The 144,179-nt window shown below is 39.2% G+C and overlaps 1 protein-coding gene across 2 annotated transcripts; it reads left to right on the forward strand.

The window, feature by feature from the left end:
* The first annotated feature begins 1,912 nt into the window (after window positions 1-1,912).
* On the forward strand, window positions 1,913-117,122 carry LOC149171438 (monothiol glutaredoxin-S15, mitochondrial-like). Of its 2 annotated transcripts, XM_089424084.1 has the most exons (8): window positions 1,913-2,221; window positions 2,642-2,850; window positions 45,555-45,650; window positions 93,966-94,106; window positions 94,300-94,399; window positions 112,987-113,053; window positions 116,536-116,614; window positions 116,700-117,122. In XM_089424084.1, exons 3-8 carry the CDS (start codon window positions 45,585-45,587, stop codon window positions 116,748-116,750), a joined length of 504 nt encoding a protein of 167 aa, XP_089280210.1. In that variant the 5' UTR covers window positions 1,913-2,221; window positions 2,642-2,850; window positions 45,555-45,584; the 3' UTR covers window positions 116,751-117,122. The 2 variants fall into 2 exon arrangements, with proteins under 2 accessions (XP_089280210.1, XP_089280208.1); XM_089424082.1 differs by lacking the exon at window positions 2,642-2,850 and having other exon boundaries at window positions 1,914-2,221.
* Window positions 117,123-144,179: the final 27,057 nt, after the last annotated feature.

The raw sequence follows: 144,179 nt of genomic DNA on the forward strand, positions 1-144,179 counted from the left end.
ATTTCTTCAAACATATTGTAAACATAAAAGTTATAGATCATGAATGCATATATGATCATGATCGTCTTAACTTCTTCTTAAAATCATCAAGAAGGCTCAATGCCCTCTCAAGTTAGCTGCAACAACACTTGTTAGCCCATGCATTCATCAATCATTCAATAACTTATCAAATCATGAATAAGTTCCAAATTAAGAGCACATCATATAACAATGCATATAACTAGAATATAACCAGAATAGAATCCATGGCCAACTAGCCATAAAATCAACACATTAATGAGTGCAAGTGCTCACAGATCACAACATAAAAAGAACTCATATTAACATATGGAAAAGTCAACCAAGTCAAGGACTTCCACGTACCACTCGAACATAGATTGGTTGAACCAAAATCTTTCTTTTAGCCAATCGCCCCCACGTCATATTCCAATCATGAATGCGGGATCATATGGGTTAAACCAAAATAAAAAAAACCAGGGCTTGTAGAGGCCAAACTACCTCAACTCTCAACCACAGTGATTTCACCTAACCGGTCTAGAAATCACTAACATCAAACTAGATTGGTCTCTTCCCAAGTTGTCCAGGGCTCAAGGGATTCTATCTCAACCCATAGCCTCTAAGGAACCCAAGCTGTTATAGGGCTCCAGAGATCTCCCATCTCAACCCACAGCCTCCAAGGAACCCAAGTTATTATAGGGCTCTAGAGATTCTATCCCAACCCACAACCACTAGGGAACCAGAGAACCAATAAGAAAATCTAGATAGAGAATCCACTATATCATGGCTATCCAGGAAATGGCAAGGCAAGGCTCGAACCACTGTCAACCCATGCAAATCTCCATGCCAATGACAACGAATAACCAAGGAACCACATGCATGTACCATGCATTCGAATCCATGCATGCTAAATCACACATGCACACTATTACATGAAATCCACAACTAATTATATATCCTTACTTATCGTTGTCCAAAATTCCTCTTGCACTCCTTTGCTTTCCATTGCTTGCTTGTCCAAGTGCTTGTTCTCTCTCCTTTGCTACACCTGATCAAAAGCTGGGCAAAAAGTTGTGAATTGTTTATCTAATGCATTTTTATCATTGAAGTATAGTCTCTTCCTTTCCTTTTTCCTTTGTCTTTCATTTTCCTTCACTTTCTCTCTAATTTCCCTTGTATGCATATTTGTCTCTTCACCTTTATTTTCTCCTATTTTCCTTTATTTCTCAGAATTAAATGCCATTTATTGACTTTTTGCCTTTGTCGATGTATTTTCCAATTTCCATAGCCATTATTAAACCACAAGTGATGCCCACAACATTTTTCCACCATTTAGCTTGGAATACGTGTCCCATGACCTTGGTCTTATTTTATTTACATGGAAAATCAACAAGGGGGTTCTTACATCATCATTTAAGAGATGTTTAAAGGATTTGTTTTAATGAACGTTACCTTATAACTTTTTGTATAATAAAACTCTTAATCTATTTACTTATTTCTTGGTGGGACTACATCTTCATCATGTTCAATATATCACCCCAATTGGGGCAGGGAGTTGAATTAGTAACTTCACAACAAGGAGTGCCTTAACAGAACACCCGATCATATATATTCAAAACCCATAAACACATTTTTTCACTACTACTACTAAATAAAATATTAAATTAATATAAAAACATAAGACACAACTTGTATATATTTGTATTTCTATAATCTATTTATCTTAATAAAAAATAATAATTTAAATTTAAAACTATGATTAAATAAAATATTAAATTAATATATAAACATAAAACACAACTTAAGTAGGTATATATTTGTATTTCTATAATCTATTTATCTTAATAAAAATACAAATATTTTCGAATACCAATAGTAAGATGAGTACTTCGGTTGACTATAAATACGTTATAAACCCCCGGCGGGGCCATCTGATCAAACCTTTGTCTGTAAGATTCGAGCACCGCCAGCTCCCTCGCTTTGGTGATCTAGCTCGCTCGAGCTGCTTGCTCTGGATTTGGGTTACCTCTTTCACTCCTGCTTGTACTGCTGGCTCTTCCGATCAGGGTTAACAGGTCTTGAACTCTTCCAATCTTCCAATCAGGTTAATAGGTTCCTGAACAACTCCTCCAGTTGCACAGAGGAAAGTTCTGCAACCGTTTGGGCGTCATAGGGCTCCTGAGAAACCCGCGGTGATAAGGTGTTTTGGTTGCTATATAATCAGGTAACAGCTGGACCCCTCTCTTAAGGCGTTTTGGTTGCTATAAAATCAGTTCAGTTGCACTCCCACTTGTGTTTGGATATTCTTTGTGTTTATGATAAAATTATTCATCATTTCAGAGCTTTGAGTGATAAATAAGGGTTACAATGACTGTCATACTACGTGACTTGACCTCGTGACCTATCCAGCTCCCCAGACCCTTTGCTTTGCCAAATTCTGATTGCTTGACTCGTCGCTATTTTGTTTTGTCTTAGTAAACAGTAATAGCGAGAGACCAGTGCTGCTCAGAGTTCCCACTTACGGCAGATTTTTATGGAGTGTCCGATTATACATAGAAAACTCTGTAATGCTTACCTGTATAAAGGAGAATTGCCCATCAATTGAATTTATGATCACTCAATCCAACGCATTGATATATTGCAGGTAATCTGTCCTTTCCATTCCTCCTTCCATCATCGTCTACCAGCAATGGCCGCGATACTGAACTTGGAAAACAACATTCCTTGCAAGACAGTACTAAGACAATGGATTATGCGGAGCTTGGAATCTTGTACCTCATTGTAAAGTGGTCCTCCACTAAATTTCCCTGCTGAAGGAATTCACCGGAGCTGTGCTATATACATTCACCAGAGGTGGTATTCTATTAGGCCCAAAAAATGCAAAATTGCCTCAGGGAGCCGACTATGTGTGATGAGTAGTATTGTTTTCATTGTCCTTCAAGCTTGATACGGTTGTCTCATAGATACAAGTGTTATCGCATGCCAGAAGCTATGCGCTAAGGTCGATAGAGCTCCAAGCGACAGATAATGTTGAAGCCCAGGGGATAGATCTTTCGGCTTAAGAATCTCATGGAGGTGGAGTGATATGTCGATAACTGTTCCACTGCAGTCCGTGGAGGCCTTAGAAGCATTCGATGCAACGTGTCTGCTTTTACCAGTTGTTTTCTAAACCACTTCCGAATTCAAGGCCAATACCACATGGAAGCTAGCAAGTGGCAAGGAATCACACTGTCCATATTGTTCCCATTGCCTATCCCTGAATTGGATTTAACAGCAGTGGTTGTCAAACTCTTTACAATCTCTTGTACTTTTGATGAATTTGAGTGGAAACCTATCCCCAAGGAAATCAGTGGTCTAAGTCGGCTTCAGGAGATGACAATTTGAGTGGGCCTAATGGTAAGAGTGTGATTTTCCCTTAGGAGGTCACAGGTTTGGATACAGAGGGGGATAGGGTGTATATAGCTCTGCAGAGTTAAGCAGTCAAATTGCTGTGTAGAGAGGGTCCCTTGTCCCACAAACAAGGGGTTCACATATATCAATTTGGTGTCTGGTTAGGCTGTGACCTTAAAAGTAGGTTATTATTATTAGTGATATTTAGAAATATTTCAAAAATGCTTGTTTCATGGGATCAATTAGGAGGTTGAGCAAAATTCCAAGTGTTGTAGAGCTAGCTGCATCCATGCAACGTAATGGAGATGACTAATGGTTAGAATATGACATAAACATAACTTGCAGAATTCAAATGTGAAAGAATTAACATGCAAATAAACAAACACATAAAAGACACAAAGTAAATGGGAGGAAAAATGTTTATTAGCAATGGAGCAAGGCTGGGATGGCCTACAAATGAGACACAAAAGGGAATTGTGTTAAGTAACAAGTTAGGGGAGTCTTCTTCAATCCCTCAAAGAAGGTCCTCGCTGGTTCTCTTTGTTGAAAAGTGTAGCGAGATGTTGGACACCTAATCTGCGAAAGGTTATGGTGTGGAAGGTGAACCATCAAGGGGAGTCCAAAACACCTTGGAAGATGAATCCAACGGTCACACAATGGATTTTATATGTAAAATCTTTGAGAATAATAAAGTAATTTACACTTATCATTCATTTTGGTTGCTCATTCCAACAATGGTATCAGAGCAAGTCGAACTTGGGTGTTTTCAAAGCCTGTCAGCTCTGCTTGCATTTGCCATCTCTTCTGCTGCTCAGACCTACCCCTGCAAATGTAGAAAGGTTGTGTGTTATGAGAGTAATGCTACACTGGGAGCTGTGAATGACTATTTCCCTTACCTGACTTCACTGTGCGCTGTAAGATTCTTCACACTTGCCATCATGGGCGTTACTTTGCCTGTTATTCTCTGGTCGGACAATTAATCTTTGTGCTAGTTTGAGCTTGTTTGTTTGCTTAGCATGCTCCACAAACCCTATCTGCACTTGCATTCCTCCAATTTTTGAGTTATTAATATTGCCATAGCTGCTCTCAAGCCTTTTTCCAAAGTCCAAATGGGTTTTCCTTGCATTGTTGCTATCAATGAGCTTCTTACTTCCTTAATACACATTGGCTCATGGCGATAATGATCATGGTGATCATAAGCCCAATTTGAGAGCGAGGGTGATGCTTGGAGGGCCTTGTTGATGGTGTGCTTGCATAAGGTTTTCGCTGGGATTGTGTTAAAAGTGGAAACTAGGGCCAAATTCCACCTTGGGACAACTCATTTGATGGAGATGATGATTGCATTAATTTCCTCTTTTCGAGAGGACCCCAATTGATATACAGATCATCTAATTTGGATGAGCAGAAGTGTGTTTTTGAATTTATGCCCACACATGTGCAAATTGTTCAGGGCAGCCACATCATCATGTAGGCTCATGAAACCAAATGGATGTGTCACTTCGCCCTCAACGACTTGTATAAAAACAAGTGACCTCTCACCTCATTTGGCATCATCTCTCACACATTCTTCTCTCTGCTAATCTAATTGGTTCGTACAACTATTGGGTAGTTAAATGCTTCTCACCTGTGGCTAGAAAAGAGTATGAATTACAATACTATTGCAGGGTTCGACCAATGTTGATGAAGGGGTATTTGACCAAGTTTGACTACGATTTTTGGGTCAAAATTTTGGTTTTGGAGCGCTACATCTATTGGCACAAAAATTGAGGTATTTTGAGCACTTTGACCAGGGTTGACCGCAAAGTTGACCACAAGATTTGACCAAGTTTGATTGTTGTTTTCATGACTGGTTTGTTGGCATTATGGCACAAGTTTGGAGCTATGGCACAGGTGTTGTCCTTGATGGCAATTCACTTTGGTGACAATCTCTCAGTTCAGGCTCTCAAAATGAAGGAAAATATATATACGCAGGTTCACCTAGACGAAGACGCGTATATACGCGAATTATACATTACAAAGGCGCGTATGCGTATACACGCACTTTCACGCAAAGAAAAGCGCGTATATGTTGGAGAACTTATTTTTTGGTCCGTGGTATTTAGTCCTTGGTAATTGAACCTATGGTTTTGGGCCATGGTATCTCGTCAGAAGTGTTGATCCCAAGTATTGGGTCTATGGTATTGTTTTGTTATGGTTTTGGACCATGGTATTGTGAAAGACTTCAGACTATAAAAGAGGAAGGAGATCATTTGGCAAAGTATGATCTGAATTATTGAATATCTGATAAAGTGCTAGATCTGAAATATTGGTTATTGGGTTATGGTGCAGATCTGGATCTGAATAAAGGAGGAACCTGCGCAAAGAGAAGGATAAGTTCTATTGATGGGTCATAATCTTAAGGCTTGAATAATAATATCTTTGTATGACTTTGATATGTTATATGTGGCACACGCTTGATCTATAAATTTGATAATCTGGGTTAACTAATGTCTGAATGTTTGAAAGAGTGAATTATTCTTTATAGATCTGTACGCAGGTTTAGTGAAGCTAAAGCGCGTATACACGCTGGTTCTTTGAATTAAAATAGCGTATACGCAGGTTGGTCCAAACACAGAAGCGTATGCACGCAGGTTTCTAGGTATTGAAGCAGCGTACATCTATTGAGTTGTGTTCTAGTTGCTTTTGTTTGTTGCTGCAGTGTTCTGGGTTCAGAATTTGGTGTGTGGTTACTGTTACTGTGTTCTAGGTATAGCTGTCAGAAAAGTGTCTACTTGATTAAGTTCTAATTGGTGAAAAGGAGATTGTTTGATGCAGAAATTCTTGATGATTGATTGATGTTCATGGATCCAGTCTGAAAATTTATGAAACGTGGTCCCTGGAAGAAAGAGAAGGTTGTAGCCTTCTGTAGGCCAGCACCTACGTACTAGTATCTTGGCTAGTGCAAGAGCTAAGGGGGTTGCAACTCCCTTCCAGGAGAAGCTGGAGAACGAGAGAGGGTTGTAGCTCTCTGCATGTCGCAGCCTGCGTACTGGTAAAGGATTGCACCAATACAAAATCATTGTAAAAGGAAGTTTCTAATTAAAAAGAAGATAGAGACGAATTGCAGTAGGTGGTTTTCACCCACATTGGGTTTCCACCTTATATCTTGTGTTATTGTGTGTGATTGTCTTCTGCGCTGTTTCACTGTTTCTGGTTACTGTTTATTTGATTCTGATATCAGTTTAATGATCAACTTCTTTAAGATAAAGTAAATTATAAGTTTGCATGGTATACGCGGGTTTCCTTATACGTAGTAGCGTATATGATCTGGATTTGAAAATCGAAATAATTGACTTGATAATACTGATTCACCCCCCCCTCTTAGTATTATTTCCAACAATTGGTATCGGAATAGGTCCTTTTGAAGAAGCTTTATCGTTTGAAGGAAGATCCATCATCATGAGCAACTACGAGGGAGAAGCATCTATCAGGCCACCAATTTTTTATGGGACCAACTTCGTCTATTGGAAGGTAAGAGTCAGCCTATCTTCAATCTCTTGGTACAGAAGTCTGGGATATCATAGATACAGGGTACACTTTCCCATCCACAACTCCTATAGATTCGGTTGGTAAGAAGCAATATGAAACAAATGCAAAGGCTGTCAATACTCTATTAGGATGTCTATCTCAATCAGAATTTGTCAAGGTTATGCAGTATAAATCCGCGACAGAAATATGGGACAAGATTGTTCTGAGCTATGAAGGAGATGAACAGGTAAAACGAGCAAAACTTCAAACCCTTAGAATTCAGTATGAAAATCTCAGAATGCACAATGATGAAAGTGTGGCTAACTATTTCCTTCGTGTAGATGAGATTGTTAATTGTATGAAAAACTTGGGTGAAGAAATAAAAGAGGCTGTTGTGGTTGAAAAGGTTCTAAGATCTTGGTCCCCTAGGTTTGAATCTAAAGTTTCTGCAATAGAAGAAAATGAGAATCTACGAAATCTTACCATGTCACAGCTGCACGAAATTTTGACTGCTTATGAAATGAGGAAAGGAGGACCATCAGACAGGAGAGAAGCTGCTTTCAAGGCTTCAGGCAAAGGAGATTACTATGAGTCAGGACATATGTCAGAAGAAGAGGAAGAATCAAATTTTGTCAAGAACCTTCAACAGGGTGCTGGAAGATTCAGAGGTAAGTTACCTTTCAAATGCTTTGCTTGTGGAAGAGTCGGTCACTATGCTGCCAAATGTCCTCATAAAGATAAGCTTGACAAGGGTAAGGAACCTGTTAGATGGAACAAGAAGCAGAATGTAAATAAGAAAAGCTATTACACTCATGAAGACAGTGATGGACTTTCAAATAGTGATGAAGATGAACAAGGTAATAAATATAGACTTTTAATGGCTTTTGAAGATGAAAATTTCATGGATGCTATAGATGAAGAAGGTCTTTATGAAGAGATTTCTAAACTCAAAATTTGTTTAGAAGAGAAAAATATGATTATTGATACTCTGCAATTCCAACTGGCTGAAAGGGAAAAACATCATGAAAAGTTAGAATGTGAAATTGTGGGGCTTAGAAAAGAGATTGAGAAATCTAAAGCTCTTAATCTTAGATTTGTTAAAGGATCTGAAACATTAGATGAGATTATCAAAGTTCAACGTTCTCCACTAATCAAGACAGGTCTGGGATATAATGAAGAAACAACTCAAGCGCAGGAACCATCTACCTCCAAAAGTTATCTTGATGCAGCAAGAAGTGAACAAAGGCCAAATAGAAATCACCAGGTAAATCAGGGACAATTCACCTCAAGAGTGAACAAAGACTACCAGATAAATCGGGGGCAATCTACTTTTAGAATGGACAGAAGCTACAACTAGCCACAGGTAAAATCTTCTCAATTTGCCTCAAGAATGGATGTCAATAGGAACTATAATCATTTGGCTGGTAGATTTGATAATCACAGGAGTTTCTTCAATGGCCAATGTTTCTCTTGTCATAACTTTGGTCACAAAGCAGCTCAATGTGTTGCCTATAAGACAATCATGACTAGAGAAGCTCATAAACAGAGGAGTATGACTGGGATCATGAAAAGGACCTACAATAACTTCTCTGCTCTTGAAAATGAAGTAGAATGTTCTATTTGTAACAATTTCGGTCATGAAGATTCTGAATGCAGGAGCAGGTTTCGGCAAACAACTCAAAAGGAGCAAGCCTCAAGTGCCAAAACATGGAGAATAAAAGAATCACAACCAGAAAGATGTGGTATAGCCTTATATGCGGAAGGGCAGGAAAATCAATGGTACATCGACAGTGGATGTTCGAAACATATGACAGGTGATAAAGAAAAACTTCAGTCATATAGTGCCTTAGAGAAGGAGAAGAAGGTCTCTTTTGGAAATGACACCCCTGCTCTCATAAAAGGTAAAGGTTCTGTTCAGTTGAAAGAAAGGGTCAAAGCTGGAAATGTCATGTATGTTGATGGCTTAAAGCATAATCTATTAAGTGTCAGTCAGATGTGTGATCAAGGAACTGAGGTAATATTTCGATCAAATGGATGTAGTGTTCGTGATCTTGATACAGAAGAAACAATGATCAAAGGTGTAAGAACTCCAAATAATTTATACATATTCAAAAAAGGACAACATCAATGCTATCTAAGCAAGAATGATGAACACTGGCTATGGCACAAAAGATTGGGGCATCTTAGCTTCTCACAGATAAGGAAAGCATGCAAATACTAGGCAGTTCGTGGTCTTCCAAACATCAAAATTCTAAATAATACAATATGCAAATCGTGTCAGTTTGGTAAGCAAACCAGAACTAACTTCCCTGAGAAGGAAGGATCAGCTAGCAGGGCACTTGAACTTGTCCATACTGATGTATGTGGTCCATCTAGGAAAAAGTCACCCCGAGGAGAAGAATACTTTATATTATTCATTGATGATTTTCTAGAATGTGTTGGATAGGACTTATGAAGCACAAAGACGAAGCCTTTGAAAAGTTCAAATCATGCAAAGCCTTAGTGGAGAACGAATTAGATCACAGAATCAAATGCCTCAGGTCTGATAGAGGAGGAGAACTTACCTTGAATGAATTTTTCGATTTTTGTGAAGAACATGGAATAAGAAGGGAATTCTCTATAGCTAGGACTCCTCAGCAAAATGGAGTAGTGGAAAGGATGAACAGAACGGTTCAACAAATGGCTCGTGCTATGCTTGATGAGTCTGGAACTCTCGCAACCTTCTGGGGAGAAGCCGCATTTGCTGCAGTTGTTATTCTCAACAAGACAAATGTCCGGGTGAACAGCACTCAAACTCCTCATGAGCTCTGGTATGGTGAGGCTCCTTCAGTAAAATATTTCAAAATTTTTGGAAGCAAATGCTATATCAAAAATAATGATGAAAATCTTGGCAAGTTTGAACCTAGAGCAGATGAAGGCATTCTCCTTGGTTATTCTCCCCATAGCAAAGCATATAAGTGTTACAACAAAAGACTTGGAAGAATTGTTGACAGCATTGATGTAGTGATTGATGAAGAAGGAAACATTCCTAGGCAAGTGAATTCCGAAGATTTCGAAGATGATGAGGACTATCCTTCAACATCAAATCAGATTTATGATGAAGAAGAAGCTCAAGAGGCACCAGAAGAACATATAAGGATAGAAGATAAGACTCCATCCAGGTACGTTCAGAAGAATCATCCAGAATCTCAAATTTTGGGGCAGAAAGAGGCAGGTATACAAACAAGAAGAACAATTGCAGAAGCCTCAAGCTATTTGGCATTGCTCTCCTCCACTGAACCACAAAATGTAAAAGAGGCATGCAAAGATGAATGCTGGGTCAAGGCAATGGATGAAGAACTTGAGCAGATCGAAAAGAATAACACTTGGGAGTTGGTTCCTAGACCAAAAGATAAGAATGTCATAGGGACAAAATGGATCTTTAAAAACAAGTTGAATGAAAATGGGGTAGTAATTAGAAACAAGGCCAGACTTGTTTGTAAAGGGTATGCTCAACAAGAAGGAATAGATTTTGAAGAAACATTTGCTCCCGTTGCTAGACTTGAGGCCATCAGAATGTTCCTTGCTCTCTCTAGCTTTCAGAAGTTCAAACTATTTCAAATGGACGTGAAATCAACCTTTCTGAATGGAGACTTAGAAGAAGAAGTGTACATAGAGCAACCAGATGGTTTAATCCTTGGAAATGATCCAAATCTTGTATGTAGACTGAAAAAAGCTCTCTATGGTCTTAAATAGGCTCCAAGGGCTTGGTACTATCGTTTGGATAAATATCTTCATCAACAAGGTTTTTCAAAAGGATCAGCAGATAGCAATCTTTATATAAAAATTGAAAATGACAAATTGCTAATACTTGTTGTATATGTAGATGATATTATCTTTGGCAGCAATGAAGAAGCTATGAGTCAAAACTTTGCCTTGGTGATGCAAAAAGAATTCGAAATGTCATTGCTTGGAGAGCTGACGTATTTTCTTGGTCTACAAATCCAACAAAATGAAGGCGGTATCTTTTTATCTCAAACCAAGTACCTCAAGCAGATCTTGAAGAAATATGGCATGGAAGATTCGAAACCAGTATGTACCCCTATGGTTACAGGATGCAGCCTCAGTGCAAATGATGAATCAGCAGCAGTGCATCAACCAACCTATAGATCCATGATTGGAAGTCTGCTTTATTTGACAGGTACCCGACCAGACATCATGCATGCAGTGGGAATAGTTGGAAGATTTCAGGCAAATCCTAAGGAAACTCATCTTCAGGTAGTGAAGAGAATTTTCAAGTATCTTCAAGGAACTCAAAACTATGGCCTGTGGTATCCAAGAGATACAAATCTCACTCTTCATGCTTATACAGATGCAGATTGGGCTGGAAGCGTGGATGATAGAAAAAGCACAAGTGGTGGTGCATTCTTTATGGGTTCCAGATTAGTATCTTGGTTCAGCAAGAAACAGAGTTCAATTGCTTTATCCACAGCTGAAGCAGAATATGTGGCTGCCGCATCTTGTTGCACACAACTTCTTTGGATGATGCAAACTTTGCAGGATTTTCAAATCATTTGTACTCCACCTATCTCCATCTTATGTGATAATACAAGTGCTATCAGTATCTCAAAGAATCCTGTCATGCATTCAAAGACTAAGCACATACCGATCAAGTATCATTTTCTCCGGGAACAAGTGTTGGAACAAAAGGTCAAATTGGAGTATGTTCCCTCTAAGGAACAAGTTGCTGATATTCTCACCAAACCACTGCCCAGGGAAACTTTTGAATACCTCAGACAGAAGCTAGGAGTAGTTGATGCATCATCTTGCTGTTGAAACTTGTCTGTTTCAGAGAAAAATGGGTGTACGCGAGTTGCCTGAGGAGGATCCGCGTACATACGCCGGTTTATGCAGAGACAGTCGCGTATATGGCAGTTTGAAAGAAATCAGTGGGGACAAACTCTGGTTGAAGAAAGTCTGATATGGGTCTGACAAAGACCATCTGGCACAGGTTTAGGGGGAGCAGGTAAATTTCTGATAATGCATTGATTAGCATTACATTAGAAGCTCTTGGTTCAGGTTCAAAGCTGTTGATCTCAGGTGGAACAAATGAAGAAGGAGAACAGAAGGAAAACATGGTTGCTGATTTGAATAATGATTGACAGATGCTGCTGATATCAGTTATTGGTCTTGCTCTAAATATTTCGTCTCTATGTCATGTATCTCTTTTATGGTGTCAAGGTCATGGAACGGCCTATTTTGGTTTCCCCACTATGCCTGGGATGAATGATGTAATATACTTGGTTGTGATTTCTGATGTATCCCCACTTGGTTGGATGGATGATCCCCACTTGGTTGGGTGATGGATGTATGTATAGTCTTTTGGTGATAGGAAGGTCTTTTATGATGTATAAGTCATGGTACTTTTTGAAGAACATCTTTTTGCAGATCTCGCATGCAGTTAGGGGGAGCATGGTCAGCACAGCAGAGCAGAGATCTCAGCATGTACTCAGGGGGAGCACAACTCTTTGCCCGTGATGACAAAGGGGGAGAATGACTTTGAGGATCTTGGGGTTGCCATCAATTCCAAAGGGGGAGATTGTTGGCATTATGGCACAGGTTTGGAGCTATGGCACAGGTGTTGTTCTTGATGGCAACTTACTCTGGAGACAATTTCTCAGTTCAGGCTCTCAGAATGAAAGAAAATATATATATGCAGGTTCACCTAGACGAAGACGCGTATATACGCGAGTTGTACGTTACAAAGGTGCGTATGCGTATACACGCACTTTCACGCAAAGAAAAGCGTGTATATGTTGGAGAAATTATTTTTTGGTCCGTGGTATTTAGTCCTTGGTAATTGAACCTATGGTTTTGGGCCATGGTATCTCGTCAGAAGTGTTGATCCCAAGTATTGGGTCCATGGTATTGTTTTGTTATGGTTTTGGACCATGGTATTGTGAAAGGCCTAAGACTATAAAAGAGGAAGGAGATCATTTGGCAAAGTATGATCTGAATTATTGAATATCTGATAAAGTGCTAGATCTGAAATATTGGTGATTGGGTTATGGTGCAGATCTGGATCTGAATAAAGGAGGAACCTAAGCGCAAAGAGAAGGATAAGTTCTATTGATGGGTCATAATCTTAAGGCTTGAATAATAATATCTTTGTATGACTTTGATATGTTATATGTGGCGCACGCTTGATCTATAAATCTGATAATCTGGGTTAACTAATGTTTGAATGTTTGAAAGAGTGAATTATCCTTTATAGATCTGTACGCAAGTTCAATGAAGCTAAGACGCGTATACACACTGGTTCTGTGAATTAAAACAGCGTATACGCAGGTTGGTCCAAACACAGAAGCATATGCACGCAGGTTGGTCCAAACACAGAAGCATATGCACGCAGGTTTCTGAGTATTGAAGCAGCGTACATCTGTTGAGTTGTGTTCTAGTTGCTTCTGTTTGTTGCTGCAATGTTCTGGGTTCAAAATTTGGTGTGTGGTTACTGTTACTGTGTTCTGGGTACAACTGTCAGAAAAGTGTCTACTTGATTCAGTTCTAATTGGTGAAAAGGAGATTGTTTGATGTAGAAATTCTTGATGATTGATTGATGTTCATGGATCCAGTCTGAAAATTTATGAAACGTGGTTCCTGGAAGAAAGAGAAGGTTGTAGCCTTCTGTAGGCCAGCACCTACGTACTAGTATCTTGGCTAGTGCAAGAGCTAAGGGGGTTGTAGCTCCCTTCCAGGAGAAGCTGGAGAACGAGAGAGGGTTGTAGCTCTCTGCAGGTTGCAGCCTGCGTATTGGTAAAGGACTGCACCAGTACAGAATCATTGTAAAAGGGAGTTTTTAATTAAAAAGAAGATAGAGACGAATTGCAGTAGGTGGTTTTCACCCACATTGGGTTTCCACCTTATATCTTGTGTTCTTGTGTGTGATTGTCTTCTGCTCTGTTTCACTGTTTCTGGTTACTGTTTATTTGATTCTGATACACAGATTAATGATCAACATCTGTAAGATAAAGTAAATTATAAGTTTGCATGGTATACACGGGTTTCCTTATACGTAGTTGCGTATATACGCGGTTTTCTTTTACTGAAGTAGTGTATGTGATCTGGATTTGAAAAAGGAAATAATTGACTTGATAATACTGATTCAACCCCCCTCTTAGTATTATTTCCAACATGGTTTGCGTTGACTTTGACCATCTAAGGAGGCCGAGTTTGATTGGGTATGACTGAGCTACATTGTGGATGATTTGCTGCTATTTTGAACAGCGTTGACTTTTTGTTAAGGGTTGTTGACTGCTGCTAAAAATTTACAATGTTGATAGGGCTATTTTGACTATCATTTGGCAAGTCAATTTTGACTTTATTGTACTCTCTCTCTGTCTGTTGAACATTTGATATAATAATAAGAAGAGTTGATCAAAGAGTTTTCCCCATCTTGGTGTTTTCCCTTGGCATTCGCCAAATCTGGTGTTCTCTTGTCTTGCCTTGTCTTCTACATTTTGTTATTCATGTTCTATCTACACTTATTGTCAATATGATTTATGGTTAATGTGATTGCTATTGGAAGTTAAATTGGAAAATGTCATTGGGCTGCTAAAGGAACATTGAAAAGAACATACCATTGTTATCTAAATTTAACATGGTATTAGAGCCCAGGTGAAGACAAAGCCCAAGCAAGAGAGAGAAAAACAATCACAAAGAAAGGTTTGTTGGACAGGGTCAAGCCTCAATGACTTCTACATCTTACTTAAAGACTGAGGATAAGCTCAACGACAAATCTGACTATCATGCATGGACGATGACTTTGGACTTGACTTTGGAAGAGCGTGAGGCAATGGACTATGTGCAGGGAAAAGTAGTGGAGCCTCCTTCAAATGCACCTACTGCTGCGAAGACGAAGTATAAGAAAGGTGAGTTCAAAGCTATGAAAATTATCATAGACTCCTTTCAAAAGCATTTGGTTGGCCGTATTTTTGATTTGGGAATATCTAAGGAGATGTATGATAAGCTGGTTGGGATATTCAAAGTGAACAATGCAAATCAAATGGTTTTTCTCAAAAACAAGTTAAAAGACATCAAGATGGATAAAGGGGAGTCCATCTAATCCTACTTCATGAGGATCACACAAATCAAGAATGACCTTTTATCTATTGGAGAAGTTATTACTGAAAGGGTGCTCACTCTCATTGCACTTGGGGGTCTTTCAAGAGCATGGGATGTGTTTAACATCACCATTCTGAACAATGACATGATTCATAGTTTCGATGAATTATTGGCTAGATGCACTCAAGAGGAGACAAGCCTTCAAATGGAAATGAACCCTCTGCTTACTTTGCTCATGCAAAGAAGAAAAATAGTGTTGGTCCAAGGAGACAAGGTCAAGGGTTCAAGCAGGGATTCAAAGAAGGAAGAAAATGAAAGTGTTTCAATTGTAACAGGTTTGGCCACTATGATAGAGAGTGTCCTCACAAGAAGAACTCTCCAAGGGATGATGACAACAACAACAACAAAGGCAATATCAATCAAAGAAACAACAAGTTCAATAATAAAGGAAAAGGGAATGCTCCTGTTGCTCGATATGGAAATGGTCGACCACCTAAAAGATCAAGAAACTCCAGGTATGAAGAAAGTAATGTTGTAGAAAAATAAAAGGAATTTTATCTTATTTTCTCTCTATCTACTGCCTCTCCTCTAGACACTCTGGATCATTGGTTGATTGATAGTGGAGCCTCAAGGCATTTCATTGGGTACAAAGAAACCCTCTCAAATTTGATTGAAAAGAAGACTAATTTGGAGATCATACTTGGAGACAATGCCACCTACCTCGTGAAAGGGATAGGTATTGTTACTCTTCACTTGAATCAAGGTCAAACCATTCATCTACAAGAAGTATTGTATGTATCTGATTTGAAGAAAAACTTGGTGTCTATTTTTGCGATGGAAGATAAAGGCTTCAAGCTAGCATTCGTTGATGGAAAGGTAAGTATTTGGCAAAGAAACCCTAAAGATGCATTCACACTTGGTTTTAGGGTTGATGGTCTTTATCAAGTTGGAGGAAGTCCTTTGGGAGCTTTGACTTGCGATGCTTCACTTCAATCTGAGCTATGGCACTGAAGGTTCACCCACTTACATTACAAAGCCTTACCAAAGATGGTCACAGGTATGCCTAATTTCAACATGAATCATGAAGGAGTTTGTTAGGGTTGTGCAACTGGGAAACTCACAAGGGGACCATTCCCTTCAAGTGAAAGCCAAACTACTGATATTCTTCAATTGGTCTATTTTGGCCTATCTGTTATGTTGCCCATAACATCATTGGGAGGATACTTATACTACGCAATTTTTGTGGATGACTTCTCTCGTAAAATTTGGATCTATTTCTTGAAGAAGAAGGACGAAGTGTTTAAATGGTTTCGTTCTTTCAAATCTTTAGTGGAGAATCAAACATGGAAGAAGATCAACAATGGAACCAAATATGAATCAAATGAAGTCATTGACTTTTGTAGAAAGGTTGGCATTAAGAGGGAGACAACCGTTCCATACACTCCTGAGCAAAATGGAGTTGTTGAAAGGAAGAATCGAATAATCATGGAAGCCACTCGTGCCATGCTCCATGATCAAGGTCTACCAAATTTCTTATGGGGAGAAGCTGCCAACACTGTCGTATATGTTCAAAATAGGAGCCTGCATCAAGCACTAGATTTCAAGACACTCGAAGAAGTTTTCACTGGTAAGAAACTTGATGTTTCTCATTTTAGAATATTTGGTTGTCCCGTGTATTTTCATGTGCCTAAAGAGAAAAGAAACAAGTTGGAAGCATCTAGAAAGAAAGGTATATTTGTGGGCTACAATGAAAATTCAAAGGCATATAGAATCTATGTGCTTGGTCAAAGAGACATGGAAATAAGCCATGATGTCACCTTTGATGAAGACATTGCCCTTGGGAAAGCTAGAGATCTCTGTATCTCCCCATTCCAAGAAAAGATAATGATGATGCTGCAGAAAAATAGGATGAACCTATGCTCGATTTTGAAGGCCCGATGGATCCCATTGATCCACCTACTGGTGATCCCTCTACCTCAAGGAAAAGACCTTTCTGGCTCAAAGATACTCTCAAAGATGTTGAAAGACATATTGCTCCAAGAGGGACATTTCGCGAAAGTAAGAAGCCGAACAAGTATCAAGGGTACTTAGCTACTATTAGTACTATTGTTCAAACTGAGCCATGTACATTTGAAGAAGCCGTAAAGCACCAAGTTTGGAAGGATGCGATGAATGAAGAGTATGAATCTATCATGAAAAATGATGTCTGAGATGTGGTGCCTAGATTGAAGGACAAGTCCGTAGTCACCTCAAAATGGCTATACAAAATCAAACATGGAGTAGATGGGAGTGCTGAGAAATACAAGGCCAGGTTCGTTTCTCGAGGCTTTCTCTCAAAAGGAAGGAGTAGACTATGACGAGATATTTGCACAGGTTGCCCGATATACAACTATCTGATCTATTATTGCTCTCGCTGCCACTCAAGGATGGAGCCTACATCAAATGGATGTCAATACTGCTTGCTTACATGGATCGCTTAAGGAGGAAGTCTACTTGGAACAACCTCCGGGGTTCGGAGTACAAGATCGAAGGACACACGTATGCAGGTTGAAGAAAGACCTCTATGGGTTGAAGCAAGCCCCTAGGGTTTAGTATGAGAGGATTGATAACTATCTTATGAAGCTGGGATTTACGAGGAGTGATGCTGACCCTAATCTATGCTTTAAGGTTCAAAAGGACATACCTCTCATCTTGGTCCTTTATGTAGATGATCTCTTTCTGATAGGTGCAGACCCTCTCATTTATCAATGCAAGAGGGAGTTGGCTTCCGAGTTCGAGATGAAGGACCTAAGACTGATGCACTACTTCCTAGGCTTGGAGGTCTGGCAAAAGCCAAGTGAGATTTTCCTTTCTCAAAGAAAATACATTGTGAAGCTACTCGAGAGATGTGGGATGGTGGATTGCAAGTTTGTGTCTCCTCAGATGAAACACAACTTCAAGAAGGTATGTGGAAGTGCTACTGGGCTCGAATTGGCAAACCCTTTTGAATATAGACAACTTGTGGGGGCCCTGATGTTCTTGGTAAACCCCTGTCTGGACATATGCTTCACTGTGAATACATTGAGTCAATTATGGGTCGAGCCTCATCGCACACATTGGATTGCTGCTAAGAATCTCTTGAGATATCTTCATGACACAATAAACTATGGACTGAGATACAATGCCGAGAATTTGAGGCTACATGGATACACTGATGCTGACTAGGTTGGCAGTGTGGTGGATCGAAAGAGCACATTAGGATGTTGCTTCTCATTAGGGTCTGCTTTGATTTCATGGATGAGCAAGAAGTAGAAATTAGTTGCTTTAAGCACCGCCAAGGACGAATACATTGCAACTAGTATGGATTTTTGTGAAGCTGTTTGGTTGAGGAAGCTCTTCAGTGAGCTATTTGAGCATGTGTTGGATACCATCGTGATCTTCTGCGACAACCAGAGTGGGATTCACCTTTCAAAGAATCCCGTGTTCCACGACCGCTCCAAGCACATTGATATCAGGTACCACTTTATCCGGGATATGTTATAACAGGGAGTAATAAGGCTCCAACACATCAGAATTGATGAGTAGGTCGCAAACATCCTCATGAAGCCCTTAGGGAAGGTCAAATTCTTAGCCCTTCTGAGAGAGACTTGGAGTCATGGAAAGACCCTCCCATGAGGGTCCCGCTTGAGTTGGACATTGAGCTTTGGGAGCTCCTGGGGGCTTGGGGTATTTCTTGGAGCTATGAGCAACCATAGGGTGAGTGGTTCACCTTCCCCTATGATACCCCATGATGGTTGACATGTGTGTAGGGTGAGTGGTTCACCTTCCCCTACGATTGATGACACGTGTGTAGGGTGAGTGGTTCACCTTCCCCTATGATTGACATATGCATAGGATGAGTGGTTCACCTTCTCCTATGACATATGAGCAGGATGAGTGGTTCATCTTCTCCTGTTGATGCCCCAACATACATCCTACCCATGTAGTTCGAGAATCATGGGAAGTCCCTATCATCTGACCAATGAGTTGGGAAAAGTGGTTAGATAACACTACCAATGGACCATCATGTACTGCTGTACTTCCTATGACTAGGATGCATGGTGTTCAACAACTTGATCTGGGATCAACTCTGATTGAGGTTTTATCTCTGGACTGACTTTTGTCAGTGGAGAGTGGTAAGGTCTTGTGAGTCACACTTGATTGATTCTTCTTTATTATTCATATCAGTGTTTAGTAGAGCAGAGATGAGATGAGATACAAAGATGGTACATGACAACATGATGGCATGATGATCGATGATGATGGATGGATTGGTAGGTAGAATTCTCCCTAGTTGAGTGGGAGTGTTAAAATTGGCAACTAGGGCCAAATTCTTCCTTGGGACAACTCATTTGATGGAGATGATGATTGCATTTATTTCCTCTTTTCAAGAGGACCAAAATTGATATAAAGATCATCTAATTTGGACAAGTAGAAGTGTGTTTTTGAATTTATGCCCAGTCATGTGCAAATTGTTCAGGTCGGCCACATCATCATGTAGGCTCATGAAGCCAAATGGACATGTAACTTCACTCTAAACGACTTGTATAAAAACAAGTGACCTCTCACCTCATTTGGCATCATCTCTCACGCATTCTTCTCTCTCCTAATCTGATTGGTTCATACAACTATTGGGTAGTCGAATTCTTCTCACACGTGTGGATGGAAAAGAGGACGAATTACAGGGTTGAATTGCAGGATTGTTGCAGGGTTTGACCAACGTTGACCAAGGGGTATTTGACCAAGTTTGACTGTGATTTTTGGGTCAAAATTTCGGTTTTGGAGAGCTGCATCTATTGGCACAAAAACTAAGGTATTCTGAGCACTTTGACTAGGGCTGACCGCAGAGTTGACCACAGGATTTGACCAAGTTTGACTGTTGTTTTCATCACTGTTTTGGGCTGACTTTGACCATCTAAGGAGGCTGAGTTTGACTGGGTATGACCGAGCTGCATTGTGGATGATTTGCTGTTGTTTTGACCAACATTGACTTTTTGGTTAGGGCTATTGACTGTTGCAGAAAATTTACAGATTTGACAGGGTTGTTTTGATTATCATTTGGAAAGTCAATTTTGAATTTATTGTACTCTCTCTCTCTCTCTGTTGAACATTTGATATAATAATAAGAAGAATTGATCAAAGGGTTTCCCCATCTTGGGGTTTTTGCCCTGGAATTTGCCAAATCTAGTGTTCTTCTTGTCTTGGCATGTCTTCTGCATTTTGTTATTCATGTTCTATCTACACTTACTGTCAATATGGTTTATGGTTAATGTGATTGCTATTGGAAGCTAAATTGGAAATTGTTATTGGGCTGCTAAAGGAACATTGAAGTAATTGTGCAAAGCATAGAACATACCATTGTTATCTAAATTTAACAAATTTCCATGGGAATAACTTTGCTTTTGGGGTTGCTATCGAGATCATCGTAGATGCCACCACGGAGGGCCCGTCGCTGACTGGATATACACTGAAGAACAACAGGTTTAAAGCAACACAAATTGTCCGAACAAGAAGTTTTTTTTGCTCTTGCATGTAGTTTGCTTTTTGATTATGTGAAGACTCAAATACAAAAGATGCAATTCGATGCCAGTGGGAACTATCCATATTCAAGTTCTATGGACTGTTTTGTGAAAACATTCAAAGCAGGGGTCGTTTAAGTTCTATACCGGGTTTCCTGTTTATTACATTCGAATTGGGCGTTAGCTACAGTGTATGTGCCTATTGGAAGGTTGTGCGTGTACATACCTGTACAAAATTCCAAGGAAGAGGTCAGGGTGGCACTTGACCAACTCCCTAAATATGCTACTGATATTCCTGACATCCTCAAAGCAAAGCAAGCGCCTCTTAATATATGGCTAATTATTGTGAGGGAATATTTTAAGCAAAGAAAAATAGATGAGTTCCTAGAAATTCTCGAGGAAGGATCTAGTCAAGAAATTGATGAATACTATTCTGATGTGAGGTATGATAAAATTGCTATTTTAAACGTGCTTGGTGCATATTACAACATTGGTAAAATTGAGACAAAGCAGAGAGAAAATGAAGAGTTTTTCATCTGTGCAACCTATTATCATAACAAGACTTCCGGAATTGATAAACATGAACCTTCTATTTGGTTGGAAAAGGCCAACTGCTTCTAGCAAAAGGTGATCTTGAACAAGCATATGGCGCATTCAAAATTGTACTAGATGGACAGGCTGTTTTTGTTTGTTGTCTTTGAGCATTCTTCCTTCATTTTTAGAAGCATTGTATATCTTGGGCATTCAACTTAAAATAATGGTAACCTATAAATGGTGTTTTTTTTCTAAGTTTACCAGTGAAATTGCATTGTGAATGGGTGCATTTTCAATAGAAACCAACACCCTTCTTGAATTTGGCACATGGAGGATCATGGTTTTTTTGATCTTCATTCATGTAAACATTTTAGAAATATATTCATCCTCTCATTTTGTATGGGATAAGAGGGGATTGACATAAGTGATTGACAATGAGGCTTCTAGTTTTGAAGCCCTATTAATCAAGCATGTACAAGCGAGCCTAAGTAACAGTGATATCATCTTCTCACTTTGTATCTGATAGGGGGGAATTAATGATCAACTACTAGTTTCGAAGAGCTTAAGCCATAACTTGAGCAACACCAAAGCTAGAGTCTCAAGCCCGAATCATAATCAAAGTTGTAGCCAGACTCAAAGTTATGAGTGTGATTTAGTTTATGGTCATCTTTAAACCGATATTGGGAGCACTTCCTCTAGCAAAAGACTTCAACTTCTAGCCATATTTGGAACTATTCCAGGAACTGCACTAAGTGTTCTAGAGTTTTTGGTCAACCTTAAACTACCGTCGGTTGAGACCTCAATGGTCTCCCTTTTCCAAGAATTAGGGAGCACTTCCTCTAGCAAAAGACTTCAACTTCTGGCTAGATTTGGAATTGTTCTTGGAATTGCTTCAAGTCTTCTAGGTTGAGATCCCAATGGTCTCCCTTTTCAAAGCACTAGGGAGCAATTCCTCTTGCAGAAGACTTCGACTTCTAGGCCAATTTGGAATTGTTCCAGGAACTGCAATAAATGTTCAAGTGTTGGTGGTCATCCATAAACCACCACTGGTTGAGACCTCGAGTTTTCCCACCTTTTGGGTTTGTGGTCTTCCTTAAAACCCACCATTTCAGAGAGCACATTCAACCAATTGTTTCCATGCATTTTGCATTGTTGTATTACAACTCTCTTCTTGGACTCATATATACCCCTTTGGATTAATGGGGGGAATGTTGGACACCTGATCCATTAAGGGTTATGGTGTGGAAGGTGAACCATCAAGGGGAGTCTAAGGGGCCTTGGAAGATGAATCCAATGGTCACACAATGTATTCATATGTAACACTTATGAGAATAATAAAGTAATTCACGCTTATCATTCATTTGGTTGCTCATTCCAACACGAGAGAAGGTCTTCTTCGGTGCGTGCCTTAGCCAAAAAGACCACGAGTTGTCCTTCTTTGACCATGGAGCGAGTTCATGGAGATGGCGAGGTTATTTCTAGTTTGCGGGAATAATATTCACAAGTTCATGCATAGTTTTACAAGAGAAAGAGAAATATAGATTTTTGAAAGAGAAACTCCTCAAGTTGCAAGAATAGAAAGAGGAATTTTATAAGGCTTATAACAATGATTTACAATATATCTCCTCAAAACATTTAATCAATCCCCTCACAACCGTCCAAGATGGAGGAAATTGTGCAAAGGAGAGAGGGAATGTCCCTCTTTTGCTCACGACCAAGGACGAATAGGCCTCCAAAAATTTTGATCTTGAGCTTGCAAGCCTTTAATGAATGATATCTTCACAAAATATACTTGAAATCCTAGCCATCTAGTCTCCTAGAGGCAGATCTGCGCCGGGGTTTGGAGGAAAAATAAACGGCTTAGATCACAAACAAGTGTAGGCTCTAGGATTCAAAAAATTCATTGTGTGTATCCTCAATTTTCCAAGCGTTTTCCTGCAAAAAGTTATGATAAATTTCCACACTGGAATCCTCCTTTCTAGCTAGATTTGCGCAAACCAAGAAGGATAGAGACAAGTATATGCAAGGAGATAAAATTATATACACTGAGGGTTAGAAAATATGCACAAAATATTTACAAAATTTACAAGTGCTAATCCAAAGGGTATGAGGACACCTCCGCCCTTTAGTAAGCAAAAATAAGCTCTTAAAATAACAAATTTATTCAGTTAAAGCACATTAAAATGAGAGAGAGATTTAGAGATAAATAATTTGCTCAAGTAAATGGCAAGGAAACTCCCTTTGAAATAATTCTTATGATAAAGCCCTTTGAGAGAAACCAGAGTGGGTTCTTCCACTTCTATCCTTGAGAGTTGGTTAGTTCAACCAAAAACGTCCCCAAACGCTCAAGATCTGATTCAAAAAAGGATCTCTACACACTTAATTTTGTTAGATCACAAGGAGATAGATAGCACAATGAAAGAGAGGACTAGGGGTTCAACCAAAAACCCACTAGCACCTCAAATTCTAAAGTGTTTCTCTAAACTCAAATACTAATGTAAGATACCTTACAAATAATAGATCCACAACTGGCAAGTGAAACAACAAAAAATTTATTAGCACCAGTAAAGTATTAATAGCAAGCAAACCATAAAGATTTTACCATAGAAGCCGGAAGAAAATCACCACAATGCATTAGCCCTCAAAGTCTTTTTTTTTATTATTTAGAAAATATTGAGTGCATAATCCAATAGAGCTTGACTTAGCCAAAGACTCAATTTTCATCTTTTGTTACATTGAGAGAGCAAAAGCTCTATTTATAGAGAAAATGAGAGAGAGCCCCTTTCCAGGTGAAAAATTCTAGATCCAATTAGAAAGTGGCTTGATCTGTGTTAACTTAATCTCAACCCTTGATGAGTTTTTGTAGATTTTGAGGGAAGGTAGCCGTTTTGCTTGAAGGAGTGGATGAATGGTCTTGAAATGAATTGCTAGAGTGTTTTGGACCACCAAAAATTATTTTCCAAATTTTCTCCTCGAAAAATTCTCATTTTAATTAACAAACTTGGACCATCTTCCTCAAGAAATTCCATTTTCTGGACCATTAGCCGTTAAGAAGGACCAACGAATCTTCCTGCTTGATTTGTGGAGATTCCTCAACTTTTTTGACTTGACTTCTTTCTTGGGAAAGTCCACTTCACTTTTTTTATATTTTCCCGTTGGAGAGTATTATTTTTCTCTCATTTTATTTTCTGGGTGATTTCATGGCTAATTAATTGCCATTTTTTTGCCAAAAAATGGGAAAAATAGAAAATGAGGGGTTAAGACACATTTCTTGACCCTCAAAGTGTGTCTAGATAAAAAGTTGAGGTGTTGAGATCTAATTTTGAGTACTCATACCGCCTACAACTTCTATAGACAACACTTACTACATTTTACATCAAATAATTATTAAAAACCTCGACCAATGGGAATTCTTTTAATAATTAAAAATTGACACTTAGACACAACCAAATTTTGTGAAACTTTAGAGATGATCTAGTATGGGAATTTACATCGACTTTAGACACTAAGACTCACCTAAGACTTTACCATCAAACCTCACTTTAGCTTTGGGGGATATTTGAGAGAAAAACTTAACCATATTTGAGAGAAAAAGTTAACCAGTTATTTAGTGTCGAGAAACACAAATAATATGGAAAAAAACTCCCTAGAGTGAAAACTCTATCAAAATCCTAAGCTACCTAGGCCTTTTACATGGCTTTATTTTCATCATACTAGAATTATTTTTACAATGACCCAGTAGGGTTGCAGAATTTGAAATACAAAATGTTGACAATCTGCTGAATGATGATGATGAAGTTTTGAAATTCTGGATGTTTTGACAATGCTGAGATGATCTGAAATATGCTCTGATCATTAAATGGTTGACAAAACTTCAAATGCAATTTGAGTGGTCAATAAGTGCAACCCCCAATTTTGGGTCTTTTTGCCCTTGCTGACCGAACTTTTGCACAATGTTGTCCCAATATTGGAAAAATTGGGTTTTTACCCCTTTATTATGACTATAGCCTATGGGGTCAGATAGGCTATTTCATCCTAACGTAGGCAATCAATTCATAGGGAACATTACATGTACTTAAAAGTTTAACTCCAAAAGCATATTGCAGGATCTTCAGTTGAAGGTTATAAGAGATCTTGGGGTTGGCACTTGTTCTTCTAATCTTGATTTCATCCTTTGCTTTTCTTCGTATGATCCTAATTTCATCCTTCCCATGGCCACCTCCAACCTAGTTTTGGCTTCAACTAAGAGCAAGCATTTCATTCAATGCTTCCTAGTTTGCTTTCTTTGACCTTTTGAATTACTTGGAGAGTTGTTTTGAACATATAATCCAAGTCTACCTTGGTCAAATATTTGTTTTAGTATTTTTTGGCACCATTGTCTCTATACCTCTCTTGTGATCTCCCTAGTTGACATCCTTTGATCCAGACTTATGCAGGAACGCAACAAAACACTGATATAAACATAAACACAAAGATGCAACAAAATTAAAACTTCATTTCATTAATATCAAAGAACTGAAATATGCTTACATACAGAATGGAAATAAACTAGCTCGGGTGATGGTAGCTTATATTTTAGAAGAGATGTGGCGATTACATGCCTCTGAACTCTGTTACAATGAGACTTGAAGGCCTATTTGTTATTGAGAAACAATGGAAAACCTTAAACATCCAAAAACCTAACCCTAGGAGATAAAGCACAAAAATTATGGGTCCCATTGGGGTAAATTGGTACATCAATTTCTTGGGGTCGTAACTTTGGCATATGATCTCCATTTGACGTGCACGATACCTTGTTAGAAAGATCTATTTGAGGACTATAACTTTTGACTGCAAATGTGAATTAAAGACTCGCGTTTGCCTGTTTTCCAAAAAAACGTCGTTTAGGGCCTCAAAACGGCTCTGGAAGCTCAGGATCCCAAAAACTGCCATAAATAGTAAACTCTGCTACAATTAAGGAAACTGAAAAACTAAAAAAAACAATGGTGGGGGTCCAAGTGGAATAGGCAATTGGCCACCAATATCCACCTGGATTAGTCCTCCCCCCTTAGAAGCAATGGTCCCCATTGTGTTGAGTGCGCCCATGAGATGGGGAAACTTCTGCTAAACTTGGTCGTTGGTGAGCCACTTGCTTTGGTGTAGGAGTTGGCTAGCTTTGCCAACCCTATACAATTGGATCTTTTGCTGGCTAGTGTTTTTGATTTGTGTGTCCATGATCCGATCAGTTGTGGCTCGTTCCATGCAATCTATTGGTGTGAGCTCTTATGCAATGTTTGATGTGTCCAGTAATTGTGGAAAGTATGGTCAAAGGTGGTCCACATTGAACACTAGGTGCAGGCCAAGGAATGGGGGAATGCTTAGCTCAAAAGCATTGTCTCCCACAACCTTGGTAATGGTGTAAGGCCCATATTGGAGTGGTCTGAGCTTCCGATGGGCTCCGGTAAGGCGTTATTTCTGCAAATGCAACCAAACTTTGTCGCCCACCTGAAACTTGTGTGGCACCCGATGTTGATCATGTCGCTGCTTGTACTTGGCATTGGACTTCTCCAAGATGTTGTGAACCTGTTGGCAGATGTGTTGGATGCATTCAATAAATCTGGTTTCTTTATCAACCTCAGATAGTACATGTGTGGATTCTTTTTGTGTAGTTGCATGAGGCATGGCAACATCAATCAAACACAATGGTTGAAATCCTAGACCCACTTGAAAGGGACTGCGACTAATCGAGCTATGGAGAGCTCTGTTATAACTGTGCTGCACATAGGGAAGACTCTCATCCCAGGTTCGTGGATGCTTGGAGTTGTACATGTAGAGTATGTGCACTATCATCCTGTTGATGACCTCTGTTTGGCCATCAGTCTAGGGATGGAATGCAGTCGACTTGGTGAGATTGGTGTCCAATAGTGTCCAGAGGCTTGACCAAAATGTGCTCAGGAACTTGCTATCTCGATTTGATATAATGGTATCGGGATCCCAAATGTACCCACACTTGGTCAAAGAAGAGTTTGGCAGTGTCCTTTGCTGTGATACTCTTCTTGCAGGCCGCCGATATAGCCATCTTAGAAAATTTGTCCACAACCACAAATACATAGTCATTACCATGCTTTCGTAGAAGGGAGGCCAAACAGATAGTCCATAGAGATGGATTCCCAATGCTGGATGGGAGTAGGTAGAGGAGTGTACAAGTCTTGCTTCTTGATGGTTGGCTTGGCGATGGCGCAGGCAGTGCAGGATCTGATATATTTCCCAACATCCTGTCAGAGTTTTGGCCAATAAAAGTACTTTTGTAGTACAACCACAATTTTCTCCACACCAAAGTGTCTCGCGACCCAACTATAGTGTGCCTCCCAAATCAGCTTGGCATGCTCGCTTGAAGGAACACAAAGGTGGCCCAAGTAGCATAATAATGCATCCTGGAGGTGGAATTAGGAAATTGCGTGCCATCTACTAGCATCTGGTATGTGGAGGCGAAATCTGGATCATTTTTGTATAATTGCGGCCATCCAGAGGTCTCGTGGCCACAAGAGTTGAGAACAATAGTCAGTGTTGCAACTGGGGGCTGGCTGAGGTAGTCTGCAACATGATTGGTGTTGCCCTTTTTGTATTTAATGTTCAAGTGGAATTGTTGCAGATATGTAGACCACTTCTAATGGCAATCGTTTTGCAACTTCCCTTGTGTCTGTATAAACTGAAGAGGTCGGTGATTGGTGTGGATGACCATCTCCTTCCCCATAATGTAATGCTTCCATTGCTGACAAGCCTACACAATGGAATACATCTCTTTATCATAGGTGGGGTACTTCCGAATTGTGTCGAAAAGTGTCTCACTATGATAGGCCACTGGATGCCCGTGCTGGGTGAGGATTGCACCAATAGCATAGTCAGACGCGTCTGTCTCAATTTGAAATGGTTGCTGCACGTTTGGCAATGTGAGTACTGGTGCAGAGCAGAGACGATGCTTCAACTCAACGAACGCCTTCTGTTGGGACTCAAACCAGGAAAACTTTGCTTTCGCTTCAGCCTTGGTAATCTGACTCAAAGGCCAAGTGATATGGGAGAATGCCAACATGAACCTTCGATAAAAATTTGCAAGGCCGAAAAAGCTGCGAAGCTCTGTTAGAGTGGTCGGGTTGGCCAATCCTGAATGACTTGGATCTTAGTCGGATCCACATGCACGCCTCACTCTTGTATGTTGTAACCCAGATATTGGACTTGACTCGTGAAATGTGCATTTCTCCAAGTTGGCACACAATTGCGCTGCCGCAGGGTTTGAAGGACCTGCCGACTATGTCACAAGGTTCGTTTTTTGCTTTTTGTTTTGTTTCATTTTTAATTTATTGTTATTCTTATTTACTGTGGTTCACAGACACCTTGGTCAACGCGTGGTTGCTACGTCCACGGAAAAATCTGGGCTGATCGACTCCAAAGGGAATCTAGCCCCGCGGCCCACTAGCAAGGCCTAACCCCAAGGGCTTCGGGCAAACCTGTGACCTCTCGAACGGCGAGGCACTGATTTTGACCAATTGAGCTAACCCTTGGGGCTTGATTTCTTAATATTTTATTCTATATATATACGAACCTAATGGCGAACCTCATCAAAAAATTCGAACTCAAACCGAACCTAATCATTGCCAAACTCTAACTCGAACCCGAACCATGTGACATTGCCTGTCGAATGTGTTGTAAGTGTTCTTCCCAACTCTTGTTGAAGATGAGGATGTCGTCTAGATAAACAAACACGAATGAGTTGGTGAAGGGCCATAGGATGTTATCCATTAGCCTCATAAAAGTAGTAGGGGCATTTGTCAACCCGAAGGGCATAACCAACCATTCAAAAAGTGTTAATTTTAGATAACAATGGTATGTTCTATGCTTAGATCAATTTTACTTCAATTTCTTTATTAACCTAATATTAATATTCAGTTTAGCAATCACATAGACATGATAGTAAAATGCAGATAGAACATAAACAATAACAGTAGAAGACAAGCCAAGACAAGAGGACATAAGACATGGCACTAGCCAAGGACAAACCCTAATGTGGGGAAATCCTTGATCAATTCTTCTTATAATTCTTCAAAAGTTAAACAGAGAGAGAGAGAGAGTACAATATACAATATTCACTTGCCCAATCACAATGAAATTTGATCAGTTAAATATCAGAAATAGAAGGCCCTAACCAGAAAGTCAACGCTGGTCAGCAGGGTAGATTTTGATCTCCAAAACAACTCGGTCAAACTCGGTCAACTCGGCCTCCAACAACAAGTCAAATCAGCCCAAAAACAGTCCGAAAAAGTCCAGTCAAATCTGGTCAATAAAAGTCAATGCTGCAGCAAACCCTAGCACAGTCAATGCTGGTCAAACAAAGGTCAAACAACCTTAGATTTCGTGCCCAGAACTGTGGCCTGCCCAAACAGAAATACCCCACACAAAACCGCAGTCAAAGATGGTCAACATTGGTCAAAACAACCTTCTGCAATTTTCGGTCAACTTTGGTCAACGCAGGGACAACAAAAGAACAATCCCTTCTTCGCACGTGTGGAGAGAGAGAAGCCTCAAAAATCCGTACCCAATCAAGAAGAGAGAGATGTGTGAGTGAGTGAAGTGTCCAAATGAGGAGGAGGCACCTTGTATTTATATGCAAACGTTGAGGATGAATAGACGTGACTGTTGGGCTTTTGAGCCTACATGAGTTTGCTGGCCGACCTTGACAATTTGTCCATAATCAAAATAAATTCATAATTCCATTTGTACATGTCAGAATGGGATGATCTTTAGATCAATTCTACACCTCTTAGAGAGAGGAATCCAATAAAAATATCAGCTGCCTCATATGAGCTGTCCAAGGTGAAGTTTGGCCCTAGTTTCCAAAATTAACACTCCCTCTCAACTAGGGAGAACTTCACTTGCCAAACTATTTGACAATCTGTACCATCACTGTCTCTGCTCTGCTCTGCTGAACTATGAAGAAAGAAGAAACGATCGAGATTCGAGAATGTATCATGCCATTCTCCACTGACTCGAAGTTTGTCTCCAATGATCCCAGATCAATATCAAACATCCTAGCATAGGGAGTACGGTAGTACATGATGCATCTATCGGTAGTACTATGGTCCCTATCCTCATTTCCCTACTCGGCCAGATGAGAGGTACTTCCCATGAGTCCCAGACTGCAAGGGTAGGTGTGTCGGCCGGAGAAGGTGAACCACTCATCTTACTCATATGCCATGGGAGAAGGTGAACCACTCAACCTATGCATATGTCACCATGGGGTATCACAGGGGAAGGTGAACCACTCACCTTGTACATCACGTACCATTAGGGGAAGGTGAACCACTCACCCTATGGTCACTCATCGCTCCAAGAAGTACCCCAAGACCCCTGGAGCTCCCAGAGCTCAATATCCAACTGAAATGGGACCTTGATAAGAGGGTCTCTCTACCAATCCAAGTCGTTCACAAAAGGTTAAGAATTTGACCTTCCCCAGGGGCTTCGTAAGAATATTTGCGACCTGATCATCAGTCCCAATATGACGGAGCCTTATTGCTCCCCATTGTACCATATCCCGGATAAAGTGGTACCTGATATCAATATGCTTGGAGTGGTCATGAAACACGGGATTCTTAGAAAGACGAATCCCACTTTGGTTGTTGCAATAAATCACGTTGGTATCCAGCACATGTCCAAACAGCTCACTAAAGATCTTCCTCAACCAAACAACTTCACAGGAGGCCATACTAGCAGCAATATATTCAGCCTCAACGGTGCTCAAAGCAACTGATTTCTGCTTCCTGCTCATCCAAGATATCGAAGCAGAACCTAGAGAGAAGCAACATCCAGATGTGCTCTTACGATCCACCACACTGCTAGCCTAGTGAACATCAAAATAACCATGGAGCCTCACATTCCCGACAGTGTATCTCAGTCCATAGGTGATTGTGCCCCAAAGATATCTCAAAAGATTCTTGGCAGCAATCCAATATATGTGATGAGGCTCGACCATAAACTGAGTCAATGTATTCCTTGCAAAGCATATGTCTGGATGGGAGTTCACCAAGAACATCAAGCCGCCCACGAGTTGATGATACTTAGAAGGATTTCCCAAATTGGGCCCAGCAACACTTCCGCATAACTTCTTGAAGTTAAGTTCCATCGGAGTAGTCACGAACTTGCAGTCCACCATCCCAAATCTTTCAAGTAGCTTCACAATGTATTTTCCTTGAGAAAGGAAAATCTCACTTGGCTTTTGCCAGACCTCCAACCATAGGAAATAATGCTTCAGTCTCATGTCCTTCATCTCGAATTCAGAAGCCAACTTCCTCTTACATTGATGAATAAGAGGGTCTGCACCTGTCAGAAAGAGATCGTCCACATAAAGTACCAAGATGAGAGGTCTATCGTTCTCAACCTTAAAATAAAGGTTCAAAGCAACTTCACTTCTTGTAAATCCTAGCTTCATTAGAGAGCTATTGATCCTCTCATACCAAGCCAGGGGTGCTTGTTTTAACCCATAAAGGGCTTTCTTCAACCTGCATACATGTGTTTGACAATCTTGAACTTCGAACCCCTCAGGTTGTTCTACATAGACTTCCTTCATAAGTGAACCATGCAAGAAGGCAGTCTTGACATCCATCTGGTGTAGATTCCATCCTTGCGAGGCAGCAAGGACAATGATTGAACGAATGGTAGTGTAGTGGGCAACCGGTGCAAATATCTCATCATAATCTACACCTTCCTTTTGAGAGAAGCCTTGAGCAACTAATCTGGCCTTGAACTTTTCAGCGCTTTCATCAACTCCATGCTTGATCTTGTAGAGCCATTTTGAGGTGACAACGGATTTGTCCTTGGGTCTAGGAACCACATCCCAGACATCATTCTTCATATTGCAACTTCTTCGAATGTGCAAGGCTCAAATTGAACAATGGTGCTCATTGCAGTTAAGTACCCTTGGTACCTATTCGACTTCTTGCTTTCACGAAATGTGCCCCTAGGTGCAACATGTCTCTTGGCATCTTCGAGGGTCTCCCTAAGCCATGAAGCTCTCCTTTTTGAGGAGGAGGGATTATGAGGGGGTGGATCAATGGGATCCATTGGTCTTTCAGCATTGGGCATCAACTCATCCTGTGTCTGCAGCTTCGGGCCCATAAGAACTTCGGAAGGCTTTGATCATGAAGCGTGGCATGAGTGGCTTCTATAATGGAACTATTCTTTCTTTCAACAACTCCATTTTGCTTAGGAGTATATGCGGTAGTAGTCTCCCTCTAATTCTAGCCTCTCTACAATAGTCATTGAACTCATTTGATTCATATTCGGTTCCATTAATGGTCCTCAATATTTTGATCTTCTTCTTGGTTTGATTTTCGACCAAAGCTTTGAAAGAATGGAACTGTGAGAATACTTCGTCCTTCTTCTTCAAGGAATATATCCAAGTCTTGTGAGAGAAATCATCCATAAAAAATAGCATAATATAAATATCCTCCTAATGAGTTCATGTGCATCGCACTAGATAGATCAGAATGAACCAATTGCAATATGTCAGTAGTCTTGCTATCACTTGTGGGGAATGGTCCCCTTGTATGCTTTCCTTCGGCACACCCCTGGAAAACACCTTCATGTTCTACTTTAAATTCGGGCATACCTGTCACCATCTTCCTCACATCGGGTAGAGCCTTATAATGTAGATGAGCAAACCTCCGGTGCCATAATTTGGATTGAAGTGATGTGTTGCAAGACATAGCTCCCAATGGGCTTCCTCCAACTTGATATAGGCTATCAACCCTGAATCCAAGAGTAAATGCTTCTTTGAAATTTCTTTTCCAAACACGTACCTTTCCATCAATGAATGCCACCTTGAATCCTTTGTCTTCCATCGCCGAGATAGATACCAGGTTCTTCTTTAGATCAAGTACATATAGTACTTCTTGTAGATGAATGGTGTTACCTTGATTCAATTGAAGAGTAACATTCCCAACTCCCTTCACGGGATAGGTGGCATTGTCCCCAAGAATGATTTCCAAATTTGTATCCTTTTATATCAGATTTGAAAGAGCTTCCTTATACCCAGTGAAGTGATTTGAGGCACCACTATCAATCAACCAATTTCTGAAAGTGTCCGGAGGAGATGCAATGGAGAGGGCAAATATAAGATAAAATTCTCTCTGCTTGTTATCCGCAACATTAGATTCATCATATCTAGTGTTTCTTGATCTCTTGGGAGGGCGACCATTTCCTTGATGAGGAGCGAGAGCATTCCTTTTTCCTTGGTTGTTGAATCTACCATTCCTTTGATTGTTGTTGCCCCTGAAATTGTTGTTGTTGTGGTTTCATCATCATGAGGTGTATCCCTTCTATTAAGACACTCGCTAGCATAGTGGCCAAACTTGTTGCAAATGAAGCATCTTCCCTTCCTTCCATTTTTGAAACCCGACCTTCCTTGACATTGCTTGTTTGAACCTGCATTGTTCTTCTTTTTAGCATGATTGGAGAATGCAGTAGGTTCATTCCTATTTGAAGGTATGTCTCTCTCCATCATCCTTGTTTCTTCTTTCGTACATCTAGTTAGCAATTCTTCAAAACTTGGAATCTTGTCGTTGTTAAGAATAATAGTGTTGAACACATGCCATTCACGAGGGAGTCCTCCAAGGGCAATGAGAGTAAGCTCCCTATTAGCAATAACTTCTCCAATCGAAAGAAGATCATTTTTGATCTCAGTGATACTCATGAAGTAGGATTGAATATCTTCATTTCTTCCCTTCTTTATATCATTCAACTTGTTCTTGAGGAAAATAATTTGGTTTGCATTGCTAGATTTGAACATGCCAACCAACCTATCATATATCTCTTTTGATGTGTTCAAATCGGAGATGTAAACAACTAAATGCTTATGAATAGAATCCCTGATGATCTTCTTGGCTTTGACTTCACCCTTGTACTTTGTCTTAGCAACAGTCGGTGCATTTGAAGGAGGTTTCGAAATCTTTCCCTGCACATAATCCATAACATTTTGCTCTTCTAAAGTCAAATCAAGAGACATCTTCCATGCATGATAATCAAACTTATCATGAAGCTTATCATCAGACTTGAAGTAGGATGTGGAGGCCATTGAATCTTGTCCTTGATCAATGATTGTTCCTCTTAGTGATTGCTCTTCTCACTCTTGCTTGGGTTTTGTCTTCACCTCAGCTTCGATTCCATGTTAATTTTAGATAACAATGGTACGTTCTATGCTTAGAGCAATTTTATTTCAATTTCTTTATTAGCCCAATATCAATATCCAGTTTAACAATCACAGCAACATGATAGTAAAATGCAGATAGAACATAAACAATAACAGTAGAAGACGAGCCAAGACAAGAGAACACAAGATATGGCACCAGCCAGGGACAAACCCCCATGTGGGGAAACCCTTGATCAATTCTTCAAAAGTTTAGCACAGAGAGAGAGTACAACATACAATATTTGCTTGCCCAATCACAGTGAAATCCGTTAATTTGAATAACATGTTCTTTGCTTTGATCAATTACTTCAATAATTCATAAGAGCTCAAGTTTAATTCCATTTTCTTCATTAGAAATCACATAAACTATTATCTCATTGACAGTAATTAAAGAAAGAACAATAATAACGTATGCAAAAAGACAAGCCAAGAGAACATCGAGATTGACTCAAGCCAGGGAAAAACCCCAAGATGGGGAAACCCTTGATCAAATCTTCTTATTATAATCTTCAAATGTTCAACAGAGAAAGAGAGAGAGAAAATACAATTAATGACAAGGAGGCAACCCAGGTAAGTCTTCCATTCTGCCTTCAAACAATAGCAACCAGATTCTGCCCTAACCAGAGATCAATAGAAGACAGAGCAGCTACAAGGAAGTCTCCAAATAGAGTTCGATCCTAGCTTAATTTGAGCGGCCTTCATAGCTGAATATAATAAACCCAAGACGGATATATATATATATATATATATATATATATATATATATATATACATATACATATACATATACGTATACATATATATGGCAATGATGATGTAACAACAGAAGATCTCGAACCTGGTTAGCCCATTCAAATTCCTTCAACAAGGTTTCCAATCACTGCGTCTAGCATACTTCTTCATGTTTCCTGTCATGGCTGCTTGTAACATGTCTGGTTGAGGGAATAGGGCTTAACGACTCCTCCAACTAGCCCAGAAAAAGACCTGCGGACCTCCTGAAATTACTTCAAGGCTTGCGGCCTTACTCAAACCCTCCATCGATATGCTTAGGTCTACCTCAGCTGCATTTCAGACCCATCAAAGCTCACAAACAGATCTCTGACCAACCCTAAGCAATCTCGGCCCTGTCCTCCTTGTGCTGCGGCTCCCACAGAAGATGAGTTTGATGCCCAAAACGATGTGTCTAATGAGAATGGAGGACACCTATATATATAACAATTTGTCCTTATGGAGGTGAAGCCAACCTTGACATTTAGGAGGCAAATTTGAATTTCAAATTTTCAATTTTCCCGCCTTAATAAGGTCATGACTTGTAGAATTTCTTTTAGGTAAATAAATATTTTCCCTTATCCAAATTTGGTGATCTTAAGGTCGATTTTGGACCTCTTGAAAAGAGGAATTCAATGCCACAATAATCTTCCTCAAAGGAGCAAACCAAAGTGGAATTTGGCCCTAGTTGCCAATTTTAACAAAATCTGATCAGTCAAACAACATAAATAGAAAACCCTAACCAAAAAGTCAACGCTGGTCAATAGGGCAAATTTTGATCTTCAAAATAGCAATTCGGTCAAATCAGCCTCCAACAACAAGTCATATTAGCCCAAAAACAATTCGAAAAAGTCTAGTCAAATTTGGTCAACAAAAGTTAACGCTGCAGCGAATCCTAGCACAGTCAACCCTAGTCAAATAGAGGTCAAACAACCTCGAATTTCGTGTCCAAAACTAGGCCTGCCTAAACAAAAATACCCCACACAAAACCGCAGTCAAAGATGGTCAACGCTGGTCAAAACAACCTTTTGCAATTTTCGGTCAACTCTGGTCAACGCAGGGACAACAAAAGAACAATCCCTTCTTCGCACGTGTGGAGAGAGAGAAGCCTCAGAAATCTATACCCAATCAAGAAGAGAGAGATGTGTGAGTGAGTGAAGTGTCCAAATGAGGAGGAGACACCTTGTATTTATATGCAAACGTTGAGGATGAATAAACATGACTATTGGGCTTTTGAGCTTACATGAGTTCGCTGGCCGACCTTGACAATTTGTCCATAATCAAAATAAATTCATAATTCCATTTGTACATGTCAGAATGGGATGATCTTCAGATCAATTCTACACCTCTCAGAGAGAGGAATCCAATAAAAATATCAGCTACCTCATATGAGCTGTCCAAGGTGAAGTTTGGCCCTAGTTGCCAAAATTAACAAAAAGGCCTTCCTTGGATTTGAAGGCGGTCTTCCATATATCTGTGGGTGCTATTGGAACTTGGTGATAGTCAAACTTCAGATTGATCTTGTTGAAATGCTTGGCCCCCTTGAGTTGGTCAGAAGGTCATCAATCCGTAGGATTGGATACTTGTTCCTGACAGTGATTTTGTTTAGTGCTCGATAATCAATGAAAAACCTCTAGGTCCCATCCTTCTTCTGTACAAGTACAATCGGCCCCCCACAAGGCGAGGAACTTGGTCATATGTGCCCTTTTTGCAGCAACTCCTGGATTTGCCGCTTGATCTCTCCATTTTTGAGAATGGAGTGACAATATATCGGCCCGTTGGGTAGAGGTGCTCCTGGAGTCGGATCGATCAAATGCTTGACCTGCCAGTTCAAGGGTACCGCTATGGGTTAGGAGAAGACGTCCCTGTATTCTTCCACGACCTTATCCACCTACTTCTGCTGCGTGGAGGAACCATTCCCAGGGGCCATGGATGTGGCCACGATCTTCCCCTTACTTTGAGAGCGAATCATAAAGAAAACAAATTTCCTAGTTTGGGATATGATCTTATTGCGTTGCTAAGTAGAAAGCAAAGAGATGGCGGTAGGCAGGGCTACCTCTGTTATCCTGTATAACTTATTACCCAAAGAAATAATAACAGTGCGAGGCCTCGACTCATATACACCATGACGCTTCCACAAGTATGGTTGGCCTAATAATACATCACAAACTTAAACATGAGCAACATCACACAATACCTCATCCGCGAAGGGCTTGATGCTGTAGGGAAGGCGACATTGCTCGCTGACGTGAAGATCTTGTCCTTGGTGAAGCCACCCGATGGTGTATGGCTGTGGGTGTGGTGTGGTCGGTAGGCCCAACCGCTTCACGACCTTTGTTGAAATAAGGTCCTTTTGGCTCCCGCTGTTAGCAATGAGTTGCAGTGGCGAACCCTTCACCCACATCTGTGAGTGGAAGAGACGCTCCCCCTCCTCTGGATCTTTAGGCTCAATCTTCTGGATCTTGGTGATGGCAACAGTGGCGCTGGGCTTCGCATCAATAATTTGCTTCCCTTTGTCATTCCCCTTGTCAGGGTCTGACTCAGAGTCAGAACATGCATCTGATTTTGAAGCCTTCAGCTCGGCCACCAGTGACTGCTTGGCCCGACTCTCACTTGCGTTGTGAGTGAGACTCTTATAGAATTCACACCACTTTCTTGTGTCCTTTGTCTTCGTGGTGTTGTTCTTTGCTTGCAGCCTCGACGAGTTGTCTTGGGTCACCCCGCCTTGGCTTTGTCTTTTGTTCTGCAATTTGGGGGTGCCTTTCCCTTGCTTCAGATTTGCAGATCCAAAGTCTCGCTTCTTCTGTTTAAACTTTTGCTCGATCTTGACAGTGTAGTGGGAGGTGGCGCTAAGCGAGGAGATGTCTATGAATTCCATCTCGTCTTGGATTTATTTGTGCAGACAACTACGGTACTTGAGTACCAGATGCCACTCAGAATCCTTGATACCCAACTTTGTGCGAAGGGTATGAAAAATATTTGTGAACTCCGACATGTCTTGGCCCCTTCCTTGCCATAGTGTGGTCCACTTTATCTACTTATCTTCATAGCTCCTTGATGGCATCTCAGAAAAAGTTCCAAGTGGGTGCTGCTGAAAACAATGAGAGTTCCCTCTTGTCCTTCTGCTCACAATAGGTTTCCCACCAGTCCTTGACGCGGGGGTCGACTTTGTGGAGTGCAAAAATAATCTTTTCCCTATTGGAAAAATCATGAACCGAAAAATACCCTTACAATATGGTTTAACCATATATCTACGGTGTTTGCATCTATCTGTCCTTCAAATATGGGAATATCAAAGTTGACTTGTACCTTGAAGGGAGTGGTGCCTCCAGGGTGGTTGCCAGATGAAGATGCGTTGCCTGTGAGAATTTGCGGAAGGATCTGGGCAAAGTTGTCCATCATCGCATTCCTCTGTCGCTTGAGGGCTTCATCGAGCAATATTTTGAAGGGATCTCCTGCTCCCTCGTCTTTCTTTTCTTCCACCATGGGAGGTCTTCGGGGTTTACGAGGCTCGTCTTACAAACGTTCAACCAGTTTGAGCCGTAACTCCTTATACCTTGACCTCGTTGGGGACATGCAAAGAAAAACAGAGAAAGAGCAAACCGCTCTGATACCACTGATCCAGACTTATGCATGAACGCAACAAAATACAGATATAAACATAAACACAGAGATGCAGCAAAAATAAAATTTCATTTCATTAATATCAAAGAACTGAAATATGCTTACATACAAAATGGAAATAAACTAGCTGGAGCGATGGTAGCTTTTCTCTGAGAAGAGATGTGGCGGCTACATGCCTTTTAACTCTATTACAATGAGGCTCAAAGGCCTATTTATTATTGAGAAACAATGGAAAACCCTAAACATCCAAAAACCTAACCCTAGGAGATGAAGCACCAAAACATGCCTATGAACTCTGTTACGATGAGGCTCGAAGTCCTATTTATTATTGAGAAACAATGGAAAACCCTAAACATCCAAAAACCTAACCCTAGGAGATGAAGCACCAAAACTATGGGCCCCATTGGAGTAAATTGGTACATCAACTTCTCGGGGTTGTAACTTTGGCATACAATCTGCGTTTGACGCGTACGATACCTCGTTAGAGAGATCTATCCAAGGACTATAACTTTTGACTACAAACGTTAGTCACAAACTCATGTTTGCCTGTTTTCCAAAAAAACATTGTTTAGGGCCTCAAAACGGCTCCGGAAGTTCAAGACCCCAAAAACTGCAAAAATAGTAAACTGTGCTACAATTAAGGAAACTGAAAAACTGAAAAAAACAATGTTGGGGCTCCAAGTGGAATAGGCAGGTGGCCACCAATATCCACCTGCATCATCCTTGTTTGACTATTCTCCCAAATCTCATTGGCCACCAATATCCACATGGATCATCCTTGTTCGAGGATTCTCCCAAATCTCATTCTTACTCTAGTGCCACCTGTGTGTGTGCTTGAATGCAAAAATGGCATGCTAGTACTGTGAGTAGATATTTTTTTCCAAGGAAAGAATCATCAGGTTATAATTAATTCGAAGGTTATCATTGGCACTAAGGGTAGTCAAACGTTCCTTGTGGAGCACCCCCCCTTAGAATTTTTGAATGCAAGGAAAATGGATTGCCAGTTGCAGAAGTAATTGGTGACCTAACTAGATACCCTTGCATTTGAACCTGTGACCTCCTTGCAACATGTCAAACAGCCACTTCAATCTGATTGAGCTAACTCACTGGGTTATTGCCATGAGCATGCATACATACATATATAGAAATATAGTAGATGTGAAACTCAAAATGCTATAAGTAATAGCAATAGAAAAAATGTAAAATATTTGGGGTTCTTATAGATCCAAGTGGAATTAACCTCCGAATTCACATTTAATGGAGGGTGAGCATTCCAAATAATCTTTGTTGATTAAATATTAGAAGGAATTTTTTTTAAAAGAGAGGGGGACCCCTATTTATACAAAAGGAGAGACACCATAAGTTAAGGTCCAAGTTATCTTAAACGGATATTTAGGCCCTTATTACATGAAAGTGGCCTCTACAAATCATCAAAAATATGATAGACGTAAAGCTAAAACTACTACATGTAATAGCAAAAAATGTAAAATATTAGGGCACTTGCATATCAAAGTGGATTGCACCCCCAAATTCACATTTCATTGAGTGTGATCCTTCCAAATAATCTTTGTTGATTAAATATTAGAAGTAAAAAGTTTTAAAAGAGAGGGGGCCTGCATTTATACAAAAAGGGAGACACCTTAACTTAAGGTCCAAGTTATCTTAAATCTTAAAGGGGTACTTTGGCCCTTATTACATGAAAGTGTCTCTATAAATCATATAATGTCATAAATATCTAAGATCAAAACTTTGTTGCAAAATTAAGAGCTTATATATAAAATGACTTATGTACATAGTTTTTATTAGCATGATATAAATTGTGTTTAGGGCCTAGTTACACAAGATTTTACATGTAGGAGGGGAGGCATGTTCAATTGACTATAGTCAATCCAAGTCGATGGTGGGAGATGCATTAGGACAGTGTTACAAAATTTTTAGTCCTTTGTTATTGTCAGGGATTAACCCACCTATAGTTTCATCCACTCTCTTAGAGGAATCTAGATTCCTCTATGAGAGCAAAAATGCTAGCTTTTATGAATGACAACATCATTCGAACTATTGAAAGAATCTTCCATATTTGAGTTGTGGTTCCTTCAAGATATGAGACAAGGTAATGGGGGAATGATAGAGCATGAGATAGAGGGGACTCCTAAATATTTTATAATCAATCAATCATGATCAATCATAAATAGACACAATTTCACATCTAATTGCCCAATTTGAAATTCAAAGAGGCAATATCCATGCATCCATATATCATATAAGAACACATATATATAACATAGATCATAATATAAAATTTCTATATGAAAATTATATTTTTGTATAGTCCTTGATGCATACATATGAAAATGATTAATGGGCTTAGACAAAAAGTGGGAATCTAAATCATGCTAGTGGGTTTTTCCCATTGAAAAAAGTGATCATGCTTTTTTCCAAACAATGTATTGGTAGCAATTCAACCCCAACATATGGGACACTTGTGTCTATGTGGGTTCCATATTATAGAGGATGTCCTCAAGGTGACCCCTTGATCGCTTTTTTCCAAACAATGTATTGGTAGCAATTCAACCCCAACATATGGGACACCTGTGTCTATGTGGGTCCCATATTATAGAGGATGTCCTCAAGGTGACGCCTTTTGACTAAGATGGCTCAATGATGTCCTCGAGCTGTCATCCCTTGTGTTTAAGGATGGTAGGGGACCTTCTTCAGTTGTTCTCATGCCCTTGTTGTGTAGGGGATGCAGTGGAATCAACCCTAGTTGTTAAGGATGTGTACCCATGGTGCAAAATATTTGAAGAAACTCACAACATGATGGAATGCAAACTCAATGCACGCCATACATATTGATGTGGAGGATGCATTATTGCAAGAAGGCTTGGTTGAGGTGACACTAAACATTTTTCTTGTTAAAGGTTGTGTTAAAGGATAGTGATAAAGATAATGAGGGTGGTACAAAGGAGAAAGTCAATGATTCGCTTTACTCAATCTTCATGAATTGTCTAATTCATGGGGTTTTATTGTTCACAACCCCTGTTCTTTGTAAATAATCTTTCATATTTGCACTATGGTTCCTTTAGGATATGAGCCAAGGTAATGGGGGAATGATAGGGCATGAGACATAGGGGATACCCTAAATATTTTATAAAAGATTTTTTTTAATCAATGAATCATGATTAATTGTAAATAAACACAATCTCACTTCTAATTACCCAATTTGAAACTCAAAGGCAATATCCACACATCCATATAACAAATAAGGACACATACATATAACTATTAGGTTTTAACATAGATCGTGATATAACAGTTCTAAATGAAATTTATATATTTGTATAGACCTTGATGCATACATATGAAAATGGTCAATGGGCTTAGACAAAGAACTGCGAGTCTAAATCACACTAGTGGGTTTCTCCCATTTAACAAGGGATCATGCTTTTCTCTAAATAGTGTATTGGTAGGAATTCAACCCCAACATACGTGATACCTTTGTCTATGTGGGTTCCATATGATAAAGGATGTCCTCGAGGTGACCACTTTTGACTAGGGATGGCTCAATGATGTCCCCAAGTTTTCATCCCTTGTTTAAGGATGGTGGGGGACCTTCTTGTGTTGTCCTCATTATTGTGTATGGGATGTAGTGGACTCACCCCCAATTGTCAAGGATGTGTACCCATGGCGCAGAATATTTGAAAAAGCTCACAACACAATGGAATGCAAACTCAAAGCATGCCATACATGTTGATGTGGAGGATACACTATTGCAAGAAGGCTAGGTTGAGGTGCCACTAAACATTTTTGTTATGTTAAAGGCTGTGTTAAAGGATAATGATGAAGATAATGAGGGTGGTACGGAGGAGAAAGTCAATGATTCACTTTACTCAATTTTCATGAATTGTCTAATTCATGGGCTTTTATTCTTCACAACCCCCTTTTTTAGGAGGTAGGTGATTTTGAGAATGCACCGTGTCCTTTATACTGCTATGAGTGAAATATTATGTAAGTGAAATACGTTGATAAAAAAATTGTAACTGGTTGGTCACTGGTGTGAACTTGCCAAGTCATGATGAGAACATAGGTACCTAATAAGTCCAGAGTTATGTTCGAGCCATAAGCTTGATCAATACAACCTATAATCAAAATCTAATTGACTGTTGCAATGTGTGTATTTTGATTATATTGTTCGTCTTCTATAAATTTTTCTTTACTATTTAGATATGCAATTGCTTGAAATTCGACCATTCATTGCCTCGTTGCCTAGTCTTTGACGTTACAGCTCTACATGGGAATTCAATGTTAAATAGGAAAGACATTTACTGCCTAGTAATAACAACCTATATGGGTTCAATCTGTTTTGTCACTCCTTGAATTTTGACTTTTATTTGCAATTTTGCCCCTTTGCTTGGTCCTTAATGTTATGACTCTGAAATTTCAGTGCTAAATAGGAAGTACATTTACTGCCCATTAATGACACCCAATATACACTAAATTATTCTACTCATAGATGAAATATCTCCTCTGAATCAATCTTGATGTAATTAATGGAACAGCTATTTCAAATAATTCGATTATTTTTCTTAACACTGAATGTGCACCAAGATTGGTCATTTTTTCTTTGTTATTTCCTATAATTTGCCTTTTTGTTCTGATTTGATTTTCAGGACCCTCAGCGATTCATTTCCGATTACGATTTTTTCATCTGTGATTCTACTACACATTATCGACATTGGTTCCATACACTAAACATTAAATTACAATACATTAATGATAGTTGTATTATGCACATTTTTGATAGGAAATGAATGTAGGCCTTATTATAAAGAAATTTAATGGTTATTATGAACAAATGAAATACATTTAGATATTCACAAGGAATAAATTACATTTACACAATCAATGTATCAAACAACCTACAATAAATGTAGGCTCTCCTTTGAATGAGTTTGCAGGCCTACACACAAGGGATTGCTAACCAAAATTATGTTAGAAAAGCATTCTTAGATACCATGTTAGAAAAATATACTTTTGATACGATGCACATAATAAAGAGAGCAAAGATTTATAACCTTCTAATCTCCTATGAGCGTGCACCTTCCACATAAGAAAATCAAGAGAAGAAAATATAAGGGACTGTAATTTTCTGTAAGGTAGATGTAAACGGCGTTGTATTTACAGGATGTTTTCAAGACCAATTCCTGACACCTGAAACTAGGTGTTATATGGATCAGTGTTGTGAAAATCGCGATTTTTTCGATACAACAATTTTATCACGATTTTTATACGAAATTATCGCGGGTAATTTCTTTTGGCCGATTTTTATGAAATTATCGCGATAAATTCGAATTTATCGCGATAACAATCGAAATTATCGTGGGGGTCTCTGGTAGCGAGGTTTTATAATGTTTTTTTGGGTTTTTTTATGAAATCATTTGCACAATAGGGGCAGCGAGGTTTTATAAGGGATGCTAAATGTTTGAAATGCCATTTTTTTTTAAAGAAACAAATATTTTTGAGTGGGGCAGCTTAATGATCAGTCTAGGCCCTAGTATTGATATGCTATTCATGGTAATGTTAAATTCTTAAAGTAAAAGGATTACATTACCATGAAATGACTCAGGATGTTTGCGAGTCGTTCTGGCCTCATTGGATTTCATATGGAGAAAGTAGAATTTTAGATTTCATTCAAAATGCAGCAGACTTGTCAGTTTTTCAGGATTCTAGGATTGGGAGATTGTAATGTTTCCAGGTGACACCACCTGCCTGGGCTAGCCCTGCCACCAGTACAGGATGTGGTCTACCTCCAATAGCTCCTGCTTCTAGTTCTTCAGCTTCTAGAGCATAGCGGACTCCACTGCCAACTACACCAGCGCCAGCATCTACATCTAGAGGGAAAGGGAAAGCTGTGGCATTTTCTCGCAAGAGGGGCAGAGGAAATCAATAGGATTAGACTTTAGTTATTTTCTTCATTTTATTGTATATGACATTATGACATGATGAGATACATTATTATATTTTTTGTTGATATTTTGAGGCTGAGTTGGGACTCAGGAGTCAAGACTTACTATTCAGGACATGATTCAATGTTATGTATGATTTTAGCACTAGAAATGATATTAAACATCTTATATATTAGTTCTTTTATCATATTTATGTGTCAATGTATTTATTTTATGTTGTAGATGGTTTAGATATTAAAAAAATTGAAAAAAAATGAAAAAAAAAAAGAATATTTTTGTACCAAACGATTTTTTCGATTCTTTCCTCGCGCCGATATTATCCCGATAACAATTAATGCAACATTGATATGGATTAATAGCTAATGGTTTGTTAAGAGCATTTGTCACAAGGTAATGCCTCATTAAGGAATTTTTGTCAAACCTAGTGAAGGAGGTTTTCATTGATGCTTAGTCTTCTTTCAAGGGTAATGCAAAATTGCAAATACTCACCAAGGACTCTTGCACGCAGCACACTTATATGATCATCAAGGATTCTGGCACATATGTTAATTATTTCTGATAATCGTGAAAATATTATGCCTTGTGCATTAGCAACACCGGGGCTTAAAGCACAAGGTGTTATATGCAGTGTCTCTCAGATGTTAAACTCAGGAAATTGGCTAGAATTTAAATATTTTAAACTTGGACTACTAAGGGAAGAATAAATTCTTATGTGCATGGCCCACCCTGTCTTTGACCTCAAACATCTGGAGCCACTTACCTATACCCAGTTATTTATACTTAATGAAGATGCCTTTTTTCTCCAAGTAAGTTTTGTATGCAATGTTACTTTTATAAAGCTTGTCTGGTTTTTCTTCTGCAATTTGTTTGCAGAAAATTGTTGACATGATCATTATCCTTTTCTGTCTAAATTGACAGGATTATCGAATAATTATTTTCAGTAAGCACATGGCTGGGGCAATGGCTCATCAGATCCTGCAGAGAGCCCTGAGATTACAATCAGCTTCTTCAGTTGTAAGACTTAAACTGGATTGTTTCATTCATGAATCTTACTTTAATCTTCCTTCAATGAACCAGATTGTTAGGGAAAAAATCGGCAGCCAATAAATTGAGTTTGAACTGTCAGATTCTGTTTCTAACTTGCTTTAATGTTCGAACTTTAAAGTTAAATGATCATAGGTTTTCTACAGAAAGCAAAATGGGACTAAAGATTTTGAAGTTGAATTGTATGAGGTTGTTTGTAATTTACTGTAGTGTCCAAGTACAGGAAATTAACCATATCTAAGATGGCAGAGGCATCATCAACTAATTTTAAGTAATATCTAGAGATTTTCATCTTTGTGGAGTTTTGAATCTAAGTAAAGGCCTTGATGTCATTCATGTTAAACTGGGAAGGTCATTGATGTTTATAACTTTATAATGATTGAAGCCTTGTCTCAAAATAATTTGGTTTCCACCAGCTAGGAGATTCCAAGACCCACTCTGTCGGTGGTCAAATATGGTTTCTATGATCTGTATTTCATTAAAGAAATTCATGGAGTAGTTGATTTAGATTGAATAGTGGGTAATAGGCAAAAGCTTAGGAGTCAAATCTTATATCACTTGTTCAGTGTCTTGCATGTTGATTTTTTGCTTCACGTGCAAGTTTTGTCTGAGATAGTTACTTAATGGGCCATCTTTCGATAAATACCAATACAAATAATGGGACTACATGTCATTTATTTTACTTCCTATATTTATTATTATTGTTATTTTTATTATTATTATCATTTTTGACGAGCGATTAAGCCGTTTCCCATAATTTCTCTCTGAAGCAATTCTGTCCATCTGAAGGAATGCCTGCCTTAGAACAGGGTTTATATAATTTTTGCCATTTAACTGTACCATCTACTAGGAGTTACCAATGCTTGTGATGGCAAAGTGGTAATTTTCATCTCTCTGTTGTGGGAGTTGTAATTGATATATAATTTCCAAATGGCGGCCACCCGGCATATCATTGTGACAAATAGAATCTTCTATATCATGATCATCAATAGAAGCAGATCCAGTGGAGTCTTTATGAGCTTGTATGTTGGTGTCTGTTATTATGTTGGGTGGCAGTTTTCATGCCATGTGGGGTAGAAACTTTTTTAGGATAAACTTGGTCATAGGAGCCACATCACTGGGTATAGGTTGTACTCTTGATCCTTGTGGATATCCTAGATTCTTGAACACTTGATAGTTGTAAACATCCAGTTTCTATTTGATGCAAGTATTTTGGCAGTAATATCTCATTGAGACCTTGCTGCAGTCTCAGGACCTTTCTCCCCATTGATGGAGCCTTCTGTTGAAATTAACTTGAAAGAGTGAGATGATATGTTGAGTCCTTTATGCCCTTTTCTATATCGACAATTAGTTGCTATGAAATAAAAGTTCCATTGAGAACTGAATTGATTCTTTGGTTTCCAGAATTATAAGAATGTTGATGGCTTGTTTGGGTATACTATGGTGATGTGGGGTGAGGAAGATTGTCTTGCTAGGGAACACTCGTATCCAGGTAAACTATCAGATTTTTCTGTCTCTAATATCTCTTATACAATTCAAAAAAGTGACTTTTCCTGTTACTACTATTGGCAGGTCTGCCTATCTGAAAATATTGCCAACTATATTCTATAGACCTTAACTTAACAAAATAACCACTATATTGCCTATATAATCTAAAAACAATATTGACAATAAAACTAGTCTCCACCATGATCAACTGAAAGAGGGTTTCCCCATACTCAGACCTCATTTTACTGGGGTTGAAGCCACCTCTGGACCCGCGTCAGGAACTTCCACAGGAGCTGCTCTTGGAGCCTCTAGAGTAGTCGATGGTGGGACTCCTGCGCCACTGACCTCAAGCACTATGTATTTCCTCAGATGGGCAAGTTCCCCTTTCGCATCCCCCAACATAATATCCACATTGGGAATATACTTAAGATAAATTGAAATTGAAAACATGGTATTCATATCCCCGATTTGACCATCCTAGAGTTTCTCTATATTCATCAAACCCTTAAGGACTGCTTCAATTCCACTCAGGCGTTGGTTTATATCCTTTAACTGAATTTTTGTCTGTAGCTGCCTTTTGGCCCTCTCCTTCACTACCTCCACTTGCAACTTCCCCACCAAAGTCTTGACGTGCCATGTAGTCTCTAAAGTTTTATGATACATAGTCGTCTGTGTTCTGGATTTCCCGGTGTTGATAATCTAGGCCACTTATTCCTCAATTTTGCTATTCGGGACAACCCTTCGCTGCCTTCGAACCTCATTCTCCCAAACTTCAACAATTTCTTTTCCTTTCTGCGACACTGTAGCATGGTAATTTTAGCAGCAACCCTTTTCGCCGCCTCCATGTGCGACTGCTTACTGGAACCAGTGCCCTATGCATCGGCTCTAGGTTTGCTTCTCAACCTACCCCCCTCACTCCGAACCTTGCCCATTGCACTCTCTGAAACGTTGGTTGCCCTTGTTGCTACAACTATCGCAAGCTCACTATTCCACCACCTTTCTGCGTTCTGCCTCAAGTCAAAAATGCCGGTTCCCAAACCCCAATTTAAAGGTGATATTACTGACTTACCTTTCCTTACCGATTTTTGAGTGCTTTCCCTCTCCATTTTTGGTATCTTTGATTTGCCGACGATGTTGTTATTCGTTTGTGTGTGCCTGTGGGCACTCTCCCGATCATTTTCCCTTCCTAGCGGTTTGTATATACTAATAATCGCCATTAGCTTGCTCATGTATGTCGCCTCTTTTGATGTCGTACCTTCCCACTCCTCTCGCCGCTCTCTCTCATTAATGAGCCGATCTGCATGACAGACTATTATGGAGGAGACCCCTTCCTCTCCATCTTCGACCGTCATTCTGTCCCTACGCTACATACTCGTATCCCTTCTCACATCCCAATTAAACCTTGCTTGTCCTTCCATTATGAGGATTTATTCATTCGCATGGCCAGGTGGGTCTCCATCCTGATTCATGCCCACCTCCACTCTATCTTCCCGCCTAGGTGACATGGAGTTATCTGACTCCACCAACTTATGACAATCATCCTTTAGCTGACCTTTTGATAGCTCCTCTCACGCCATGTCTATCAGTGTATGTACGGCGTACGCTCCCTACACCTTCATTTGCCAACCTGTCCGCAAATGCTTTCGTTGATCTTCGGACAAGGGTAAAGTCCACCATTTTCAAAATCCAGATGGTATTGTATGCGTCGAATTTACTAAGCCAGGTGCCAATTTTGTGTTACTTTGCCTATTTGTGCACCACATTTGCTTGGATAGCTAACTACGAACCTCCTTCGACTGTGGTATTTACCATTCCTTCTCGAACCAACAACTCCAGCCCGTGCTCGAGGGCCTGGAATTCTGTTGCATTGTTTGAGGCAAGGCTCAAGTTTATGAAATATACTCTGCATATTTGGCCCGTCCAATCCCGTATGACTCCTCCAGCCCCTGCTTTGCCAGGGTTCCCTTTCGACGCCCCATCAAAATTCAACTTAAGGAAACCTTGAGGGGGAGCCAACCAGACCACGGATCCTTACTGGATATGGTGCTCTCTTAGCTGGTGCCCTTGCGCACTCATGTATTCTAGATCGAAGTACTTTAAAATTCTTGCTTCCTGGGGGGATGGTTGTTCCTTTGAAGGTTGAGTCCCTTTGCTAATTACTATTTCTTTTAGCTGACGCCTTATTTCTTCCACCAGGTTGTCAACAAGGAGCTTCTTATCATGAAATATTTGTCGATTGTGCTCCTTCCACACTGCCCAAAGAATGAAACTAGGTACCAGATTCCAGGTGAGGTTCACAACCTCAGTTTTTGTATAATGCAGTCTCCATTTCCTTATCGTTTCCTATATATTATCCCTGTTTCGGTCTGTTTGTCTAAAGATGAAAGTCATCCAGTCCCATAACACCTCCGTATAGCTGCAGGTGTTCAATAGATGATTAAGATTCTCCTCTGCATTTTCATAGAGGCAACACCATGAGGCTCCAATATATCCTCTCTTAAGTAGATTGTCCCAAGTTAGAACCTTCTGGTGTAAGATTAGCCACAGGAAAATTTTGATTTTTGGCCAATGTGCGGACATCCGTAATTTCCTCCATGATGGGTCGTTTATACCAGTGCATCTGTCACTGAGATATACTTTCGCTTCCTTAAGATTGAAATCCCCTCCTCCTTTTTCCCCCCATCTTAGTTGGTCCTAGTCCTCATTAAATAAGATTTTTCGCTTACTTAGTTCCTCTATTAAACAATGAACTACCTAGTTGTTTTGGGTTGGTTGCTGAAAAATGGTAAGGTTCCATTATCTCCATTTGTTATTTTCTAGACCCTATTCCCAGAACTGGTGGACTTCTATGTAACCTCGATTTTCCGTAATTAATTGGATGGGGCGCCATTCCTCCCTGTTTATCTTAGATTGTTGCTGCCACACATCATCCTAGAACAGGGCTTCCCTCCCATTTCTAATCTTCTAGAAGCAATTCTGTTGTATTATCTCTTTATTATTCCAGGCTAGGTGCCACATTGTCGACCCCTGAATAGAGCACGATAAGCGGACTAGGTCTTTTGTGTGGCAATTAGGCGCATACTTTGCTTTCCACAACCTTGCCCATGGTGTCAACCCCCCCTTTAAACCACCTCCATCATAATTTTGCTCCACTTGCTTTATTAATTATCTCTAGATCTTGAAGACCGAGACCACCTGCATCTTTTGGTTTACAAACTGTATTCTAGGACACTAGCACCCATTTTCTTTTGTCCTTTGCCTTGCGCCAAAGAAAGTTTCATTGGATTTCCATGATCTTTTGCAACACTCCTTTAGGAGCTGGGAGGATAGATAACACATAACCCATAATTGCTTGTGGCTCCGCCTTGGTCAATACAAGACGACCAACCAAGTTCAAAGCCTTGATGGTCCATCTCTTTACCCTATCCTCGAGGCTTGAGATAACCTTTTCCTAGTTAGATTTCTTCCAAGCTTGAATCGTTAGAGGGACCCCAAGATATTTGGACGAGAGGGATCTTCTTTGGAAGCCTAAGATAAATTTCTCTGGATAGCAATGTGAGTGTTAAAGAAAAAATTCATGGATTTGGAATGGTTTATCTCCATACCTGAGGCTGACGCAAAAGTGTCCAAGATGAGCTTAAAAGAGCAAGCCTCCTTTACGGTGGGAATACCATGCAACATGGTATCATCAACAAACTGTTGATGCGTTGTAGCTTGGCCTTCTTCATGTAATTGAAGGCCTCTTATGTCACCTTCTCTGTTAGCAGCAAAGATTGCTTGCCTGAGGCCTTCCATCCTTATAACAAACAAGAAAGGTGACATAGGGTCCCCTTGTCAAATTCCCCTAGATGGGAAGAAAGGTTTTGCCGGAGCCCCATTTAACAAAATTGAGAAACTGGGTGATGAAACAAGGGCCATAATCCAACTGATCCATTGATTGTCAAAGCCAAACGCCCCTAACTCTGCCTCCATATGCTCCCAACCGATCTTATCATAAGCCTTCGACAAATCTCCCTGCCTTTTTCTGGCTCTTTAGAGAGTGGGCAATCTCATGAGCATGTATCACATTATCTAGGATTTGCCTTCCCTCCACAAACCCAGATTGTTCTTTTGAGATCAGAAATGGAAGAATATTAAAATTGGCAACTAGGGCCAACTTCCACCTTGGGACAACTCATATGATGGAGATGATTATTGCATTGGATTCCTCTTTCAAAGAGGTACAATTTTGATATAAAGATCATCTCATTCTGACAAGCAGAAATGGAATTATGAATTTATTTCTCTTATGGACAAATTGTCAAGGTTGGCTCCAATCAAATGTAGGCTCATGAAGCCCAATAGATGTGTCTCTTCACCCTCAACGAAGTGTATAAATAAGAGAGACCTTTTCCTCATTTGGACATCATCTCATCACATCTTCTTCTCTCTCTTGATTGGGTCGTACAACATTGGAGGCATCTCTTCTTCTTCGCATGTGTGGCAGGAGGCCAAGTTTTTTTTGGGTGAAACAGGTTGCAGATTTCAGGGCGTTGACCAACATTGACTTTGGGTGATTTGACCAACATTGACCTCGATTTTTGTGCCAAAAGTTTGATTTTAGGAGGATGCATTTATTGGCACAGAAATCAAGGTGTTTGGGGACAATTTGACCAGCGTTGAATTTTGTTTTGATCACAGAAAATGACATCAGACTTTCTCTCTCCTTTGACTGGGTTTGACCTAAGAATTTGAGCTGATTTGAAGGCCGAATTGGACTACTGTTTGGAGGATGTTTTGGGGTAGCTTGGACCACCATTGACTTTCTAGTTAGGGCTGATTTGACTACTGATTTGGCAAATCTGTTGTGGCCCGTGGGCTTGTGTTTGTACTCTCTCTCTCTGTTGAACTATTGAAGAGTAATAAGAAGATTTGATCCAAGTGTTTCCCCACATTGGGGTTTGTCACTGGCATCCGCCACATCTTGTGTCCTCTTGTCTTGGCTTGTCTTATGCATATGATTTTATGTTCTATCTGCATTTACTGTCAATGTTTATAAGTTAATGTGATTACTACTGGATATAATTGAAGTTTGTCATTAGGTTGCTAAAGGAACATTGAAGTAAATTGACTTAAGCATAGAACATACCATTGTTATCTAAAATTAACAAAGAACCATTTTCATCCTATTGGCTGCTACTTTGGATATGATATTTGGCCTCCCTTTTTCTTTGATAGGGAGGTTATCATATTGAAATCCCCCCAGAATCTAGGGGAGGTGGCCTTTCCTATTTCTAAGCTCGTTTAGATCTTGAAGGAAATTGAGCTTCTCCTCTAACCTTTGAGGCTCGTAAACATTCGTAAACACGAGCGACCCCTATAACTTGCATTTCCAACAATAAATAGGATCTCGTGGCTTCCACATCAATTAGATTCAGGGCCTGGGAGTTCCACTTGGTCACCAATCCACCTGCAGAGCCTTGCGCTGCAATCTCCATGACCTTAAAACCCCTACCTAGTTTCCTACTTAGCTCCATGATCTTTACTACAAAACACTTTGTTTCTTGCAAAAAACAAGGTTCGACTATCCCATTTTAATCTTCTTTTTAATTAGTCTCTTTCCTTGAGGCTATTTATGCCTCTTACATTCCATATTAAAACTTTCATGATTAACTACGAATATTGGGTTGCGAGCTTAGCGCTATCATCTTACCTGAGTTGATCAACATCTCTCCCAACTCTTGAAGGGCTGCACTATTGGATTTCCTTCCTCTTTTTCGGTGGATGTGTTGTGGTGCTAACACTGTATGAAAACCTGACGCCTTAACTCCCTTCTCTACTATGTCTGTATGTGGGCGTTTTTGGCCTCTTAATTTAGCTTCTTCTCTCATAAGGTAAAGATACTAGATCCTATCCATTTGGTCTGTTGGGATCAATGTGGAAAAAGTCGAAGTCGGGATTAAATCGGCAAGGGTCCAAAAGTTGAAAAAGTCGCTAAAGTCAGGAGTTTTTCGAAAAAGTCGGCAAAATTAAAAGAAATACAAAAATATTCATTTTTTAAAAAATCTAGACTTTTTCAATAAAATCTCGATTTTTTCAAACAAAAAAAATCATTAAAAAAATACCACAATTTTTTGGAAAAATTCCCGATTTAATCCTGACTTTTTCGATTTAATCCCGACTTTTTTTCGAATGGGAAAAAATCGGCAAAAAATTGGTCGATTTAATCAGCGAGCGAAAAAAATCGAAAAATCGGGATTTAATCCCGATTTTTTCCCGACTTTTTCCACACTGGTTGGGATGGCCTCTAGTCCTTGTTTTCGGGCTTGCTCCACCATAGTTTGAAGGTCGATTCTTAGGGTTTATGAGATAACAAGCATGCAAAGGTTTTGGACCACAAGAGGGACCTGGGGGATCCAAGTAAGACCTAGGGTTCACGATGATCATCAACAATATGAAAAGATCATGCAAGGATGAGAAGAAGGGTCATTGAGAGATGAACTTCTAATGAGTTTTTAAGCACAATGGGCCCCTTGAAATGAAGATAATCTAAGGAGACTTAGGCCAAAACAATTTTGGGGCTAGGGCTTGGTGTTTCTCGCAAACCGATTGCAAGATCAACTTCAAACTTGGAGGGCTAAGAGAAGACACCCCAGCGCAGTTCCTTGCCAATTCGCCCTTCAAGACGATGGCTCAAATGGATTTCACTAGATGCCCTAACTAGGCTATCTAGGGTTAGGGCAGTGAATGGTTGAAGGGAAGAAAATTAAGGTTTTAGGGTTGATCATCAAGGATTAAGACCAGTGCCTAGCCTATTGTGAAGAATGGAGTCAAAGTGCACTCGACATAGGATTTGTACTTCTTCAAGGAGCCCTATTGCAACTTCACATGCCCTAGAGGAGCAACTTGAAGGTCACAACAAGGATTTATACTTCGATTTGCAAATTAATGGAGTTTCAGGGTCAAGATTTCACAACCTACCCCTAGGAACATTCACTTTTTATTGCCAAATGAGTAACACATGCAATAGATCAAGATTCCCAAGTGATTCAAGGTTTTCGCATAGAGCACAAGCAACATCATGATGCAGTATTCCATACATTAGACATATAATGAAAATTTCACATAAAAGAGAAACTTACTTGGCAGAACAAGTATATCCATCATCATATTTGCAAAAGAATGAAGCTCCAAGACAAATAACAATTATCCAAACATCGAAATGCATCAAATGGTCTCCAATTCATCCAAAATAGCAGGTCCAAAATAATCAAGAAGAGAGAGAGATCCCAATCCAAGTGATGATGAGAATAACAAATGAGGTCTCATGTATTTATATGAGCCTCTAATAGTTCAAATGGGTCTAATTAGCCTAACAAACCCTTAAAAGTGTCTCTATTGTGCAAAATAACACCCTAATTGGTGACAAGCCCACCAAATAACTCCAAAATATGAAATATTAACCTCTCAAGAGGGATGAAATGATAAAGAAGTAGCCAGGAGGGTCGTTGGAAGGCCAAATGAAGTCCAAAATGTGCCAAAATGAGTAGAAGGGCTCCAATAATAGTGATGAGGGGGATGCCCCCTTGATCTTTAAGCAAATGACCTGTGGTGCCCCAAAGTGGCTCTGGGGGCACAAAAGCATCCTCATTGGTCTCCAACTGAATCAAACAAGCATGTATCCCATTTGTAAGGGATGGAACAATGATGCAAGCCCTCCCTTTGCCTCCCATGGTGAGACACAACCCCATCTGGGCCCTGGATCAACTGCCAAGTGTGTGGTGCAAGTGTGTAGCTGGCTGGGCAAGGTGGTCCAGGTGCATCATCATCATCAAATAAGTGGAACACGAGCGAGCAATGAATGGTGTTGAAGAATCCCATGGCATGGCTATCTGCTCTCTGCTATAGTGGAGGCCCATGGCTCTCAATGCACACCCTACAAATGCCAATATGACCCTCTGGAGGGCTTGGACCCCGTATAGGGAGACCAAACCCCAAGATGAAGACCTGCTTGCAATCTTGTATATGATCCAATGCGTCTAATGAATGCTGTATTGAAAATTGTATGTAGCTGCCTTAAAACCTTATGAATACACACCTTTTGTAATCATATCTTTCCTAGTTGAATTAGACAACTCCTAATCTCTTGGTCATGATCCATCCACAATAATAAACCCTAGATTCATAACATTCCATACATTAGACATGAAGAAAATAATTATTCAACAATAGGTTCACTTACAAGATAACATGCATGATTCCATTAATTGATCCAAGACAATAGCTCCAAATATACAAACGATTTGCTCCAAATATCAAAATGCATTCATAGGTCACATCTCTACCACAAGAAAAGTGGGCTGAAATTTTCTAAAGAGAGGCTGAAATATCCAAGTTGTGATGATGATTTGATACAATGAGAGTCTTCTCTATTTATTTGATTAGTAACAAAGTCTATTTTAGCTTAATGCCCCCCAAAATAATAAAATAATGTGCTAATAACAAGCTAGGTCACAAGCCAATTGTCGGAAATACTGAAAGTGTCGGGGGGGTGAGAGTCAGTGTTTCGTAAATTTCAACAATTTAAGTGTCAAAAACGATTAACCAAACATCACTTCAAATGAACCCAAGATATATATATATATATATGTACAATATTTTTATATTACAAAGGAAGCTACAACTTCTGGTTTACAAGCTACAATTGGAAGGGCTACAACCCCAAGATTTATTAGCTCCCACTGGAAGTAGGCAACAACCTCCTAAAGGAAGCTGCAACTTCCTTCCCTAGCACCGCCCTGCCACCCTATAGAATAGATGATAAAATAAGATCTTATTGGGCTTTTGTACCAGGGACAATGGCCCAATTACAACAACACTCGAAAACTTCAATTCTGCCCCTTGTCATGTCAATAGTTCAACTAAGAAGTGCATACCTTAGATCATTAAATCCACAAGTGGTCTTACCCCAACTTGTTTCAGGATCAATATCAAAGTCTGCTTCCAAAAGAGGTCCTCAACAAATTGAAGATCTGCTCTTAAGGTCTGCTCAAGAAAGGCTTGGTCTAGAGCTGCTCCAAAATCTGCTACAAAGCATCAAGGCCTACTTGCTAAGACAACTTCAAGTACTCCTTGAGGACTGCTCCAGAACTATCAAAGCCTTCTATAGGTCTGAAACTAACAAGTACAAAAGTTCTACTACAAAAGTCTGCTCCGGAGAATTTAGGCACCTTCTTCAAACTTGCATTAAATTACCTTTGACACCTTCAGGATAAACTTCAAGATCAACTCCAAATCAGCTCCAAATATGCTCTTCAAGGGACTTCAACAATGATCAAATCTAGCTCCAAAACATCCCCTAACAAGATTCCAAAAGGACCCAAATTGAGGTAGCAACAGTCTAAAATATATGACTGAAAATCACAGGTCCGAACTGAGGCTTGAACAAGGGTATGATCTGAGGCAAGGGGCTGAAATTCGGCCTTTGTGACAGCCGCAGAGGAGGCCTCAGGGGAGGGGGCTGAAATTGGCCTAAGGTAGACCTGAAACAGGCCTGTGATTAACCTCAGGCAAAGGCTGTAAATGCCTCAAATTCTGATCAAAAGATGTCTAAAAAAAGTGCCTCAAAGATGCGATGTCTTTAGGACAAATCCTTAAATCTCAGTCTTCTTCAAGATGTTCAACTGGGCTCAGGCCTCAGACTTTTTCACCTTATCTTTTTGCCTTAGATCCACGAAGATTTTTGCTCAGATCTACCCATGGCTAGGACAATATATCGTGGTTGAGCAGGCCTAATTTGGGGCCAACTTGCCTAGTGAAAAGTTGTGACTTTGGCTGGGGCCAACATGATATTTTTTATGAACAACATGACTATATTTGAAGTTGGCTTGATGGAGATGAACCAACATGTTTAAGGGAGGATTAGGATACTTAGAAAATCAAATTTTGACTTCCACATCATCTTCTTTTGAGTTGATTAGGACACGTGGATTTTGGCCAATAATTTTGACTTTCTTGAAGGGGTTGTAATGTGATATTAAAGCCATAAATTAATGGGGCATGATTTCGTGCAAGACCCATTCATCTGGGACAACAATCTTCAAAAAATAATATTTCTCCAATTAGGAGGACCCACAAAATGTGCTACCTATCAAACGAAATGGCATGACAAGGGCTATCACTCTAGGAGGTCCTTGTATCCAAAATTATTAATATGTGCATGCAATTTACTAAAATATGTGCGAGCTCATTCACCCCTTGACATCAATGACAAATTCTTCCAACAAAGTCGACCTAGTAGCCAATGATAAAAGATAAATCTAGCCCACATGTGTGTTATGGGCAAATTTAGTGTCTTTTCGAACGACTAACCCCTAGACCTAGTAGCAAGTCTAGAACAACAGTTAAAGTAATTCTATTGCCTTTCCTATAGCTAACAAATAAAAGAAAGAGGAGCAAAAGTACCAACCTGGATCTCTCGCTTGATCCCTCTTCCCTTTGACCGCTTTTGCCACTCCCTTCCGTACTTAACTCGCTTGAAAGGTACCTGCACACAAGCCGAGACAGAAAACCATCAAAGCATACATATCGATCTGTTAACTAAACACATTATAGAATCGAAAATACAATGTACATTTCATAACACATGAATGGAAAAAGCAAAGAACTCTTTATTGATAGAAAGGAAGATTACAACCCATGTAGATGCATGTCCGATTCAACGTCATCCTCCCAGCTTCAAACCCTTCTCTCCTCATGGAAACAACAATTTGACATGATAACATTACTCTCTCTACTAATCTCATCCAAGCAACATTTCCTTAGCTCAAGAAGTTCCAACCTAGACCAGCCAATGAGAGCTTGGTCCTTTTATAGCTGAAAAGAGGAGGTTTGGCCATTAATGGCCCTCATGAATGCTTTGCCATATTTGGGAAGTGGTTCCATGGAGGAAGGGATAATGGATTAAGGTTCATTCATCTCCTTCCTCATCCAAAAGCGAGCCCAATCCCTCTAGAAACATCTAGAAGCATCCATTGGATGAGGAATCCAATGGATTCATTGGAAAAATTTGATGGATCTCGCCCATCGCAGGTGATACAAAGGCCAGGTGCTATGCATAGCACCCTGACAGTGTAGTGCCTGCCATTCATTGCAGCCAGATAGAAGGCCACCTGCGATGGTCTACTTAGGGACATTTTTTGGATGAATGGTGTCATGAAACTCTTGGGAAGCAAGCATGATGTAGGTTAACTTCATTAGGGAATGAAAACAACTAAATTAGGGGTTGATAGACCCTAATAATACAGATTTGGAAGTTGGGGTTGATGTGCCCAAATTTTCCTATAACAACGTGTGAGTTGTAGGTAAGAGAGTAATGATGTTGTGCATGCGCGAGCCCTACTAGGGCTAGCGTTGAGGCTTCTTGATGCCAAGATGTGAGTGGAAGCCCTCTAAAATCACATCCTAAGGGTTGGCCCTTAGGTCTCTGTCAATGCTCCTCTATGGACCCCAATTTTTATCTAGGGGCACAAACGTAGTCTCATGGGTCTCTGGGCGGTAAAAATGCCTGTCTTTGCTGCAATGTTGGGGGTTTTCAAGGTGGTGCTAGCCCTCCCATGTCTCAAGGTGTGAGACCATCCTCCTCTAGGCCTTGAATCAATTGCCCTCCCTCTAAGAGTGCTAAGTCGACTGGGGGCATGCTAGGTCCAGGTGCATCACTCATAAAAGTCATCCATGTAGGGCTAAATTCTAGAACACTGTGGGTGCTGGAGGTGCCCATGGCTATGTGTGATGCTCTGCTACTGCTTGGAGTCCCATGGCTCTCAACACTCCACCTGTGGGTGTCAATATGCTCCTCTAAAAGACTTGGGCCCTAGTTAAGTTGCCCAAGCCATGGCTGTGGAACCACCTGACAATTACACACAATATCTAGTGCTAGCAACTACATCATTAGGTACATTTAATCATTTTTGCATCTAAGTGAACCAAGCTTGAAAGTAATGGGCAATTTGACACTTCAAATAAGGCTTCCCTTCCAAAATCAAGGCTTTGAACTCGCAATGGTGTTACCTCCCTAGGTAGGAGTGGCTAATAAACCACCCTATTAGGTGTTTCCAACCCCCAAGGGGAAGTGACATGTCCTTGGTCCACCCTTCAATTGATAGGTGTCATGTGAATAATGATGGAACGAAGGGGAGAAGACTTCATGGCCAAGTGCCATGGTCAAAGGGACCAACTATGATGGGCTCCTCATCCTGAGTGTATAGATGTGGGGAGGGAGCAATCATGGATGCATGAGTTACCAACTTGGCCTTTGTTTTTCCACCCCTCTTGTGCACCTTTTACTTTTTCTTGATTTTTCTTTGTATTACTGCTCGTAGCTCAAAGGGTTAGAGCTTGCTTTGTATGATGTATAATAGTTATTACCCCCTTAATGGTGAGGCAACTCATTTCCCACCAGGGGTTAGGACATGCAAGGGTTCCTTCTCATAATATGAAGAGCAACATGTGCTCAGGAACTGGGTGATGGCCATAATGAGTGAGGTAGAGCTCATGCTAGGCTTTTGCCCACGTGCTAATGTGTATGTCCTGACCATCTTTTGCATTTTGATCTTCTTTTGTTTTTTCTTGTGGCCATCATATGCTTTTTCTTGTTCTTTTAGCTGCATCAACCTCCCAGGGCCAAGTTCTGGGCCCTACCTAGGTATGAGGATGTATGGTGCCAAATCCCAGAGAACCAATGGTCAGTTGAACTTGAAGAAGGGAGGTGGAATATAGGGCTTGTAATGTAAGATGGAAAGTGGTAAGTATGGAATAGGGAGAGATGGGACTATGCTATCTCAATCGGGGTTTCCCAAGTAGTGCCCCTCCTATACCCATTGGGCCATTAAGGGAGGTCCCACTGGACTAGGATGAAAGATTAACCCCCCATTTAAGGTGAGGGAACAAGATCATAGTCAAAACCCCTCTTCCTTCTAGGTTACCCCATAATCCATGCCAAATGCCCAAAATATAAACAAGCATAAGCACTTGATTGCAAACTAAATTAAGTACCTTTTGACCCGAAAGCCCATCTTCCAACATGTGCTCTTGCCAAATGGGCGAGGAAACATATGATTGATGCAGGTGGCGGAGATATGAATGGCACATCGTCATCGACTACTAGTGGCTGTCAGGGGTTGCTGGCTGGAAGAGATGATGGGAGAAAAATTTCTCCTATGGGGTCACCCACTTTTGGTGGGTAACAATATGGATGGATTTTTAGTTGGTTTGTTGGCCTTGATTCCAAGGTCTGTACCTTTAATATGATGGTTATGTGAACTTGATGGAGCGGCATGGATAGTTGCCCAACTGGATGTTACTTTTAGCATGGGGATATGTTGAGTTGATGGTAACGTGAAGGCTAGTTCTAGATCCATCAAAGGACAATAGAGTAACAAGTAGTTTGAGTGTTGTGATTCTTCTTCTTTCTTGTAAAAGTTAGAGATTTCTCATTAATTGGTTGGAGGTAATAATGGTGACCATTGAAGGTTAGAGTTGTTGAAATTCTAAGACAAGTGCAGTAGAATGCAATTTTCTGATCTGAGAATTAATGCCGAATGATTTTTAAACAATTTTCTCATGCCATTGATATCATTGAGCAATTACACAGAAAATCTCAATGGTAAATGTAGCAAAAACAATAAAGATCATAAAAAGACAACCATACACATTAGAGACAATATTTTTACCCTAGGAAACCCAAACTTGGGAGAAAACCCAACAACTTTTCTTAGGAGAAATTATTCTTTAGCAAGGTTTACAAATCAACAATTTGTTTAGAAATCAGTGCCAATATACAAGTCCAAATAACAGTCAAACCTGGTCAAATCCAACAGCTAGTCAATGCTGTTCAAAACTAGTCAAAAGTCAACTCTATTAAAAATTTTGGCCTGCAGTCAAGTTCAACGCTGCGGTTTGTTGTTGAACCCTCAGTCAACGCTATATAGATTGTGGTCAAATATGAGGTTAAACAACTTAATCAACGCCCAATCAAACTCGGTCAAATAGAGGTCAAATTGGCTCGGTCAATGCCCAATCAAACTCGGTCAAACAAAGGTCAAATCAACTTGGGCAAAACATTGAAACTCGTCCTCCTCCACGTGTGCGGTTGTCCAAAAGAGATAAGGGAATGATGAAGAGAGAGAATAAACTTGCTCTTGCTTGGTGGAGAAAATGAGACATCACACCCTCTATTTTGTACTTGTAGAAATGAGGTGAAAAATGTGAATTTTCCTTAAATTGCAGCAACTAGAATTAATTCTTCTAACTGATAAATTAGGCAGTTTATTTTGTTTTGGTAAAATATCGAATTAATCACACTGCAATTCTTCACAAATAAAAACATTGTGGAAATAAATTGGAAACTAAGAAAATGCTGGCACACACACAATAAAAGTTTGACAAAGTTATTTTTGGACAATTGTCCTCGGAAAAACCCAATGCAAGAAAATTGGTGCAATAGATGAGGGTTTAATTATTATGCAGCAGTGAAATTCCGAGTATAGTCTATGGATGCCCCACTGGCTATCTAATTAGCAAAACTATATGGCTAAAATATCTATGAGGCAAATACCTCAACACCACGCCTGACCCAACTCCAAAAATTGGCAAAACTAGCTACTCATACAACCTCTACGCAATGCTTGCGCATGCTCTACTCGCTATGCCACAAAACTGTTGGAAAGATGACGTCCTAGCTCACTATGCCTTTGGAAGTAACTCGTTTGGCCTTTTGGAAATTTTCCGGCCAACTGCACTTGAATCACCCTTCTCTGCAAAAAAATCGATCTCCCTTTGACGCTGTTTGCGCAGGCTCTGTGCAACCTTTCTGGGAAATGCGGCCCTTCTGTTGCTGACTCTCCGGAACTAGAAAGCTTCCTCCAGAATCACTGCCTTTGCCCCTCTGCGTCCCTTCTAGCTCAAACTCTCTTCCTCTGCTTGACCTCTGAAGCTGGATATCTCAATCTACCAAGGAACTCGCACTACTGGCTTCTTTCTCGTGTGTCTCATTTGTTTATCTCCAATCCCATCGATTTCCTCTTATAATGTCTTGTTGGCTCACCAACGACCATGATTAAGTCCTCATCAACGACTAAGATCATCTCTGGGTTGATCCATGTGTGTTTCTAGAGAAATCTCACCTTTCTCAATTAATTCCTATTATTTATCGATTTCCCTAAGTTAGACTTAAGCATTTTTAATTATTGATCAATTAATTTAATTGAGCTGTCTATATGTGGAATTTCCAAAAACAATTTCTGGGTTATGGAGATGTCATATCTTTTTGCCTCTCCACAAAGTTTGAGACTAGAGCACTTGTCCGATGCTACAAAAGTCAACACTCCCTCTTAGCGAGGAAGGTGTTCTTTCTATCTCGTAACAACATCTACCATACATGTTGTTGATGCTTGACAGCTGTGACTAATTGCCACTCCCACCAACCATTGCGCAACTCTGGTTCATCTGCCACATTGTAGTTGAACCACACCTGCATCTGCGCTGCTGCTAACACTGCACTGTACACCATGTACTGCTTCCAACTCTGCTACTGCGTTGCAACTATCTCATGCTGCTGCTTTGCTGCAACTGAGAACAAAAAGTCTGAATCAACTGCATCTATGGACTACAACCGTCTCATGAGTCACTTACTGCTACTAGTCTCTGCACTGTTCATTGAGTCTGTTTGCACTGCAACTGCACTGTGCTTTCTCAGCATCTCACTGCAACTAGTACTGAAAATTTCCCTCAAGATCTGACTGCGCTATGTTGACATTGATCCATATGTTACTGAATATTGTGGGCACCTGTAGCAAGGGTAATGATCCAAGAGGAAACACCTGCTTGATGCTAAACCTCTGTCTGATTCTCGTGCGATACTCAACACCTGTTTGATGCTACCCTCAAGGGATCCTACGCAGATTTCTGCAACTCTGAACTCTGATCTACTCCTAAGTCACTTGACATGGGGACATAAGACACGTAGGACACGCAAATTCGAGTATCCGACACGGGGCATGTAGAGCCCTCGGAATATGACATGTAGGACACATTATATATATATTTCATATTTACACAAATTCTCAGGATGATACAAATCCAGACATACATCTAGATTCTACATTGTAAATTTGTAACAGTATGCATACAAATACAATCATGACAAATTCATCAATGATCCAATACAAGAGAGACAAGAAATTAACAATAAACTGCAATTTTCTAATTAAGTCATCAAAATCAAGATGTGTTACATAGGTACTAAGTCCCGAGGACTCCTGACTAGGGATGCCAATGACAAATAGAAATAGCAAATACAAAACAACTACAAGGTAGTAGGTAGCTCATCAATCATCATCATCAAAATCAACATCAATGTCACGGTCACCACTACTCTCCTCTGCATCCTCCTTTGTATCCAATGTAATCTTTGCATATGCTAGTGTGGAGGATGACCCCTCAAGAGTATCACCATCATCAAAAGTGATAGGCTCTAGCATTGGCTCATTAATATCCAAGTTGGCCAATGCCAACTCAACACTGCTATCCAAACCCATATCATCAGGAAACACGCTCCTAAACCCTTTGCTACTTGCTCCTGCACACCCACAATAAGAGAGACGCATTACAATGAAGAGAAAGTGGCCCAATTCGGGCTTTGAAAGAGCCACAACATGCTTTTCGAGAGGGACAGGTGTCCCAAAATTGTGACATGCTGCTCGGGAGTGTTGAAGAATGTGTAATTAGGTTCGGTCTTCATAATAGTGAAATGCATTCTTGTAAATAATAAAATGAAAAGAAATTATTATTGGAGCATGGGTTTCATGCTCAAGTTCTTTTATTTTATAGGTCAAGCACCCATTGAGTGCTTCTAAGGTTTGTCTTAGGTTAAAGAATCATTGTCATATATTGAAGACCCTATGGGCACATTGTATCTTGTAAAGAAAAAAATTATTTTGTTTATAAAGTGTCGAAATACTTCCAAGATCAAGTCAACCTGATGAGCTGTCAAGTCGGCCTACGTGAAGAGCCACGTCTACCCCTTGGAGGAACCTATATATAGAGAGGAACTCGTCCTCCATTCTACACATTCACTCATCTCATTCTATGCAAAGAAGAGGAAGAGAAGAAGTCGATGAAGAGGAAGTCGAAGAAGTCAAAGTGCTTGGGCTAGATCTCTGTCTCTTGAGAAGGTCCAAATTAGGGTTTCTGCGTTGGGACTATCTTTGATTCGATCTTGGAAGAGGAAGAGTAGAAAAGGCAAGCAAAGGTCTCTTAAGGTGTCTTAGTAGCCTTAAGACTCAAGGGAAGGCAAGCGAAGGAGGAGAAGGCTATTCAAGGGAGATAGAAGTCTCCAAGAGAAGCAACAACAGTTGCCGTGAGCCAGAATTTCAGATTAACAGTGGGAGGTCGAAGTCACTACAGCTAGAGGTCGAGTTGATCTTGGTCTTGGAGGGTATTTGTCTAAGTAACTAGGTCATGGTATTCGTCAATTGAAGAATCTATAAGAAGAGGAGATTTACGGGTTTTCCCCTCAAGAGGAGGGGTTTTGGCCTTGGCTTGCATCCTATATACTATGTCACTGTTCTTATTGTTTTGGTAGCTGTTTGATGTATCACCAATTGTAATAATAAGGAACAAAGCTAATAAAAAGATAACACAAACAATTATCAAGCTAAGACAATTAACCCACTTACTTCCCTATTGAATTTTCAACATGGTATTAGAGCTAAGGTTATCTAAGGGCATCATGAAGATCTCCTCTACAGTGAAGAAGTTCTTCAAGAAGATTGCAAGCCATCTCAAGAAAGGTATTAAGGAAGCATGGAATTTCTTATTCTCTACAAAGAAAGTATCAATCAAAGAAAGGGATGAAGTTCTCTCCTCGGCTCTCTCTTGAACATTTCAAGATGAAGACATTTGGGTAATTGATAGTGGTGCAACAAGGCACATGACTGGTCACTCCAATAGATTGAAGACCTTATCAAAAGGAAAGTCCGCTTATTCAGTGGAACTTGGAGATAACAAGAGTTATCCCGTAAAAGGCATTGGATCAACCTCCATAAAGCTGGAAGACAAAAACAACATCCACCTCAACAACATTCTCTTGGTTCAAGGTTTGCACAAGAATTTACTTTCCATTTCAAGTCTAGAAGATAAGGGTGATATAATAGCCTTCATTGATGGAAAGGTCTGTTGAAGGAAGTGTAACTAGGTTCGGTCTTCATAAATGCAATTTTGATCTTTGTAGTTATAAAAGAAAAGAAATAGTATCTTTGTTATATTTATCAATGAGTTTCTTGCTCATTGAAATAGGTCTAGCACATGTCAAAGTGCTATAGGTAAGTCAAAGAGTCAAAAGAAAATGTTGAAGACCCTTAAGGGCATGTCACACATGTATATATTTGTATAAGAGTCAAAGGTATCCCTCCAAGCAAAGTCACAAGTCCTTCCATGCAAAGACACCACCAAAAGGAAGCAAAAACGAAGTGGAAAAGTCAAGTTGGTTTCAAGTCGGCCTAAAGGAGGGACAAACCTCTATATATAGAGGCTGTCCACTCCTCCAACGACAAGCAATCAAGCCTCTGAAATCAACGAGATAAGAAGCCGAGAAAAGGGTGAAGAAAGACGAGCATAAGGAGCCTCTAGTGCAACGAAGAAGGAGGAGACAAAACCGAAGTGTAAAGGGCTGTTCTAAGGGTAGATTACACTGACACGTGTTAGGAATGAAGGGCTGTCTGCGATCACTACAACAACAATATCACAGTTGCATATTTATCTTTGTTTGGGCTAGAAACTTAGGCCTATAAGGCCTCCCACTAGAGCGAAGAAGGGGCTCCCAAGCAAAGGAAAAGGAGTCAAATATACAAGGAAACCTCCCACACGTGCGAGAAACTAGGGTTGCAGTGCTGTCATATCAAGTCTGCAACTACACATCAAGAAGAAGCTCGGTTGGACAAGAGAAGGAAGGTATCTTCATAGGTGAAGGATCTCACTAAGTATCAAAGATAAGTATCACTTCTAGAGCTCACACAAACAATGTCTATCACTAGTTGCCAAAGGAAGGAGGACGAAGTGTCGGAAGAAGGACGAAGTGCCGGGAAACAAAGTGCTAGAAGAAGGAAGGACTTGACTTGTGCTTGGAGGATATTCTTGTTAAGGGTCTAGGGTTTGGCATTGATCAATAAAAAGCTTCAATAAGAGAAATTTACGAAAGGGTTTTCCTCTCTAAGAGAGAGAGGTTTTTCCCTGGCAGAGAGCTAATATCTTGTGTTCTTGTTTCTTGTGTTTTGGTAGCAATTTGATGAAGTAAACACACATACAATAATAATAAGAGAAGAAGATCAAGCTAACAAGTTAAATTGAAAAAGTGCTTCACAAATTGTTATCAAGTATAGAAGAATCCTACTATATCTAATTGCCCTAGATTCTTCAACATGGTATCAGAGCTAAGGTGACACATCAAGGAAAGGGCATCTCAAGAACACTCATAAGGTGACACATCAAGGAAAGGGCATCTCAAGAACAACTACAAGGTTGAAGCATCAAGCCAAGAAGTCTCAAATACATCAAGGACAAGAAGGTCTACCATCTACTATCCATCAAAGAAGACTACTAAGCAAGAAGAAAAGCCTTTCATATTAAAGGCACCTACAAGAAGATCAAGTAAAAGAAGGACCTACATCAAGCTACACCATCTTCAAGGGAAGAAGAACTACAAGTCAAGTCATCACTCTCCAAGAAAATCTCATCATCAAGCAAGTCTATTTGAAGAACATCAAGATCCAAGAAGGCAAACCATCATGTCTTCAAGAAGAAAGCAAGCCCACTACATCACAAACTCTATCAAGTATATATGTCCCCTCTTGAACATACATCAATATCTTTTTGCAAGGAAAGCAACAAATTGGTTGGGACCACTAACTTCCTTGCATGGAAGAAGATGACTAATTTACTTCTCAAGGAGAATGAACTTCTAGACCTCATCAAAGGGAATACCACTATCCCTGCTAAGGAACAAACTCAAGCCTTAGCCAAGTACAATAAGGATGAGACAAGAGCTCAAAGGATTCTAATAGAATCCATCAAGGACTCTCTCATTCCTTATGTCTCCAAATTTGAAACATCAAAAGAAATCTATGATAAACTAATAGAGCTATTCTCGGTAAGCACAACTGGAGAAGTGATATCTCTACATAATGAGTTGTACAAGATGAAGATATCAAAGGAAGGAATAACTCCCTACTTCATGAAGATCTCTGAAATGAGAGATCAACTTCAAGAACTAGGAGAAGTCATGTCTGACAAAGAAATGACAACTATAGTACTCAATGCTCTACTTGAGGATTGGGGCAACTTCACATCAAGCATATATGCCAAGAAGGAAGCTACCCCACTAAGTGAACTATGGTCTCTATGCAAAATTGAGGAGACTAGACTCAAAGCAAAGGATGATGTGGGATCAAAGGAGCAAGCATTTGCTACCATGGCCAAGAGAAAAGGAAAATTTGGCAAATTTGGTCCACAAAGAACAAGCAACAAAGATATGTCCAAAGTCCAATGCTTTGGCTGTCAAGAATATGGACACTACAAAAGGGATTGTCCCAAACTTAAGAAGGACAACAACAATAAGAGAAAAAGGGAAGAAGCTCACTTAACTCAAGAAGTGAAAGAAGAAGAAAAGAAGCAAAAGAAGGAAGATCCTCCAGATCTCTACTATGACTAAATCAACTTCTTTACATATGTCTTCTTTCAAAGTTTTGAGTAGGATAGGAGCATATAGAGATAGGATAGAATGCATGGTTAAGTAGCATCTTCTAGAATATAGGAGGATGGTGTAGATATAACTCAAGATATTCATGTAGAAGGAGCATACCTATTATAGGACCTCATCCACAATGAAAGAATAATTGATCATGATTAAAATCTTAGAAGGCCTCTATCATCAAAAGGAAGAAACATTTGCAGGATAAGGGTCTTCAAGATCCTCTGATAGAATCTTCAAAAGAAGGTTCATAAATAAGAGCAAATGTCTCATTGGGAGTCCCATTCATGGGATTCAAGAAAGAATGATATGCAGGCAAGAAAAGATGAAGCAAGAAAGGCTACACCAATCAAGAAGAACCATCAAATGAAGCCAAGATGATCAAAGCAGAATCAAGATGAGGTATGTATGCATCAAATTTTAAAGTCATGTCATCATATATATTATTGGGTCATGGGAATAGTTCTAAAGCATGATCAAGTATAAAAGGATCTCTTTCACCAATGACATGCTCGAAGGCATGTACTACAATGCAATAAAGGTCAACATGAAGAAGTGCTCCCATAAGGAGTATAAGGTGGTTGACTAATCAATCCAAGAAGAAGAAAATGATGAAAGAGATCAAACATGTGAAGAACACCATGGTCACAAAGAATCATTATCTGACAAGATCCATTAAAGCTATGTTGCACGAAACTTCTAGGAACTCGACGTTTTGGGTCGTACCCGTCCCTGAAACTTTGAAACTCAGCCGAAACTCGACCGAAACTTGACCATCATGTAATCATCTATGAGAGTTAATATAGAATTGTTTTTCCTTCTAAATTGCCATCTATGGGCCTTATTCCCTTTTTTCCAAGATAATGTGTTATTCACTTATTTTTATGTATATATATTTTTATATATACATACATGACATTTTGACTAACGTTTTCATAGATGTTTCCATTTTTGGGAGGTGACATTTCTAAACGTACTCGTTTCGGAAACTCCAAAACGTTTCGATGTTTTGTGCAACTTAGCATTAAAGATATCTCTTGAAAAGAAGGCATGACAACTCTGACAAAGGAAGAAAAAGATCAAAGGACCCTTGACACCCATGAAGGCCTTGGAGATATCAAGATGCAGATAACTAATTTAACTCTACAAAGATGTCATGATGAAGAGTCATCCAACAAAAGCACTAGATGTTGAAGCAATATCAGGATGGAGTCATGAAGGGCTACTAAATCGAAGTATGGGAACAAGCAAGTACAACTAAGCATTTACGTGATAAGTATTATGAAGCATAGTTAGATGTGAAAGGAGTAGCCAGATGACGAAAGAACCTGACATATGTCAAGAAGGCCACTTTCCACAAAGGGAGCAATAACATGACAAGCCAGGAAGGAAAGTGATCGATGGCTGGTGCCCTACCAAGAAGAAGTTCAAACAAAGACTTCATGACATCAAAATAAAGAAGGAGATCTAGTAGTTGAAGAACCCACGAAGAAGAAGTTGCTGATGTATGGACAAGTCCCTAGCTAAGAGGGAGTTTCTAACAAGTTCCTAATTACAAAGGAGCTTGGTCAAGTTCCTGGTCAAAGGAAACTTGGGCATATCTTCCCCAATTAAGAGGAAGAGATAGACACAACATTCTTGTCTTCACTTGGGAAGAAAGAATGGAAGGATTGGGTAATCATCTGGCATCCGATACTCTTTGAGGATGTGTAGGGCATCCATGACAAGAGTAGGCAAGAGGACCAATATTCTTTAAGGGTTGGGAACCCAAGACAAGAATAGTCCTAGAAGGTCATACTCAGTGAACCCCAGGGTGGGTATGTACCCTGAGAGACAATGACGAAGGTGTCTATAAGTAATTGGTCTCGCCAACATTGTGCTCTTATCTTATGCGAGATAGAGCTATTAGTCAAGGCCTTGCTATAAACAATGTTGGTTACTATGATGCTATAACAAATGGATTGCCAATCTAGTTTCTCTTAAGTGAATTCTTCAAGATTGAAAAATAACCAAACACCTTGTAATGATTTATGAATACCTCCCTAGTTAAGAGGGAGTGTTGAAGGAAGTGTAACTAGGTTCGGTCTTCATAAATGTAATTTTGATCTTTGTATTTATAAAAGAAAAGAAATATTATTTTTGTTATATTTATCAATGACTTTCTTGCTCATTGAAATAGGTCTAGCACATGTCAAAGTGCTATAGGTAAGTCAAAGAGTCAAAAGAAAATGTTGAAGACCCTTAAGGGCATGTTACACCATGTATATATTTGTATAAGAGTCAAAGATATCCCTCCAAGCAAAGTCACAAGTCCTTCCATGCAAAGACACCACCAAAAGAAGCAAAAATGAAGTGGAAAAGTCAAGTCGGCCTAAAGGAGGGACAAACCTCTATATATAGAGGCTGTCCACTCCTCCAATGACGAGTAATCAAGACTTTGAATCAGTGAGAGAAGAAGCTGATAAAAGGGTGAAGAAAGATGAGCATAAGGAGCCTTTATTGCAACGAGGAAGGCGGAGACAAAACCGAAGTGTAAAGGGCTGTTCTAAGGGTAGATTACAGTGACACGTGCGAGGAAAGGAGGGTTGTCTGTGGTCACTACAACAACAATATCACAGTTGCATATTTATCTTTGTTTGGGCTAGAAACTTAGGCCTATAAGGCCTCCCATTAGAGCGAAGAAGGGGCTCCCAAGCGAAGGAAAAAGGATTCAAATATACAAGGAAACCTCCCACATGTGCGAGAATGTTAGGGTCCCACCCTAACCCCCTTATTTATGTAATGGGATCGAGTCATAGTCAAGAGTCAATAAAGCCCATATTAATAATTGTAAGTGGTTAACCCGCAATTAATGACGGGACCACAGTTAGTTGCAAATGGGCCGTAGTATTAGATAGATGGTATTAATAAAGCCCATGGTATTGATCCTTGGTATTGCATGTATGAGTCATATATAAAGGATAGAGACTCCCTATGAGGAGCATCGTGTCTTAGTTTTGTATCGAGCTCTGCTCTATTGGAGGTTGCCCCCTCGAAGAGGCCAGTGAACATTGCTTTCTGAATAATAAAATATTTGCTGTTGTCTCTCACTGTTCTATGTTCTGGGTATCTTTCTTCGCATATTCTGTATTTGGGTATCTTTTGCAGGTTAAGAGCATAACAAGTGGTATCAGAGCACTTTCCAGGGCCGGTGGGATCTCCATTTCGTAGCAATTTTTTTTTTTGGCTAGAGACGTGTTCCGGCGTCTTTAAACCACGGGATCTGTCGTTGAGCGCATAAACCTGCGGATTTGGGGAGGCATGCACGCAGGAAATACAAGAGGTGGTCACGCTTGTTGGACTCCCTTGTAACCCCTGTGGGTACCCCTTCAAGTAGTAGCGCATTAGACAGAACCGCGTACAGACTGTCTTCCAAGTACCTTCTAGGTATATCGGAAGCCCCTTAGCTCCTCTGCAACCTCGCCATAGATAAACCTTCGGCCGTCTTGCTGCTACAGTACACCGAGAACAACACTCGGAGAGATTACTCGCCCGTACGATAGGGTAGTCGGGTTGTACGGCTAAGTGTACGGTTGATCCTCCTTAGTTAGAGCCCTGAAACATTGGGCCGAGTACTATTGTCAGACCCTTATGTATATTGCGATCTGTAGCACCTGACACTCCTCGAGACCATAGTTCCCTTTTCTATCTGGGGATCACGCATCATATTTGCCAGATCAACGTGCAAAGAGGTGCAGCAGCAGCAGACATCGGTGCCGCAGTTCTGAGTTAGCAGACCAGCCATTCCGATCTATTAGATCCATCAGATCCGCAACAGCAGTCTGTTCCGCCGCCCAGAGCTATCCGATCCGCCATTTAGATCTCTCAGATCCACCAGATCTGAGTAGTTGTGTGGGGTTCCTATACCGGGGTATAATTTTCGCAGGACTTTTGGCCGCATTGACATTTTGAGGATTTGGCGACTGCAGTATTCATAAGGAAGGAGTAAAACTCCATTAGGAGTTTTCAGAAAAAAAAAGTTTGAGATCTCCCGGGGCGCTTATTGGTGATCTAGCCCATCAGAATCAGGACGACGAGCTGAGCACGGTGGTACCATTCAATTCTTAGTGAAAAAAAAAAATTTAGGCGGTCCCAATTTTCAAAAAACATCAGGTCGGTGCATGGTAGAAACTAGAGCTCAAGCTATGGCCAATGAAAGGATGGACAAACTTGACGAATCCTTGCAATCCCTCCACATTCAGTTTGAACGACTAAATAGCCTGATCACGAGCATAATCCCGAAGGGCAAGGAGGCAGCCCACGAGGAGGAGTATAATGGCAATGGACACAGTGAGGGTGAGTCTAGCCACTCTCCTCACGTCTGGCGCACCCAGCCACCACCTGGTATCCAACAATCCCGTCAGCGACCTCCCAAGTTGGATATGCATAAATTTGACGGTTCTCACCCGGCAGCATGGATAGCACAAATGGAGCAGTATTTCAATCTGAATAACATCTTAGATGATGCGACTCAGCTTATGGTGGGGAGCATGTACTTGGACAATGAAAGGTGGCAATGGTGGGAATGGCATCAACGTTGCAATGGACCTTTTCTGGCTTGGAACAAATTCAAAAAAGCTCTTTCAGACCACTTTGACCAGGAATCTTCTTTTTTGGGTCGTCTTACTAAGCTCCGACAGACTGGCACAGTGGATGAATATATTACAGCTTTTGAAGCCTTAGCCTTCCGCACTTGGGGTCTCTCCGATGTGTTCTACACGGAATGTTTTATCAGCGGTCTTAAAGAAGCCATCAAAGCCCAAGTCCTACTGCACCACCCTCCCACATGGACGGAGGCTTGCAAGGTAGCCTGTAACGTGGAACGTGCATTAGCAGCCCAGTACAGTCGCCCAAACTTCTCCGCTAAAGGTCGCCCCCCACAGGCTCACAACACGACTCAAACACTTAAGGTCCAAAAGGTGTCACCTGCAGAAATGGCCGAAAGAAGAAAGCAAGGATTATGTTACTACTGTGATGAAAAATACTCCCCAGGTCATAAATGCAAGGAGCCCAAATTTTTTCAAATTGATGCCATTGACTACAGCGCAATAGAGGAAGATCCACCACTTGAGGAACATGAGGCGCTAGAAGAGGACAACCAAAAGGATAATGTCTCTGACGAACCAGTTTTTTTGCTGCATGTTTTGGCAGGGATTTCTTCACCTCAAACTCTCAAATCAGAGGTTTTATTAAACATCGCCCAGTAGTAGTCCTGATTGATAGTGGAAGTACACATAATTTCATCCATCAAAAAGTCGCAGAAGCAGTGCATTGTTTTGTACAAGCAGTTTCTAACTTCCAAGTCCAAATTGCGGATGGGGGCACAATGAAATGTGAAGGCGCTGACTTCAAATGGGGGATTATCAATTGAAAACCCACATGTTTGCCATACACATGGGAGGTTGTGACATTGTCCTCGGCGCTGAATGGCTCCGCACTCTTGGGCCAATCACAATGGATTTCCAGGAGTTATATATGAGTTTTAAGCAGAACAACTACACACATACCCTCTGTGGACTCCAAGCGAGAGCTCCCTCTATCATCAGCTCGCATAGGATGGAAAAATTGCTAAAAAAGGGCCATCATGGAGTTATAGCTCAATTTAATGCCATCCAGGCAGTCGAAACCAAGTCTCTGCCAATTTATCCTGAGATGCAACAGATTTTAAATAACCATCTGCCGATCTTTGACAAGCCTCATGAGCTTCCACCCCGAGAGGGGAACATGTTCATAACATCACCTTGGTTCCAGGGGCCCAACCCCCAAATGTGCGCCCATACAGATATCGTTCACCCAAAAGAAGGAAATAGAAAAAATAATCAAGGAACTTTTGGAAGCAGGTGTCATTCGTCCCAGCATTAGTCCTTATTCATCACCGGTGGTCATGGTGCTCAAGAAAGATGGGGAGTGGCGGATGTGTCCAGACTTCAGGGCCCTCAATAAGTTGACAATCAGAGATAAATTTCCCATCCCGGTGGTTGACGATTTGCTGGATGAACTCAATGGGGCTCAATTCTTCACTAAGTTGGACCTTCGCTCAGGCTACCACCAAATTTGCATGAAGGAAGTCGACATTCCAAAGACCGCTTTTAGAACTCATGAAGGCCATTATGAGTTCCTGGTCATGCCATTCGGTCTTTGTAATGCCCCCTCTACTTTTCAGAGCCTTATGAACCACATTCTCAAACCATATCTCAGGAAATTTGTCCTTGTCTTCTTCGATGACATCCTCATCTATAGTTGCACTTGGGCCGCACATCTTCAGCATGTAGATCTACTCTTGCAACTGCTCCACAAGCATAAATTATTTGTCAAGATGTCCAAGTGTTCGTTTGGCATGGAAGAAGTTGAGTATTTGGGCCACATTGTGGGGCGTGAAGGTGTCAAGGTGGACCCCAAAAAGATCCAGGCAATGCAGGATTGGCCTCAACCTAAGACCTTGAAGAGCTTGAGAGGATTTTTGGGTCTCACAGGCTATTATCGTAAATTTGTCCGCAACTATGGTCGCATAGCGAAGCTCCTCACTCAACTCCTAAAGAAAAATTCATTCTTCTGGAATGAGGAAGCACAACAGGCATTTATAGCTCTAAAAATGCCATGTGTTCCACTCCAATCTTAGCACTACCTGACTTCACCAAATCTTTTGTCATTGAATGTGATGCTTCGGGTAAAGGTATTGGGGCGGTCTTAATGCAGGAAGGGCGACCTTTGGCCTTCACAAGCCAACAACTAAGTGGGAAGAATCTGGGCCAATCTACCTACGAGAAGGAAATGATGGCCGTCTTACATGCAGTAGAGACATGGTGACCTTACTTATTGGGCAACATTTCCAAATCTGCACAGATCATCACAGTCTTAAATATTTTTTGGAGCAACGCCTATCCTCCCCACAACACAATAAATGGCTCGCCAAAATGTTGGGATATGATTATGAGATCATTTACAAGAAAGGGAAAGACAATAGTGTAGCAGATGCCTTATCTCACCAATTTGAGGAGGAAAGTACTCTGCTAGCAATTTCCCTCCCCATTCCAGAATGGATTGAAGAGGCTCGCAGGGAATGGTTTTCACATCCCGGGCTCTCCCAACTCATTTCTCAATTGCAGGTAGATCCAAATTCCACCAAGGGCTACTCGTGGCAGGATGATATTCTTCGCTACAGGGACAGAGTCGTAATATCACCAACATCCACCCTCAAAAGTCGCATTTTGGCAGAATTGCACTCATCCCCCATTGCAGGACACTCAGGCTTTCAGAAGACGTATGCTCGCACCAGAAGATCATTTTTTTGGACAGGCATGAAAAAGGACATCCTTACTTTCGTAGCAGAATGCGATGTCTGTCAACGCCACAAAGGGGAGACCATCAACACACCAGGCACATTACAACCGTTGCCCATCCCGGCATCAATTTGGACGGAGGTTTCTATGGATTTCATTACAGGTCTTCCAAAGTCAGGAAACAAGTCAGTCATCATGGTGGTTGTGGACCGACTTTCGAAGTATGCTCATTTCTGCGCCCTACCCCACCCGTTTACACCAACTTTGGTCGCTCAATCTTTCATGGATCAGATCTTCAAATTGCATGGCATGCCCACTTCTATTGTGTCCGATCGCGACCCGATCTTCACCAGTAATTTTTGGCAGGAACTCTTCAGGATACAAGGCACTCAACTACAACTCAGTACTTCCTATCACCCGCAAACGGATGGTCAAACTGAAGCCGTCAACAAATGTCTGGAAACCTACCTTAGGTGTTTCACTTCAGAAAAGCAACATCTTTGGGTACAGTGGTTACCTCTGGCTGAATGGTGGTATAACACCAACTATCATGCCACCACCAAAATGACTCCCTATGAAGCAGTATATGGTCAACTCCCTCCTTCCCCTACTTCTTATCTCAAGGGGTGCTCAAAAGTACAAGCAGTGGATCAACTCCTACAACACCACGCAACCATGCTCGCCCATCTTAGAGAGAATCTTCATCAAGCTCAAAACCGCATGAAGCAATAGGTAGACCAGCATCGCTCAGAGCACCAATTTCAAGAAGGGGATCAGGTCTTTTTGAGGCTGCAACCATATAAGCAAACATCACTCGAAGACAAGGGTTGTCAGAAACTATATCCAAAATTCTACGGACCATATCAAGTACTTCAGCGCATTGGAGAAGTGGCTTACAAGTTGGCTTTGCCACCTACTGCAAAAATCCATCCAGTTTTCCATGTCTCATGCCTCAAGAAAGTGATTGGGAACAATTGCAGAATTCAAACCAGTCTACCTGAATTGGACGAAGAAGGGTCCATCTGGCTCCAACCTGAACAGGTCCTAGACACACGAGACAGGCACTTGCGGGGCTGCATGATTAGGGAAGTCCTCGTCAAGTGGAAAGACACCTCTCCGGAAGATGCAACTTGGGAACCAACCACTATTCTTCAGCAGTTTCGTAGCTTCAGCCTTGAGGACAAGGCTAGTCTTAAGGGGGAGGGCATGTTAGGGTCCCACCCTAACCCCCTTATTTATGTAATGGGATCGAGTCATAGTCAAGAGTCAATAAAGCCCATATTAATAATTGTAAGTGGTTAATCCGCAATTAATGATGGGACCATAGTTAGTTGCAAATGGGCCGTAGTATTAGATAGATGGTATTAATAAAACCCATGGTATTGATCCTTGGTATTGCATGAATGAGTCATATATAAAGGATAGAGACTCCCTACGAGGAGCATTGTGTCTTATTTTTGTATCGAGCTTTTCTCTATTGGAGGTTGCCCCCTCGAAGAGGCCAGTGAACATTGCTTTCTGAATAATAAAATATTTGCTGTTGTCTCTCACTGTTCTATGTTCTGGGTATCTTTCTTCGCATATTCTGTATTTGGGTATCTTTTGCAGGTTAAGAGCATAACAGAGAAACTAGGAATACTATGCGGCTTGTGCTGTCATATCAAGTCTACAACTACACATCAAGAAGAAGCTCAGTTGGACAAGAGAAGGAAGGTATCTTCATAGGTGAAGGATCTCACTAAGTATCAAAGATAAGTATCTCTTCTAGAGCTCACATAAACAAGGTCTATCACCAGTTGCCAAAGGAAGAAGGAGGACGAAGTGCCGGAAGAAGGAGGATGAAGTGTTGGGAAACAAAGTGCCGGAAGAAAGAGGACGAAGTGCCGGAAGAAGGAGGATGAAGTGTTGGGAAACAAAGTGCCGGAAGAAGGAAGGACTTGACTTGTGCTTGGAGGATATTCTTGTCAAGGGTCTAGGGTTTGGCATTGATCAATAAGAAGCTTCAATAAGAGAAATTTATGAAAGGGTTTTCCTCTCTAAGAGAGAGAGGTTTTGCCCTGGCAGAGAGCAAATATCTTATGTTCTTATTTCTTGTGTTTTGGTAGCAATTTGAAGTAAACATACATACAATAATAATAAGAGAAGAAGATCAAGCTAACAAGTTAAATTGGAAAAGTGCTTCACAAATTGTTATCGAGTATAGAAAAATCCTACTATATCTAATAGCCCTAGATTCTTCAACATGGTCGTTGTCTGGGGAAAAGACTCAAGTATAGATCAAGCCAAAGTTATAGGTATTCGAGAAGGAAGACTCTACATATTAATGTCTCCTGTGGCTCAAGCCCTAGTTCACATTGAAATTAGCCCATGTGAACTTTGGCATCAAAGATTTGGTCATCTACATTTCAAAATCCTTCCAACCCTAAGTTCCATAGTAGATGGAATTCCTAATCTGAAAGACGATCACGAAGGTGTCTGTAAAGGATGTGCATTGGGTAAGAATCCCAAGAGACCATTTGGAAGCAGTGCTTCACGGTCAAAAGAAATCTTGGATCTCATTCACTTTGATGTATGTGGTCCTATGACTCCTAAATCACTTGGAGGTCATCTATACTATGTCACATTTATAGATGATCATTCAAGAAAGACTTGGGTTTACTTAATGAAAACCAAGGACGAAGTATTTACAAAATTTCAAGAATTCAAAGCTGAAGTGGAGAACCTTACAGAAAGAAGAATCAAGATACTAAGATCTAATAATGGAGGAGAATATACATCCAAAGAGATTATAGCATTCTATAAGGAGTCTGGGATTAAGAGGGAGCTGATAGTCCCATATAATCCTGAACAAAATGGAGTTGCAGAAAGAAAGAATAGATCCATTGAAGAAAGTGTAAAAGCAATGCTACACGATCAGGATCTACCTAAGTTTATGTGGGGAGAAGCCACGAAGACAATTGTCTACATTCAAAATTGAAGTCCCCACAAATCTCTAGACAACAAAACTCCAGAAGAAGTATTCACTAGAAAGAAGCCATCTGTAGATCATCTCCGAATCTTTGGGTGTCCTGTATATATCCATATACCAAAGGACAAAAGAAAGAAGCTGGATCCTTTAGGCATGAAGGGAACATTTGTTGGGTATAGCAACTCATCAAAAGCTTATAGGATCTACATGAGAGATGGACATCACATAGAAGTTAGCCGTGATGTCATATTTGATGAGGGCATAGCATTCAAAAGATCAAAGGAACTTTCCGTAGATTTTGATGATGAAGAACTTCCGATATTCGAGGAGGAAGTTGACCAAGGAAAATAAGAATCACACCATGAGGAAGAAGGTCCCTCTGAACCTGTTCAACCTATGGTCATCCCTGAATCAAGAAAAATACCAAATTGGTTGAAAGCTACACTAGTGATGCATAAGGTAATGGAGCAACGACAAACTTATTTAGAGAAAGCAAGAAACCAAAGAGATATTCTGGATATGCTGCATACATGAAAAAACTGATAGAAGAAGAACCATCCTCCTTTGAAGAGGTTATAAATAATCGAGAATGGAAGGATGCCATGAATGAAGAGTATTAATCTATAATGAAGAATGGAGTCTGGGAGATCGTGCCTAGGCCTGAAGACAAATCTGTGGTTACTTCCAAATGGATCTATAAGATCAAACATGCAGCTGATGGAAGTATCGATAAGTATAAAGCAAGATTTGTGGCGAGAGGCTTCTCTCAACTTGAAGGCATCGACTATGAAGAGACATTTGCTCCAACAACAAGATATACAACGATTCGATCATTAGTCTCTCTGGCAGCATTGATGGGATGGAACATCCACCAAATGGATGTCAAGACTGCGTTTCTGAATGGCACAATAGATGAAGAAGTCTACATAGAGCAACCCTTGGGATTCAAAGTCAAAGATAGAAAGGCATATGTTTGCAGACTGAAGAAAGCACTATATGGCCTCAAACAAGCACCAAGGGCATGGTATGCTAGAATGGATGCATACCTTCAAAGGATAGGCTTCACAAAAAGCTCTGTTGATTCCAACCTTTACATTAAGGTTGTAGATAATGAACTTGGAATCATTCTTCTGTATGTAAATGATCTTCTCTTAACAGGTGTAGAAGGTTGAATTGAAGAATGTAAGAAGCAACTTGCAATAAAATTTGACATGAAGGATCTTGGGATGATGCATTACTATTTGGGACTAGAAGTCTGGCAAGGACCTAATGAAGTTTATTTGGGTCAAGGAAAGTACGTGATTGAGTTACTGAAAAGTTTGAAATGATGGACTGCAAACCTATGACTACTCCGATGATCACAAACTTGAAGAGACTAAGGAGTTCTGAATCTAGCCCTATGGATCCTTCCAAGTATAGGCAACTCATTGGTTCATTGATGTACTTGGTGAATACTCATCCAGACATATGCTTTGTAGTAAATGTACTCAGTCAATTCCAAGTGGAGCCGAAGCATGATCATTGGGTAGCAGCAAAACATATTCTGAGATATCTACAAGGAACCATCCACTACTGTCTAAAATATGATAGAAGGAATGATGTCCAATTAGTTGGATATACAGATTCCGACTGGGGAGGCAGTGAGCAGGATGGAAGAAGCACTACGGGAGGATGTTTTAGTTTGGGATCCTCCATGGTCTCATGGATGAGCAGAAAGCAAGACTTAGTTGCTTTGAGTAGTGCTGAAGCTGAATATGTTGCAGCCTGTGAAGTAAGTAGAGAAGTAGTATGGTTGAGGAAGCTGCTATCCGATCTGTTTGAAGGACCGATGAACCCTACAATGATACGTTGTGATAACACCAATTGTATATGTTTGTCTGAAGATCCAGTGTTTCATGGAAAGACAAAGCATATAAACAACAAGTATCACTATATCCGAGAGCTAGTACAAAATGGTGTGCTGAAGCTACAATACATCTCCACTGATGAGCAGGTAGCTGATATATTGACGAAGTCACTTCCAAACAAGAAGCTTGTATATTTGAGGGACAAGCTTGGTTTGGTAGATGTATCCTCCCTAATTGAGAGGGAGAGATAGACACTACATTCTTGTCTTCACTTGGGAAGAAAGAATGGAGGATTGGGTAACCATCTGGCATTCGATACTCTTTGAGAATGTGGTAGGGCATTCAAGACAAGAGTAGTCGTGGACCAATATTATTTGAGGACTAGCTATCCAAGATAAGAATAGTCCAAAGGAAGGTCATACTCTGTGAACACCCGGTGGAGTATGAACCTTGTGAGACAATGATTATGGTGTCTATGAATCATTGGTCTCACCAACATTGTGCTTTGATCATGTGGATAGAGCTGTTAGTCAAGGCCTTGCTATGTAAACAATGTTGGTTGATATGATGCTAGATAGATGGGTTACCAATCCGACTCTTTTTATGAGATCTCTTCAGATGGATAATGACCATGTACCTCTTATGAATATCTCCCTAGTTAAGAGGGAGTGTTGAAGAATGTGTAACTAGGTTCGGTCTTCATAAGTATGAAATGTATTCTTGTAAATAATAAAATGAAAAGAAATTATTATTGGAGCATGGGTTTCATGCTCAAGTTCTTTTATTTTATAGGTCAAGAACCCATTGAGTGCTTCTAAGGTTTGTCCTAGGTTAAAGAGTCATTGTCATATATTGAAGACACTATGGGCACACTGTATCTTGTAAAGAAAAAAATATTTTGTCTTTAAAGTGTTGAAATACCTCCAAGATCAAGTTGGCCTAATGAGCTGTCAAGTTGGCCTACATGAAGAGCCATGTCTACCCCTTGGAAGAGCCTATATATAGAGAGGAATGCATCCTCCATTCTACACATTCACTAATCTCATTCTATGCGAAGAAGAGGAAGAGAAGAAGTCGAAGAAGAGGGTATGAAGAAGTCAAAGTGCTTGGGCTAGATCTCTCTCTCTTAAGAAGGTTGAAATTAGGGTTTCTGCGCTAGGACTATCTTTGGTTCGATCTTGGAAGAGGAAGAGAAGAAAAGGAAAGCGAAGGTCTCTTAAGGTGTCTTAGTAGCCCTAAGACTCAAGGAAAGGCAAATAAATGGAGGAGAAGGCTATTCGAGGGAGATCGAAGCCTCCAAGAGAAACAACAGCAGTTGCAACAATTGTCGTGAGCCAGAATTCCAGATCCACAATGGGAGGTCAAAGTCACTACAACTGGAGGCCGAGTTGATCTTGATCTTGGAGGTTATTTGTCTGAGTCACTAGGTCATGGTATTTGTCAATTGAAGAATCTATATGAAGAGAAGATTTACGGGTTTTCCCCTCAAGAGGAAATCTTTTGGCCCTGGCTTGCAGCCTATATATTGTGTCACTGTTTGTATTGTTTTGGTAATTGTTTGATGTATCACACATTGTAATAATAAGGAACAAAGCTAATAAATAAAAAGGTAACACAAACAATTATTAAGCGAAGAGAATTAACCTACTTACTGCCCTATTGAATTCTCAACAGGGAGGATCAGATTTGCTAGTTCCACGAATCCCTCGTGTTTGGACACGCTCGACCCACGAATTGGACATGTGTCTCTTGAGAATCATGTTCGACACGCGAGATTCGGGACACGTGGGAGGGAGGACGAATCCAATTTCTTAGACTTACTCATATTGCTACTGCTACTACTCAACTGCTACAACTATTGCAATAATGAGTCTGATCTCTTCAGATCCCGAAGCACTAGCTTCCATAGGGCTTCTCCCTCTGAAGCCAGTCTCCCTCTAAGTCTCGATCTCCCTGTGGGAAATCTCTTTGTTCCCTCCTGGCAACTCGCATTGTCCTTCTGCACTGGAAACTGGACTATGTAGCTCTGCATTGGGAATCTTTTGACTGGAATGCACCTACATACTGCAATTGGGAAATTCGCACTGCCCGTGTCACTGCAACTAGTTTTGCTACTCTCTCGAGTACTCACTGCAACTAGTTATAATGTTATCATTTGAATAACTGACTGCACCTGCTGACACTGAGCCTGCTACTATGATACTGTGGGTCCCTGTAGCAAAGGTGATGGCCCCGCTTCAATAATCTGGATCTGGTTTGACTGATCTCCTTGTTGCAACTGCATTGGACCCTGCCCATCTGGCACAATGGAGTCTCATACTCTTCCTCCACCTAGATCTGGTGCCCCACTATCTCCTTTTGAGCCTTTTCCCTTATTGGGATCGTGCCCACTATCTCCTTTTGAGCCTTTTCCCTTATTGGGATCGTGCCCACTATTTCCTTTTGAGCCTTTTCCCTTATTGGGATCTTTCTTTGCTTTGCAACTCGCACATCCAACGGCACCTGTCTATGACAATTGGAAATCGATTTGTTGCCCAGATCTGCGTTTTGGCTAACTCGTACAACCTTCTTTGGTAATATTGTACATCCATCTCTAAAAAGCTGCAAAATCCATGAAACTCAAATAAACTGGGAAAATAAATAGGAATCTCCTCCTCTCTAGCTTGGCTACTTGCTCTGCCATTCGCACTCCTTTTCAAAATGTGTAGTTCTGCCTGTTTGTTTTGCCTCTGCAACTGGAAATTTCAGATTTCCTTAAAGATTGAAAATGGAAATCCTTTGAGAAAAATCTCTCAGTGTGTGCAATTACTTTTCCACCCGACGTTGATTCTGCTACTGCAAAATTACGACAAAAACAACTGCGCCAAGATCAAGAATTTGTTCTGCGAAAATACTGATTTGCTTCAACGAAAGTGCTTCTCGGCTTCACCACTGCTTGCTGGAACTGCTACTAGGCTCCACGAATTTTTCCAGCCACCTGCAACAGAAAATCTTCCTTTCTGCCCAATAGTTCGAACTGCCTGACCAACCTCTGCGCAAATCTAGAGAAATTATTCTACTGCTCCCTATGAACTACGAATTTCTCGCCATTCGTCTCTGAGCCTCTTATTTGTCAAACTCGCTTTGATACCATGTGAAATTTTCCTTAATTCGCTGCAACTGGAATTAATTCTTCTAACTGATAAATTATGCAGTTTATTTTGTTATGACAAAATATTGAATTAATCACTGTAAAAATTTCTGTTTTCCCACCCCGGTTTTCAGTTTCTCCTTATTTCTCCCATGTAGTTAAATGCCCATTCCCATAACCATACATTTAACAGACTGAAAAAATAAATATTGCTGAAAACACAAATTCTGGAAATTTTTCAGAATGCTGGAAATTGCAGAATTAAAAATCAGCAATTAAAAACAGCCATTAAAACACATTAAAACACTGATATTTTTGGTCAACTTGACCCTGGAAAAACCCCCTACAACTCTTGGGGAAAACCAGTTTGAGAGCTCTTCTTTATTTCTGAAATTTGTCTTTTTACAGTGAGAATTATTCAGCAAAAATCAGCAAGCAAATTTACAACTTATCTCCTTTCCCGTGCCTCACAGCAATCTGGAAATTACAGCAAACAGGACAGCAATAAATGCTGTACGACCTCCGTTTTGTGTGCAGAAAAATCAGCAAACTGCTCCTCGATTTTTGTGCAAAAATCTGCCTTTCACTATGTGCTGAATTAGCTGTACAAATCTGCTCAACTGCTGCCTTGGAATGTGTGCCAAGCTGCTGTCTCCTTCTCCTTCCTGCTCAGAAATCTCTCTTGCTCTCTTGCTCTCCTTCTCCCAATCTGCTCATGAAAGAATGAATGACCTTTTCCTCCTTTTCCTCCTTTAATATAACTCCAAGTGACTTTTGGGTGATCCAAGTGACTTTTGGGTGATCTCTAAATCCAATGGCTGAAATAGATTTAGATCAATGGTTGAGATTAAACGCTCATTTAAATCTCACTTTCTATTTTTTAATTCACCCCACTTTAATAAAGACCCACTTAGTCATTTATTTCCAAAGTCACTTTTCCTTTCTAATTTTTCATTGACTTTATAAAAGTCACTTTAAAATTAGACTTAATAACTTTATCACTTCAAGTCACTTTTAAATTAGATTTAACTTTATAAAATTATAAAGTCACTTTAGGAGAAAAATTAAATTCTTTTGGACACTTTTCCCTAGGCCAAAGATCAAAGCCTAAGGGAACCACCTGTCCTCCGGTACCAAATTTCAACACTCCCTCTTACCGAGGAAGGTGTTCCTCACCACACCCATCTTGTCTCTGAAGTAGACATGCTTGCCCCGTGGTAAGGCTTTGGTAAGGATATCTGCAACCTGCTCATCAGTGGAAATATACTCAAGCTTCACAGCTCCCTTCTGAACATAGTCTCTGATGAAATGATATCTGATCCCGATATGCTTTGACCTGTCATGAAATACTGGATTCTCCGTGAGTTTAATGCAACTCTGATTATCACAGTAAATCACTGAAGGTCTCAACGGCTGACCAAATAAGCCAAACAACATCTTGCGAAGCCAGATAGCCTCACAACTAGCTAGACTGGCTGCCATATACTCTGCTTCCGCTGAACTCAGTGCTACTGACTGCTGCTTCCGGCTGAACCATGACACTACTGCTGAACCCAACCCAAAACAACACCCTGAAGTGCTCTTCCTATCAGAAGCACAACCTGCCCAATCAGAATCAGTGTATCCTGCCAATCTCACTCCATCTCCCTGCCTGTAGTCCAGACCATAATCCACTGTCCCCTGCAAGTACCGCAAAATGTGTTTTGCAGCCACCCAGTGAACCTTCCTAGGCTCACACATAAACTGACTCATCGTGTTGACTGCAAAACAGATATCTGGTCTAGTGTTGACCAAATACATCAAGGAACCAATCAGCTGCCTGTACAATGTGGGATCCACCAACTCGGAATCCGAAGCATGAAGCTTCTTCCAGTTGGTGATCATCGGTGTCGACATGGGTCTACAATCCTCCATGTGGAATCTGCTAAGGATGTCCACAATATACTTCCCCTGCCCCAGGAAGAAATGCCCCTCCTCCTGCCACACCTCCAAACCCAAAAAGTAATGCATCAAGCCGATGTCCTTCATCTCAAACTCCGCCGCAAGATCTCTCTTGCAGTGCTCTATGAGTCTCTCTGCACCTGTAATGATCAAGTCATCCACATACAGCACCAGAATGAGAGGCTCCTCACCAATCACAATAAAGTAAAGGTTCGGATCTGCCTCACTCTTTGTGAAACCCATCCCCTGCAAGTATGCATCTATCCTGGAGTACCAAGCTCTGGGAGCTTGCTTCAGGCCATAAAGGGCCTTCTTCAATCTGCACACATGGGACTCCTTCCCATGCACCTCAAAGCCCTGTGGCTGCTCAATGTACACCTCCTCCTGTATGAAGCCATTGAGAAATGCGGTCTTCACATCCATCTGGTGGATCTTCCAACCCATCTCTGCTGCTATCGATATAATGGAGCGGATCGAAGTATATCGAGCCACGGGAGCGAAGGTCTCCTCATAATCAACTCCCTCTACCTGGGAGAACCCTCTAGCCACAAACCTCGCTTTGAATTTCTCAATGCTGCCATCTGCAGCATGCTTTACCTTGTAAAGCCATCTAGAAGTAACCACGGATTTGCCCTCAGGCCTCGGCACCACCTCCCAAACATCATTCTTCATGATAGAAGAATACTCCTCCTGCATGGCCTCTCTCCAGACCTGCTGGCTAGCTGCCTCCTCATAGCTAGAAGGCTCAGAGTCAAGGATGCTGGTAACCATCGCCATATAACTACAAAACCTCTCAGGTGGTCTACTCTCTCTGACCGGCCTCTTCGGCTCAGCAACAGATGTGGCATCTCTCAAGGTGTCCTGAAGCCACTTGGGCTTCCTCTTCCCTGAGCGCACTTCTTCCACCGGAGAATGAAACTCCTCCTCCTCATCATCATCAGTAGCCTGAACTCCTGACTGTCTGTCTGCTGTCCTCCTGCCTGCACCTGAACCTGTAGAAGCTGAGGTACCGTGTGAACTGTCCATCAGTGGACTCCCTAGTGAACTGCTCTGCATGCTGCCCGGAGCACCACCCCTCTGGCTCGATGAGCCACTGCTCACTGATGGACCTGACATCCTCATAGATGTACCTCCGGATCCTCCTGATCCCTGCCCACTAGATCCTTGCGACTGACTCAACTGCTGCTGAGGGTCTGGCTGATCCAGATACTCTAACTCCCGTGACCTCCTAAAGGCCCTGTCCTCCTCGAACTTCACATCCCGTCTGACAACAACTCTCCTCTGTGCAGGAATGTAAATCCGAAAGGCCTTTGAGGTCTCACTGTAGCCCACAAAGATACCCTTCTCTGCGGTGGGCTCTAGTTTGGTCCTCTTCTCTTTGGGTATATAGGAGTATGTAATGCATCCAAAGATGTGAAGATGACCAATATCAGGCTTCTTCCCAGAGAAAGCCTCCTCCGGAGTCATGTGCCCCAAAGCACGATGCGGACTCCTGTTCTGCAAGTAAACAGCTGTGTTGCAGGCCTCTGCCCACAAGAACAATGGCAACCCCTGATCATGTATCATGGCTTTGGCAGCCTCTATGATGGATCTGTTCTTCCTCTCCGCAACCCCGTTCTGCTGGGGGTTGTAAGGAACAATGAACTCCCTCCTAATGCCTGCCTCCGCACAATAGTCAACAAACTCTCCAAGGGTGTACTCTCCTCCATTGTCCGACCTCAAGGACTTGATCTTTCGACCTGTCTGAGTCTCCACAAGAGCTCTGAACTCCTGAAACCGCTTGAAGACCTCACTCTTGGTCTTCAAAAAATAAATCCAGGTCCTCCTGGAGTGATCATCAATGAATAAAACATAGTACTCATATCCACTCAAGGAAACATGAGACATCCGACCGCTCACATCGGAATGAATCAAATCAAGTATCCCCGTCGCTCTGCTGTCACTGCTGGGAAAAGGGGATTTGGCAAACTTGCCCATCGCACAACCTCTGCAAGTATCAAAGTGATCAGTACTGAAATCTGGCACACCTGTAGTGATCTCCCGCAATGTCCTCAAGGCTCCATGATACATATGTCCCATCCTGCGGTGCCAAATCTCACACAGCTCAGAATTGCTAGCTCTGCTGTCGGTACTACTGCTCAATGCCAAAAGGGGCTGAAATGCAAACTTGTACACCTTTGCATGGCGTACACCTATCACTCTAGCTGAATCAGCTGGAGCGCCCCTGGGATACATCAACACTTGTCCTCCCCTGAACAGTACCTCATATCCTCTGTCCTCCAAAGTTGAGACGGATATGAGGTTCTTCCTCATCCCTGGCACATAAAGAACCTCTGACACTTTCAAGGGAGGTTTGGACTCCCTCTGAAATGTCACTGTCCCCACCCCGACTGCTCTAACAACTCTGTCATCACCGAGTACTACCTCAATATCAATACCACTCTCTGAAAGCTCTGAGAAGTACTCACGGACTCCTGTCATGTGACGTGAAGCCCCACTGTCCACATACCAGATACCTGTAGATGCTCCGCTAATCGAGGGAAAAGCATGCTCCCTCTGAACCTGTTTGGCAGGTGATCCTGCACTAGAGGACTCACATGTAGTGAACGCAAACTCTCGGTCAAAACGACCAGCAAAGTCCTCAATCTCTGCTGAAGCTGCCACGTCCTGGTTCTTCCCCTTCTTCTTCTTCTTCTCCGGACACACAACTGCATAGTGTCCCATCTTTTGACAATTCCAACACTTCACCTTGGAATAGTCCTTCTGTGTGTTCCCCTGTTTACCTTTACCTTTGCCTTTGCCTCCACCACCGCTTGTGGAAACCTGCTTCTTCCCTTTGCCTTTCTTGCCTCCTGCCACCAGTGCTACGTCCTCATCCTGCTCAACTGGCTTGGCTGCCCCAAGTTGCCCTTTCCTGATCTCTGTCTGAATACAATCATCCCAAAACCTCTCCCATGTGGGAAGGGTCTCACGTGCACAAACCCCATCAGCAAAGTTCAACCATGAACGGGGGAGGCCATTCACTGCAATCCGCACCAACTCAGTGGGTGGAATGGCCTCTCCAATCGCTGCCAACTCATCTCTCACATTAGTAATCTTTGTGAGATATCCAGCTGCACTATCATTACCCATCTTAATGTTCTTTAGCTTCTCCTTCAAGACCATCTTCCGGTTCTCATTAGTACTCTGGTAGAGATTGGACAATGCTGTCCACATCTCATGGGCATTGCTCTTTCCTCTCACATGAGGAATGCAATGGTCTTTGATTCCGTCTAGAATCAGCCTCTTACCCTTATTGTTCTTCTTTTTATACTCAGCCAACTGAGTAACATCAGTGGGCACAACAACAGGGTTCTGTGCGGTATGCACCATGATATCCCAGACTTCTGCCTCCTCAAAGATACTCTGCATTCTCTCCTTCCAAACGCTGTAATTTGTATGCCCATCCAACCTATCCTCCACCCTCAATCCCAATGACATCCTGCTGTCCTAAAACTGAAAAATAGCACTGTTGTAGTAAAGATAAAACTGCTGTTTATGAAAAAATCAGCTTGCTGGAATTTTCTGAGTGAAAAATCAGCAACTGCAATTTTTCCTTTTGCTGTCCCAAACTGCCCTTCAGCACTCAAGCTCTGATACCATGTAAAAATTTCTGTTTTCCCACCCCGGTTTTCAGTTTCTCCTTATTTCTCCCATGTAGTTAAATGCCCATTCCCATAACCATACATTTAACAGACTGAAAAAATAAATATTGCTGAAAACACAAATTCTGGAAATTTTTCAGAATGCTGGAAATTGCAGAATTAAAAATCAGCAATTAAAAACAGCCATTAAAACACATTAAAACACTGATATTTTTGGTCAACTTGACCCTGGAAAAACCCCCTACAACTCTTGGGGAAAACCAGTTTGAGAGCTCTTCTTTATTTCTGAAATTTGTCTTTTTACAGTGAGAATTATTCAGCAAAAATCAGCAAGCAAATTTACAACTTATCTCCTTTCCCGTGCCTCACAGCAATCTGGAAATTACAGCAAACAGGACAGCAATAAATGCTGTACGACCTCCGTTTTGTGTGCAGAAAAATCAGCAAACTGCTCCTCGATTTTTGTGCAAAAATCTGCCTTTCACTATGTGCTGAATTAGCTGTACAAATCTGCTCAACTGCTGCCTTGGAATGTGTGCCAAGCTGCTGTCTCCTTCTCCTTCCTGCTCAGAAATCTCTCTTGCTCTCTTGCTCTCCTTCTCCCAATCTGCTCATGAAAGAATGAATGACCTTTTCCTCCTTTTCCTCCTTTAATATAACTCCAAGTGACTTTTGGGTGATCCAAGTGACTTTTGGGTGATCTCTAAATCCAATGGCTGAAATAGATTTAGATCAATGGTTGAGATTAAACGCTCATTTAAATCTCACTTTCTATTTTTTAATTCACCCCACTTTAATAAAGACCCACTTAGTCATTTATTTCCAAAGTCACTTTTCCTTTCTAATTTTTCATTGACTTTATAAAAGTCACTTTAAAATTAGACTTAATAACTTTATCACTTCAAGTCACTTTTAAATTAGATTTAACTTTATAAAATTATAAAGTCACTTTAGGAGAAAAATTAAATTCTTTTGGACACTTTTCCCTAGGCCAAAGATCAAAGCCTAAGGGAACCACCTGTCCTCCGGTACCAAATTTCAACAATCACACTGCAATTCTTCACAAATAAAGTGCTGCAGAAATAAACTGGAAACTGAGAAAATGCTAGCACACACAAGAAAAATTTGACACAGTTATTTTTGGACAACTATCCCTGGAAAAACCTAATGCAATAAAACCAATGCAACAGATGAGGGTTTTATTATTATGAAACATTGAAATTCTGAGTACAATCTATGGATGCCTGATTGGATATCCAATCAGCAAAATAATATGGTCAAAATATCTGTGTGGCAAATATCTCAACACCACACTTGACCCAACTCTGAAAACTTGCAAAACTAGTTGCTTGTACAACCTTTGCAATGCTTATGTAGGATCTACTCACTATGCCCTGGAACTGCTAGAAATATGACGTCCTGGTTGACTTTTCCTTTGAAGTGACTCGCTTGGCCTCTTGGAAATTTTCCGGGCAAACCACACTTGAATCACCCTTCTCCTCAGCAAAATCGATCTCCCTCTGAAGCTATCTGTGCAGGCTCTGCACAACCTCTCTGGGAAATGCGACAACTCTCCAGAATTGGAAAGCTTCCTCTGAAATCACTATCTCTACCCCTCTGGGTCCCTTTTGTCTCAAACTCTCTTTCTTTGCTCGATCTCTGAAGTTGGATAGCTCGATCTGCCAAGGAACTCACACTATTGGCTTCTCTCTCTTGTGTCTATCTCCAACCCCATTGACTTCCTCTTATAATCTCTTGTTGGCTCTTCAATGGCCATGATTAAGTCCTCATCAATGGCTAAGATCATCTCTGAGTTGGTCCATGTGTGTTTCTAGAGAAATCTCACCTTTTAAAATAAATTCCCATTAATTAATCGATTTCCGTATGTTAGACTTAGGCATTTTTAATTATCCATCAATTAATTTAATTGAGTTGTCTCTAGGTGGAATTGCCGGAAACGATTTCTGGGTTATGGAGAACTCATGTGTTTTAGCCTCTCCACAAAGTTTGAGACTAGAACACCAGTCTGATGGTACAAAAATCAACAAAAAAAAAATCCAAGGGACACACCCCTTCATAGGCTGGGCCGACTTGACTTTCTTGGGCCAACTTGTCACCTCAAAAATTATTTTTTTCATAATTCTTTTAGGCTGACTTGAAAACCTTTTAGCCATACGGGGATAACTCCCGATGCTACACAAAAATCAACAAGTGTTAGGTTATTATGATCAATTGTAGGACACAATTAATATAGGCACATGATGTGTCAAGCTAGGAAGTTGAAATGAAATGATATTTGAATCTTTAAAAGGATATGTACCCCTACAAGGATGAATGAGCCTTCAAAACAGTAAAGTCTATTATTCTTATCATCCCTGTCTCTTTTCTGTGTGTGCATCCTCTAATATTTATGAGCTGTAATCTATTATATACTTGGAGGGAGGTTTAACTAAAAGCTACAGTATATCTTTACTTGGGACTGGATTCTAGACCTTGTATTAGAAATGTGGTTCAAGTAGTAGCTCCTTTGTGTCCTTGGGTGGGTGTTTTTTTACTTATGAAATCCCTTCATGGCTAATCTTACGACTTGTGTCACAACTCATAAAGCAAATCCTTTAGGAGGTTGATGCATATGACCTTTTGTTCGAGGGCATTGTCTCCAACCCTAATGTTATTGGAGTCAATGAGTTTTGCGGTAAGTTGGTCATAATGCACACCTCCTGTTTGGGTGAGGGTGAGGTTTATGGCTGCCAGTTTGGTCCAATAACTGCACAATCTTTTCCAAATATTTCCATAGAGTAATAGGAAGGTTGGAAGACTCTTGCTAGACATGATAGTATAAGTTTCCTGGCTTAATGTAAAATCATCTACCACAGAAAATATGACAATTAAGCATTTGAGACTTCCAAGGGTTGTTGGAGAGTGTTTCTCATGTATACAATGGAAAACCAGAACAAAATATAACCTTTGGTTACGCTACAGATGGTGACTACTTGTTAGCTTTACACTTCCTAATTCTCAATATATAGGAACATCTGTTGTTTCAGGTAGTGCGGAACTTGAGAAATACCCTATTAACATAGAGACACTTTGTTGACAGAATTATTGTTATAATTTCTCCATCAATTAATAGTGATTATAAACTACTCAAAAAGTTGGTCGACCTTGTAGAATACCTCTGGTAATAACCAACTTTCTTTGGCCCCATGCCCACAACCTCCATTTGCTAACTGCAAATATTAGAGTGAGGAGTTGGTCACCACCATTTTAAGGGCAAGTCACTTGGTTGGATTGGAACTTCCTTTTGGCTAGGAAATCTGCAATTTTAGTTAATTTCTTTCAGTTTTGATTAACACTAAATGTTTCAAAAACGGGCTTATGAAATAGTGGTCATGTCCAATGTGCCCATAAAGGCAAGAGTTACTTTGGTGTTTCTAACTGACATAGATATTAACAATGAACATGGACTCACCAAAGATTTTAGCTATTTTAATGCCTGATTCTAGGCAAATTTTAAGACCTTTGATAATGGCTTTAAATTGCTACATCGTCAGGAGCCTTCCCTCAGTCTAGTTTATAAAATATGATGAATCTGTTGAGAAATCTAGGGCTTTCAATAGGGTTTAATTATTAAATGATTTCTCTTCAATTTTGACATTTACTTGTGATATATATATAAATATATACACTTCATTACCATTATCGTTATGTTCTATTCATCATCAAAGTAATGCCAAACAAGAAGATCACAAATGCAACAATAGAGACATCAGAGATAGGCTCCAAGCCAGGGAAAAACCCCTCAATAGGGGAAAACCCAGAGAACTTCCCCTTCTTATAGAATTTCTTTCAACAAAGACTTCCTAGACCAAGACACAAGACCACTCACCAAGTTGTCACTGTCTCTGCAAAATTTAGAACCTGTGGAAACCCTAGTTTCTTCAGAAAACTCGCACGTGTGAACCTGTCAAGAGAGGTGACTGTCCAGAACGAAAGTCTTTCTTCTTTCTGCATTCTCGCCTTCCTTAGGGACCCTCGCATTATTTTCTTGAGCTGCAGATGAATAGATAGGTGTATGCCAAGATGTGTATCTCATGGAGGTCGAGTTCCTCCCTTTTTATAGCCTTTTGAATGGGTGCTCATGCCTTTTCTAGGCCGACTTGGTGGGCTGGCTGACCTGACATTTTGGGAGCTTCTAGACAAAACTTTTATAAAATAATATTTTTCTTTTCTTGATACGTGATCCCTCCAAGGGATTTTACGTCATGACTTTGACCTTGACTCTATACAAAACCCTAGAGCACACAATGGGTGCTTTGACCTAGGACAAGTAATCATGGGCAAGAAACCCATTTACAAATAAATTAATTTTCTTTTACAAAATATTTTTCTTTCTCCTTTTTCTTTGATAAGTACAATGATTAGATCAAGTCATTATACAAATACAATTATGAAGACCGAAACTAGTTACAACTTTCAACAGAATCTTCATTCACAATTGCTTCATTGCAACCTCCATCAAATTTAGGCACATAATCTGTGACAACAGTCTACAGGCTTGGCTCTGGCTTAAAGTGTCCTGGTTATCTGTCTTTTCAAGCGTATTCATTACACAATTTCAGATGTAATAGGTTGAACTAATAATTATTGTCCAAGTTGGTATGAACTGCAGAAGTTTGAGCAGCAGAAAATGGAAAATGACACTTTGAATTGTTGAACACAAGGCATGTCAGCAGTAACCACTGAGATAAGATACACAACAGTTAGCATAGATGTGTAATACTATATGATATTGGAACTTTGCTTTAGTTGTTGGGGCTAAAACATGCCTAGTGGTAAGTTGATTTGTGCTGAAATATTTTATGTATTAAGAAACTTGGTTAGTAGGAGTTTTGCCAGAATTAAGAAAGTACTAATTTCTAAGTGAAAAAAACAGAAATAGGGAAATGGTCCTGAAAGATGAAGGGCTATATTTTTGAACTTAATAGTAGATCATTTCACCTTAATTGCTGGGATGCTTTTGTGAATCTAAGATATTGTAGAAAAGGCAAATAAGATAATGAAAAAAATTGTTATTAGTCAAAATATATTGAAGGTTCAATGTGTTTTATTTACAGTTTATTTTTCAAGTCTTCCTGTTTACTTTTGGACTTTCTATGGAAAAAGACAGGAGCCAGGGTATTGTATGGGTTGAGTGGACAAAAGAGGTTCTCAACTATTGGAGAAGATCCTGACACTCATAGTGATTTCAAAGCTGTAAATAAGGCCCCGAAGGATGTTCCCTCAGCACGTGAGTTGGTGGAGAAGGTCTGAGCTTTCATTGCATATTATCCTGTTCATGAAGTTCTCTGTGTTTTGTGATGTTTCATATTGAAGTTTTGAAGTGTGGATTATAGCTATGAAAGAAATTTAAATATGGATTATAGCTAGGCAACCAATTTAATAAATATAGTTGAAAACGGAGTCTACTTATTTTATGAGTCAAAATATTTTGATGCAGGATATTGAACAAAATCGTATAATGCTATATATGAAAGGAGTTCCATCTGCTCCTCGCTGTGGCTTCAGTGCCTTAGCTGTCAAAGTGCTGCAAGAATATGGTAGATGGCATCTCTTCACTAAAGTTTGCTACATTTTACGTATTTATCATTTCATGACTTGTAATTGCTCTAGTGCTACTCATATCTTTCTCATCATTAGGTCAAGATTGACCTCACAACAAAATATATTCGAAATATGGTTATTATATTCTGTTAATAAGCAATATGTACATTGAGTATATTACCCACAAGGGGTGTGGTGTGTGTGTGTGTGTGTTGGCAGAAAAGGTTAACAACATAGTGTTGCATGGGAGTAATAAGTAAAAATCCCAGTGAACTTCTATGCTCTCAATCACCTGCTTTGAGTTTGCCAAGCTTTAGTTTGATAAAAATTCGACATCCTAAATTTTGGTGATAAAATTTGGCATTAAAGTTGACAACTTCTAAATTTATATTTTTTAAAACATATAATAAGATTAACTAATATAACAAAAATTCATAAAGATAAATAAAATAAATATGATTTTGAAAAATATAATGGAGTTCGCGGACTGCTCTAGGGTTTGTTCTTTTTGCAAACTTATGATAGACACTGTGGCGGATAATGAGATTGCGATACACATGGGAGGTGGGTCAATTTTCACAGATGATGAGCCCTTCCCTTTCCACGACGATGGACGAATTTTGTTTTGGGCTCGGTTTTCTGGGGAATGATCGACCCCTTGCAGTAGATTTCCCTCAACCTCCGCAGACGTGCACATGCTCAGACCCTCAAAATCTTCCTATGCTTGGGCTCATGATGATACTGAACCCTTGGAATAGAGACGAAACATGAGCTCCAAAGACCTTTCCTTCGATAGGGGTTTGTCAAATTTGGGGTGTTTGTGGCAGGTATGCCCAACTGGGTTGGTGTCAGTATCCTGTTTTCCTTCGGTTATGGGTTCTTGCGTTTGCCCTGCTTTGTCGATTTTGGGGTCCGCGGAAATGATGATGCCTGCGCACAGATGTGGTTCGTTCTCTCAATGGAATGCCCTCCGCTCACCCAACTATGCTCTGGACGAAAGATAGACAAAACAAAATAAGGAAAATTTTCAGATCTTTATAAAAAATATTATTGGGAAGTCCTCTCTTTTTTGGTTTGGGGACTTGGACTTGGTGGAAATTTGAAACAACCCATCGAGAACAATTTCAGCATCTTTGCAATTTCTTAATGCTTGTTTTTCAAAGGGAAGACACTATAGGATTCCACCAAGATGAAGTACTACGACTTCTCGAGGAATTCTACCATTAGTTTGAATTTGAGGTTGTGTGGTGGAGCTCCAGGTACCAGAAACCCTAGTGGATCTGCCTCTTTTAAGGATGCAGTGCAAGGAAAGACTCCTAACCCTGCAGATCAGCTCCAAGACAACCTAAAACCCTACATCATAGAACAAATGGATCAAGCACCAGCCATGGAGGAAAATATGTCAGAGGTAAACTCTCTTTTTACTGCTCTTCAATCCAAGGCTATTGTTAATTTTTAATGTACCTTGGACAAGTGGTTTCTCATGGGTTAGTCTCTACCTAGGGAAAAATGTCCAAAATAATTGTTGTCCTAAGTGTGACTTTATAAAGTGAAAGTGATTTTTTAAGTGGTAAAGTCAATGTTAAATTATAAAGTGAAAAGTGACTTTATACATAACGTACATTGTGGGTACTTTATTTAATGGGTGAGTTAGAAAATAGAAAGTGAGAATTAAATGCACATTTATTCTCATCCCTTGATCTAAATGAATCTGAGTGATTAGATCTTAGGGTTGCCCAAAAGTCATTTAGGGAAACAAAAGGGGGAAAAGAAAAGAGAGATTGCATTCATTCTTCATGAGCAGATTGGAGAAAGGAGGCTGAGAGCTGGAGAAAAGTTCTGAAGGAGAAATTTGTTGCAGCAAGCTGAAGGAGTGATTTCTGGGCAAAGCTAGGCATGGAAATCAAGGCATAGAAGACAGCATAAGGTACAGTACGAACAACATTTAATGTTGTGAGCTGCACGCCGTTTGAGAGAAGTTTTTGAGATTTTTTTTTGAAAAATCCGTACGGAATCCGTACAGTATTGTCCGTACAGTCTGTATCCATACAGTACATATTTTCAGCTTCAAGTGGGCATGGAAATTGAGGCAAAGTGGGCACGGTTTTCAAGGAGTTTTGGGTTGAAGAGATAAGTTGTATTTTTCTGTTTTGTTTTCTCTGCAAATGTATTTTTCTTGAACTTGAAAGATAAATAAATTTGAAGAGCTCTCTAACAGGTTTTCCCCGGAGAAAATTGAAGGGGTTTTGCCTGGGTCTAAGTTGACCAAAAATCTGTGTGTATTTTTATGTGTGTTGCTGGTCTGTTTATGTCCATGTTTATTTTCAGCGTGTGTTGACAGTCCCATGTATTTTAATCTGAAAATTTCATTTCCAGAATTCTATATGTTGAATGTATGTTTATGGGAAAGGGCATTTAACTGAATGGGAGTGATAAGGTGAAATTAAAACCGGGTTGGGATTGCGGGCAAATTTTTAGTCATTAAATGTCAACATGGTATTAGAGCTACAAGATGAAAATTGCAGTTTGAACAACAGACAATAGTTTGGGGGAGCAAACAGTGTTTTGGACAACGAACTAAATTTTTAAACAACAAACTTAGTTTGGACAGCAAACTGATATTTTGGGATAACAAGGTGAAATTTCACACAGATTGAACTTTTGGGATAGTAAGGTGTGCTGGAAAGTTCATTTCTCCATTTTTCTTGGTTTTGTAAATTTTGGACAGCAGTGATGGCCATGTTCTTAAGGATAGAGGACAAACTAGATGGGATATCCAACTATACCATTTGGAAGGACAAAATTCAGATAGTGTTTGAGAAGGCAACAATTTGGGACATAGTGCGACAAGTGGTTGTACCTCCTACAACTGTAGATGAACTTGCTGAATTCACAAAAAATACTGCAAAGGAAAAAAGGATTTTGATGGACAGTCTGAAGGATCATGTGGTTCCTCAGGTGAGAGGAAACACATATGCATATCAAATGTGGTCAGCTTGAACAACTCTCTATTAGAGTACCAATGAGAGCAGGAAGATGGTACTCAAAGAACAATTGAAGAACATCAGGATAACAAAGGCTGAAAGTGTAGTTCATTATCTTGGCAGGGTCAAATAGGTACGTGATGATTTGAATGCTATTTGTGAGGCAGTTACACCCACAGAGTTAGTCAGGATAGCTGTAGCGGGACTTCCTAAGTCTTGGGAGGTCTTTGGAGAATCTTCCCAATTGGGACAGATTCTAGGATGATTGTGTGCAACATAAGATACAGAACACTGGTAGTGGTGGGGTGAAGATAACAGATGAGGAGGATGTAGCCTTGACAACCAGGGGGAAGAACAAAGGGAAGGCCAAGAAAGGGTCCTCATCAGATGGGGCTAAGGGAAAGGAGAATAAGAAGAAGAAAGATATGGATATGTCCAAAGTCAAAAGTTGGGCATGTCAAAAGATGGGACACTATGCTGCTACATGTCTTGAGAGGAAGAACACGTGGAAGAAGGGTACTACAGCTTCAACAGAGGTGGAGCAATTTGCTTCACAATTTGACAAGGACTTTGCATTTAGTACTTCTACATCTAGTAGGAGTACATCATCCAATGTGTGGTACATAGACAACGGAGCTTCTCGCCATATGACAGGTGCACGGGAGTTTTTTTTAGAGCTCGTAGAGAGGGCACTTGATATTGAGATTGTACTAGGAGATGACCACAATGTGAGAGTTGTTGGTGTGGGGACTGTGACCTTTGAAAGGGAATCTTTGCCTCCTTTGAAGGTCATTGATGTTTCGTATGTTCCGGGGATGAAGAAGAACTTGATTTCAGTGTCTGCTATGGAGGAGAAGGGGTTTGGCGTCACTTTCTCAAGAGGGAAAGTATTGATACATCTTAGGGGAGCTTCCATCACTTCGGCCAAAGTGATTGGAGTCCGCTTTGGGAAACTATACAAGTTCAATTTTCAGCCGGCAGGAGCATTAGTGAGTAGCACATTTGGTAGCACTCACACTAGTACCACCAACAGTAGAGACTTGTGCGAGTTATGGCACCAGAGGATGGTGCATATGCATAATGGAACTTTGAGAGTACTGAGGGAGATCACTACTGGAGTTCCTGATTTCAGTGTTGAGCATTATGAGGTCTGCAGAGGGTGTGCTTTGGGCAAGTACACCAAGTTACCATTCCCAACAAACAACAACAGATCTATAGGTATACTAGACTTGATTCATACTGATGTTAGTGGTCGTGTGTCTCATGTGTTTTTTGGTGGTTATGAGTATTATGTTATATTCATTGATGACTACTCTAGGAGGGCTTTTAGATATTTCCGGAAGACCAAGGGTGAGGTCTTTAGTTGCTTTAAAGAGTTCAAAGCTCTTGTGGAAAAGCAAATAGGTAGGAAGATTCGGGTCTTCAGGTCAGACAATGGTGGTGAGTACACCCATGGTGGGTTTACTGACTTCTGTGCACAAGAGGGCATTAGGAGAGAGTTCACGGTTCCTTACAACCCCCAACAAAATGGGGTGTCTGAAAGGAAGAACAAAGCTATTGTTGGCATTTATAGAGCGATGATTCATGATCAGGGGTTGCCTTTGTTTTTGTGGGTTGCGACTTGCAATACTGTTGTTTATCTTCAGAACAGGAGTCTTCACAGAGTATTGGGGAATATGACTCTGAACGAGGCTTTCACCAGAGAGAAGCCTCATGTGGGACATCTTCGTATCTTTGGATATCTCACATATTCTTATATCCCCAAAGAGTAGAGGACGAAGCTGGAACCCATGGCAGAGAAGGGTATCTTTATGGGTTACAGTGAGACTTCGAAGGCCTATCGGATCTTCATTCCTTCTAAACGGAGAGTGGTGATTAGGAGGGATGTGAAGTTCGAGGAGGAGAGGGCCTATCGGAGATCACGGGAGTATGATGAGAGTGAGTCACAAACTTCTCCTTAGCAGGGAGGTTAGGTACATGGAGTAGGACCTCAGGGTTTTGGATCCACTGGTACAGGAGGTACTTCAGAGTCAGTGACATCTGGGGCACCAGTGGCGAGTTCATCGAGCACTTTTTTAGGGAGTTCCACTGGTATAGAGTTCACATGGCACTTCAGCTGACACAGGCACAAGTTCTTCGAGGACAGGTGTTGGTATAGGCACACCAGGGTCAGTTGGCAGACCTTCAGGTTCATCAGATTGGGGGGCAAAGGATGAGGTTTCCTATGGGGAAGCTTCTTCAGGGAAGAAGAGACCCAAGTGGCTTCAAGACATCTTGAAGGAAGCGACGTCCGTTGGTCCTCTGAAGAGGGTGAATAGGGAGAGTGTACCACCTGAGCGGTTTTGCAGTTATGTAGCCAAGGCTACCAGCATTGTTGACTCTGAGCCTACTAGCTATGAGGAGGCTGCTAGCCATGAGGTATGGAGAGAGGCTATGGTGGAGGAGTATGCTTCTATCATTAAGAACAATGTCTGGGAAGTGGTGCCTAGGCCTGAGGGTAAGTCGGTTGTGAATTCCAGGTGGCTCTACAAGATCAAACATGTTGCGGATGGCAGCATTGAGAAGTTCAAGGCAAGGTTTGTGGCTAGAGGGTTCTCACAGATAGAGGGAGTTGACTATGATGAGACCTTCACTCCCGTAGCTCGGTACAGTTCTATCCGGTTGCTTATGTCTATTACTGCAGAAATGGGTTGGTAGATCCATCAAATGGATGTGAAGACCGCATTTCTCAACGGAGTTATAGAGGAGAAGGTGTATGTTGAGTAGCCATAGGGCTTTGAGGTACTTGGGTAGGAGACCCATGTATGTCGGTTGAGGCGAGCACTCCACTAACTTAAGCAAGCATCGAGAGCTTGTTATTCGAGGATTGATACTTGCAACAAATGGGTTTAACGAAGAGTGATGCAGATCCGAACCTATACTACATTGTTGTAGGGGATGATTCACTCATTCTTGTGCTGTATGTTGATGACTTGTTCATTACTGGGGCAGAGAGACTGATTAGTGGTTGCAAGGAGGATCTTGCTATGGAGTTCGAGACAAATGACATCGGGATGATGCATTACTTTTTGGGGCTTGAGGTGTGGCAGGAAGAGGGGCATATCTTTCTGGGGCAGGGGCAGTATGTCTGCACCTATGATCACACCTATGATCACCAACTAGAAGCAACTTCATGCTTTAGATTCTAGTTTGGTGGATCCCACATTGTATAGGCAACTTATTGGGTCCTTGATGTATTTGGTCAACACTAGGCCAAATATATGCTTTGTATTGAACACTTCTAGCTAGTTCATGGTTGAGCCTAGGAGGGTGCACTGGGTAGCTACAAAGCACATTCTCCGCTACGTGTAGGTGACTGTTGATTATGGTATGGACTATAGGTGAGGAGATGGAGTGAGGTTGGCAGGTTACACAGATTCAGATTAGGCAAGGTGTGCTTTTGACAGGAAAAACACTTTAGGGTGTTGCTTTGGATTGGGTTCGACAGTTGTGTCGTGGTTCAGTCGAAAGCAAAAGTCAATTGCTTTGAGCTCTTTTGAGGCTGAGTATATGGCTACTAGCCAGGCTAGTTGTGAGGCCATTTGGCTTCACAAGTTGTTGTATGGCCTATTTGATTAGGAGTTGAGACTGACGGTTATTCACTGTGATAATCAGAGTTGCATTAAACTCACGAAGAATCCGGTTATTCACTGTGATAATCAGAGTTGCATTAAACTCACGAAGAATCCAGTGTTTCATGTCTGGTCAAAACACATTACATTAGATATCATTTCATCAGGGACTATGTTCAGAAGGGGGTAGTGAAGCTGGAGTATATATCAACAGATGAGCAGGTGGCTGTTGTTCTCACGAAGTCCTTGCCAAGAGGTAAGCATGTCCATTTCAGGGACAAGATGGGTGTAGTGAGAGACACTTTCCTCGGTAAGGGAGAGTGCTGATTTTTAATGTACCTTGGACAAGTGATTTCCCATGGGTTAGTCTCTACCTAGTGAAAAGTGTCCAAGATAATTCTTTTCCTAAGTGTGACTTTATAAATTGAAAGTGACTTTATAAGTGGTAAAGTCAATGTTAAATTATAAAGTGAAAAGTGACTTTATACATAAAGTACAATGTGGGTACTTTATTTAATGGGTGAGTTAAAAAATAGAAAGTGAGAATTAAATACACATTTATTCTCATCCCTTGATCTAAATGAATCTGAGCCATTAGATCTTAGGGTTGCCCAAAAGTCATTTAGGGAAACAAAAGGGGGAAAAGAAAAGAGAGACTGAATTCATTCTTTATGAGCAGATTGGAGAAAGGAGACTGAGAGCTGGAAAAAAGTTCTGAAGGAGAAATTTGTTGCAACAAGTTGAAGGAGTGATTTATGGGCAAAGCTGGGCATGGAAATCAAGGCATAGAAGACAACAAAAGGTACAGTACAAATAACATTTAATGTTGTGAGCTGCATGCCATTCGAGAGAAGTTTTTGAGATTTTTTTTGAAAAATCCTTACAATCCATACAAAGGTACGGAAATCCGTACAATTTGTACGGAAATCTGTACTGTACAGTCCGTATAGTATGTATCCGTACAGTACATATTTTTAGCTTCAATTGGGCATGGAAATCGAGGCAAAGTGGGCACGATTTTCAAGGAGTTTTGGGCTGAAGAGATAAGTTGTATTTTGTTGTTTTATTTTTGCCTGCAAATGTATTTTTCCTGAACTTGAAAGATAAATAAATTTGAAGAGCTCTCTAACAGGTTTTCCCTCGAGAATATTGAAGGGGTTTTGCCTGGGACTAAGTTGACCAAAAATCTGTGTATTTTTATGTGTGTGTGATTGGCCTATTTATGTCCATATTTATTTTTAGCATGTGTTGATAGCAATGTTTTAAGACTCCCACTCTGACTCCGACTCAGCCGAGGATCGACTCCGACTCTGACTCCGAAACGGTAATGACTCGGCCGGCTTGATTTCAATGACTCGGTCGTTGTAAAAAATACATTAAATATTTTTTTTTTATAAAAAAACATAATTTTAAAGATTTTAAACATAATTTGAAAGATTTTCATTCATGTTTCCAAACACACATCATTATAATATAGATGGAAGACAACATATGATCAAAGTAGGCTCATGAACCAATCCATTATATCAAAATGGTACCCAATGGCAATACATAGTCAATTGTCATACATGATTGAAGACTCAAAACAAAAAACACATAACCAAGGAGGCTAGAAATGGCATCTACAACAAAAGTAAACTGTGACGGTGACCAGACTTCAGTACTAGTACTACAGTACTACTGGCTAGTAGCTACTGTCAGAGGAGCCAAGATCATGTCGATCAATCTCTGGTTCATCATCATCAGAGTCAGACAGGGGGCCCCATGGCTCCTCATCATCATCATCCCCAACTGCAACTGTAGAAGTGGTACCACTAGCAGGCTGTGCAACTGCAGTAGATGCAAGCTGAGATAGAGTAGATATGCGGCTGCGCTTCTGTCGTGGCTGAGTAGAGGAAGCACCTACAACTGGAGTCCTTGCTGGCTGTGAGACTGAGGTTGGTGGATTGGGATCTGCATTCAACTGAACAGGCTGAAGTTGAACAACATGTTCAAGTTCAACTGATGTCCCCAGATCTAAATCTATGTCAAGATCCTCATCAGGATCAAACTCTGCTGGACAACTCTCCACTACCCAATCTGATGTTGGATCAATGTCTTCCAACACAATGGGATCTGAATCAGGTCTTTTGTTCAGCAAATGGTTTCGTCTGAGCCGAAGGTTGTATTGGACATAAACTAGATCATTTAACCGTTTTTGATCCAAACGGTTTCTCTTCTTTGTGTGAATCCTCCCAAAGACAGTCCAATTGCGCTCACACCCAGATGCACTGCAAGTTTGACTCAAATACGAATTGCAAACCTTTGCAATTCAGGACAATGGCCACCAAAGGCCTCCCACCATTATGCTGCAAAAAACATAGGAGTGTAATGAGTTAGCTCAACAAAATTACAAATTATATCTAACTTTCAAATTATAAACGATTTAACAAACTTTAAAAAAAAAGTAAAACTATTAAGAATTTGAAAATTGAAATTTTTGTTTACCTGGCTCATCTGCTTCTCTTGCAATCTTTGCTAGGTTCTTCCCAAAGGTACCTGCTGCATTGCTGAAGATATTGGCCTGTCGGTGTATCTCCAGCTGATCAGATTCCAATGGGATCATGCGTTCAATGCAATCAACCAGTCCATCTCTGACCTCCCCCCTCAAAGCTCCTGACTCCTTAGCTTTATAATGATACCGTGGGTTCAAAAAATACCCAGCTGCATGTATAGGGCGATGGAGTTGATTGTTCCATCTTTCATCAATGATTGCCCAAATGGCCCATACTTTGCCACTCTATCCTTGTATACCGTCTTTTTTTGCTCCTTTGCTTGATCCATAGCCTCATAAATGAAGCCCATAGCCAACCTTTCCCCATCCACCAACCGCAACACCTTAACTAGTGGCTCAGCAAGCTTCACAATCTCTGCTGCCTTTCTCCAAAAAGTTTCTTCATCCTTTTCAATTCTTTGCCTTCTGGTTTGTTAGCCCAATTCTTTGATTCCATTCATCACTGGAAAACATCTTTTGCAAGTTTCTATGTTGGGAAAGCATAGATTGCAATGTCAAAAAATGTGTAGCAAATCTAGTGATGGCAGGCCTAATAATATCCTTGCCCCCAGTGTGTTTCCTCATGAGGCTCAAAACCAATGTATGATTGTAGATAAATTTTGTTATGCTTTTGGCATGATCTATAGTGTTTTTGACCCAATATAATTTTCCAATATCCTCAAGCATGAGGTCTATGCAATGTGCAGTGCATGGGGTCCAAAAGATGGTCTTGTGTTTTTCCTCTAACAGTTTACCAGCAAGAACATAGTTAGAGGCATTATCTGTGATGATTTGAACAACATTAGCCACCCCCACCTCCTCAACAACCTGATCCAATAGCTGAAACAACAAGTGGCCATCTTTTATCTTATTAGATGCATCAACTGATTTTAAAAACATGGTTCCCTGTGGGCAGAAGGCAAGAAAGTTTATGATGGTACGGTTTCTTTGATTAGTCCATCCATTTGACATGATGGTACACCCTGTTCTTGCCCATGAGTCCTTGAACTCTTGCAAATACTCATTAATGGATTGAATTTCTTTCTGCAAACGAACCCCCCTTAGCTCATGCATAGTAGGGCCTTTGAAGCCTTTTCCAGCAGCATGTATGGCATCAAACATAGGCTCATAATATGGTGAACGAGCAGCATTAAAGGGGATATCAGCATCATACCACCATCTAGCTATGTAATCACAAGCAGTCTCCCTCAATTCTTTCTTCCAATGGTCATCTAAAGTGGGCTGCATTTGAGTTTTACTAACTTCAGGACCATGTGCATCTGATGGAGAGGAGGGAGTGAAATAACTTTTGATAGTCACATCACCCTTTTTCATTGACATTCTACCCTTTCCCTTATCTTGAACAGAACCAAAAGAGGGAGGAACATATCGGAAAGGGTTGGATGCCTCAGTATTATCAAACAACTTCAACATCTTGAAGATTATTTACCTGCAAAACTTTAATGACAAGTACAACCAAATACAAATATATAGAAGCATGAATATCAAAATCATGTCATTACAATGGAAGCATCAAAACATTCAAGCTTTAGACATCAAATATCTAAACTTAGTTAGGTTCATAATTAGCAAGGGTCATATCTTTTATATTCTAGACTTCAACTTCTTGCTAGGGTTTTGTCATAAACCCTAGACTCCATCTTTGAGACACAAAGTGTTAGATATCAGCGATTCAATCAAATAACAATCATCTAAAGGTTCAACAATATGCTTTTGGAATTACATGTTAGACTCTACTAGGGTTTGTTGCAAACCCTAGATCAAAATAAATGATATCGAAAACAATATCATTATATCCTAGAATATCAATCTCTACTAGGGTTTTGTCACAAACCCTAGATTTCACAAACTAAAACATGAGCATCAACAATTAAGTTAACATACTTGTGCATATATATATATATATATATCTAGGATGCATTTCATATCAGTATCTAATAGGTAAACCCAAGACACAAAACATTGATACATCAAAGTTAGATATACAACAATTTTATTTAGACTAGGGTTTCAATCCTACATACGAATATACACCTAGGGTTTCATTCCTAGGATCTTACTATAAAGGTTTTGTTCATGAACCCTAAATCACCGAACCCAAAAAATCTAGGATTTCATTTAGGCATTAACAACAAACACTAACTTATCAAAACCTTAAAGATATATGGTTTCGATATGGACAATAACAAGAAGTCCCTAAAAGACTAGGATTTTTGCTAAAACAATATCAAAACCCTACACACCAAAAGAATAAGATTTATAGACTTTTATCAACAACCCCCAAGTAGATTAGGGTTTCATTATTTAACATTGACACAACCTTAGCAACAAGAGGCTAGGGTTTTAAAATGAACCCTAAAGGTTAGGGTTTCACAAGAATGATCAAATGATAGCGTAACGAAGGTAGGTTGAATCTAATGATTAATCACCCTAACAAGAATCTTTAAGATTCAAAATCCTAGACATAACGATGTCAATAATGTAAAACAAATTTCAAAAGAGAATGAACATAACTTTTTCTATGAAGAGAACCTTGTAACAAAACTTGTAGTTTAAGACATACCTTGAAATGTGCTTTAAAAACCTTATAGGGCATCAATTCTTGAAAGGCTTTCTTTGCAACATAACTCTTTCCATGCTCTAAGTCTATCCCATGAAGTCTCCTCCATAACCTTTGTGTATTTTGCAATCTTTCCTACCAAGGAAAATACAAAGAAAAGGTTATTAGTATATAATACAAACAAACCCTGATATGAGAGGGAAATCAAACATAAAGGAGGAAACAAATAATAAGATACTTATCTTTTGGTAAAATGGTGAAGGCTCCCTCTTAATCCAATCCTTTGAGGGATACTTACACTTTAGATAATCCAAAGATGCTCTAACAAGATATATTAGACCTACAAATTCTAGAAATCAAAACATAAAAGAAAACATTGTAAAACTTAAGATGGAAGGATATGCCAGGGATAGTATTCCCTAAGAGTCTTTGGCAAATAGATCTTTGATATTTGATTCTTCAGTCTTATTTCTCTTAGGTGGAGCTTCATTTGCAACATTCGCATGTTCTCTTTCTCACTTCTTATTCATTGGATCTTCAAGACAATGACTTTTGTAATGACCCATCTTATGACAATCGTAGAATTCAATCTTGGATAGGTCAATTTTCTTCCTTGGTCCTTTGAACTTCTTGAAGGTTCCCTTCTTCTTATGATGAGCAGAATAAGCATTAGATGTGTTGTCTTCTTCATCCTCCTTCTTGTTGTTTACTAATGATATTCGGGCTTCTTCTTGACTACATGCATTCCACATTTGTTTGAAGGTTGGAGTATCTTTCCAACTGCTAATCCCTGATGCAAAAATAATCCAATATTTTGGTAGACCTAGAAGAGCAGCAATTATGAGTTCTTTTTCTAGTACAACCTCATCTATTGCTTGGAGTTCATCTCTTATTCTAGATATCCTTACAAAATATGATGACATAATATCGTCTCTTGTCATCCTTATTGTCCTTAGTTCATTCTTGAGGCTAGCTATCTGACCAATGTTCTTGATGGTGAATAACTTGGAGAGGGCTTCATACATTGCTTTTGCAGATTCTATATTAGATATCTAAGGGATGAGATTGTCCTTCACTCCATCTACAATCAAATTCATGGCCAAGATTTAGGTATCTCTGAACTTATTCTTTCCTGCATCATCTGTAGGTTTCTTGACTTTCCTTGAACAAGATCCAAAACTTTGTGCCTAGCGAGGATAAGATCTATCCTCTTTTTCCATGCCTTGTAGTTGGAGGCTCTTTCTAACGTGTTTTCTCACTTCATTGTAGTTGACATAGTTCCTATAGACAGTAGTCTCCTTCTATAGTCCTTTTCCTGAATGACTCTTTTGATCCTATTTTCTTCAATAGATCTTCAAGTTGCAATTTTCTTCCTTCTTCACCTTAGCTTTGATACCATGTTAGAAAATCGGAAAGGCAAAAAGGTTTTTTTATGTTGATAATTACTTTTTATATATGTGTTCTTATTAACTTTCTTATGTTCTTCTTTTATCTTTGTTTCATCAAGCAATCTTCAAAACAAAACACAAAGATAAATGACACCAGATAAGTGTAAGTGGTATTATGCTACCCATTTTCTTCTTGATTGTTTTTTATATAAGTAACTTTATAAAAAAATTATTATAATGTAACTTTTATTTTTTAAAAGCTACTTTATAATGTTTTATAAGGTCACTTAAAATATAATTTTGTTAAAGTTAATTTATTTCTATTTGTTTGTTTATGCCAATAGTCATTGTATGAATTTGTAGAGCCACGACCGGACGAGGTTTGTTTGACTGAGAATTGTTGTTTCTACCCCTTGATCTAACACTAGTGTATTTAGACCAACCTATTGCGTACCAGATCCCTGTACGTTTTCCATCAAACTTTCTATCGTTCCTGTGCTCTGCCTCCTTATCTCCAGTGCAAATCGCCAGTTGGCCCCTATATTGACATAGGTCCTCATGAAGCGAACCAGAGCAGCAATGTTGGAAAGATATATGGTGAAAATATGGTTGCCTGCATGAGATGTCGAAGGAAATCTTGAGGTCATCAACAGTGAATGAATAGGTCACCTCATTGTCCTTGGCAGTCGCCATGGAGACGGCCTTTTGAATTCCAATATGGTTATTCAACAAAATCTGCAGCTGGAAAACGTTGATCTGATGGAGATAAATTTTTATCTTCCCTTGAACGAATTCTCTTAAATCTTCATCGACTTTGGATTCAGAATTCCCTTCGGGTTCCTCACTTCCTTTTGTCTTCGAGAACACCAGAGGTTGTACTTTGAAGGGAAGATATCTATAATGCTTTATGTTGGTTACATAGCGGATGAATGCCTCGAAGCTTCTCACATCCTAGGGGACTCTGACAATGGAAACCCTCCCGCAACTTCTGATATAATCGACTGACAAGAAGTCGAACGTTTGTTTGTTTTCATCTTGGTAGAGATGCAACTCTTGTCTGAACTTCTCGGGCGGCCTATAGCCGAGCACCGTGCTATGAGAAGTGTAGAGTATGGGTAACGAAACCTCGGGTCCCACCGAATACAAATTTTTGTTGATTATCATGTATCTGGGACCTTTGAATCCCATGGAGAAAATGAAATTCAGTAAATCGTTGACATCTATCGGTTTCCGGATCACGCATTGCTTGTTGTATACCTAAAAAAGTAATTCTCTCTTGATGGCTTGGTTATTTTTGGTGTCAAGGACCTATTGACTCTCCAAATAATTTATCAATGAATTATTTATTTCTCTGTCCTATGGAGTTAGAGGGAATAATGACAATGGCGGAGACAAACCACAAGAAAGGGTTGGGATCCACTCATCACTAGTAATTTGCCCCTTTGGCTTGTGAGCCATGTTTGTCTTCGATGTGAGGGGAAACATGCTCCTTAATACTCTATCTAATGCGATTGGGAAATCTAGATTATAATGATTATTAGAATTAATGAAACCAAAATGACTCTCACAAGGAAAGGAATTCCCTTTGATATCATGCATGACATTTGACGAAAATGATCCAACATCAATTTTCTCATTGTTTACACTATGGGTATCAATGGCATGTAAGGTATCAATAGCGAAATTAGGTTCATCAATCGCTGGTGCATCCTTGCTCCCATGCTTAGTAGGGCTTTCTGGAAATTCCAATAAGTTAAATGATATAGTTCCATCACCCCTACTGAATTCTTTTCCGCATTCTCTATAAATTGATTGGTTGTTGTCCATTTGATTAGTCTCATCTACATCACCCTACGGAGTACCTAATTCAACATATTCAACATTTTTTTCCAGGTTAGAACATCTTTCATTGTTAGTCTCTTTCATGTCTATATCCTCTTCCATTATAGATGTTGAATATGTTTCAAAATGCTTTATTGATTTTGCAATTGATCTTTTTATTTGCTGTAATGATTCTTCAATCTCACTTAACAATTCAAATTTAGATTTATGATATTCGTTTAATTCCATGATTTCAGGGCCTAAGCTTAATGGAAGATTGTGCAGTAGATAACGTCTAAAGGGTCGAGTTGCTTTGATACCATTGTAACAACAAAATTGTAGCTTGTTGTACTTTAAAATTGTAAATACACAATTGTATTGTAAATAATATTTTTTATTAATAAGCTGAATGTACAAGGATGATAAATGTTACAATGAGGACCTGCTTATATACCTAGGCAGGTGCCCTTTCATGAATGGTCACGTCCTTTAGATATGCCTTCCCATTTAACTAGAGACTATTTAATTAATCGTTATGATTATTTATGATTTACATTTGTTTATATTTATTTTTTTTATATAAACTATATTCGTAACAAATTGCAGGTGCATGGGAGGAAGCCCCATGTATGCACATTGAAGAAAACCTTGTATGAACTTAAGCATGTACCTTGTGCCTAGTACTCTAGGATTGGTGGGTACCTACTTGGGTTGGGATTCGCCAAGAGTGAGGCGAAATCCAACTTGTATTATGTACTTGTTGATGGTGAGCTGCTCATTTTGGTACTTTATGTTGATGGTCTCTTTTATGACGGGATCAGAGAGGCTCATATGGATCTGTAAAGAGGACCTTACTTCAGAGTTCGAGATGAAGGATATTGGATTGATGCACTACTTTTTGGGACTAGAGGTGTGGCAACAACAAAGAGAGATTTTCCTTGGGTAGGGAAAGTATGCAGTTTAGATCTTGAAGAAATCTAGGGTGGAAGATTGCAGGCGTATGTCTACATCTATGATCACTAACTTGAGGAAGATTGATGCTTCCAAGAGTGAGTTGGTGCATCCTACTTTGTATAGGTAGTTGATTGGGTCATTGATGTATTAGGTCAATATTAGGCCAGATATATGTTTTGTTATGAACACACTCAGCCAATTTATTGTGGAGTTGAGGAGCGTTCATAGGGTGGCAACAAATCATGTGCTCAGGTATCTTCGTTGTGCAGTGGAGTTTGGACTAAGGTATGTCAGAGTTGGTTGAGTGTAGTTGCAGGGCTACATAGATTCAGATTGGCTGGGAGCGCAGTGGACAAGAAGAGTACTTCTGGATGTTGTTTTGAGCTTGGGATCAACAGAGATCTCGTGGTTTAGCAGGAAGAAGCACTCAGTGGCATTTAGCTTAGCAAAGTCCGAATATGTGGCAATGAGTCTAGCAAGTGGTGAGGCTATATGGCTTCACATGATGCTCACTGGATTGTTTGGTCTTGAGATAGAACCTACAATGATCCACTATGATATATCAAACTTTCGAAAAGTCCAATGTTTCGTGACAGATTCAAGCATATAGAGATCAGATACCACTTCATCAAGGACAAGGTCCAAAGAGGTGTTGTCAGATTGCAATACATATCCACAGAAAAGCAAGTGGAAGATATTCTCACCAAGCCCCTAGTGAAGGGGAAGTTTATTTTCTACAGGGACAAGCTGGGGTTGGTGGATAATCCCTCTCTTGCTAGGAGGGAGTGTTGATTTTATAGCTTCAAAAGGTATTCTGCATAGGTTATTGTCTTGCATGCAGGAGAAGTCCTCTTTAGGTGGTTGTTCTATAGGAGCAACTATTATTGTCTACTTTCTAAGTTTTTAACTTGGGAAAATTACATTTATTAATTATTTGATTAATGTTGACTTTGGACTAATGTTTATCTAAGGGTAAATATTAAATTATTTAAGTCACTTAGATCTGATCTCCACCGTTGATCTAAGAAGGTTAAGATTTAATCCTAGCCCTTTATCACTTTGGAGATTAGGGATCTGACCTATGGAGAGTTTGTAAAGAGAACTTAAGGGATAGGATGGAGACACATAGGAGAAATTTAGAGAGATTTTCTGAAGAATTTCCATCAGTCATAGTGCAGATTTGGTGAGTGAGAGATTCATAGGCTGAAGAAATCAGAAAAGTGTGCAGCTGGGAGTTCGAGTGAGCACAATTTTGTAGGTTGAGCGCACAAGAGGAGGGCTGAGGTGTGACGTGAGCTTGAAGAGGCCGAGAGGTCGAGGTCAAGGTCAAGTTTTGGAGTGGTTCCACAAGACTGGGGAGGTCAAGAGGGTTGAGGCTGCACTAATGGAGGGGCAGCTTCAAGAGTGTTGAACTTGTGAAATATAACCAACAAAGTGCAGGACAAATTTTTGAGGGTCGATTTTGCCAGGTTTCTCTAGCTGTACTTTTTATGTATGTCTAAAGGGCCATTTTCTGTGGTAAGGGAGCTGGTAGTTTCTCTGAGAAAATTTAATGAAGAGAAATTGGAGGGTTAAAATAATTGTTGTTCTTGTTTGAATTTTTTTGGATTATTTTCTGCTGCTATTTGCTGAGCTAAAGTACCAGAGAATTTTCTGTTTGTAGTTTTCAGGTTTTATTTACTATAAAAAAATTTATTTACTGCGTAAAATAATTTGAGGATAAAATAACTATATGAGACATTAAATCTGAAACTGACACTTGAAAAATAACATTTAGGTTTTATCTTATGGAGCATCAACACTATAGCAGATAGATTTTGTACAAATACTTGGTTGGATGCTACAATACCCACTTAGAAATTTGTGGATATTGGATTTATCTAGGTGCATTCACCATAATTTTTTACCATAACTTATCTTTATATATTAAGGCTTAATTTCAGTCATTTTGGGCATTTGTTTTACTTTTATGGTTTATATTCTATAAATCCCTAGAAACTTGAAAGAGTATTGGCACTTTTCAGTTAATTCATTGCATTTCATTGCTTTGTCTATTTGATTTGCTATTAAATCACTGTCAATTCTCTTACCAAACTATTCTTACAATATTATAAAATGAGAATACCTTTTGACATATTCATGTTTATGATCTTAACAATGTAAGAGTTTCACACCATAATCTTTGCTAGATGAGAAAGCCTTAGGCAATTAAGTGATTTTCCATGTATCCTCAACATTCCCACAGTTAACACCATTTCTGATTATGAACTTACATATCTCCAGGGTTAAATTGTTTGTCATGCCAGTTGAACATTGCATCTTGATTCCCTATTTTAAATATGGGGTTCTCCTTATTCCCACCTTATATAACTAACTTGTTTGGCAATTCATATTACAACAGGTCTTACAAATACTTAAGTAAGATTTGTCGATTAAGCACAATATTCTATGATGCTCAACATGCTTGCTTCTCTATTAAATGTTTCTACTTGCCCAGCACTATTGATTCCTTTTTTTAACAAGGGGTACTTCCAATGTGTTGTTACAGTGCCATTGGGTTGTAAGTGGAGTCAAATGTTTAGATTGTTGTATATACATTTATTGAGTTTTGCTTCTTTCAATATGTGTTGCACTTTGGCTTATTGGGATAGTGATTCTGGAAACATTACTAGATAAGTTCACTGTGCCTTATGTGCAATATTTGTGTGTAGATGTTCCATTTAGTGCAAGAAATATATTGGAGGATCAAGAGCTCAAAGAAAGCATTAAATCTTTCAGGTCCGTATAATTGTTGTCCTGTTTTGCTTCCAGATTTCAGTATCTCATTATGAATCCTATTTAAATATATGAAGACAGTGAATGACTAAATCTTTATTGCTGTCATTTTCTCTTGTAGTCCATTTAATTATATTTTGCATTGTAATCACTTTTATAGTCATGACTACTGTTGTATGTAACCAAGCAATTATGCAGTATGTATTATTTAACTCATGATTAAAAATACTACAATTAGGTTATTATTCTGGTGAGTTGAACTCATCCCAGGAAGGCTAACGTCTTTGACATCAAGCATGTTCAATTCTAAGTCTCAGGGTTTGCTGTATTTGAACCTTGAGGTTCAAAATTCAGCAAATTTGGGTTCGTCCAAGTTTGTCAAAACCTGATGGTGAACGTAATGTCAGACCTAAATGAATTCAAACCTGAGCTGAATTTGAACAAAAGTTGAATTTAATTGTGGTTTGATAGAGGTTTGTTTTTAGGTTTTTAAATAATTTATAATAAAGAAAAATTACACCTAAAACCTAACTCTATCTGTACCCTGCATGTTCGTTTTTCACATGTTTGTCTTCAGTCTTCAAGCCCTGCCCCAGCTCCTTTCTGAACGGTAGATTATGGTCTGTAAACCCTTGAAGGTTCAATCTGCTTAGGCTTTCAGGCTTCAGCTCAACTCTACCAGTGCTAGCAGCTGAACGCTCAGTCCTGACTTGTCTCCAGCAACCTTTGACTCTGCTTCAGTTCTCAAGTGGACAAGCCACTGGCCTATTTCCATTGTGTCATATGTCACAGACTCACAGTGGAGTAGGGCTTCCATAATCCGTTTCATTGAGGGCCAAGGCTTGGGCGAGTATATCACTTTAATGTTGGTGTGTGTGTGTCCATATATATATATATATGTATATATAGACGAAACTAAAGGCAAACCTCATCTGAAACTGATTGGAAAATTCGATTTCAAACTGAGCCCAATGGTTGCCAAACCTGAACTCGAACCTGAACCGTTTGAAATTGATTAAATTACGAAAGTACAAACATGTCCACTTTTATGAACATTATATTGGAGCTGTCAACTATATTCAATCTATGTTGATTTTCTGGAGTTCATATAATATAAGTAGCTTCTTGTTGGCCTTTGCAGACCCTCAGTCAGTGATGACTGCATTGTGTTTAGCATTATTTCATTCAAGTCACTTCTCCATCTAGAACTTATAGATGTATTTACTCAAAGAAATACCAGTACCTTCTAGATTCCCTTCCAATCTGTTGTTCAAGCATGTCTGAGCACTGCTGATCATGTTTTAGTGATACCTTGCAAATATATTTTTGTACAAGAAGAAGATTTTGTTGGATATGCACTGAAAGTTGCTCGAGAATGTTGAATAGTATTTAGCTCATAGTGTATCTGAGATGATATTTTTAGTACCACTTATCCGAGATACATTAGAGAACTGATGTAGATGAGCAGTTTCTTTTTTGAGAGGTCCTACAGCTGAATGCAAGAGAACATGGGTCTTTTGTGCCTCATTGTACGATGAATTTTTTCTGCTTCATTCGGTAGGGACATTGGTTTGATGCCTCAGCCTGAAGGGATTTTTGATATCTTGTATAGTAGAGATGTATATCTATTATTAATAGCTTATTTGTAAGGAACTACTGGGTTGCACAACTAAGCTGTTCAATCAGTTTCACCTTTCCGTTATAACCTTGACATTATCCACCTTAGTGTGTAATCATGCAAGGAAAGACTAGACATAATATTATCACTTTACAAGTTTATAGTTTGTACTGAATATCAGTGCTGTCTAGTCATGCATAATCGATCATCTTCTTTTGTTGAGGAGCAATTTCACATAGTAAAACATTTCAAGCCTCACGAAAAACAGAATCACAGAATATTCTGGTCTAAACCCTACTCACATCGGTTGGAATTGGTATTAATGCTTGGAAGTTCTATTTCAACCATGTATTATATGAATAATGCAACGCAAGGTAGCCCACATGCATTTTGGGATAAAACAGTATTCCTTTTATACTTTTTAAGTAGAGGTAACAAGTTTTGGAGAGTGATTAAAATCCATAGACCATTGCAACATCTTCGTTGGATATATGCCCTGATTGTGATTTTTTTTTAACCTTAAACTTGCATCTTCCCTGGTCATATATCCTAGCAGGGCACATATTGATGTTTATGTAACTTCACTATTACACTCCAACTTTTTTGGTTCTCGGAGATAGACTGAGTTTTTAAACTGTACAATTTCAAACTCAAAACAGCATATGAACTGAATTTAACATCAGCTGCGTGGCAGCGAAAAATTAGGGGAAAAATTTCTGCACTGGGTTCATTTTCCATGGCAGGGAAAAATTAGGGGCAAAATTTTGCCATTGAGCTATTTTTCTATGTTTTTTCATATTTTTTTTCTTTTTTTTTTACCAATTTCCATTTTTGTCTAAATCTGATTTACTCGAACTTTTTATATGGAAGTTGAATATTTTTACAAAAATATCAGCAAACATTTTATAGTTGGAATTAATAAGATTTGCGAAAGGTATCTACACTTCAGTATGGAATCTTAGAAATTTTCGTGCCGCCTGCTAATTTTATAGAGTATAGGGGCACACTGATATGTATTGGTTATCAAGAGAATTTTAAAGTTTCTTGATAGGCAGACAGGCTCTTTGTAAAATTGAGGGTTATGAAGGTTTAGTACAACTCAATAGTATGATTGCTATTACACCTTTTACCCAAAATTTCACCAATTCTCACCGACTTTTAGATGATTACCGAACAGTCTCTCCTTGAGTTCTCAAAACATTCTTTTCTCCACGTTTTTTTCTTGCACGGGCTGAATTGGCAACCATGGTGGGCTTGTACTCATGTGATAAGGGGCCGTTTCTGACCGCTACCACTATAACCTCCAGGCATACCAACATGGCCTCTGATGTGGCACACAGGACTAGTCAATGGTTTGAACCAATGACGTCACAAGGAGTGCGTTAACAGTGCACTTGATTGCCAACTGATCTACACCCCGGGGGTTCCATGGAATCATTTTTAGTAGAATATCATGTCTCCATTTATTTTTCATTAAACCCCACTGAATTATTTGTTTGGTGAAATATTGAAGAAGTTAATATTCACTAAAAGGTAATAATTTTCTTGTGACCTCTTTACTAACCACTATATTCATATGATAACAAAGGGGCAATCACTTGAAGCTTGTTGTATGAGATGATCTTAGGTTAGCATAATCTGTAACAGCATGCGAAAATATATTAGATGATCTTATAACTTCAATAACTCTTTAATATTCTTGATTGCAATTCAATGGGGAAAGGTGTCATAAACTTTGTCATTTTTAGGCTGCTTCTAAATCATTGCTCGAGTTATAGGCTTGGCTTGGGAGTTTGTATATCTCAATTATAATGGCACATTATATTGCAGCAATTGTATATCTAAATCAATGTGTTAAATTATACAGCAATTGGCCCACCTTTCCCCAGATCTTTATAAAAGGGGAGTTTGTTGGAGGCTCTGATATTATCTTAAACATGCATCAGGTAAGTGTCTATTAAGATGCATGTGGTATCATTTATGTTTTAATCTTGTTAGATTAAGCTAATAAACGTGTTACCTTGCTTACAGTCTGGTGAACTAAAGGAAATGTTGAAGGATCTGACACCACCCAGTAAGTAGAGGGTCAGGCACGATTCTTGTGGGCTCTGGAATGCGTTATGTTGCATTCTATATTACAATTACTCCATGTTTAATAATCTATCTAAGCTGAGGTTGTAGGAACGTGTTGATTATGCATCTCATCTAATGGGATGGTTCTTAAGAATTGTTGTATTTATCTTAACAATTTAAGATGTTTATCTTGCTGTTAGCCTTTGATATTGTAATATGTTATGTTTCCATTTGATATTTTATTCTGCCCCGAAGTATTGTAGTGAAATACAAAGGTGTCTTGACATCTGGACAGTACTTTTACATCGATTAGTTCGTATTTTAAAGTTGACACACAATATGAAAGGGAAGCCTGCTACTAATAAAATAGATTTCCTAGTCTCATCCTTGCAGAGGTCTGGACATGGAATACCTTGTATTGTATTCAATAACAATGATTGTTAAAGGTCTCAAAGGATTCATATTCAATAAGACGAGAGCATGTAGACCAGGAAGGTCTCAAAGGATTGTTAAAGATGAACATAAACATTGAAGCTCCAGGGTTTATATATTCACTTTGCACTAAAAATTATGCCTAGTGATATACGGATGTATGTTACCCTAGATCATGAAACCTATGCAATTATGATATTTGTATTTTGTAATGAACAAAGGGCATTTCATTTGAATGAATGTTGTTTTCCACATCTTTGTTCAAGTAATTTTAGAATGACATTTTTGTTCTATGCAAAAGCAATTTTGTTGCCTTGTTGTCTGCTTCATAGATTGATGCATGTTTCTGCAATAGTACAATGATTTTGATGTTAGAAGGGAGCATATGTAGACGAGGAAGGTCTCAGAGAATGTTAAAAATAAGCATTAGCGTTGAAGCTTGGATGATTTGTATAAATTGTGACTGGTTATATATAGAACTATGCTACCCCTAGAACATGAAACCTATGCAATTATGTTATTTGTCTTGGATAAGGGATTTTCATTTGAATAAATGTGGCTTGGCACATTTCTTATTATAGTAATTTTAGAATGATATTTTGCGTCATGCAAAATAAATTTTGTTTTTTATTTTTCTTTTATAGTGATTTTATAATGGTTTTGATGTACCAAGAAGGTGATCTGTAGACTATCATGGATATTCCACTAGGGAATTCATCATAACATATATGTGAAAATAAACTGAAATCTATACGAAGAAGGGTTAATTCCTTGTAGATTCTAGATTTGTTATTACTGTTTTGTTGTTTATGCATGTAAGAGACGCTATGTAGAAAATAGAAAATAGGTAAATACACCCACTCGCGAACCATGATGAACACCAAGATATGCTCTGGTAAAATCTTTTGGGAGAAAACGTAGTTGGAAGTTGAGGTTGCTTTGCTATCTTTTGTTTGGAATGGAAATGATGCAAGTACAAAGGTGAAGACACTTTTTATGGAGTTGTCTATCACTTGTTTCTTGTGGATTGCTACAAAACACAAACCCCATATGTTATGCTCTCTATTTATCCAGATTCGGTTACTCTATGCTACTATGGAACAAAATGCAAACAAATAGAATGAAACCTCCTTTCCTCTTAGTGGGCTTGGTTATAACACAGCTTGATAGCCAATTAAGGGTTAAGTTTGACTCCAACTCTCAACTATAATTGCAAATTTGACCCTTCTCTTCTTTCCTCCATATTCTCGATATGGCTAGCCCATTTTGCATGAGTAATGGGGGTTGACATGGCATCTCCTCGAATTGTTAATCATGATAAGTCAACCTTTGAGAAGCATAACTTTTGCATTTGAAATCCGATTAATGCATTTCTTGCACTGTTGGAAAGGTGTAGAACAACCACACATGGTCCATTGCTTAAGTAGGAAAGTTTTACCCCCAAAAACCGTCATTTAAGGCCTCAAATTGGGCTCTCAATGTTTTAGATTTCAATTATCGAAATTGGTTCCATTAATAACATTGTTCATGTAAGCTATTGTTTTCAAAATTTTCTCTCTAAAAATATCGAGATGGATGCAAATTATATAATGTTTCAATTTAGATCATATCGCTAAAAAGGAAACCCATAATAACCCTAGAACATGAAATTTACGTAATTATATTATTTATATTAAATAACAGAATTTCATTTGAATAGTAATTTTAGAATGGAATTATGTCATCCCAAAGAAGTTTTATTGCCATTTTTCTTTTACAATGATTTTCATGTGACGAGAAGAACATGTAGACCAAGAAGGTATCAAAGATAAATATAAGCATTGAAGTTTTAAGGATTTGTAGAAGAATTTGCATGAATTCACCAAACTATAAAAACATTGAAACTTCGAGGATATATAAATTGGGTGCATTAATTTGAACAAATTAATATATGAAATTATGTTATTTTTGTGATATAAAATTATCCTCACGAAATTTGCAAGGATTTAGCAAATTATAAAAATATTAAAACTTCGAGGATTTATATAATTGAGCGCATTAATTTGACCAGTTAATTTATCTTATTTTTGTAATATGAAATTATACTCATGTAATGATCCAGACTCGTCCAACGGATTTTATTTAGAATATTTTAAAGCGACATTTTATTTTATTCCAAACTTTGTTTGAATTTTATTTACGTATATGTAATTTGTTTTATATATATATATATATATATATATTCTAAAGTAATTTTAAAATGATATCAATTTGCTTTGGTATCTGTTTGTAGTATGATCTATATTTTTTTGAGTAATTGTAGGTTGTTTGGTTTAGAGAGTTTTTAAGTGTGATATTTTGGAAAGTTTTCCGGTTTATTTGTTTTACTTGACCAATTTTATCTTGACCATCTTCTACTTGTTTGTTCTTAACATTTGATCTAATACCTATTATTTGTTCTAGAACATTTGTTGTTTCCTTCCGCTCTCGTTCTTCCCGTAAAAGTGAATTTCCTGGTATGAATTTCGATTTAGTTTCATAATGTATGTTTTTTATTCCCGACTAATTTGTTTAGAATCTGGCTGAGATTTATTGAAATCGCAAGTTTGACAAGTAAACTCTTCACCATCGAAGTGCCCTAGGTGTTTTTTAAGGTGCTGAATCCATATATGCAGTGAAAAAATCAGTTTAAACAACACAAATCAAGATTTGGCCACAAAATTTTCATCAGATTTAAGCAGAAATCTGACAGAAAACGCTGCACTCAAAGACTACTCTATTTGGTTTTTATTATGATTTAAAATTTTCCAAAAAAGATTCAAGTGCATTATAATTATAATTATGTTATATGCTATAGAGTTATTCCCAGTGAAATATGATTAAGTTATATGACTTATAATATAACGTATATGTTTGTTTTTTTTTTCAATTGTAAGTTCTTTGGTTTTCATTTACGATGTAAATATTTCTTTAAACAAGCTTAGAGTCACAATACAATTAGAATATTCAAATTTTTAATCAAAGTTTTATGTAATAGAATATGAGCTTTTGTCTATAGTATATCTTATGTTAATATATAAGATGAAAATTTTAATGATTTGTTGCAACAATTCAAGAGCTGTTATATATATATATATATATCAGAATGAGTATTTTTGGAGAATTGTTAATTTTGATCAGTTAGATCTAAGACTTTTGTGATCCATAATGTATATATCAATTTCGTCGACCCAATCTCAATGATGTGATTAATCCGAAAGACTGATATATATAAATTTTGATCAGATTAGTTGTCACTATTATATCACATACAACTATTCCATAATTACCACTAACTGGTCAGTTGCAACATGTCTTTGGAAAACTTGAACCCACACACGTATGGAAACAAATTATTCACCAAACCATTCAAACTAAGATCTTTTGTCTATATTTTATATTAATATCATTAGTACATTAACTATATTAAGCATGATACGAGTAGTTTAGTAATTAAGTCGATTAAACATGTACTATAAATTTTTTATAGTATTAATAAAAGGATGTAATCTAAAGTTAGTGGTTTAAAGCTTTGGATGAATGTTGTGAGTTTTATTTTAGTAAAGTTTAAATTTGTCGTCGAAACTAACTCAAAATGAAGACATTTATGCTTGAGTTTGTACTCCATGATGGTACTCTATTCACCAGCTTTAAATACTTTTATTTGTAATACACCACAAAGCTTTCATGAAAATGATAATAATCTATTAATATTTTTAACATCTTATCTATGTTTACATAGTAGAGTGGAGAATTTTAACAAGATTTATTAAGATGTAATGATAAGAATGTGCAAAAAGTAAATGTTAAAGATTGTAGCTACAAGGTATAGGGTTAACAATATGTAGCATGATGGGTAGAGTGAGACACATCACCACAAGAAAAAAGGAGGGTATGAAATAACCACTTAAGTTTTAGGGTAAATTTGATAGGCCCTTCTAGATAAGAAGAAATTATGAAAGAAGGCCATTAGCTTAATTAGGGTTTCAAGGTTGATTATGTGACCTAGGGGTGTAGATTAATTATGGTAATTCAATTAGGTCTCAACAACAATAAGAAGTAGCAACAAATTCATGGAAGGTAATTAATGTATTGATATCATTTAGTGAGCTTTGAAGATGAAAAATGATGAAATCAAAAGACTCACTTATAAGAATGTTGTCATAAGTGCATATGCAACTTAAGTTGAAGATGAGAGGCCACTGTATATCTATGGTCCCACATCAACAACCAAAATTGATTCTTCCAAGCTTGGCCTATTGCTAGAGGAATGCTCTAGGCATCTTTGTGCATGTTTTTTAACAAGAATATATAGGCATTTAAAAAGGTACATGATGCTTGAATTGGATGGTGGTCAAGTAATGCATAGTGGCCTTACCAAGAAAGCATTTTCTTCGAAAAAATGATACCATAGTGAGGCAAACAACTATGCCCTGTTCAATTAGTCAGGATAGATTATGTGTTTCTCATGCCTTGCTAATCATCAAGTTAGCTTCAACCCTTACCGTCATTGTAAGGGTTTCTCCACTTCAACGACCTTGCACATGTTGCTTCACTACCTTGCAAATTAAATTTCATCTTTATCTATGATACAATGCAATAAAAATACTTATATCTACCATATCAAAGATTAAATAATTAAGTTTTCTATGGTGATTTCAAGTGTCTTCATAAAGGTGGTCCATTTTATCTTTGGTTGTGCTAGAATCCCCATCAAGGTAAAAGAGTTGAATCATTCAATGCATGGGCGGGTACTAAGTTAATGGGAATGCCCATGACAAGGTAATGAACCTTAAAAGGAGAAACCAAATCAAAAGCAACAAATACTTGTAGAGGTGTTGGAGATGACATGAACAAGTCTATGAATGTGGGGGAGTAGGAGAGCTAGATAAAGATTTAACACTTATATATGTTGGAAATACAGGCGAGGGGAGGGGGGGGGGAACAGGGTGGTGATGGGTGAATCAATATTTCATTATTTTTAACTATTTTTATCTTTTAAAACATTTGTTGCACATAAATCATGAAACACATTTTTTTATAGACGAAATACTTATACAACTTTTCTTTGTAAATATTTTGTAAATTTCCATGTACAAAGTAAGCAACAACTTAAAACTTTCATATGAACCAACCTATAGGAGATTTCATTCCCCTAGTTGAGCACTAACTCAACAATTGTAGGCATCGACCTACAAGAGACACCAATACCCCCAGTGGAACACCAACACAACAAACTGTAGGCAACAACCTACGTCTTCAAGCTTTTTATTGGATCTATCATCAATAAACATTTGTCCTCAACAAATTCTTCAGTGAGTTTTCATCTAAGCATGCAACCTTCTGGTTTGTGCCTTCAAGCTTTGATCACATCCACTTGACTTGCACACCTTAAATTTTTGCTCTTCAACTAGGATTCTTGACTTAGATCTTTAGACTTGATCTCCTACATGTCAATTTTATGTATTTGATCAAAAAGAGGTATGCCCACCAGGTAGCTTGTACTCAACACTATAGATTTCTTTCTGCTATGTAGGGCTTTTCAACACATTTGGAATCAAATAGGCCTTTACAACCTTGAAGGCTTGTTTCCTGCAACCTATCAACCTTTGCACTAAACACTCACCTTATGCAACTCACAGGCCTATCACAAAAATTGTCCATGATAACCTTGTTTTTACTGCACCTCTATCCACAAATATCAGACTAGAACTTGGTCTATAATAGGACTGCAACGTCGACCACAAACCAAACTTGAGCTTGTTGATTTTCCATGACTTTCTAATCAGATAATTACTTCTAATGATTTATTCATTAATCCATCTTATGTCACACACATCATTAAAGCAATTATACATAGAAAATCTCAACAGTAAAACAATAATGACAGTAGGAGCATGAAGAGACAGCCAAACACAAGACACAATTTTTTACCCTAGGAAAACCCTAACTAGGGAGAAACCCAACAACCTTTTCTTATGAGAAGTTGTTTAATTCAACAAGAGATACAATTATTTTTTTAGTCAAATAAAATCAAACTAACCAACAAACAATCCTAGGTCAAACTTGGTCAAACTACCCACAAGCTACCATAGTTAACCTGTGGTCAAAGTGCTAAAGATAGGTTGAATTTAAACCACTTGATGCTACCTAAAGAAGTTTTGTTTGTTGCTCAAAATCTTCCCTAGAAAAGTTTGACTAGTTGGTCAATTCCTGCGGCCCACATGTGCAAGGTCAACACTGGTCAAAGAAGTGATCTGTCACAAAAAAATCGTCTTAGAGAAGCTCGACCTCTTTTCTCATATCTCTCTCCTTCACACGTGTGAACAAAAGATTAGTGCTTTTGATGATCCACATTGTGTCAAAATGGTTGAGGTAAAATGACAGTATATAATGAATGATGGAGGTTGAATTATTGTGTCCCTGGTTGGGCCGACTTGACCTTTTGGAGGAAAAAAATTGAATTTCAAAATTCAGTTTTTCCCTCTTTTATTTGGAGCTGACTTGAATTTGAAATTGTAATTTTCTTTTTCTTTTTCTTTTAAGGGCTTATACAATAAGAGAATACCAACTGCAACTACCAAAATTTAACACTCCCTCTTAGCTAGGGTGGTATTCACTTTGACTTCTTCAAATGTTCTCATTGTTAAAAAGGTTTTCTCCATCCCGAGAAAAAGGTTAAATGAGCTAGATATGTTAATGTATCCATTCACTTCATGTTCTACACCAGAACCATGTGGAAAGCATCCTACATCATCATGCAAAGGAATCTAGTCACCCACTAGACACATCCCCTTTGCAAAGGATCTAGTCGTCCACAAGCCAATTACCCATTGGTTGGTCATGAAACCCCTGACACAAGACTAGTCCTTGTTTCACTAACCCACCAAATCATCACTTGGAACCACGTCAGGCACCCCTTCACAAATGGTGAAACCCTGGGCCCATTTACCATTCCCACATGTTATCACATGCTATTGAATGGAAAATCAAGTTCTTGATGCTATAAGACACTCACTCAACCCACTATCTAAGCAATCTTTGGCAATATGGTCAGATAACCCCTGACCGGGGGAGCACTCTAGGCCTTGATACTCGCTGGGCCAATCTTCGTAGCCACATTACATGGCTCTTGGTCAATACCCATGACCCGAGGAGAATCTCCACCCCTTGATGCTACAACATCAACACTCCCTTTAACCAAGGGAAACATTCTCAATCACTCCAAGCTTGTCCCTGAAGTATATAAACTTCATCTTGGGACAAAGGCTTTGAGAGAATGTCAACAACCTGCTCGTTTGTAGAAATGCATTGGAGCCTCACTGTTCCTGTTTGTGCCATGTCCTTGTACTTAATCTCAATGTGCTTCGACTTGTCATCATGGTTGTCTCTATCATCTAATCGAATAATTATGCCAATAGCTTCCAAAGCCACACTGGTTCCCAACTTGCCAAACAAAATACAATATACTCTTCTTCAGTAGTGCAGTCAACTTCTTGCTTATCATAGCATACCCCAAGTTGAATAATCATCTTGATGTGCTCTTTTTGTCTTTTGTACTTTCTTCCCATTCTAAACTTGTATATCCATGTAGTTGTACTTCCATCATTTGAGACATATCTCAATCCATATCCAAGAGTACTATGTCAATACCTCAACACATGTTGTGCCACAACTACTTTCCAGTCACTCTTTTTGGGTGTTCCTTCTGACACTGAAAATAATCTTGTTGTGGTAATCATGACTTCTCCCTCTGCCACTCAACTTCTTCAGATTGGTAACCATGGGAATGGCCATGGACTTGTTTTTCATCATCCCAAACCTCTGAAGAATTGTAACAATATACTTCCTTTGCCCAATGAAGATCTCACTTGGATTTTGTCATACTTCTAGTTCTAAGAAATAATGTATCAAATCTAGAAAAGTCTGACCAACTAGTCAATTCCTGCGGCCCACATGTGCAAGGTCAACAGTGTTCAAAGAAGTGATCTGTCACAAAAAATCGTCTTAGAGAAGCTCGACCTCTTTTCTCATATTTCTCTCTCCTTCACACGTGTGAACAAAAGATTAGTTCTTGTGATGATCCAAATTGTGTCAAAATGGTTGAGGACAAATGACAATATATAATGAATGATGGAGGTTGAATTATTGTGTCCCTTGTTGGGCCGTCTTGACCTTTTGGAGGAGAAAAATTGAATTTCAAAATTTAGTTTTTCCCTCTTTTATTTGGAGCTGACTTGAATTTGAAATTGTAATTTTCTTTTTCTTTTTCTTTTTCTTTTAAGGGCTTATACAATAAGTGAATACCAACTGCAACTACCAAAATTTAACACTCCCTCTTAGCTAGGGAGGTATTCACTTTGACTTCTTCAAATGTTCTCATTGTTAAAATGGTTTTCTCCATCCCGAGAAAAAAGTTAAATGAGCTAAATATGTTAATGTATCCATTCACTTCATGTTCTACACCAGAACCATGTGGAAAGCATCCTACATCATCATGCAAAGGAATCTAGTCACCCACTAGACACATCCCCTTTGCAAAGGATCTAGTCGTCCACAAGCCAATTACCCATTGGTTGGTCATGAAACCCCTGACACAAGACTAGTCCTTGTTTCACTAACCCACCAAATCATCACTTGGAACCACGCCAGGCACCCCCTCACAAATGGTGAAACCCTGGACCCATTTACCATTCCCACATGTTGTCACATGCTATTGAATGGAAAATCAAGTTCTCGATGCTATAAGACACTCACTCAACCCACTAGCTAAGCAACCTTTGGCAATATGTTTAGATAGCCCCTGACCGGGGGAGCACTCTAGGCCTTGATACTCGCTGGGCCAATCTTCATAGCCACATTACATGGCTCTTGGTAAATACCCATGACCCGAGGAGAATCTCCACCCCTTGATGCTACAACATCAACACTCCCTTTAACCAAGGGAAACATTCTCAATCACTCCAAGCTTGTCCCTGGAGTATATAAACTTCATCTTGGGACAAATGCTTTGAGAGAATGTCAACAACCTGCTCATTTGTAGAAATGCATTGGAGCCTCACTACTCCTATTTGTACCATGTCCCTGTACTTAATCTCAATGTGCTTCGACTTGTCATCATGGTTGTATCTATCATCTAATCAAATAATTATGCCAATAGCTTCCAAAGCCACACTGGTTCCCAACTTGCCAAACAAACTACAATATACTCTTCTTAAGTAGTGCAGTCAACTTCTTGCTTATCATAGCATACCCCAAGTTGAATAATCATCTTGATGTGCTCTTTTTGTCTTTTGTGCTTTCTGCCCATTCTAAACTTGTATATCCATGTGGTTGTACTTCCATCATTTGAGACATATCTCAATCCATATCCAACAGTACTATATCGGTACCTCAACACATGTTGTGCCACAACTACTTTCCAGTCACTCTTTGTGGGTGTTCCTTCTAACACTGAAAGAAATCTTGTTGTGGTAATCATGACTTCTCCCTCTGCCACTCAACTTCTTCAGATTGGTAACCATGGGAATGGCCATGGACTTGTTGTTCATCATCCCAAATCTCTGAAGAATTGTAACAATATACTTCCTTTGCCCAATGAAGATCTCACTTGGATTTTGTCATACTTCTAGTTCTAAGAAGTAATGTATCAAATCTAGATTCTTCATCTCAAACTCAGAGGTCAACTCCCTCTGTCACGTGAGTCCCTCTACTCCCGTCAGAAACAAGTCGTATGATAACAAGATCAACTAGGACTCATCATATATCCAACCATCCAAGAATACCATGCCCAAGGTCCATACAAAGACTTCTTTAGTATGAAAACGTGAGTTTTTCTCTCATGTACCTCAAAGCCCTGAGGTAGCTCTATGTACACTTCTTCTTCCTCAATTAATCCATTAAGGAAAGCAATATCCACATCCACTTGATGTAATTTCCAACCCATAATAGGAACAACAAAAATAATAGTTATAATGGAAGTGTACCTAACAACTGAAGAAAATGTCTTCTCATAGCCCTCTCCCTCTTCCTAGGAGAATCACTACTTTGTATTTCTCTATGTTTTCATCTTACTACATACTTGTAGATCTACTTAAAATTCACCAGTGACTTCTCTTCCGCACAATTTCCTTCATCATGGCATCCTTCAAACTTGTTGGCATGCCTTCTCCCTGTGAACTAGGAGCTCTTCCAGTCACTAGATATGATTATAGATGTCAATACAATTTCTCCCCTTGAACACAAATCATTGATCCTGGGAGAATCCACTTGCCAAAAACTTTGCTTCATTCTTCCAATCCTTCCATCTGTTGCTAGAGCTTTGGTAGCCTTCACGATGTACCTGCAATCCTCATTAGGAGGTCATGGAAGAAACGATTATGACCTAGCAAAAGGATCAAATACAATAGTCTAACTAATAGTAAAACAATAATAATTAAGGAAGATAGAGGCATAGAGTACTTATCTTTTGTTTCAAGGATTGGAGGGAATTGTCAACTCCCTCTTGATCCTTGCCTTATTGCATTCATCTGCAAACTCATCATCCTTGTCCTCATCATCAGCATGTTGTTTTCTTTTCGTTCCTTTCACGAGCTAGGATTACTTCTTTCAATAGAAACATCGATCTAGGTCTAGTTCTAGGGTTTTCTCCACAAACCATAGGGCTTTCTTATCCAAGAATTATAGTCTTCTAGGGTTTACAAACCCTAGATTTCCAATTTTTATCTACACCTTTTGCAAGTCCAACATATTTTGTCATATGAAAATTTTTCTTTCCATAAACAGATATCTAAAACCATAGAGTCTGCATGCCTCTGCATATGTGATGGAATCCATCATGTCACCAATCAATGAAGCATGTTCCATCTTGGTGTTAGTCCAAGCAAATGTATCAAGATTAGTGGTGCATTATAGCTTTTGTAGGGCTTGTATTTTGCCTCTTTCTAGCATTGTAAAGAAACAACACCCTCCAACTATCATCAACAAGGACAAGATATAGCAGGTCGAGTCATAGTTACAAATGAAGGTAAGGAGTCTTCAAAGAAGGGAATAGGACTATGGAATTTCAATGTCCTCTATAGAATCTTACAAGAGAACTTACTCCATCAGCCAAACCTTAATAAATGAACAATCTTCAAGTAGCATGAGAAAGGTTCAAACTTCCATTAGAGTCATTAGCAAATTATGTCCACAAGATTTGTTCACATAGGTGATTGTTCTTGACCCTTTCAAACTAAAGCTCAGTCTCTTCAAAACAATTGTACAAATATAAACAATTTGACCTTCAATTCTGATTTTTGGTCTCTAAAATTGATGATGAACTCGACCTCTTCTTTACTAGAAACTTATGAATGCCATTGACTTAGACATATCTTCAAGTAGAATTTATCATATTGAATTTTTCTTTGAGTAACTTCTCAACCAACTTAAAAATCATTTACCACTGAGCATTATGATTACATTATGCAGGATGTCCTTCTTCCCAAACGCTCACACAATGACTTCACCTTTTGATCAGCATTAACAAATTCTTCCTTGAGGTCTCTCTGTCTGGTTGTGGATATAATACCTTGCCCAGCTTAGCCAACCTTTCAAGTCGAGGGCTTGGTCAAGATTTCTTGAGATCGCATCAATCTTCCACAAATATATGTCTAGAAAAATAACTTCTTCAATTTAACCTTGATATTCACTTCAGTTCCAAATATAGATACAATAAACCCCCTTTCACATTATACAACTTTCAAAGACTTCAATCAAATTTGAAAATGAGGCCTTTGCTTCAACTATATAAGAAAACTGGTACTAGACTTGTGATTTCTTGGGTTTGAGGTACTTCAAATCCATGTTCACATTAACTGAGGTTCTAAGCCTCCTCCTAGGACAACGTGTTAGCCACAAAAATGTTTATTCTCCTCAACCCTTTATGTTCATCACACTGAGACTTATTCGATCTTTTCTGACCACTATATAAGGCCTTTTGGCCCACTACAACTAGGGCTAAGGTCATTAATAGAATTTCAATCAACACTTGGGCACACATTCAGTCTAGGAAACTCCTAGGTCTATACCATCCCTTCTTCCATTAAATAGGAACCTTGGCTACTCTTTTTCTAGGCTTGAGATAACTCGATCTAGTCAGTATATCAATCTGAGGTCTTTAGACCTTCTAGGGCTTCAACCCTCTTTCTCAATGTAAAACATACCTCCTTGATCTCCTTGAAGTAGCAAACAATAGAAACTCCTCCTTATTCCTAAGACAACGTCAAAACCGTCTTTAATTGATCCTTTCATGTTGGTTTGAGGTCTCCTACCCTGAACTAGGGCTATGCAACTTGGACTTTCAATCAAGACTATTCTTTCACCATAGCTTGGATACCATGCTGATTTTCCATGACTTTCTAATCAAATAATTACTTCTAATTATTTCTTCGTTATTCATCTTATGTCACATACATCATTAAGAAATTATACATAGAAAATATCAACAGTAAAATAATAATGATAGTAGGATCATGAAGAGATAGCCAAACACAAGACACAAAATTTTACCCTAGGAAAACCCTAACTAGGGAAAACCCCAACCACCTTTTTTTGTGATAAATTTTTCAATTCAACAAGAGATACAATCTAATTTTTCCAGGAAAATAAAGTGAAATTGACCAATAACCAATCCTAGGTCAAACTTGGTCAAACTACCCACAAATTTCCCTTGTCAAACTATGGTAAAATTGCCAGAGATAGGCTTAATTTTGGCCTCCTGTTGCTGCCTAGAAAAGTTCGGTTTGCTGCCCAGAAGCCTCCACACAAAAGTTTGGTTAGCTGGTCAAAACCTATAGTCCACATGTGCAAGGTCAATGTTGGTCAAAGAATTGGTCTGTCATAGAAATTCGTCTTGGAGAAGCTCGATCACTTTCCTTTGATTTCTCTCTCTCTCCTTCGCACATGTGAACAAAATATTAGTGCTTATGATGATTCGAATTGTGTCCAAATGGTTGAGGAAAAATGACAATATTGTGAATGATGGTGTCGAATTGGTGTGTCTCTAGCTAGATCAACTTGACCTTTTGGAGGCAAAAATTTGAATGTCGAAATTTAGTTTTTCCCTCTTTTATTTGGAGCTAACTTGAATTTTAAATTGTAATTTTCTTTTTCTTTTTCTTTTGAGGGCTTATACAATAAATGAATATCGATTGCAGCTACCACAATTCAATAGAAATTGGCCTTCAAAGCACCAGAAGCCAACCTTCAAACCAAACCTGAACTCATACTTGAAAACTCCATGACTCGAGCTTCAAACCAGGCCTGAACTTGACCTTCATATGCCAGAATTACCCGCCGACCCAACCCCCCCCATAACAAACCTGAAACTTAGCCTTAACAGGACTGAAGTTCGTCCTTCAATAGGGCTGAAACTTGCCCTTCAACAAGGTTGAAACTTAGCCTCTAGAAAAACTAAGCAACTCACCTTCTAACCAAGACCAAAAATGTTCCCAAAGAGTGCCAAAAACCCTTCCCACATAAAATTTCTCTGACTCAACTTCACTTCACTTAATTCATGAGGTATGAACCTCATAACTATTCATCCACTTGCTTAGACAAATCCAAATAGACTTGAGCGAAAATGAGTCCTAGGTTCCTCCACATAATGTCTATATATAGTGAATTTGACCACCAAAGTAGCATCAACTTGCCCATTGGCTGGGCCGACTTGTGCACTGGTTGGGCTGACTTAGAAAATTGTATAATGAATATTCAAATAATAATTTCTCCCCAACCGTGAGGAGTTAGAGTGAGTTCCATATACCATTAGAAAGGTCTCATAATAAAATTTCTAGCCATATATATTTTTCTCCCATTTGAGCTAGGTAATTGGAGTAAAAATGCATTCAAATATAGGGTATCTAAATGGGGCATGAAAAAATCCAACAACAACAAAAAAATCCACGAGGCTCAAAATATGTTATTTGACTATGTAAATTTCTTTTCCATTTGGACAACCTTTGATGTCAATAACAACCATTTTGAACAATATCCCCCTTTGTTATAAATGACAATAATTTGATATTAACTTCTTCCAAAAACTTCTCACCCTGTTTGCATTATCTTCATACTTCTTGTCAACTGCTCCCCCCATTTGCATTCTCTCCCCCTTTGACATCAATAGGAAAGGGTGCTCCATTTTTTTGCATTATTGACCACTTCTTGACAAATGTTACTTTTTTTTGTCATTGAGGACTTTTCCCCTTGAGTTTGTGCTCCAATATTTATCTTCATATTAAGGATTTGCAATCAATGTCAAATATTGACATCTTTCTCAATAGCTCAGAACATCATATGTACATAAACAATGTATAATATGTATATGCTGCATCTATTCAACTATTATGTGAAGCATCATAATTTATTTAATATTGGATAGGCTTAACTCCAACTAGGTACTCTCAAAGGTTGTAAAGAATGGAAAGCATTTTCAAATGCAGTGAGTGCTTGAAAATTGTTGACATCAAGGGTAGGATTAGGGGAGTTAGAATCCATGAGAAAGTTCACAAATAGCTGAAAATAAGGTCTAGGATGGAATGCATTTATTTTTTCTTCTGCATTCCTTTGAATGACACACACAGTTACTACAAGCACCTTGTTTAGAAGATTGACTTTACTCATTCATGGGTCCATTGCACAAAACTTGACCAACAAAACTACAAGTTTCCAATAATGTTCAATTGATGCAAAATAAAGGCCTTGTGTCATTTGTTGGGATGGGAGTGGAAGAGAAATCGACAATATATCAAAGGTTGAACCATGTTGGATAGACAGTTCCATCAAGACACGAAAGAAACGATCAAAAATATCATCTCCCTTTAACATCCCAGATTGTTGTAATAGTGATTTGTAAACAACATATGCTTTATCATTCATTCCAAGAGGATCATAAATACCAACCTGGTCTTCAAACTGACTTCCAACCTGTTCACGGAAACTAACAGGATCAATTGATCCACCTTCTCAATTGGTTAGTTTGTTGTCATCCCTATTTGCCTTAAGTTGACTAGGAATAACCTTCTTTTCTCTAGATTGTTTAGCCTTATCCTCTTTCCTAATCGAAGATGAATTTTGGCCAATTTCATTTTATGAAACATTTCTTACATCTTCAATTAATTTTTGCAAAGATTAAATAGATCCTGTCCTTTATGCCACCTTTACCAGGGTTCCAATTAGACATCATATTCAATTGCCACAATGTTACGTCCTCTATCCACAAGTTTAGCAAGATGTGTGGTATATTCTCTAAGGTTAATTAGTTCAAAACAAATCAATTCAATGATTATATCCTTGTTGAATTTGTGTTCCTCATCTGAATAAACAAACCAACTTGTCAGTGCCTTCAAAACTTGTTTGCAAACATCACAGATGGTCACCAATGCTGTAAATTTTTTAAATTGCACATTGGAAATCTCATATGATGAAGATAATAATTTCAATAGATTCCTCTTTTTGAGAGGACCAAAATCGAATTAATATCACCTTATTTGGACAAGTAAAAGTTGGTTTTTGAATTCATTTATTTATTCATGTATATTGAATTGGGTCTGCCCTAAGCACATGTATAATTGGATAGGTCGGCATCAACCCCAAGTGGGCCCTCATGAAATCCTATAAATAGAAAATCCCTCAAGCTCATTTGGACACATTGATCAATCCATCTTCTCTTCTCTTATTGTCTTGGTTTGCACAAGTATGACGGAGGAAAACTTGCTCAAAGGGTCCAAAACTACAGGATCGAAGCTCGCACTTGTCTAGGGTTTCTAGATCTTCGACGTTGGCTCGTAACTGAGTTTTTTCATCCCTGGACGTTGGCACATTATGGTTTAGAGAGTGTCTAGGAAGCCTCAGAAACTGACATAGAGTGTCTAAGGGAGCATCTAGGAGGTTAGGGTTTCTGCAGTTTAGTTTGATCCCAGACACACGCACATAATGGTCTAGGGGGAATCCAGGCTACCGTAGACACTCGCAAAGAAGCCTGAAGAGAGCATCCATGGTTTGAGGCAGATCTAGGTATGGTTGGTCCTCGGACGCCGGCACACAGTTCACTTGGGGGCGTCCAGATCAGTCCCAGACACATTCATTCAATTCTCCTGAGAGCGTCCAAATCTGCCTTAGATGCTCGCATAGCTCCTTCTCCACGCATCTAGGGCCTAAAAATGAGTTAGCAGTATGCATCCTTGTTTAACAGTGTTCAACCCAGTGACAAAAGTATCCATCAATTGACTATATAGTCAGTGACAACACATTACAGTCCTCAGATTTAGGGTTTTGATTATAAGCATGATTAGATTCATTTCATGGATATCATATTTTCTTTGTTGCATAGATAAAGCTATGTATCATTGTACTTGTACTCTCTTTTGTTGAATCATTTGATGACGATCTAAGAAGAAGAAGATTTGCAAGGGTTTTCCCCTTAGTAGGTTTTTCCCCAGTCTCAGACCAATCCTGGTGTCTTTATGTGTGTGCATGTTTTTCTTCTATTGTTCTGTTATGTTCTCTTGCATTGATGACGATGATTGTTATTTCTATATAATTTCATATGTTGATGAATAATGGTGTAGATCTTAATAATGTAATGATGATATGGGGTGAACTTAATGTATTAATGAAGAAATGCAATTATCAAAGCAAAGAACAATGTAGCCCTATGAAAAATTAACATGGTATCAGAGCTGGACTGAAGAAAAGCCATGAGGATCACCCTGATGGAAGAAAGAAGAGGATGATGGAAACCTAAAATAATTCTAGGGTTTGAAGAAAACCATAGGCAACTTGATTATTAGGGTTTGATGGATTCTATGAGGTTAGGGTTGGAGAGAAACCTTGGTTTATGGAAACGATATGAGATATGAAACCTATTGTGGTCGATGTGAAGAAGCTCAAGCACTTGTCAAAGATGTGATGAGGCTCTAGATGGGATAATCCCTAGTAGTCATGGTTGGTTGATTGAAGGCAACATAGTTATGTGGACAATGGACATTAATGGCCCTTGAAGGTTGGTTCTAGAGGGAGAGGATCACCTCTCATTGAAGATAAGTATCTCTTGACTTATGATGCTTCTTACTTTCGTTTAGACTTATGGATCCGATTTTTATGTTTATTGTTTACACTTCCTACATATGTATTTGAGTATATAGATGTTTCTAACCTCCTTGATAATATGTGATGAGCAGATCCTACTTGAGGATCATTTGAAATGCAAGAAGGATGGTTAGAGCTGGAAAAGGTTAAGATTCATTATATGAAAAGATGTCAAAATGCTACAAGCGGCCTATGTCTAATGAAAAGGTGCACAGGTATTTGAATACCACAAGGTATGCATGTTATGTTGTATTTCAGCAATAACATTGATGGCTAGGTAAGCCCTAAGGTATGTTGTCTCTTTCTTTAATGGATCATACATGCATATGAAAGTGATTTGGATTCATGATTATTATGATGAAATGGTTCACTTGATATTGTACAAGTATCTTACATGATGAACTTCTTAGCCACTTAACATTGGTTCTTAATACATTGATATACTTGATGTTTGGCTAACATCTATCTATTGGATATCTTTATCCTATAAAGAAGGCTACCACCTTTACTCTAGTAGATGATACTCTTGATACTTGACGCGCATAAGACATGATGGATTTCACATAGAAGGTTAGATCACTAGTTCTTATACATTATACTATTGATAATGCTTGTGATAAGCATGATGAAAGCTAATGGAAAGAGAGATTGGCACTCTTTTTGTTTTGGTAAAGTTTTATTGAATGACCTAACTTGATCTTATTGATAATGAAAAGCATGGTAACCTTGATGTTAGAGTTATAACTGTTGGATTGATATTCTAGATCTCTTACTACATGTGGTCATATCTTGATGGCATATGGTTAAAATGAATGCCTTAACTTGATGGATTGTCTTGATAGAAACTGTTATTGTGTTCATAATCTCTGAGATATGATGTTGCAACTATCTACTACCTTGATTCTAACCTTTGATGAAAGATTGATGACATTATGTTGATGACCATAATATATATATATATATATATATATATATACATATATATATATATATGTATATGATCTAACAGATTTGCTATTGCCTGACTCTAGTAGAGACAAGTTGGTGACATAGATTCCTAGTGAGAGGGAGAATCTCTTCTCAAGATTCTTACTCACATTACTATTTGCATTTTGTATTGTTGAAGTATGATGTGCATCTGACATTATTGAATTGACAACCAAGTCTCATATCTGAAGATTATACATAAAATAGGGTTTATGTTCCGGACGCAGGCACAGAACTGGGAGATTTTGTTGGAAATACTGGGGGGGGGTGAATTAGTATTCCTTAGCAATTAGCACTTTTAAATATTTTCAAAGCATTAATTAATATTCAATTATTATCAACGTTTGTGCAGTAATAACAGTAAATAAAAGAACATAGTAGGCACAATAATTTTAGGTGGAAAACCCCCTCCGAGTCAAAAACCATTGAACACTTTTCTAATAAATTCTTTAATCTTCAGCCCCAACTGAAATGAAAGCAACAACTTCCTAGAATTCTAGAAAATCATTCTTCTCCAACTCCCACTGGAACGACGCCCCAACGCCTTGGTTTCTTTAGTATTCAACTGAATGGATGCCCCAACATCCTAGACCAACCTACCACCCTGAAGTGTTCACAAGCTTCAACGTATAGGCAACTTCATGCACCAACCTAACACCTCCCTGCCACCCTATAATGATTGAAATGAGACAAGAGTGTGGATTCCCATACCAAGGACAACGATCCACGATACAATATGATTTACAATGATTTTGATCGAACACCCAATCACACTATGACCTACAACCCAACCATGACATCATCCCAATAGAGACTCCTATACCTCCCAATAATGCCTTTTCGACTCTAGGCAAATTGACTATTTTACAATAATGACTCTTCCAATGATGACACTTTTGCAAATGACTCTTTTACAACTTTATAATGATGACTCTTGGCCTTGACACTTCTTCACAATATACAGATGGTTGTCATGTCTTCAAAGGATGTCCCATTGCAATGCTTCCTTTGATTTGATACTTCTGCTCTTGAATTCTTGCTTGAAGTTATACTTGAATCTTCTTCTACCTGCATGCAAAATTTTCCCGGCAAAACCAATCCCAAAACAAAACAAAATACCCCTCAACTTACCTCTTCCTGCAAAACACATGTAAGTGCATAGTAATGAATAAATACAAATTAAAATTACAATGCGTACCTAAAGTGTGCTTGTCACTTTTGTTGTTGACTTGTTGCAGCAGTAGACAAGGACTCCCACTCTTGATATATGCCAGGACTCTATGAAACACTATATCCAAAACTTACCTAAATATATATACAATAGAAACTGATGACATACCCTAGACTTGTGATAGACCAAGTTCTAAGTACAACAAGAGAGACCATTCTATCAACTATGACAAGACAAGTAACATGAACATACAACATCGTATAGATTTAGGAAACTTGGTGTAGCATCAAGAATATGTAGCATAAAATGTGTAGTATCAAGAATAGAACATCCAAAAAACTAATTGTGACATATAGAGACATAGAGATATAATTGAGACACTGTATATACTTACGTTGTCCTGCAAAAACATATATCAGAGATGATACTCAAAATTAAAATGTAAACACTAATCATACATACCTTGTTGTAGGAGACTTACCCTTGACTGTTGATGTGTGGTCCTTACTGCAGTGATCCTTGAATGCATGTTTTTTCTTGCCTTCTAGGAGCTCAATATTGAATATGTTGTATCTATGTAATTTCGGATCTCCAAGGTCTAAAATTTCGTCATGTGATAACCCTCTGAGTCCTCTTTCCAACCCCATAGGTATGATCAAGATTGGATTCTTCAAGAAATAGTTATTCCCAATCTCCCACATTGACCTTATTATAGCCTGGTTCAGTAGAGAGAAATTTTACAAAGTGCCACGTGTCATTGTTGTGATCTTAGGCCCTGAAAACGATACCCAACAAACTACCATCCGTCCTCTTTCTTCCACTATTTACGAAATTAGAATCCAATGCTTAGAGAAAGTTATGATGATTTTCCCAACGTCACCTATTTGACATGGAATTCGGGAGCATGCAAAAACCCTAACTTCCTCATGTCATATCTACTTAAATATAGCGAACCAAGATCTGAAATTCGGTCACGAGGTTCATCAATATTTTGGCTTACATGGGTTGTAATTTTAGCATTTGAAGATTTACAAGAAAAAATTTATAGCGACAATCCCACGATGGCCTGTTTGAAGCCACAAAATCCCTACTAGAGGAGGATATGAGGGTCATTATTTATATGAATGTATTGAGTTGAGAGGGTCCTCAACAAGTGATCGTTGGAGGGATTTTAGGAGCAAAAAAAACATTATTAACTATTTACTATTCAATGAACACAACCAATTATGAGTGCCATGCCACAACCCCATAGGGTTTTAGCCCACTAACTGGGGTTACTAACTTCAAACATGAATATCTCTCAAACCATGAAGAATTACTTGGCCTGACATATATCAACAGAAACATCTCGACAAGTAGAATCCATCTAGAAGATCCTTGACTCACAATAGATTAATTTTCAATTCAAAATTCCCATGCAAGACCAGGGTAGCCCCTGTTGCTACTTGGGTTGACATCAATGACAACCACTAGTCAACAATCTCCCCCTTTGGCATTGATGGCAACACAAGTACTCCCCCTGCGATCATGACACCTCTTCATATTTCCTTCTCTCCCCCTTTGTCATCAATGGAAAAGGGTAACTCCCCCTGACAAAATATCATCCTGCGGACCTGTACGCACCTCCACTCCCCCTGCGATCATGACACCTCTTCATACTGCCTTCTCTCCCCCTTTGTCATAAATGGCAAAGGGTAACTCCCCTTGACAAACTATCATCCTGCGGACCTGTACACACCTCCACTCCCCCTTTCTACTTAGTTAGATAAGAGAAATATTCTAATGAGAACTTGGGAGAATCCCAAGCTTTTGGTGAAGATACTCAAATGCTTCACGAGGTAATGGTTTGGTAAAGATGTCAACAATTTGTTCCTTTGTGCCAACATATTCAAGCTTGATATTCTTTTCGGCGACCTTCTCTCTAACAAAATGATATTTAATCAGAATGTGCTTCGTTTTGGAATGCATCACAGGATTCTTGGAGATACTGATGGCGCTGGTGTTATCACAAAAGATGGGAATAGGCTCATCAAACTTGACTTGAATATCTTGCAAAGTTTGCTTCATCCAGAGAACTTGTGTACAACAAGTTGTTGCCGCGATATATTCTGCTTATGTTATGGATAACGAGATTGAAGATTGCTTTTTAATTAAGCATGAAACAAGACAACCACCTAGATAAAATGTTGCTCCACTGGTACTCTCACGATCATCAACACTTCCTACCCAACTGCATCTATATAAGCTTGGATGACCATATCATTTCCTTTGGGATACCATAGACCATATTCCGCTATGCCCTTAAGATACCGAAGAATTCTTTTGACAACAATAATATGAGATTCTTTTGGTGCTTCTTGGAATCTTACTACTTGTCCTACTGTCTACATCACATCAGGTTGGGAGGCTATCACATATAAGAGACTACCAATCATGGATCTATTAAACCTTTGGTCCACATCCTTTGACGAATTTTCTAAGCTGAACTTGCAACATGTTACCATGGGGGTAAGGATTGGCTTGCAATCCTCCATCTGGAATTTCTTGAGAATTTATTTGATGTAATTGGTTTGATATATGAATATTCCTTTATCCTGCTCAGAAATCTAAAGCCCTAAAAAGTATTTCAGTTCACCAATCATAGACATTTCAAACTCACTTTGCATTTTTTGTGGCAAAGTTTTACTTAAGTTGTCATCACTGCTTCCAAAGATAATATCATCCATATATACTTCGATAATTGTTAAGTTATCTCAATCCACTTTCACATAAATATTGTTGTCAGTGCTTCCTTTCTTGAATCCCTGTTTATGTAGATATCTATCAAGACGAGCATACCAAGCCCTAGGAGCTTGCTTGAGACCATATAGAGCCTTCTTTAATCTACAGATGTAGTCTTCTTTGTCAAAGAGCAGAAAACCTTCGAGTTGTTCAATGTAAACTTCTTCCTCCAATTCAACATTTAGAAAAGCTAACTTAATATCCATTTGGTAGACCTTGATTTTTCTCGAGCAAGCATAAGCGAGAAACATCTTGATAGCTTCCATTCTAGAAACGGGAGCAAATGTTTCTTCAAAATTGATTCCTTCAACTTGTGCATATCCTTTGCAGACTAATCTTGCCTTGTTCCTGGTAAACTGTAATCCTTCAACTGTTTTTCTCCCCCTGAACCTATAATGAAACTGCCATCTTATTCAAACTACTTCCCGTCAGTCGTAGACTTGTGCCATATACTACTGCATAGACTCCTCCTCTACAAACATTAAGGAGTCAACAAGCCAGATTGTTCCAAATAGTGAGTCACCTAACGGGTCATCTTGACTCGAGTCATTACCCAAAGCAGTTGTTGATTCTTCACAATGCGTTACGAATCGTGAAAGCATAACTGTTGGGACCTTATTGCCTTCTTGCTTTTCTTTCTCATCTTGTACTTGTTTTCCTTTCAAAAACTTCTTATTCTCGTCCCCAAGCCTTCCATTCATGGTTGATTCCATCTTGTACATGCAATTACGAGCTATGTATCCATAGTTGTGAAATTTGTAACATTCAATGTTATTTACAGAATATTTTGTTTGGTTTCTATCTCGTGATCTTGCAAATTTGCTTCTAGTTTTTTGTCGATAATAGTTGTACTTGTCTAGAGCTTCACAATACCTAGCCTTATGTCCAAAATTGTTACATTTGTAATATTTGACATCATCTCTCAAATGATCAAATTTGTTGATATTATGTTGAGTTCTGGAATATCCATTTCTGAAGGATCTCCTGGAATTATATTCATTCCAAACATACATGCGACATTCTGCAGCTCTATGTCCAAACCTTCCACATGAATAACAATGACCATAAAAGATAGGTTGGTACCTGGGAGGAAATCTTCTTCGAGGAATTGTCTTCCAAGGTTCTTCCCACGAGTCTTAATCTCTTGATTTAGCTGAGAGATCTATCTACTTGGTACATTTTTCATATCCATCTTCTTTAATTGTCATAGATTGACTCGACTTCTTTTAGAATTTTTATTTGTAAGCAAGACTAGTCTTGTCGTTGTATGATCATTGGTTGTTGATGAGTTTGTCCAAAGTATTTGAACTGTTGGCGTAGTTTTGAATTTTTTTTCCATTTTTTACTTCCTTTCGTAGAGCAACTATTTCAGCTTCCAATGCTTCTCTTTCCTTGTTGTTTTCCTTTAATTCTTTCCTAAGAGATTCTTCAATTCGCTTGTATTCTTCAACCTTGATTTTAAGGTTGATGACATGTTCTCTTTTTGTCTTCAATTCATCTTCAAGAGTGTTGACATGCTTCTTCTCGACTTTGAACTCTTTGATAACCCTGATCACTTTGTTTTGAAATCCAACCTCAGTCATTTCTTCTTCTTCGTCGGGTGCCTCTTTCTTATTGTGCTTGGCTGTAAACAATTACCTTTCGTTCAATTATTCTTCGTTATCACTATCTTCTTCAGATGAGGAACTATCTTCTTTGGTGAAGAAACTTTTCTTAAACCATTTCTTCTTGCCTTGCTTGTTGAATTTCCTAGGACCTTTCTTTCCATTCGTAACAACCTCATTTTTGTGAGGACATTTGGCTGCAAAATTCCCAACCTCACCACAATCAAAACATATTAATGGAAGTTTACCTTTGAATTTTCTCATACCTGTTCTCATTTTCCATTTGAAGTAGGTGAATTCTTTATCTGAGAGTTCTTCTTCCTCTTCTTCCTTTTCTTCATCCTTACAACTGCAATTTTTTTCTTTCTGAGTCTACTTGTCCTTACTATTCTTCTTGGATGTGGAAAATGTTGTTTCTAAGTGAGATGTGCCATCCTCTTCTTCAATCCTCATTTCATATGCCATAATAATTCCATGAAATTCATCTATGCTGAGATTGGTGAGATTCGATCTATCTTCCAATACAGATACCTTAGAGTTAAATCTTGCTTGAAAGGTTCTAAGGATCTTTCGAACAACAATTTTGTTTCAACAGGTTCTCCCAAACCTTCCAATGTATTTTTTGTTTCATCAACACGCTGAAAGTATGCAACAATATCTTCATCTTCCCTCATTTTGAGTTGCTCAAATTATGCCCCAAAAATTTGAAGCTTTGCTTCTTTCACCTTTGAGTCACTTGCATATATATTTTCAAGCTTTCCCCATACCTCTTTGGCAGTTTTGCAACTCAATACCTTAAGATAAATAGATTCGATAATCCCACGGATAATAAAATCTTTTTCCTTTGCATCATATACCATATTTTTCTAACCCTTTTCATCCTGGGTCGGTGTGAAGCCTTTATCAATGATTTCCCATACTTTGTATCCTTGCGCAAAAAATGAACCTGCATTCTTCCACTCCAAAGTGCATAGTTATTTTCATTGAAAAAAGGAACTCTATTCTTAGTATACTCCATGATCTCTTTCCAATTTTTAGACTATTATTGAAGGAACCAAGCTCAGATACCAATTGTTGGAAATACTGAGAGGGGGGTTGAATCAGTGTTCCTTAGCAATTAGCACTTTTAAATCTTTTCAGAGCATTAGTTAATCTTCAATTATTAATGTTTATGCAGTAATAATAGTAAATAAAATAACATGGTAGGCACAAGAATTTTAGGTGGAAAACCCCCTCCAGGTCAAAAACCATTGAACATTTTTCTAATAAATTCTTTAATCTTCAACCCCAATTGAAATGAAAGCAAAAACTTCCTAGAATTCTACAAAAGCATTCTTCTCCAGCTCCCACTGGAAGGATGCCCCAACGCCCTGATTTCTTCAGTTGCCAACTGAATGGATGCCCCAACATCCTAGACCAACCTACCACCCTGAAGTGTTTATAGGCTCCAACCTGTAGGCGACTTCATGCACCAGCCTAGCACCTCCCCTGCCACCCTATAATGACTGAAATGAAACAAGAGTGTGGATTCCCGTACCAGGGACAAAGATCCATGATACAATATGATTTACAATTATTTTGACCGAACACCCAATCACATATGACCTGCAACCAACCCATGACATCATCCCAACAGCGGCTCATATACCTCCCAATAATTCCTTTTCAACTTTAGGCAGATTGACTCTTTTAGAATAATGACTCTTCCAATGATGACACTTTTACAAATGACTCTTTTACAACTTTACAATGATGACCCTTGGCCTTGACACTTCTTCACAATATACGAATGATGACTCTTGTCAATGCTTCCTTTGATTTGATACTTCTTCTCTTGAATTATTTCTTGAAGTTGAACTTGAATCTTCTTCTACCTGCATGCAAAATTTTCCCCGCGAAACCAACCCCAAAACAAAACAAAATACGCTTCAACTTACCTCTGCCTGCAAAACACATGTAAGTGCATAATAATGAATAAATAAAAATTAAAAGTACAATGCGTACCTGAATTATGCTTGTCACTTTTGTTGTTGACTTGTTGCAGCAGTAGACAAAGACTCCCACTTTTGATATAGGCCTGGACTCTATGCAAGACTATATCCAAAACTTACCTAAAGATATATACAATAAAAACTGATGACATGCCCTAGACTTGTGATGGACCAAGTTCTAAGTACAACAAAAAAGACCATTCTATCAACTATGACAAGACAAGTAACATTACAGCATCATATAGATTTAGCAAACTTGGTGTAGCATCAAGAATATGTAGCACAAAATGTGTAGTATCAAGAATAGGACATCCGAAAAACTAATTGTCACATATAGAGAAATAGAGATATAATTGAGACACTGTATATACTTACATTGTCCTACAAAAACATATGTCAGAGATGATACTCAAAATTAAAAAGTAAACACTAATCATACATACCTTGTTGTAGGAGACTTACCCTTGAATGTTGATGTGTGGTCCTTACTGCAATGATCCTTGAATGCATGTTTTTTCTTTTCTTCTAGGAGCTCAATATTGAATCTGTTGTATCTATCTAATTTCGGATCTCTAGGGTATGAAATTTCATCCTATGATAACTCTCTAAGTCTTATTTCCAACCCCATAGGTCTAATCAAGATTGGTTTCTTCAAGAAAGAGTTATTCCCCATGTCCCACGACGACCTTATTATAGCCTAGTTCATTAGAGCGAACTTGTACGAAGTGCCACGTGTCACTGTTGCGACCTTTGGCCCTAAACCCGATACTCGGCAATGTATCACTATTTACGAAATTTGAATCCAATGCTTAGAGAGAAAGTTATGATGATTTTCCCAACATCACCTGTTTGACATGGAATTTGGGAGCCTGCAAAAACCCTAACTTCCTCAGATCATATCTCCGAAAATATAGCGAACCAAGATCTGAAATTCGGTCACGAGGTTCATAACGATTTTGGCTCAAATGGCTTTTAATTTAAGCTTTTGAAGATTCACAAGGAAAAATTTATAGCAAAATTTCCACAATGACCTATGTGAAGCCACAAAATCCCCACTAGAGGAGGATGTGAGGGTCATTATTTATATGAATGTCTTGATTTGAGAGGGTCCTCAATAAGTGAACATTGGAGAGATTTTAGCGCAATATATATATATATATATATATATATATAATAAAATAAAATAAATAAATTATTAGCTATTGACTATTCAATGACCACAACCAATTATGAGTGCCATGCCACAACCCCATAGGGTTTTAGCCCACTAATTGGGGTTACTAACTTCAAACATGAACATCTCTCAAACCATGAAGAATTACTTGGA

The sequence above is a fragment of the Pinus tabuliformis genome, chromosome 4_2, assembly GCF_031772625.1.
Source record: "Pinus tabuliformis cultivar Carrire ecotype Pingquan chromosome 4_2, CPIR1, whole genome shotgun sequence".
In the NCBI taxonomy this organism is placed as follows: Eukaryota; Viridiplantae; Streptophyta; class Pinopsida; order Pinales; family Pinaceae; genus Pinus; species Pinus tabuliformis.

Bases quoted from the DNA above. Each gene is read 5' to 3' on its own strand.
- LOC149171438 (XM_089424084.1), top strand. From the start codon at position 45,585: ATGGCTGGGGCAATGGCTCATCAGATCCTGCAGAGAGCCCTGAGATTA. The intron at 94,400-112,986 runs GTAGATGGCATC...ATTTGTGTGTAG, and splicing joins CAAAGTGCTGCAAGAATATG to ATGTTCCATTTAGTGCAAGA. The intron at 113,054-116,535 runs GTCCGTATAATT...TAAATTATACAG, and splicing joins GAAAGCATTAAATCTTTCAG to CAATTGGCCCACCTTTCCCC.